The 142880-nt window shown below is 29.7% G+C and overlaps 14 protein-coding genes and 3 non-coding genes across 50 annotated transcripts; 9 read left to right on the top strand and 8 right to left on the bottom strand.

Annotated features, from left to right (window-relative positions):
- Nucleotides 1–681: 681 nt before the first annotated feature.
- Nucleotides 682–4808, bottom strand: LOC137812907 (lysM domain-containing GPI-anchored protein 3). The gene is made up of 5 exons (XM_068615160.2): nucleotides 4136–4808; nucleotides 2371–2485; nucleotides 2121–2282; nucleotides 1161–1192; nucleotides 682–1027 (listed from the first exon to the last, which is right to left on the bottom strand). Exons 1-5 carry the CDS (start codon nucleotides 4794–4796, stop codon nucleotides 825–827), a joined length of 1173 nt encoding a protein of 390 aa, XP_068471261.1. The 5' UTR covers nucleotides 4797–4808; the 3' UTR covers nucleotides 682–824.
- Nucleotides 4809–6485: 1677 nt separating this feature from the next.
- On the bottom strand, nucleotides 6486–6932 carry LOC137809548 (ethylene-responsive transcription factor ERF117). The gene has a single exon (XM_068610654.2). It carries the CDS (start codon nucleotides 6930–6932, stop codon nucleotides 6486–6488), a length of 447 nt encoding a protein of 148 aa, XP_068466755.2.
- A 29286-nt stretch (nucleotides 6933–36218) lies between these two features.
- LOC137812905 (uncharacterized) lies at nucleotides 36219–37227 on the top strand. Its single transcript, XM_068615159.2, has one exon. The coding sequence runs from the start codon at nucleotides 36300–36302 to the stop codon at nucleotides 36930–36932; it is 633 nt and encodes a 210-aa protein (XP_068471260.1). The 5' UTR covers nucleotides 36219–36299; the 3' UTR covers nucleotides 36933–37227.
- An 8472-nt stretch (nucleotides 37228–45699) lies between these two features.
- Nucleotides 45700–49821, top strand: LOC137812903 (aluminum-activated malate transporter 9). Of its 4 annotated transcripts, none has more exons than XR_016518922.1 (7): nucleotides 45707–46404; nucleotides 46607–46744; nucleotides 46869–47138; nucleotides 47970–48106; nucleotides 48192–48334; nucleotides 48681–48816; nucleotides 48921–49821. XR_016518922.1 is itself a non-coding variant. In XM_090299218.1 (7 exons), the coding sequence occupies exons 1-6, from the start codon at nucleotides 46050–46052 to the stop codon at nucleotides 48771–48773; spliced, it is 1140 nt and encodes a 379-aa protein (XP_090155344.1). In that variant the 5' UTR covers nucleotides 45707–46049; the 3' UTR covers nucleotides 48774–48816; nucleotides 48921–49821. The 4 variants fall into 4 exon arrangements, 2 of the variants coding, with proteins under 2 accessions (XP_068471257.2, XP_090155344.1); XM_090299218.1 differs by having other exon boundaries at nucleotides 48188–48334; XM_068615156.2 differs by lacking the exon at nucleotides 48681–48816 and having other exon boundaries at nucleotides 45700–46404; nucleotides 48188–48334.
- Nucleotides 49822–51853: 2032 nt separating this feature from the next.
- Nucleotides 51854–56668, top strand: LOC137812900 (aluminum-activated malate transporter 9). 2 transcript variants are annotated; one of them, XM_068615153.2, is made up of 6 exons: nucleotides 51854–52530; nucleotides 53403–53540; nucleotides 53660–53929; nucleotides 54114–54253; nucleotides 54341–54487; nucleotides 55840–56668. In XM_068615153.2, the coding sequence occupies exons 1-6, from the start codon at nucleotides 52173–52175 to the stop codon at nucleotides 56515–56517; spliced, it is 1731 nt and encodes a 576-aa protein (XP_068471254.2). In that variant the 5' UTR covers nucleotides 51854–52172; the 3' UTR covers nucleotides 56518–56668. The 2 variants fall into 2 exon arrangements, with proteins under 2 accessions (XP_068471254.2, XP_090155345.1); XM_090299219.1 differs by having other exon boundaries at nucleotides 52392–52530; nucleotides 53398–53540.
- Nucleotides 56669–57724: 1056 nt separating this feature from the next.
- Nucleotides 57725–60182, bottom strand: LOC137812901 (cytochrome P450 CYP736A12). The gene is made up of 2 exons (XM_068615155.2): nucleotides 59356–60182; nucleotides 57725–58746 (listed from the first exon to the last, which is right to left on the bottom strand). Exons 1-2 carry the CDS (start codon nucleotides 60058–60060, stop codon nucleotides 57898–57900), a joined length of 1554 nt encoding a protein of 517 aa, XP_068471256.2. The 5' UTR covers nucleotides 60061–60182; the 3' UTR covers nucleotides 57725–57897.
- A 1937-nt stretch (nucleotides 60183–62119) lies between these two features.
- Nucleotides 62120–81719, top strand: SCD1 (stomatal cytokinesis defective / SCD1 protein (SCD1)). 4 transcript variants are annotated; one of them, XM_068615151.2, is made up of 31 exons: nucleotides 62120–62611; nucleotides 62747–62840; nucleotides 63680–63881; nucleotides 64185–64326; nucleotides 64424–64524; nucleotides 65024–65087; nucleotides 65791–65904; nucleotides 66339–66559; nucleotides 67165–67219; nucleotides 67308–67391; nucleotides 68067–68262; nucleotides 68353–68482; nucleotides 69233–69275; nucleotides 69368–69412; nucleotides 69790–69865; nucleotides 69996–70069; nucleotides 70156–70206; nucleotides 72484–72641; nucleotides 72723–72770; nucleotides 75318–75375; nucleotides 75482–75565; nucleotides 78355–78613; nucleotides 78702–78907; nucleotides 79015–79079; nucleotides 79176–79299; nucleotides 79424–79605; nucleotides 79709–79780; nucleotides 79873–80033; nucleotides 80105–80146; nucleotides 80531–80739; nucleotides 81362–81719. In XM_068615151.2, exons 1-31 carry the CDS (start codon nucleotides 62438–62440, stop codon nucleotides 81455–81457), a joined length of 3630 nt encoding a protein of 1209 aa, XP_068471252.1. In that variant the 5' UTR covers nucleotides 62120–62437; the 3' UTR covers nucleotides 81458–81719. The 4 variants fall into 4 exon arrangements, 3 of the variants coding, with proteins under 3 accessions (XP_068471252.1, XP_090155343.1, XP_068471253.1); XR_011081295.2 differs by having other exon boundaries at nucleotides 62134–62611; nucleotides 79424–79624; XM_090299217.1 differs by lacking the exon at nucleotides 67165–67219 and having other exon boundaries at nucleotides 62214–62611.
- Nucleotides 81720–83351: 1632 nt separating this feature from the next.
- Nucleotides 83352–83423, bottom strand: TRNAD-GUC (transfer RNA aspartic acid (anticodon GUC)). Its single transcript has one exon. It is a non-coding gene; the product is annotated as a tRNA-Asp (tRNA).
- A 2438-nt stretch (nucleotides 83424–85861) lies between these two features.
- On the top strand, nucleotides 85862–85933 carry TRNAD-GUC (transfer RNA aspartic acid (anticodon GUC)). The gene has a single exon. It is a non-coding gene; the product is annotated as a tRNA-Asp (tRNA).
- Nucleotides 85934–86064: 131 nt separating this feature from the next.
- TRNAD-GUC (transfer RNA aspartic acid (anticodon GUC)) lies at nucleotides 86065–86136 on the top strand. The gene has a single exon. It is a non-coding gene; the product is annotated as a tRNA-Asp (tRNA).
- On the top strand, nucleotides 86094–89650 carry LOC137812897 (Peptidyl-tRNA hydrolase family protein). Of its 2 annotated transcripts, none has more exons than XM_068615150.2 (8): nucleotides 86094–86524; nucleotides 86613–86697; nucleotides 87445–87512; nucleotides 87848–87898; nucleotides 88008–88081; nucleotides 88874–88932; nucleotides 89015–89091; nucleotides 89181–89650. In XM_068615150.2, exons 1-8 carry the CDS (start codon nucleotides 86273–86275, stop codon nucleotides 89292–89294), a joined length of 780 nt encoding a protein of 259 aa, XP_068471251.2. In that variant the 5' UTR covers nucleotides 86094–86272; the 3' UTR covers nucleotides 89295–89650. The 2 variants fall into 2 exon arrangements, with proteins under 2 accessions (XP_068471251.2, XP_090155342.1); XM_090299216.1 differs by having other exon boundaries at nucleotides 86187–86528.
- A 1122-nt stretch (nucleotides 89651–90772) lies between these two features.
- Nucleotides 90773–98416, top strand: LOC137812896 (carbon catabolite repressor protein 4 homolog 3). 10 transcript variants are annotated; one of them, XM_090299212.1, is made up of 12 exons: nucleotides 90773–91256; nucleotides 91688–91753; nucleotides 91998–92050; nucleotides 92142–92223; nucleotides 95248–95338; nucleotides 95811–95903; nucleotides 95996–96028; nucleotides 96155–96267; nucleotides 97031–97133; nucleotides 97402–97487; nucleotides 97580–97664; nucleotides 97986–98416. In XM_090299212.1, the coding sequence occupies exons 4-12, from the start codon at nucleotides 92198–92200 to the stop codon at nucleotides 98100–98102; spliced, it is 747 nt and encodes a 248-aa protein (XP_090155338.1). In that variant the 5' UTR covers nucleotides 90773–91256; nucleotides 91688–91753; nucleotides 91998–92050; nucleotides 92142–92197; the 3' UTR covers nucleotides 98103–98416. The 10 variants fall into 10 exon arrangements, with proteins under 10 accessions (XP_090155338.1, XP_090155337.1, XP_090155336.1 ...); XM_090299211.1 differs by having other exon boundaries at nucleotides 97031–97139; nucleotides 97989–98416; XM_090299210.1 differs by having other exon boundaries at nucleotides 97031–97139.
- A 1258-nt stretch (nucleotides 98417–99674) lies between these two features.
- Nucleotides 99675–103853, top strand: LOC137812895 (uncharacterized). Of its 6 annotated transcripts, none has more exons than XM_068615145.2 (9): nucleotides 99675–99796; nucleotides 100007–100180; nucleotides 100448–100850; nucleotides 100979–101238; nucleotides 101327–101395; nucleotides 101886–101942; nucleotides 102288–102340; nucleotides 102429–102504; nucleotides 102608–103853. In XM_068615145.2, the coding sequence occupies exons 1-9, from the start codon at nucleotides 99756–99758 to the stop codon at nucleotides 103548–103550; spliced, it is 2076 nt and encodes a 691-aa protein (XP_068471246.2). In that variant the 5' UTR covers nucleotides 99675–99755; the 3' UTR covers nucleotides 103551–103853. The 6 variants fall into 6 exon arrangements, 4 of the variants coding, with proteins under 4 accessions (XP_068471246.2, XP_090155333.1, XP_068471247.2 ...); XR_016518920.1 differs by having other exon boundaries at nucleotides 99676–99796; nucleotides 102227–102340; XR_016518921.1 differs by having other exon boundaries at nucleotides 99676–99796; nucleotides 102227–102340; nucleotides 102603–103853.
- A 907-nt stretch (nucleotides 103854–104760) lies between these two features.
- Nucleotides 104761–110433, bottom strand: LOC137812894 (3-hydroxyisobutyryl-CoA hydrolase-like protein 3, mitochondrial). Of its 5 annotated transcripts, none has more exons than XM_068615144.2 (11): nucleotides 110025–110429; nucleotides 109509–109610; nucleotides 109271–109315; nucleotides 108977–109029; nucleotides 107351–107485; nucleotides 107163–107259; nucleotides 106728–106857; nucleotides 106248–106426; nucleotides 106000–106127; nucleotides 105813–105914; nucleotides 104761–105145 (listed from the first exon to the last, which is right to left on the bottom strand). In XM_068615144.2, the coding sequence occupies exons 1-11, from the start codon at nucleotides 110227–110229 to the stop codon at nucleotides 105044–105046; spliced, it is 1278 nt and encodes a 425-aa protein (XP_068471245.2). In that variant the 5' UTR covers nucleotides 110230–110429; the 3' UTR covers nucleotides 104761–105043. The 5 variants fall into 5 exon arrangements, with proteins under 5 accessions (XP_068471245.2, XP_068471244.2, XP_068471240.2 ...); XM_068615143.2 differs by having other exon boundaries at nucleotides 109251–109315; nucleotides 110025–110242; XM_068615139.2 differs by lacking the exon at nucleotides 108977–109029 and having other exon boundaries at nucleotides 109251–109315; nucleotides 110025–110433.
- Nucleotides 110434–113224: 2791 nt separating this feature from the next.
- Nucleotides 113225–115628, bottom strand: LOC137812892 (strigolactone esterase D14). Of its 2 annotated transcripts, none has more exons than XM_068615137.2 (2): nucleotides 115176–115628; nucleotides 113225–113782 (listed from the first exon to the last, which is right to left on the bottom strand). In XM_068615137.2, exons 1-2 carry the CDS (start codon nucleotides 115553–115555, stop codon nucleotides 113353–113355), a joined length of 810 nt encoding a protein of 269 aa, XP_068471238.2. In that variant the 5' UTR covers nucleotides 115556–115628; the 3' UTR covers nucleotides 113225–113352. The 2 variants fall into 2 exon arrangements, with proteins under 2 accessions (XP_068471238.2, XP_068471239.2); XM_068615138.2 differs by having other exon boundaries at nucleotides 113225–113743; nucleotides 115176–115626.
- A 4000-nt stretch (nucleotides 115629–119628) lies between these two features.
- On the bottom strand, nucleotides 119629–127363 carry LOC137812891 (VIN3-like protein 1). Of its 7 annotated transcripts, none has more exons than XM_068615134.2 (7): nucleotides 127061–127178; nucleotides 126696–126809; nucleotides 125942–125996; nucleotides 123299–123401; nucleotides 122013–122640; nucleotides 121393–121703; nucleotides 119629–121274 (listed from the first exon to the last, which is right to left on the bottom strand). In XM_068615134.2, exons 5-7 carry the CDS (start codon nucleotides 122459–122461, stop codon nucleotides 120079–120081), a joined length of 1956 nt encoding a protein of 651 aa, XP_068471235.1. In that variant the 5' UTR covers nucleotides 122462–122640; nucleotides 123299–123401; nucleotides 125942–125996; nucleotides 126696–126809; nucleotides 127061–127178; the 3' UTR covers nucleotides 119629–120078. The 7 variants fall into 7 exon arrangements, with proteins under 7 accessions (XP_068471235.1, XP_068471236.1, XP_090155331.1 ...); XM_068615135.2 differs by having other exon boundaries at nucleotides 126664–126809; nucleotides 127061–127175; XM_090299205.1 differs by having other exon boundaries at nucleotides 123287–123401; nucleotides 126664–126809; nucleotides 127061–127173.
- A 10670-nt stretch (nucleotides 127364–138033) lies between these two features.
- LOC137812890 (protein SODIUM POTASSIUM ROOT DEFECTIVE 2) lies at nucleotides 138034–139645 on the bottom strand. Its single transcript, XM_068615130.2, has 3 exons — nucleotides 138995–139645; nucleotides 138801–138876; nucleotides 138034–138368 (listed from the first exon to the last, which is right to left on the bottom strand). The coding sequence occupies exons 1-3, from the start codon at nucleotides 139187–139189 to the stop codon at nucleotides 138244–138246; spliced, it is 396 nt and encodes a 131-aa protein (XP_068471231.1). The 5' UTR covers nucleotides 139190–139645; the 3' UTR covers nucleotides 138034–138243.
- Nucleotides 139646–142880: the final 3235 nt, after the last annotated feature.

The raw sequence follows: 142880 nt of genomic DNA, 5'->3' as shown, positions 1-142880 counted from the left end.
TCTATTCTTTTTATGGTAAGGAACCCTCAAAATGAAAAATGTGTACTTTCAACAAAATTCGGAAATGGAGTATTGTTCAGAATCTCTTAAACCAAGTTATTTGTGAAGGTTTTTCAATAGACAGTAATGCTTCTTAATTACCTCCCAAATATTACTTCGAATAAGTATAAATTTGCAAAAACTTCCGCTTCAGAAATTTTACCTATGATATGTAGCTTTTAACAAAGGATATTATAAAATATAAAAAAAAAAATAAACAAAAGAGTAAAAAAAAAGTAAAGGATATGAAAATGAATATTTCTTATATTATTCATTCATTAAAATTAAAATAAACAATCTGAATATATACCATTGACCGTAAACTCATTCTGAGTCCAAAATGAATCAATCAATAAATAACAAAATTATAACAGATAAAGATAAAATAAAAGTTATTCACCTTTATGAAGAGAAACCGTTAAGAATTAAAAAAGACACAATTAATATTAGATTTTTTTATAACTTATATTCATATTTTTATATCTTTTAATAATGGATATTAATATTGAGAAATGACAAATTGGTCCACTTGCAGTTCTTCAAGAACAATAAACGGCATTCCACTATAATCAAATGGGCAGAAAAATGTTTTCAAATAAAGAAAAGTAAACCAAGCAAAGCGACAAAGTTTACATTTGGCAATGAAGGATGAAAAAAACACCGTAAAAACAATGGCTTTATACACCAAAAAACACAAAGTGAAAGCATTATTTTCTTATACGGAGGAAGGGTTAAGGTAGAACTGAATACACGACGTGGGTTATTCTCTACTACCTATGCTGAACTCAGAAAATAAGGATAAACTTTAAAAATAAGAATATTTGCAGCACATTGATTAAAAATTGACCAAGCCTTCCATTGGAGGCACTGAGAGAAGCTTTAGAAACTGGCAGTGGCAAGGAGGGAGATGACTTTGGAGACATACCAAACGGGTCTTCAGGATATGATGAGAAAGCCCAACATGATGCTCCACTATGACACAGATTATCTACATAACACAAACAAAATTTCAAAATAAAACGAAAATAGAGTGAAAATCAAATCAGCAATCTCAAACTTCTGCATATCTTGCTTTGGTATATATAAAATAGAGATAAACTTGTTTACTAGTATAACTATACCAGGGCACTGGAGGTAAGACGAGTTCTTCATACTGCAAAAAAAAAAACATAACATATATATTACGTTTGTCAAAATGCTAACAAGGTTTAATAGAAATTAAACCCCATTTTAAAGTATTGTGACAATTTATTCATCAAGGCAACACTTTAGGGATTACCCAACCTATATACATAAAACTTGTGACGATTTTACAACGCAACACCTTTCAAACGACTACTCAAAATTAACTCTGTCAAATAACTACAACCATAAACAAACTAAAGCGAAACAAGACAAATCAGAAAAACAAAACATCAATCAAAATAAAAGAAAAGACTTAGGAGAATTTTGGAACAATCACCACTACAAAAAATATTGATTTTAACCTCTCAAAAAATTCACACAAAGACTAAAAGACACATTAAACTCACTCTTCATTTTTTTTTTGGTAGCAAAGAATTAAATTAAAATTAAACGAGACATTTCAGGGATGTCCCAACCCTTGTACTAACCTCAGACATCACATATTGTTAAAACCACATGTGGATCAAAGTTATAGGTCAAATATGAACACATCAGATAACACAACAGGGACACACAAAAAAACTGCAAAGGAATATGGAGATATGCAATAGAAGCATATGGAGACTCTAATTATCATTTAGTGTCTCTCTTTTAATCTTTGTGTAGATTTTTTTGGAGAGACTAACATCAATATTTCTTGTAGTGTACATAGTTTGAAATTAATATTTTGATCTTTTAGAACATGGTAAGCACTTAATAGTCTAACTTTCCATAGAGAAAAAAATGTTAATTTTGTTTTTAAATTTCACTTTTTTTATTTTTAATTTTTTAATCTCTAAAATAGTATCTAATTTAGTCAATATAATAACTAATTATTATTGATTTTTAAAATTGATTTCTATTTGATAATTTTCTTGTAGTAGTGTAGCTTCCATATTTACTTTCAATTTGCTTACCTACTCAGAATTTTTCCACCCCTATGGCCACGGTAAACACATTGGATGAGATTGCAAGCTGTTTGTGAATGCTCCACACATTCATTGCCAATAATAAGATTGGATTGTTTGCAACGTAAATTATAGCAGGGGACATCTAGTCCAGAAGGAACACATCGCATCCTGATAATAAAATTTATAAGAGAGTGAAATACTAAATTCAGACTATAATTTTGTTTGAATTTGTAGCAATTAAGAATATGTATCTTACGTAATATCCATTGGTTCGCAACTGCATTTGATGCACTTGCTCGCAGTTAATGTATATGAGCCATTTGGGACTATCATACTCTCATCGTACCATTTCAAGGTTGCTGAGGAACATGCTGCAACGGATAATTTTTTTATCAATAAAAAAAATAAAAATTAAGACAAATTCTAACTCTTATACATATGTAACATCAATCATTATATCTTGTGAAAACTTTCTGACTAGGAAAACATTAATACACATTCTATTTCATCTGAAAGAATCCCAGATTTCATGAAAGAATTTAGTAAAACGTACGTGAATGAACAGATAAAATCATTGCCGTTTAGTACGTATCTTCTTTTTGGTTGATTTCATTTTACTATATAATAGGAAAATAAATGTTAACCATTCTTACTTCAGTACAATTTTTAATATAATTTTTATTAATGATAAATTATATGCAAGTAGAACTAAAAGGAAAAGTAATAATTTATTTTTAAATATATATATATATAATCTGAAAAGAGTTAAAATATATTAATCATATTGTTAAGAAAAATATGTCAAACTATGTCGTATTATTGGGTTTTAGGAATACAGTAGTTTTAATCTTCTTTAATATCCATCTGAAATGAAAAAAAGTAACTAGCTTTATTTTCATTTCGTATAAATTGTTTAACATCTTAATTTAATCCTACAAAATCGGTTCATAATCAAAGTTTGCATTCACTTATATATAATGAAATATTTTTATTTTTAGTCTATGACATCTTCAACTAGGTTTTTTTTTCACATTTTCTTTTTAATGAAGAGAGAAAATCATGTTTTTTTTCTCTCTTCTTTTTGATGTTTTTTTTTTTTGGCGTGAGAAAAAGAAAAAGTACTCTAGTGATCGTACATTAAGATGGTGAAGCTCCCAACTTCCGTTCAAAGACTAGCACTAACACTGAAAACCTAATTTATAGTTAGGTATCAATCTCATTTTTCTCTTGAAACTTAGTTTAAAATGAAACAAAATATATTATAAACTCAGTTTACAAATGAAGTTTATTAGTTGAAGCCTGTTAGAATCATTAAATTTGCTAGTTTAATTTGTTATTTTATAAATTATAATTAAAGGTGTATCAAAGAAATGTGTTAGACACTAACTAAAGCTATTATGTTAAAAAAAAAAAAAATAGTAACACTACCAAAAAATCATTAAATAATAACTAAATTTAAAGATTAAAAATAATTAGTTATTATATTAATTAAATTAGATATTAATTTAAAGATCCTAAAAAATTATTCGTATAATGATTTCTATTATTAATAAAAAATTATAAAATAGTTTTCAAAACTTTCTATTTGTTAGTTTGGGAGACCAGTGAATTTGTCTATTTTAAGGTTGAACCACCGTTATTCAATCGTTGATAAAAAAAATTATATTCTAAATTAGTCTTTAAAAAACTAATAGAGACTGATGTAGATTATAAAATAATAAGTAACTAAAATATTGATAATTAATGGTTAAATACTAATTTAAAAATTATTTTATAAATTTTTATTAATAATAAAAACTACTTTACATACTAATAGTTATTTTTATTTTATAAAATGATCTCTAATTTGATTAAATAGTAACTAATTATTTTTTTCTTTAAAATTATTTTGTTCTTTAAAATTATTTTTTTATTTAATAATTTTCTTTTACTGAGTGTAAGGTATAGAAACCTTAAATCTAAACCCTAAATATTAAAGCTTCTGTAAATGGATTTTGATGTGTACATATATATATACAAACCTGCAATGGGAACAGATAGAATGTCTCCGGGATCTACAGTAGCTTCCCAAAAGCCATTTACAGTTTCCAAGTCCGAAAAAGTTGTACCAAACTTTGACGCTATGCTACTCAGGCTCTCTCTTCTCTGCACAACATACGACATGTAAACAGCGGTTTCCCCATTGTTAACGTTGTTAAAACATGTGCATGGCAGTGGAATAACAAGGGTGTCTCCACTGGTCAAGGGATTGGTGCCATTGATGCTGTTCGCAATGTTGATCTGTTCAATGCTAACCAACCCACCATAAGCTTCTGATATGGAAGCAGCTGTGTCTGCTGCATGAACAGTGTAAGTGGTTGACATGGACCTTCGGATGCCATCCACACAAGAGCAGAAGATGGGTATTTTGACCAAGGTTTTGGCCCTGAGGATTTGGTGTGCACTTGATGATGTTATGGGGAAGAGAGAGTTGGAGGCCAAGATATCAGAGACGTTTACGTGGAAACGAGTGGCGATTTGGGATACTTTGGAGTCCCAGGGCAAGACATAAGAGAGGAGAGAGGTGCAGGAGTCTGAGGCATTGCATGCTTCAATGGTGGATTTTGTTTCAACTTCATATTGAAAAGTTAATAATATGAAACACAAGATCTGAGGCCAAAAAAACTGCAGAGAGTTTCTCATTTTGGAACCTTTTTGGAGATTAGATTAATTTGGAGATTAGATTAATATGCAGATGCAAACCAGAAAGTAGAAATAAAACTACTATTCCTTCCAATCCATATTCACAAGTCCAAATTAATTGGAACAAACTGTTAGGTAAGACCTTCTCCACGTGAGCCTTAATATATATATATATATATATATATATATATATATATATATATATATATATATATATATATATATATATATATAAATTTATAAAATAATTTTTAAATTGATATATAAATCATTAGTTATTAAGATTTTAGTCACTTACTTACTACTTTATATTCTAAATTAATCTCTATTAATTTTTTAAAAACTAGTTTACAATCTAAACTATTAGTAGTTAAAATTTAAATAATTATTTTAAATACCAATTTAAAAGTTACTTTATAATTTTTTTATTAATAAAAAAATCACTTTAAATATAAATAATTTTTAAATTTTTAAATTAATATTAATTTAGTTAATATAATGAGTAATTATTTTTTTTACTAAATTTGAAATTTGCTCACACTATAGTTTTTTTATACGATAATCTCTCTTTATGTGTAATTATAATTCTTTTCATTATTACACGAAGGAGTATAGATGTCAAGCATACATAATATTTAGTTTACCAGGAATTCCAAACCTTTTGATACTGAATAGCATTTTAATACATTTTTATGTATTAAAGATATAATTTATTTACCTTGTAAAGCTTTTTCTTTACTCATTCATGACTATAGTCAGCAAATAATCATAAAAAATGAGTTAAGGATTTTTTGAAAAAACCTTGACAATAATTGTATTTTTACATAGAAAATTATTGATTATATCCTATATCTTTGCCTTATTAAATTCAAGTTATTACCTTCGGGGTAAAAACTCTACAATAAGAAATACTTGGAAAGATTTATGGTTAATTTACACTTTTATGCAAAAAAAAAATAAGGTAAAGGATTATTTAAAAAACCAAACAATACCATATTATAGTTTTTCCTGAGAAAGTTATTTATTATTATCCCATTTCTTGGCTTATATTATTATACCCTATCTTTAATCATTAAAATTCATATAGTTGGAAATCTAATCGTCCCAACTGCGCTCAGAAACTGCATTAATAAAAATACTCATTAATTATGTTTTTCTATATAGAGCGATTGATTTATAAACATAAAGAGGGAAAATAAAATAGAGAAGAAAATAAAAATGTAGGTATCTCTTAACAAATAAGTCTAATATTTTATTTTTCTAGTCGAAGTGAGATTCACACAAATATAAGTTAACTTATATGATAGTTCGTTAACTTATATGATAGTCAAATAACGGATACGAGTTAACTTATATGATAGTCAAAGATAGTCAAATAACTAATAAAAATAACGAATAACATAATAAGTAATATCTTACCTAAACATTAAAAAAAAGAAATTCTAAATAATTCTGATATAATATTAAAAAATAAACTTTAATTCTAATTTAACTTTATAACACATCCACTTTCTACTTATGCAAAATCCTTATTTATAGTGGTATAGATATTATTTATCACATATTGTTGAGAACCTTAAAATGGAACACTAAATAAATATTTTTTTCAAACATAATATATTATTTAAGAATGTGATCATAAAGTGAAGCTCTATAAGATAGCATGCAGTTACAAGAAACAAAGTAAGACTAAGATGATTGAGAAGGAAGATGAGGAAAAACCATTTTGGCAACCTTAGAATGGCCTGATGCATCTGCTTTTAGAAGAGCTTTTTTGTTGTCAAACTCTTGCCTCTTTTTATTGTAAGCCATTGAAGCCTCTTTCTCAGTATCAAAAGTACCAAGCCACACTCTGCGATTTTCAAAAGGAACTCGTATCTCAGCTGCATATTTTCCCCATGGTCTCAGTCTTACACCTTTTGACTTGCTGCTTCCTTTTTCTGCTTTTGTCTCTGCATTTTTGTTTGCTTCTTCTACCATGCTTGGAAACTTCATCTCTACAACAACTCTCTTTGAACCATTTCTCTTACTCTCTCCTTTTCCTACTTCACTCTCTTCTTCACTGTCTGTGGCATCTGGGTCACTAAATGAAATCCGCAGTTTCCTTTCTTCACAAACTTCATTCAACGATTCCATCTCACACTTTTGCATTCTAAGCCACAACACATAGTATCATCATGGAAAAGGGATAAATTAATCAAAGACCAATAATTCAAATGCACCAGAGAAGATTAAGTAGCCAATTGTTCATGTCTAAGAGGGAAATCCAAAATCTCCCTTATCTCACAAATACTACTTAAATTCTAGAATTATTAAGATTTTTTATAAAAAAATAAATAAATGTAAACCAGTTCCAGAATTATCTAACCTTTAAATAACTCGTCTTCTAAGAACTACAAAAACCAAAGACTCCTACCAATATTGACGAGTAACACAACAACAAACACTCAAAAATAACACTAAATCAAATACTTCTAAAAATCAGAAGAATTATTAAGTAAATACTTCAAAAATAAATCTTAATTATGCAATTATTTATACACAATAAAAAATAAGAAAATATTGGTTTAGCAATTGCAAATTAAAAAGTAGTGATTTGTTCAAGTTATGATTCAATGCAAAGAACTAAAAACTCATTTCCAAGATAAGAGGGACTAGTGAAGAGTAGAGGGTGAAACACATAAACACCAACAACAAAGGTATCAAAATTCTTAAGGCATAAACCAGAGATAACACTAATAAATGCAAAGAGAGACGTGTAAAAAACCTTGAATTTGACATAAAGTAGCAAAGAAAATCATGAACAAAGTACCAAATCTAAACTTTGAATAACAAAAACTCTCTTACCTGTTGTCTTTATGAATCGATTCTGGAAGCAATCCAAAGCTTATAGAAGAGAGTAAATTTTACTTCCAAAATCCCACATCACAATAAAGGAAATGAACAATTTAAGATCTGAGATTATATTTATTATGTTTTTTCTTGTTGATAAAAAAAAAATATGAGATTATACCATCACTCATAAAATGACATAACTGATGTGGAAACAATAAAATATAACACAGACATTAAGTTTAATTTTTAAAATAAAACGCTAATTAGGAAAAGGACTAAAAATACTAAATGAAAGTGAAAAAAATATTAAATGATTTAGTAGGACAAGATAACTGCACGTAGCACGTTCTTCAATACTTGAAACTGGAGTCAATTATTAAAAAAACCTGGATTTTAGTGAAATGTCAAATTATGTTACATATCTTAAGCTTCTCTATAAAAAATAATTTAGTTCAATACAGTTTTTATTTTTAAAAGTAACTTTTCTAAAAATTTAAAATAAAATTAAAACTCAAAGATATAAAGAGTACAATATGACTCAAAAATTGGTTGACTATATATATAATAAATAAATACATTTAATGAATATTATATTTAATAAATAAATTTTTACAAATGCAATTAATATATTAACAAATACTATACTAATGAATACTATAAGTTCTAAATTTTGTATAAATTTTATATTTAATGTGTTACTTTTTTATTATCATTGAATGTATTACTAAATACATGTATTCTTACATATACTAATTTTTTTTTCTTTAAGGAAGTTACAATATGGGAAAAAAAATTCCTTTCATTTTAAATAATTTACTTTAAAGATACTAGCAAATATACACGCACTTTCATATAAATGTATTCCTATTTTTATTGCAAGCTTTAAAAATATATAATTGTATAAATGATGTTAAAAATATTAAAATAATAGAATTTAGAAATATATTATTTAATATTATTCTTATAACATTATATATATTTCTAAATTCTATTATTTGTGTTAATTTTTTATTACTTATATTTATATTTACTTTTAATTAAATAGGTTTAAAACAATTATAAATCAAATGAAATATTATTGAACAACTTAATATTTTAAGAATGTGATTCTTAAAAAAAAAACTGAAGTTATTAATTTAATTATAAAAGAAACTAAACATCTTTATATAAAAAAATAAAATAAAATGTATACATTAGAGAAATAGGAAAAGCAAAATAAGATAAAAAAAAAGATAGAAAGGGAAGAAATAAATTATTGGTAAATAATTATTATAGAAGAACCAACCGAAAGAAAAAAGATAGAAAGGGAAGAGAAGGGAGAGAGCACCTTTCAACATAAAAATATAAAAATAAGTACAACTATTCATTATTTAAAATAAATTACTAATCCTAATCAATTCAAGAAAGCCATTACAAAAGGATTACCTCCATATGGTCTATATAGTACCCCAAGGACTATATCCTACAAATGAGGTCGGATTTGATCAATTGCTTCAATAACCTAAATTCAAACATAGCAAGACAACCACCAATTCATTATATGAACATTTAGAATGTTGTTGCGTTGAGCTACACACGGAAAATAATTATTGGTGTCATAAAAAATAAGTATATTAATTTAACAATAATAAAAAATGCGGATACACCGCGCGCGAGAAATAATCAATTGAAAAAATGAGAAATAAAGAAAATGATTCACACCAGTAAATGATCCACCAGTAATTAGTTAAAAAATGAGGAATAAAGAAAGTTAAGCACAAAAGCAGTAATCAATTGAAAAAAAAAAAGAATAAAGAAAATTAAGAACACAACAACAGTAATCAATTGAAAAAATTAGGAATAAAGAAAATAAAGCACACAACAACTAATCAATTGAAAAAATGAGGAATAAAGAAAATGAAGCACAACAGCATTAATCAATTGAAAAAATGACACAACAGCAATAATCAATTGAAAAATGAGAAATATACAACAATAATCAATTGAAAAATGAGCAATAATGAAAATGAAACACAACAACAGTAATGAATTGAAATTGTAGCAACATATAGTGACACTACAGGATTCTAAATCTCAAGAAAAACAAATATATCTAAATAATCAAATTATAACTATAAGACTGACATACTTACTATTTAAATTATTGCTCTTAGTTTCCATTTCCCACGACTAAAAAGGTAAACTTCTCTGCCAAATGTTAAAATCACTAGTTGATGCTGTATGATTACAATTACTCAAATGCTCACTCAACTAACTTAATATTAGAACTCCAACACCCACGGAGTGATGCTTAATCGTATCGGAAATTTAGTATTACAAGTACCGTTCCTAGAATCCACTACTGTTAGAAACACACTCCCACTAGTAACACATTGAATACACTCTGCATTTGTTTATCGAATCAATAAAATCAACATATAATGGATCCCAAGTTCCTCCATCATGAACACTCTTAAGAGTCATTTCAGCAAATTCATGAACATTGAACACCTCATTCGCATCATACCGAGAAGCCAAACAACAAACTTTTATAAGAGAACTTCCGATAATTCAGCCAAGACTTGAAAATAAATGTTATAACAAATTCCCAGATCTCCAACGTCCTCTGGATCATCGAATAAGTCTTGAACCTGCTCCATCGACCTCCAGGAGCAACCGCCACCTACAAAACAAAATCACAAGTTCATCTCACTCATCCAACCTTTTTTATTCCCCTCTTCCGGCAGAGAGCCAAAGACTTAATGGCTTCGAGATATAAAGATTTATGTTAAAGGTTAACTTCTCCTAGCAAATGTAATTTCATACACACGAACCAAAAGATGAAACACATAAATAATCAACGATGTACAAAACAACCATACCTCAATCGGTGCTTCCGCACAAAGGACTAAGGACTTCAGCTTGCGTGGAAGATATTTGGACGCTTTATGCATCCGATATAGCATACGTCGTCCATTCACAACTGTTATTATATCCTCTCCTTTTTTTATACATATATTTTCTATATTTTATATTTTCAGATATTAACTATAATTTTTCTATTTCATATTTTTACCAATATTACCTATACATAAGCAATATTGGTACAAATCAGAGTCTTTACGTAATATACCATAAATTTAAGTTTTAAAATATAAGCTTAATTTTTTTTTCCTAATTAAGATTCATAATCAATTTTGTCTAATGATTTAAAAAAAATTAACTTTATCTTAAGTTTTCTAAAAAGTATACAACATTACATCCTTATAGTTTTGGTATAATATGAAATTTGATATGATGCACAAATAATCACCATACTTTATTATTAGAGACAATATCATTCTAAAGTTTTGGATTGTAAAATGATAAGTTTATGCATGTAATACAACACCACGTAATTGTGGTATGTTTCAGACTAAGTAACATTCCCCTTATTCACATCATCTTGAACATGTTTAATTTTCAGTTCCACTGACTTTATTACTTCCATCATCTTGTGAATCAGATGCAATGTGATCTTGCTCCGCTATCCAAAATCCATGGTTTCGTAAAAGCAGAATTAGAGGAGGAGTTATGGACAAGCAGACTTGCAGAGCTAACAAACGTGTCACTTTTAACGTTATTGTTGAACGACTAAATAGCCTTTGCCAATTGCTGAATTTGCTCGGCACTGAACTCTTGTAAGAGGTTTATATATAGGGAGTTTTTCTCTCCAAATTAAATTACAATCTAATGAGGTAAGAATAATAAGATAAAAATCATGAAATTCTATCATTATTAAATTATAAATGGGTACACTATCGTATAATATTGAATACACAATAATTGCATATAATTTGACAATTATTATTTCTTTAATAAAGACAGAGGAAATATTGGACAGAGAAACATAAGATGAAATAAGAAAAAAAATATTTTAATAGAGAAGAAACGAAAATAAGGAGGTGATTTTAATATGAATGGTTTCTTTTATTTATATTAATAAACTTTTAATATGAGGAATAAAGAAAATGAAGCACCCAACAACATTAATCAATTGAAAAAATGAGGAATAAAGAAAATGAAGCACACAACAGTAGGAATGAATTGAAAAAAATGAGGAATACAATAAATGAAGCACAACAACAGTAATCAATTGAAAAAATGAAACACAAGAGTATTAATTAATTGATTGAAAGAATGAAGAATAAAGAAAATGAAGCACTACAACAATAATCAATTGACCAAGGAATAATGAAAATGAAACACAACAGCAGTAATGAATTGAAAAATGTAGCGACATATAGTGACACGACATTGATTCTAAATCTCAAGAAAAACAAATATATCTAAATAATCAAATTATAACTATAAGGGCGGACATACTTACTATTTAAATTATGGTGCACACATAATCAGCCTATTTTATTATTAGAAACAATATCATTCTATAAAGTTTTTGGATTGTAACGTATACAATTACGTGGTATGTTTCAGACTAAGTAACCTTCCCTTATTCACAACATCTTGAACCTGTTCAATTTTTAGTTCTACTGACTTTATTACTTCCCCTTATTCACATCATCTTGAAGCAAGCATTGTACGAGGTTTCTATATAGGGAGTTTCTCTCTCCAAATCAAATTACAATCTAATTAGGTAAGGATAATAATCATGAGATTTTATAATTATTAAATTAATTGCATATAAATGGATACAATATCGTACAATATCGCATAAAATAATTGTATATATAATTTGATAATTATTATTTTCTTAGTAAAGAGAGAGGAAAGATTGGACAGAGGAACCTTAGATGAAATAAGAAAAAAAATATTTTATTAGAGAAGACACGGAAATGGTGATTTTAACATGAATGGTTTATTTTATTTATATTAATAAACTTTTAATATGAGGAATAAAGAAAATGAAGCACACAACAACATTAATCAATTGAAAAAATGAGGTATAAAGAAAATGAAGCACAACAGCAGTAATCAATTGAAAAAATAAAACACAACAGTAGTAATCCATTGAAAGAATGAGGAATAAAGAAAATGAAGCACTACAACAATAATCAATTGAAAAATGAGGAATAATGAAAATGATACACAACAGCAGTAATGAATTGAAAAATGTAGTGACACTGCAAGATTCTATATCTCAAGAAAAACAAATATATCTAAATAATCAAATTATAACTATAAGGGCTGACATACTTACTATTTAAATTATTGCTCTTAATTTCCATTTTCCACGGCTAAAAAGGTAAACTTTTCTACCAATTTGGGATAATATGAAATTGATATGGTGCACAGGTAATCAGCCTACTTTATTATTAGAAACAATATCATTCTATAAAGTTTTGGATTGTAATGTATACAATTACGTGGTATGTTTCAGACTAAGTAACCTTCCCTTATTTACATCATCTTGAAGCAAGCATTGTACGAGGTTTCTATATAGGGAGTTTCTCACTCCAAATCAAATTACAATCTAATTAGGTAAGGATAATAATCATAAGATTCTATAATTATTAAATTAATTGCATATAAATGGGTACAACAATATCGTACAATATTCCATAAATTAAGTGCATATAATTTCTTAATAAAGACAGAAGAAAGATTGGACAGAGGAACGTAAGATGAAAAAAAAAAATTTATTATAAAAGAGACGGAAATGAAGAGGTGATTTTATATGAATGGTTTATTTTAGTTATATTAATAAACTTTTAATATGAGGAATAAAGAAAATGAAGCACACAACCGCATTAATCAACTGAAAAAATGAAAAATAAAGAAAATAAAGTTGTCATTAATGTTTCATCAAACATAACTATTGTAAACCACGATCCAAATACCACAAAGCATAATCAATTGAAAACCCTGACTCTAGAAATAAGTCCTAACTCTACAATTGAAAAGCATAATCAATTGAAAACCCTAACTCTAGAAATAAACCCTAACTCTAAAACCTGAGTTGTCATTAATGTTTCATCAAACATAACTATTGTAAACCACGATCCAAATTCCACAACAGCAATAATCAATTGAAAAAATGAGGAATAAGGAAAATGAAGCACATGAGGAATAAAGAAAATGAAGCACAAGATGTTTATTGTATACCTAATTTTTGTGACAATCAAGCGGCATTAGCAAAATCAGTATTTGATGAAGGCACAAAACACATTGAGATAGACTGTCACATTGAGATAATCAATCATTCATATGTACCGACACAATATCAACTCGCAAATATTTTTACAAAGGCACTGGGCAAGGAACGGTTGTTGACGCTACGACGACGGCATAAGTTGGGGTTCATGATCTTCACCTACCAACTTGATGGGAGTATTAAGGAAATAATAATTATTAAATTATATGCAATTATTGTATGCAATATTGTACGATATTGTACCAAATTATATGCAATTAAATCCTACCTAATTAGATTGTAATTTGGAGCGAGAAACCCTATATATTTGCTTGATGTAACAATACACATAAGAGAAACCTCTCTTCTTCTTATCATTTTTTATCATTTTCTTTATAGAATGCTTGTATACCTAATTTTTGCAGAATAGGTGGTCTATTTAACAATATGAGATGTCCTTGCATAACTTCTTGAAAGTATTTTCCATACAATCGGATCTTTTTGCCGAATTTTACTCTTAGCAATTCCTATATTCGAAGCAAAATATTTTCGAATTAGACCACAAATTAGAAATGTTTGGACAAGGTCTAGTGGATGAATTATCTTAAATATAATTGACTTCAAGATCTTTGTTAGAATGTTGCAAAACAAATTGATTAGGAATTTAACAATCTCTTTGCTTAAAAAATCATTAATATGTAATAAACTATTAAACCTAATAATCATATCTAGCAATCTTTGAGTTTAAATATATATACCACATGTAAATGTATCACAAGCATCATAATACCTAGACACTTAGTAGAAGGTGATTCATTTTAAGTCTCACAATGTCAACTACTACTCCTACGGTTGCTCTAGAGTCTATCACCAGCTCCTCTCTTTCTCTGTATTCTTTTATCTGCTTATCTTTTTCGCTATCCAGTTCAATTCATTTTTTTTCTATCTTCATGGCATTGTTGTGTAGTTGAATTATACCATTATGCAAAGTAACATTTGAAGTTGTGATTTCAAGGAAGACACGATCATATTCCTCCTGCAGTTTTTTAATTTCTTTTACGTTGTCCTCTTTGGTTAAGTATTTCTATCATTGCTACATTCTCCCGGTACAAATTTGTCCTTTCGGAACACAGCTGTTCTAGCGAATCTTCAGACTCCATCTGTCAAAATGAATAATGCGTACAATAATTGGGTATAATATCGTACAATAATTGCATATAATTTGATAATTATTATTTTCTTAATAAATAAAGAAAATGAAGCACAACAGCACAGTAATCAATTGAAAAGGACATAAAACCCCCAATTTACTTGTTATAGAAAAGTATAAGTGATGTGACCATTGGAAAAATTAAGACTAGATAAATGAAATAATCAAGGAATAAAATAGTAACTTAAGTTATGCTAGCCTTTATTGACAGTAACTAAATTGTAAAAGAAACACCTAGGTACCCTTCTGCTTATTCATATTAGCTCGAAGCTGATTCAATTTCAGATTCTCACCGTGTCAGCTACTTCTACCATTGTTATTGTAGAGTCTAACACTACCTCCTCTCTTTCTTTGTATTCTTTTATCAGCTTATCTTTCTCACTATCCACCTCAATTTGCTTTCTCTCCATCTTCAGAGCATTGTCGTGCAGAAAAATTATCCCAATATGCAAACTCACCATAGCAAATGTCATATTCCACCTACCACCTAAAGTTTTTCAATTACATTTTTTAGGAACTCGGCATACGGTCCTTTTTGTTCAAATGAATCTATCATTGCCATATGCTCACGGTACAAATCTGATCTTTGGGAACAAAGCTGTTCTAGCGAATCTGTCATTTCTACTTCAGACTCCATCTAAGGTCAAAATAAATATTGCAAAAAAAAAACGAAATATATATCTGAATGTTCCATAAAATCTTACCACCATCCCACGCATAATTGCTGCTAGCGGAAATTACAAAAATAAACCCTAACTCTAGAAATAAACCCTAACTTTAAAGCATTGGTTGCCATTAATGTTTCATCAAACATAACTATGGTAAACCACGATCCGAATTCCACAACAACAGTAATCAATTGAAAACCCTAACTCTATAAATAAACCCTAACTCTAAAGCATTATATCATTATTAAATTAATTGCATATAATTGGATATAATATCTTACAATATTGCATACAATAATTGCATATAATTTGATAATTATTATTTTCTTAATAAATAAAGAAAATGAAGCACAACAACACAGTAATCAATTGAAATGGACATAAAACCCCCCAATTTGCTTGATCTTATAGAAAAGTATAAGTGATGTGACCATTGGAAAAATTAAGACTAGATAAATGAAATAACCAAGGAACAAAATAGTAACTTGAGTTATGCTAGCTTTTATTAACAGTAACTAAACTATAAAAGAAACACCTAGTACCCTTCAGCTTATTTATATTAGCTCGAAGGTGATTCATTTTCAGTCCCACCATGTCAGCTACTTCTACCATGGTTGTTGTAGAGTCTAACACTACCTCCTCTCTTTCTTTATATTCTTTAATCAGCTTATCCTTCCCACTATCCACCTCAATTCTGACCTCTTTCCTGTCCGTGATTAAGCTATAATCTAGATAGTGTGATTATTATGCAGTAAATAGCTCTTAAATTATTTCCTCAGTCACTCCATCAATATATTCTAACCAATTTGTATATAATAGATCAAGCGTACAACTCGAACACAATTTTTCTCACCATCTCTCTTGCAACACAATTCACTAATGCCTCTTATCATTTAAATCCACATGTGGACATAAAACCCCTAATTTGCTTGATCTTATAGAAAAGTACAAGTAATGTGACAATTGGAAAAATTAAGACTAGAGAAATGATATAACCAAGGAACAAAATAGTAACTTGAGTTATGCTAGCTTTTATTGACAGTAACTAAACTATAAAAGAAACACCTAGGTACCCTTCAGCTTATTTATATTAGCTCGAAAGTGATTCATTTTCAGTCTCACCATGGTTGTTGTAGAGTCTAACACTACCTCCTTTCTTTCTTTATATTCTTTGATCTCTCACTATCCACCTCAATTTGCTTTATCTCTATCTTCATAGCATTGTCGTGCAGACGAGTTATCCCAGTATGCGAAGCACAACAACAATAATCAATTGAAAAAAATAAGAAATAAAGAAAATGAAACACAAAAGCTAGTAATCATTTTTAAATAATTTACTTTAAATATACTAGCAAATATACACACATTTTCATATAAATGTATTCCTATTTTTATTACAAGTTTTTAAAATATATAATTGTATAAATGATGTTAAAAATATTAAAATAATAAAATTTAGAAATATATATAATTTTATAAGAATAATATTAAAGAATATGTAGTAATTATTTTTAAATAAAGAAATCATTATAAGAAAATTATTAAATAGAAACTAATTTTATAAAAAAAAAAATAGTTACTATAGTGTGACTGACTACTTTAGAGACTAAAAAATTATTAATTTTTAAATTAATTTCTATTATTGATAAATAATTTTTAAATTGGTATCTAATTAACTATCAATGTTTTTTTTATCAAATTTAGAATATAAATAATAGGTGGTTAAAACATTGGTAGCTAATGAGATACCAATTTAGAAACTATTTATCAATAATAGAAACTAATTTAGGAAACAAAAAAAAATTATATCTAAAATAGTGTTTAATTTAATCACTATACCAACTAATTATTTTTTTATCTAAAATTATTTTCTATTTAATAATTTTCTTATATTATACGAAATTCATATTTTTTATTTTTATTTTTATTCTCTCTCCATACACTCCAATAGCAGAAATGTCTAAATTTTTTTCATTTCAATTTTTTTATTCATGTAAATTTCGGAATACAAAGAACTCTCGTGTTATCTTTTTGTAAATTCTCACAACCTTCTCTAGTGCCTTTTTTTTCCTTATGATGTTTCACTTTATCAAATTTTCAATAAAGACAACAACTAATCTTTACGATCTTCCTCTATGCACTCTTATCGTACCAACTTTATGTTAACAAAAGCATTACCAAATACAAAAAAAAAAAATTATATGCAACAAAAGAATTTGAAGTTAAATAGAAAATTCTGAAATTTTGTTCTTTCGAAGTTAAATATGATATTTATTTGTTGAGCTTAGTAGAGAAAAGATGAAAATAGTTTAATAATTTTAATTTTGTAAATAAAATTTTGAGTTAAACTTAAGAATTTAAGTTAAGCAAATAATAATAATAAGACGGTTGTTCAATTCGAAATTAATATAGAGAAACTTAACTAATTTAAAAACAAAATATAAAAGACTAAAATATATATATATATTTTGTTGGAGATCTTACATTGACGAGAGAAGAGAATATTTCATTGTATATAAGTGGGTGCAAAACCTCACTCCCCTGAGTCGGTTTGATGAGATTGATTTAGGCTTAAAATTCACTTTATAATATTATTATCATAGTCATTTAAAGTCTATTATATCGAGTGTTTGTTAGGTATATCGTGTCACCCGTTATCTAACCATTCATAATACGTTGTCCCACACACGAGCTGTCACTCTCGACGTGAGGGAGATGTGTTAGAGATCCCACATCGAATTTTGGGAGTGAAAAAATTATTGTTGAGTGGTGTGGGATTCTTTTGAAAAACCAATTTTTCAATCTTAAATGATTGATATATTTTAATTGTGATAAAAAAATGTTATAAAATAAATTGTGATAAGATATTGAATGGTTTGTATAGTCGAATGTGTTGCGTCACATTTGGAATCAAATTTTTGTCTGTAGTAAGGAATCTGCGTCTGTTATTTCAACGACAATAGTTAAAAAATTTCTAATCGAGATATTTTTGCTTTCAAGCACATTCTAACATCAAAATTTTAATCAATAAATAATCAAAAGGTATTTACTCATTAAACGCCTTATTTTCTATATTTTTCAATAAATTTAAAGATTTTCAAAACACCTTCTTAGTAATGAGATTTGTAACTATTTACCTTAAAAGTGGGAATAGTCTATTTATATATTTTGCTATTTTATTGAATTAATTTTATATTTTAATGTTATTCAAAGTAAGTTATTCGTTATATTCCTTTTAATTTTCAGTTTAGATGTATCATTAATTTTTCTCTGTCTATTGTTATAAATAACTTTTATCTCTATTATAGGACAAATTAGGTGCGTTTTTTTTGGCAAATGTCTTTGTTAGCGTTTTGGGTCAACATTGATTTTCACATCTCAATCATAACTTCAAAATTAAGTAATAGAACAAAAGTTTAACTCAATTTTAAAATTTTCGTAAATTTAAATATTTTTAATTAATTTTATCAAAAAGTTATTCTGTTTAATATCTATATTTTTTAATTGAGTTTGTGTGAAAATAATGTGATAGTTTGATTTTATAGTCTATAAAAGAATGTTACAAATTTAAACAATAAAAAAGGTTATTGAATCTTAATTATCTTTATTAAAAAATATGTTTTATTTTATAAATTAAATATTAAGGTTCTAAATTTTATTTTCTTTTATTATTTAAATTTGTAGTGTTCTTTTTGACAGGGCAAAATTAAACAATCATGCCACTCTACTTGTCATAGTAGAGATTCAACTTAAAAATATAAAGATTACGGAAACTCAAACAACAATTTTTTTTTTTTAATATGCACTTAATTTAAAAAAGCTAAAATTTATGGTGAGTTTAAAATTGAATTGCATCATTTTCTTATTTCGTTTGTATGGAAACATGTAAGTAATGATTATATAAAGTAATAACCACATCAACCTACATAGATTCAATTAAAAATAATAATTGTAGAATTCGAAAAGTTATTTTGAAAACTCAAATATAAAAATGTATTCCAAAATATAAAATTAATAATATATTTTTACCTTCATCCTCTCTCCTAATTAAAAACTGCAGAGAACATTTAGTGATTTTGTATAGGTGGTGGGATACACGTTAAAATTTTGTTGGATGCAAAAAGCAATTATCTTATCTCTTTGATCATTTAGTTGGGCTGAGCCCACAAGTTGAACTTTAAGATCAATAATGTATATGGGCCTACAGACCCAAGTTAATGGAAGTGCTTTTTACTTTTTAGTTATAATAATAATGATTGATGATTGATGATGGTAAGAGATGATAACGAGTAGGGACGCTACACTTATTTGTTTTATCTAAAAAAAATTATCTCATTATCTCTTCTGTTACTCGTTAAATATTCTTAAAAAAATATTTTAATTTTTTTATACCACTGAATATCCATAAATACATGTGAATATATATTTTTTATTTACATACAAAAGTATTAATGCAATAAATAGTTTTTTCAAAAATTAAATTTAAATAAATTACATTAAAGTAAAAAATTTAAAACACTAATCATTTAAAAAATAACTTCAATTTTATATGTCTAAATAAAAAATTTAAATATATAAAATCAAATTCTAAAAAATTATTCAATATATAAAATCAAATTCTAAAAACAAGCAGATAATTAAATTATTTATATCTATTACTCATAACTACCTATTAAAAGTATTCATTTAATTTAATGTTTGTTATGGATTTTACCAGCAATTATTTATTGATATAATTTTTTTTATCATCCTTAATATAGAAGAAAAATGGCAGGGGAAGCTAATCAGGTAGAATTTTTGTTTTCAACACTTCAATGAGTTTTTTTATTCCTTGAAAGTTGGGATAATACTGAATTCGATCCCTCTTTTTTTTTAAAAAGGTTAATAGCTTCTCAAAATTGAAAGAAGAAAAATATTATTTTTGTTCCTAAATACTAAATTTGAAAAACTAAAATTCTTTTGTTCAAATCGTTTTTAGTCTCTCAAATTTTTTATTAGGGATTACTTCACATTATATTGAATTTGGGGTTCATTTGTTTTACTGTCATATAATTCATTTTTATATTTCTATTAAAATACAATACAGTTGAATAATTTTGGGATGAATTAATAGAAATTGAAATTTATAATTAAGATAAAAATTTAAACACATTTTAATTATGTCAATAATTTAAAAATTGATTATGTTAAAAATGAGCTTTATTTACCAGTAAAATACACGCTGGTCACATGTATGATAGATTAGACTGACTTAAATGAGATGTTACAATTATAATGAGTTTTATTTTTTCTTAACTCATACTTTTAGAATATAAAATATATAATATGTAGCTTTTGAAATATAATAAGGAAAGGTTTTAAATTTATATTATAAATTTATAAATATAAATTCTTAAAAATATGATTTGATCTAACAAAAAATTAAAAAAAAAATTAGACTTATTTATAAATTATAATTTAATCATATTTGTCATAAATTTTTAAAAATAATTGTATTATTTTGCATGATAATAATAATTAAATTTGTAGATTTGGACAAATAAGTGAAATCAAAATTTGGACATATATCTAGTCCTGAGTCAGTCATTATGAAATCAAAATTGAAATCGAGTTCATCTTCAAAGTTAAGTGAATTCATTTATAATATTTTTCATTTTTTCTGAAGGATAAATTCTTTGTTTTAATTATAAAAAATACGCTTATCTTTACGAATTCAATGCATAATTAATATCTTTGTAGATTCTACGTTTAGGATAAAAAATAATTGAAAATTGTGCTTGCGTGATGATTTCTACTTTTATTCCAATAATCTATGGACGAATAACTATTAATTATTATTATTTTTAAAATAATTTAGAAAAAAATGTCTTGTGGGCCCCACTGATGACAGTGGCACCTTCTTTCAACTCAGTAGTCTCATCATTGACTAGGTCTGGGTGACGTTGTCCTTTAGAATTTTATAAATGATAAATTCAAATTATTATTTTTTAATAAATATTATTAGTTAATTCAATACAACAAAGTATTTGATGACCATTCTAGACAACTTATTTAAGTCAATTTACTATTTATTATTACTCTACACTTTCTTCGATAAAACTTTTTAAAAAATGATAAAGTGTTCATAATTCAGTTGAATTGAGTTATTTAGTTCAGTGCATAAGAAATAAATATTTTCAATAATTACAATGAATATAAATAAAAAGTAAAATAAAGTATTTAGAGTGAAGAGGCATTAAAATGTATTTATTATTACATATTTGAAGGTTATATAATAGTTAAGTATCCATATTTTTTATCATTCTTCATATAAACATGCAAAAATTATTAAATAATATTAAAAATTTAAGCATTTTTAACTCTAATTGAACAAGGTCTAACTTTCCTTATCTTAATTCACTGAAGGAATTACTCCAACTTAAGAAAATTAGAAAAATTCTAACTTAATCCGTACAAACTTTATTCATAAATAAAATGCATTATAATTATTCTAAACTACTTAAGATATAACTATTCTATTTAGATATAATATTCCTCTTCAAATCTATCTTTCAAAATGTTGAAAGAAAATAAAAAATTTAAAAGAACAAAAATACTTCAACAAAATGAATTCTTGTTCAATTTTTATTATTCATCCTTTTATTATCTATTATTTTATAGCAAATCTTCTAGCTCATTAGAATAAAAATTAATCTTAAGATATTATTACCGCTATTGATTCGAGGAATTTTCACATAAAAAAAATGAAGATAGTATGAACTTTTCCACTGTCTAAAATATGTTTTAATATTAAATGTGAATAAGTTTATTTAAGAAAATATTTTTTTTGACCAAAACATAGTTTCAACCAGAGACCTCTTGTTCATACCTAGATCCGATTACAATATTTAACATGTTACAAAAAAATCTTGAACACTTCACCATCTTTTTTATTATTATTACGAAAGAGTGGACTTTAACATGTTACAAAAAAATCTTGAACACTTCACCATCTTTTTTATTATTATTACGAAAGAGTGGACTTTAAGCCTAACTCAATGTGGGATTTCCAACACACCCCCTCACGCCGAGAGTGATAGCCTAACTCAACCCCATAAAACCGGCTCATAGGGTTAAGGTTTGCACCCATTTATATATTACGAAATGGACTTTAAGCCTAACTCAACCCCATAAAACCGGCTCATAGGGTTGAGGTTTGCACCCACTTATATACTATGGAAGACTCTAATCTCTAGTCGATGTGGGATCTTCAACAATTATATTAATTAAATTATATATTATTTTATAAACAACAAAAATTATTAATATTTAAATTAATTTTTATTATTAATAAATGATTTTAAATTAATATCTAATGTTATATCATCTTTAAAATTTAAATAATTAATATTTAAAATATTGATAACTAATTAGATAAATGATTTATTAATAATGAAAAATAATTTATATAATAATAATTTGATTTTTATAATAGTATTTAAGTGAATATTGTAATTAAATATTTTTTTAATTTTAAAAATAATTTTGATTTAATAATTTTTTAATAGGATGTATGATTTAAAAAGAAGTGTTTGTTGGTGAAATAGACGTAAATTATTAAAGTTTGTGAGAGTTTCCCATAGTTTTCTGAACGGGCAGAAACGGTGAACCACTTCTGCACGGCAATACTCTCACATCAAACTCTCCCTTTCACATAATTCATTCATTTCATTATCGTTGACGAAACCATCTTTCTTATGTTTGAATTTAACCACATTACTTCAAAAATATAAATAAATTTTAAACCTATCTTCTTCAAAACAATGGCGGAATCTGTCAAAAAAATATACTCACTTCTGCAGTTGGGTGAGAGGGACAATGACAGAATCCTAAGACCCACTAAAAAATACATAAAATGTTACTAAATACTAAATTTTGTTGTTGTTGGAACCTTTGTAAATTCATTTATCTTAAATAATTTGTTTGGTTGTTGGAGAGTCCATAAATCGATGTTAAATAACTTTTTTATTGTTGCTAAGTTCATAAATTCATGTTAAGTAAATTTTTGGTGGTTGGAACGTTCATAATAAGTCATGTTAAACAAATTTCTAATCAGGGTAACGTGTCAACATGTGATGAAATACAATAGAATACATAAACTTAAAAGGGTAAGTTTATTGTTATAAAATACGAAAATATGCAATAAAACATAATATCAAGATGCAAGTAGAAAACGATGAAGAACGTATCAATTCTAACTAATGTCTGACATAAGATGAAAAAAAAAAAAACATATGATGTTATAAGTTTTCTTTATATACTAGTTATTTTTTAAAAATTTATAAAAAATTCACAACAAGAAAATCATTAAATAAAAATCAATTTTTTAAAAAAAAATAAAAATATTTGTTTAAATTAGAGATCATTTTAAATACTAACAAAATTATTGATAACTAATTAGATACCAATTTATAAACTATTTATCAATAATAGAAACTAATTTATAAATTAATAATTTTTGTAATCTTTAAAATGGTATCTAATTTATCAATATAACAACTAATTATTTTTTGTCTCTAAAATTGATTTCTATTTAATGATTTTCTTGTAGTGTTAATTTTGATAATATTAAATGATTGAACTTGAAAAAAAATATATATTTAACATATATTCGGTTGGAGATTCATATTGATTAAGGATAAAAACATTTTATAATATATAAGTGAGTGTAAATCTCATCTTATAAATATATGATTTTATAAAGTTAAGTTTAAAATTCATTCCTTAATATAATTATTATAATATATAATTTCATACACAAGTTAAGAGATATATTTGAAATTTCACTTCAATTAGAGATAAACTTCACCTAATAAGAAGATTGACGTATACCCACTTCTTAATATTCTTATAAGTAAAAACATTAAAATATATATATATATATATTAGAAAAAAAAGTCTAATTTATAATTAAATATTCTAAATTTTTCTAGAAGATCCCAACTATGTGGTTCCATCCCTCTAGATAGCTATAAGGTTAAATTATAAAAATTATTAATGAAGGTGGTTTAAAAGATTGATAGTGATGCAAAAGTAGAATATTTAAAAAAGAAAGTATTGACATTTGGAGATATTAGAAGTGGTTAGAGGAACGTGAATGAATAGTTGATATAAAAGGAAATACTAAAGAAGACATACTCAATATATAGTATTAATCATAGCCTTTAAACTTATTCCAATGAAGTGGTTAGCAATTAATCCTTCACCTTTTATCCCTTATATTATATCTTCTCTTTCGAATATTTTAAAGTAAATTTCATGCTTTGCTTCCACGTTCGTGGTGTAGAGACACATGCGATTTTTTTCTTCTTCTTTTCTTCAACATTTAAGTTTACACAAAGTAGTGTTAATGCTTTATTTTTAGTTAAAGGAGTCTTGTACATTGGAATATTGAGTATAGTACAATCTTAAAACTTTCATCACTTCCACACACTACAATTTTTTTATTATTCTTCAATATTTTTTCAAAACTTTTTTTTCCTCTTTCTTTCTAAAACTCAAAACCTACAAAAAAAATATTATAAAATTGTATTCATTATATAAAAATCAAATAATTAAATATATTATCTATTGTATATTACAATAAAATTATATTATAATAAAAATTTAAATATATAAAATAAAACACTTATAATTTAATTTTATTTAAAAATATCACAGTTATTTTTTATTTATGTGGAACCCTCTGTCTATTATTTTGTTAGTTTTTTTTTTTCGTTACAATTTAAATTATTATTATTTTTAATTGATACTTTTATTATGAAAGATATAATATGAATAAATAGAGCAATCCTTTTATATATTATTCTAAATGTGTAATATTACAAAATCTATATATTTAAGATAAATAATTTATTAAAAGACTATACAGCATAAATATACCAAATGATTATCTATAGTTTAAACGAAAAACATTTTCAGAAAAAAAAAAAAAAAGTCATGACTTTTTAATTTTTCATTAAATATAATGTTTGTAAATAAAAAATTATATAACTATATATAGATTTTAAAAGTTATTTTTTTAATGAAAGAAATTTTAAAAGTTATTTTTTTTTAAATTATATTTTTAATTTAATTTTAAAATATAATAGAAAACCTTTTAAATGAAAAAATCTTCATAGTATTGAATCAAACATTAATTGCTGGATTAATAGATACGTCATTCTAAATGTCAATTCTAAGTGTCACTACTATGATTTGCTCACATAACCTATATTACAGGGCAATTAATGCATCTTACAACAATCAGCAATCTCTCTTTAAATAGCTATATAGCAAGTTAACCTACACGCTATAAGATAATTGATCTAACATGTTTTGATTGAACACTTAACATTAAATAAAAAAATAACTTATACTCATAATATAACTTTTTAAACTTAGTTTTAGCAATACAAATATATAAGTTAACCTAATTATCAAATAATTACTATATCTCCAACACATATGACCGAAGCAACTTATACATACGCAAATGTTCATCCACTTACCAAATTTATTTCACTACAAACTAAAATTAGATTAAAAAGTGTAAAATGTATAACTTAATTTATATTTACATTAATTTTAACTTACAATTATGTTCCTTTTAGATATTTTTTTTAGAAGATTCCACGTCGACTAAAAATTATGACATTTTATAATGTATAAATGGGTGCAAATCTCACTTTATAAGTCCGGTTTTATGAGGTTGATTAGAGTTAATATGATATCCGAGTCATCTTAAGTTTATCCTAATGATTGTTTGTTTGACTTATCAGACCATCCGTTATCAAGTTATTACCGGACCATCCATAATGTATAATTCCACACACAAATTAATAGTCTCGGCATAAAGAAAGTGTGTTGAAGATTTTACATCTCTTTAAAATTTACGATATTTCATATTGTATAAATGGATACAAACTTTCTAGTCAAAGTTTTTTTTTTTTTTTTGAATATCTTCTTTTAAAAGTATACGTGAAATGAAAAAAAAAAAAAAGAAAAAAAAAACCTTAGAAACTAACTCTGCACAAAGAAGTATATATGGAGTTGGTTTTGGCAAGTGTGACATGAAAGCAAAAGGCAAGCGAAAGCAGTGAGGAAAGTAATGGTTGGTGGCTTTACTAAGGACTAGGCATGTGCTAGTGCAAATGCAATAAATGATTTTTTAATATTATTGTAAAAACTAAGATATTTATGTAATCAAAAGATACCAAAACTAATATCTTAAAATTGTGAACCAAAAGACAAAAGTTGGTTGCATCTATTGTCAAAGAGATTTTATATTCTTACCCAATCATCTATTATTTTCTTTTAAAAATAACATTTTCCTACATTTAAAGCATTTATTGTAAATGTTAATAAATTATCATACATCAAACTCTATAATCAAAGAATAATATAAAAGTTTACGTTATTAATATATTTTAATTAAATTTAGCTTTTATTACATAATTTATTTCATTCTACGGTTTCTGTATTTGATTAGTGTGTCAAAATTAAAATAATAATAATTTAGTTCCAAAGTGAAACTTTTAGCTTTCAAGTAGTTTACATAAAAAAAGAAAATAAAAATAAAAACAGAAAACATAAGCACAAGTAAATATCTAAAAAGCATATATAATAATAATATAATTAAAATCATTAACATTTACAATTAAGTTCATTTATTATAATAAAAAGGTAATCTCTTACTTTATATAATTAAAAAGATATTAATTAATTATAAATTTAGAAAATATTCATATGATTAAGAATAATTTTGATATATATAATTAAAAAATAACAAAATTATAGAAAATAATGGAGGGACAAGTGAAGGTGTTTAACCCGCCTAACATAACCTATGGCATGCTAAAATGGGTTAAACTAACATCTTTTTGTCACTCTTATAAAAAACAGTGTGAGAAGTGTTTGTTAGAAGATTAATTGAATTTTATTTGTTTATATTTAAATATAGTATAAGCATTGAGTTATAAAATATATTCATAAAATATTCAAGTGATAATTAATATTTTTTTTTTTTAAGTAGAGAATCACTAAGACTCAATAATTTTCTCAATGATTACTATAGTAAATAGTACATTATTTTATGATATTTTTTCTATATCAATCCAAATTGAATAAAGCCATCGTATCTCATACAAAATCTTAAATTTAATATATAACTTAATTATTTCAATATAATATTTTCTTCATATAAATAGTTATATTCACAAACATATTACATGTTATATCACAATCATAAAAACACATTTTAGCATTTTAAAACATTTTAAAAAAATATTAAAATTTAAAAAACACTTTCTTGCTCAATTATTATTTTATTCACAAAATGAATTAAACATATGGTAGCAAATTAAAAATAAAAAAAAAATATTTACAATACAAGTATAAACACGTTTTCAAATTGGGTATGAGATTATTTATTACAAACTCATCTTATTCTTACAAACTTACTTTTCGCAGTCTTTTTTATTCGACTTTTTATTTTCACGGTCTTTCAGCTTTGTGGTCAAAACTTTTCAAACCACAATGCACGTGAATTGGAACCTGTAAAGCTACTACGATGTTCAAGTTAGTTTAAATTTAAGATCAGTTTATAAATTTTATATTATAATTTTGTGTTTGAAATGTTAGAATGTTCTTCTATTTATAATAATTGTATTAAACTTCTAATAATAATTACGAACGAGTTAGGTTTAAAATCACTTAATAATTGAATTGTATCTTAATCCTAATGTGTAAATACTTTGTGATATACTAATTACTAATCACATGATTTAAATCTTTTACATTTGCAAAACGTGTTGAAGAGTCTAAATGTAGGTATAGGTTTGATCTCCTAATTACTTGACATTTCGATAATACACTTGTTTTTCATACTCAAATGAAATGAATACTCTATCTTAACAAGTTTGAAGAAAAAGAAAGTCATTTTTTACTTTACATGTCACATGATCGATGGGATGTAACATCATCATATGACCATCATCTCTTCTCCTATGTATACATAACATGTGTAAGATACATCTATCTAGAATGATTGAATTAGATTTGTTGGAATTGGATTAGGACTCACCCCTACCCAATCAACACCTTTACCGAATACAATAAATCTAAGGAATAGTAATTTGCATGTTTAAAATGGAGAGATTTTGAGATTGTGGGTGGAAGAATAATGAAGCAGTGTGTGAAAGGACATATGAGTAATTGCACATGATAGGAAGGAAAGAAGATGATGTGATGATGGGTGGTTTTGCTTTACCCAACAATGTGAATCATAGCAGCCGCATGTGAGGGGTCTTCATCGGACACGTCATCGCACGTGTCGCCTTCACACGAACCAACAACCGGTTATTTAAAATTGGTGGTGTGCCTCGGTAACCTTATCTTTCTCTCTCTTCTCTCTGCATTGTACTTTTTTCATGAAACCAGTTACTGCTACAGCCAAAAGTGGTCCCCACCACCTCATTCCTTGTCCCCACCAACTTGGACCATTCCAAATCTCCAACCAATTCCTTCATGTTTTTTTTCCTTTTATCAGTTTATAACTAAATGACACTTCCCAAGACAAATCAAAAATATCTCCACCAAATTACACAACTAAATTTTGTACTTATGATTAAGTTAGAATTAAAGAAAACGAAAATTCATCATATAAATCAATTTTAATTTCATACTTATTGTCCTGTCGAAAACCGAATACCTAAAGATCTGGAAGGTATTCCGCTATCCCACTTTTCTGTTTTCGGTTTGGAATATTTAGAAATTATTAAAGTTATTAACGATAATAAAATATAATTAGGAGAGCATAAAATTCAATAGAAAAAATATAAATAAAAATAGATTTTATAATAAAAAGTAATGATTTCTAACTTTTAAGTGAAAATAAACATATCGAGAACTTGAGTATAAGAGTATTTTATACGTACCTTTTAGATTGAATGATAAATGGATAAATAGGTAGATTGTTTTTGGGTTTTTTTGAAGTTCAAACTGCTTTAGTTGTTGAGTTTTATGAAGTTATATATGCTATGGAGGAAGCTCAAAAGATGGAACTTACTAATGTTTGGCTTGAATGTGATTCTGTCTTAGTTTGTGCTGCGTTTACTGCTATGACTAATGTTCCGTAAATGTTTCGTAATCGATGGAATACTTGTCTTAATTTCTGTAGGACAATCAGGTTTAGGGTTACTCATATTTTTCGTGAGGAAAATGCATGTGCTGATAAGTTGGCTAATTTAGGGTTCATTCATAGAGAATTATTTCATTTGTATAATAGACTTCCATATTGTCTGTTATTAGAATTCTTTATGAATAAGTATAGTCTACCTATGTATCGTTTTTGTTAACATGTGGGTTTTGGTCTAGTCCCCATATTTTTGTATTTTTTTTTTATAATACTTTTTTCATGTGATGTCAGATGATTGTTGTTACTTGAGGTGTCAGTCTAACTGAGATGTCAAGTTGCATAGTGATGTCTAACATAAAAACTTTCATTAAAAAAAAATACACATAGAAGAAAATATCAGAAAACATTTGATAAAAAATATTCAACTTCTTACCCTATAAAACACTTATGAATATAGGTTTAGGTCCACTTTTTAGTTACTTTAGAATTTGTTTGAAAAATAATGCCAAACTAGTAGGAGTAAGATAATTAATTTTAAAAAATATAGAGAATTTAAGTAGAAAAGTAATTAATTAATTTAATTAAAATAATTAAAATGTGTAGGTTATTTTCTAGTACAGTGTTAAATTGTCTTTGAATATACTATTTTAAAATATAAATATTTTTTGGTTCAAACATATTAGTTTAGAAAAATTAAATTATTTGAAAAATGTGTTTTTTAATGTTAAAAATAGTATTTATAAGCTCCGCAATTTTTTCACTCAAAATTGAAAAAAAATATTTCAATGCTTAAGCATTTGTTTTAGGTAAGATATTAATGCTATTGAATGTAATGTTTACATATTTTGTGAATGAATATTTATACTTGTTGGTTCTTGATGGCCATGGGACTCACTTATACCTGATATGCCTACTAATTAACAATTTAATCTTACTTAAGAGCATAATCTTTAATTAAAAGTGATAATTAGGATATATTAATGACATTCTATACCGATAGGTCAATCTCATACCATTAATTGGATTGGACTAAATCTTTTTAAAGTAACAATTAAGAAGCTGAGGTAACAATCTCAAATCATGTGTAGTAAATATACATGATTCTCACAAATTAACTTCAATGAGTACTTCTAAATAATAAATTATCTGTAGCAAGCAAAGTATAAGTGAATAAAATATTTGATATGATGCATAATAAAAATGTGTTTTATTCACACATCATGATAAAATTATGAAGTTACCATAGAGCCCCTTTTGTGCCTACTCTTTTATTTGTTGATTCTATGACTAGGTTCTGTGTAAATTTTATTTAGGAGAAATTACAGTACCCTCACTCTCCTGAAATCATGTAAATAATATTTATATGTTTTTTCAGGTTTAATATACATATATACGTAATTTTAAGATTTTAATAAAATAATATCTATCTTTTAAAAGACATTTATATTTCTTATGTTTTAAATAAAATAATATTTTTTTTCGTATTTTTAACAAAGTGTTAATTATTTTTATTTTATTTTAGACTAGCATATAAATTAAATATGATATTTTTAAATAAATAAAAAAAGAGACAAAAAAATTCAGACCAACTTAATGGAAAGTGAAGGGAAAGATAAACAACATGCAAAGAAATAGAATTCTTTCCTATAGTTGGCTAGCTATGAGTTTACAAGGGAAAAAAAAAAGTAAATATGGAGTAGTTTCACATGTTCCGATTAAGGATTTATATTTTTTTTAATGAAAGTTTTCATGTTATACAAAAGGATTTAAATTTTTTTTTATGAAAGTTTTCATGTTATACAACTTTGAAGGCATAAGAAGTTTTTTTTTTTATCAGCAATAAAATAAATAAATAAATAGGGACCACTTTAGGGGTGGTCCAACCCTTATACAGAAATACTTGACATCAGTCTCCTATTAGAACGCCTACCAAATTAGCAAAGGGATAACCATACCAACACTAACCACTAGTTTGATCACAATGCCATTTTCGACAACGATGTGGTGATAGCTGATCAACATCTCAGTTTGATCGCTATGCCATTCTCGACAACGATGTGGTGATAGCTGATCGACATCTCAGTTAGGCTGACACCTCAAATAACAAAATTCATACTTAAAATGATATTAGATTCGCTTATATGATAACAAAAATTTAAATTAAACTTAAAATTTACTACTTTAAAATGTATTAAATTCACTTATAATATATGGTAACAAATTTTTGTTGAAATTGTATTATTATTAAACTATTCATAAATATATAAATAAATATAAATTTAATTTTATAAATTGGATTTTATGAAAATAATTTAAGTTTAAAATTCACTCTTAATAGAGATGATTGAGTGAATGGGGAGTGAGATCTTGAGGTTGGATTTGAGAGATAAAAGAAGTATGGTTTTGGTTTTGAAAATTGTATTTAAAAGTAGAAAAGTGAATAGCAAGACAAGAGAATTGGACAATAACTGAACAAGCAAAGAGTGTGGCCTCGTAAACAGCTATTTTGGCTTCATTCATCTCTCACCTTCACCCAAAAGCTGATTTCTTTGGTGAGTGCAGTACACTGCACACTATGCAATGCAATTCTCTTTAATCATTTCAAAAATCAGATAAAGTAAATCAAACAATGAACAAAAACATTATTTTTTTTTCTATTTTTTAATTTTCTTATTAATTTTATTGTGAATTTAAATATTTATTATTATATACTTTCTATAAAAAACCTAGTATGAATATACAAAAGATAAAAAAGACTAAAATTGGCTTGTATGTAAATTGCACTCTATATAAATAAAAGTTGGTAATATGTTTGTTTTAAATGATTGTAAGAATGTAAATAAGTAAAATTAAGACTTGTTAATTTAATTGGAAAGATTTAAGATTGATATTTATCTTTCTCGTTCTTTTATATCTTAAATTTTTTAATAATATTTTATTTTTTTATTGATATTAATGTTCATATAAAATTTATTTATATTAATATTCTATATTAAAAATTTCGATATACTATACAACAATATCGATGTTAGGGTGTTATCGTTGACAAAAAAAAACTTTATCTACTATTCTCTCTTCTTCAAACTAGTTGTTTTTAAATTCTGCCTCACCACTAATTCAGAAATATTCCATTAGTATAAATTTAATGAAAACATTTTTATCTTTTCAAGTTCTTTGGTATTATTTTCCTATAAAAAAGTCAAATAATTAGATCCTTAAAGTTTAGAATAAAATTATATCTTAAAATTGGAAAACATTTAATTAATTATTGTCAAAATTTAAATATCAACAAGGTTAGACGATACATTTAGGTGGGATATGTATGTTAGTATTAATAAGTAGACAAATATTTGTTGGTGTCTAAGGAATCTTTGACATCACACACACAAAACAATTACATGCATACTCTTCCTAACACAACAAATAAATACTGAATATAAATTCTAACACAGTTATATGAACACTTCTATGCAACCTAGTTTACGTTAAAATCAAACAAAAAAAAACTTAGAAAAAATATATAAACATATTTACAGTGCCTTACCGTTACGGAAGAAATGAAAGAATTAATTCACATTATTAAAAATCTTACAAAGACTAAAAATAAAGGTGAATTTATAGTATATAAGTATGGTCAAATTTTATTTTACAGATTGTGAAAATAGATTAGGTTTAACTAAATTCATAATATGAAATCAAAGTTTATCCTAAAGAGATTTGTTGGGATATCTTGTTCTATTATCATAATGATCATAGATATTTAGTCTCACACATTATGTTTCAACATGAGAGGATATTGAGTTTAGACATCAACTAATAATAAAATTAATTTATAGTATATAAATAAAAATATTTCTTATTTTAAAAGTCAATTTTATAAATATAAATTAGATTTAGATTTCTTTCTTAATATCAATAATTTTAGTTTGAATGAAATAGTATACATTGAAATTTCATGACTTTGAACATATTAGATTTGGTTGGAAAGTCATCGAACATAGTCATTCATTATTTCGCCTTTGGTTCACAACTCACAAATCATGTGCCAATATTTCAATATGTTTACAATTACAACATTGACCACTTATGATTTTAGCAAATAATTCGCACGTATTATTGTAATAACGGACAAATATATTTAATTGAATAAATAGTTAAAAGTTCATTCACATTTAATAATGTCCTAGTTTTTAAGAACATTTTGGTAATTATTTAAATTATTTGATTATCATATATTTTTTTACATTTTTTTAATTAAACTATAAAAAAAAATCTATTTTTATTTTTTAGTCTTCTGTTTGGTTTAAGGAATAAAAAGAAAGGAAAAAAAAGAGAGAAGCATAAGTGTGTTTCTTTATCTACCAAAATATGCTAATTAATTTATTCTATAAGAGTTTACTCTCCAATTTAAAGACACTGTGAATCTAAAGAACCTAATTATATATTTTATTTTATTTCGGAATGACCTTAAAATTATATTTCTGTTCACTGATTTAGGTGGGTAGACTTTTATATTAAGATCTTTATGTTTGGTTTCAATGTATTAATTTATCATTTTTATTTAAAATATTTAAGTATATCCCGACATAATTTGCTAACATTCGCGCTTACAATAATGTTCGTTCACACATATTTGATATTAGAAAATGATTTTTTGTGACACTGTTGATGTTGATAAGTATAGCAGATAAGACATGGTCGATACCATGTGCCCGTTTGCATGGTGGAGATTGAATTTTCAACTTAAATCAATTCATTTGTATCTCATCTACGCCTACAAGGAAATGAAAGGTGGAGATATTTGACAAACAATAAATTAAAGGAAACACAAGAAAATAAATAAAAGAAACAAAATAGTGTGCTACGGAAGAATAAGAAAAGTATGTGTTTCAATTATTAATTAAAAAATGTAAATTTTACTTATTTTGGACTGGTGTTTAAAATCTATGGTATATATTAAATCTATTAAATATTTTTTTTTAGTATATCATAATTTTAAGAAGGAAAAAGTTGTATGTTTTGTATTAGTTATAAACATATTTTGAATATCTAGATGGAATAAAAAGATATAATATGATTTTTTTTTAGAAGTAATTGTGTTGCATAATAATTATGTTTTTTTTTCTATATATTATTGTGTTGGTAGTATGTTAAGATGTTAATAAAAGAATTTTTTTTTAATTGAGGTTTATATTTGATGAGTTGATTATGTCGGTATATATTTTAAAGTTTAATGTATTGGTATAATGGGTTGTTGTAAAAAGCATACGTCATTGATTGGTTTTGGAATAAAAATCTGTAAATAGTTTTTGTTAGAAATTTGAAATAGACAGATAAAAAGGATTCTATATATTTTCTTTTCTGTATATGTAAATAGTTCATATTTTTTTATAACTTTTTTTGGTAAAGAAGAAATAAAAATAAAAGTGTATGAAAGAGGAAAGAGAAAGGAGAAAAATGGTTTTAAATTCATGATTACTGGTGTCGACTGATTCTTGGTAATTGCATGGAAGAAAGCATTGGCACCATGTAGATGACGTTTGGGGCTAAAGTACCAAACAGTTAAAAGAAGAATAAAAATTATTGCGTAAAAAATAAAAAAAACTAATATATTATATTTTTATTCTTCATCAATTGACTCTTTAGGCCAGTCACGAATAAAATTCAAAGTAATATTCTTTTCGTGAAATATCACTTTACCTTTTGATAATTGTCGCCGAAAAAAGAGTAGATAATAATAACAAAAGGTTGTGGATATGGTCTTAGGTTTGGGAGAAGATAAAGAGAAAAATAAAAAGTCAAATCAAGCGCCAACACGACCAGACTCAATCGTAACCAACGTCAGACAATCGGCGCCAACAACGTTAACAGCATAAACAGCGTATGTTTCAAGAAGCCTCACATAATTGAAAAATCAACAAGAATTTGTCCAAATATTTAAAATAATGAAGATTTTATTTTATTTATCATATTTTTTATTTTATTTCTGAAAATAAGAAAAATGAAAAATATCAGAATCCAAGAACAGCGCTTCTCCAGCGGTGGGGCAGGCCAATAGCATTGACCACTCCAAAATTCGAAACCCACAAAAGTAAAAAAAAAAAAAAAAACAAAAAAACGAACCACATGATTCTGCGATGTCGGTGGGCCCGCATCCACGGACTTCACACAGCATTCAAATATAGTTAAAGTGGCATAAATGAAACAAAAAATATCCTCGCAATAATTACCAACGGATCCCACACGCAAATTTCATAATCTCTTTTTTTATTTTATTTTATTATTGAAAATGAATTTAATGAAAAATAAAAAAAGGAAGAAGAAAGCAGAATGCGGGTTTTTCTGCTACCCACGCGCCTGTCTCTATCTGCCGTTAATGAATGAATTAAAGCAAAGTAATCGTATCTATCTCACTTTTCTCACCACTATATATACCCTTCGCCCTCTATTTCTCCCTCCACCCAAACATTTTCATTTTCTCTCTCTACACTCTCTTCTCCAACACTAAAAACCCTTCAAGAAAATGGACCAACCCAAACCCAACAACACCGACAAGAGAAAACGAGTTCGGGACGATTCCGACTCGCTCCCCAACTCGCTCTCCAACTCCCACAAACTCCCCCGAGTTCTCAACAACTCTTCCGAGTCTCACCGAGCTGACTCGGCCGAGTTCGAACTCGCCCGAGTCGACCCGGACATTTTCAGCATGCTCAACGACGCGGAGAATGTGACGGAGCGTGACCCCGCCGTGGAGGTTGAGGATCTCGACTCTTTCATCAGGAGTTTCGAGGAGGAAATACTCGCTCCGCCTTCCAACCCAAACCTAGCGCCCGAACCAGAGGCTTTTAAACCGAACCTAGGCTACTTGCTGGAAGCTTCCGACGACGAGCTGGGTTTGCCGCCGACGGTGGCGCCGTGCGAGGACGAGTCATCACATGGAACCCCTGATTCGGGTCGGGTTGGACCCGAGGGAGTGGATCTGACTGGATTTTTAGGGTTTGAGGATGATGTTAGGAGCTACGGAGGTTTCGGCTTCGTTGGGTTCGATGACGTGGATGATAACGGTGGCGGTTACGTGACTATAGATGGATTGTTTGATTATGCGGAACCTGGCGCCGATATTTTGTGGCGGTCGGAGTCGTTGCAGGCGATATAAGGGAGATTAATTAATTTAATTAGTTAATTAATCAGTTAATTAAGCTAATGGAAAATTTAGAAGGTGTAAAAAGATGTTAGGTGCGACAGGTAACAACGGTGGTTAGTTAGATGTGAAATTATTATGTTAGGATTGTGAAAATTTGTTGTTTTGATTTGTTCTATTCGACTCAAACAAACAATAGGCCTTGACCCAGACATGCTTTTAGTAGTCCTTTTTGTAAAATGTTCTTGCTGGCGAAAAACAAAATGCCTCAGTTTGATGTTGCTGTTTAACCAGATTTAACCTTTCTCAAGTTTTCTCAAGTTATTTTTTTCTCAGTTTCATCTCAAGATATGTTATTTTAAGGGTTACGTATGCTTTGCTTCTGTAATTAGTCCTCTTTTTTTTTTTGCTGTTTTTTTCATTTATCTATTTATTATTATATTGCAATGGTATGATATAAAAGACACCAAATGAAAAATAATCACAATTAACTATTTTGTTAAAATAAAAATATTAAGTGCATATTATCATGGTCGAACCTCATATTACGTATAAATGGAGATAATATTTATTTTTAAATATAATTCAAATCAAGAATAAATACGAGGAATATTTTTCAAACTCATATTTTACTTTATATTTATTATATTTATCGTGAGTTTTTTCATTTTGAATTAAATGTTCTAAGGAGAAAATAATCAATACTCTTATATCGAAACAAAGAGTGATTTTTTGAAAAAACGCAAGACTATAAATATTCTAGGAAAAAAAAATATGTTAAAACATGTTCAGCCAAATAAACAATAAATGCAAAAGCCTAATTTGAACCTCCAATATTGAGTTAAAACAGCAAAGTTAGTTTTATATTTACATATATAGAAACAGAGTAACATTAAAATAAAAGTAGAAACAGAATATGAATAGATTGTTTTTGAAAACCATTAAAGAATTACTGTTTTTTTTTATAGAGAAGTTAACCTATTTTACGTAATATGTAAATTTGTTCACATCTATTATTTAGGGATTCCGATTATGATGTGAATTATTAAATATAAATTATTTCAATTTTTTTTCTTGAAGTCATGTTAAATAATAAATAATTGTATAGTTTACTGTTTTATATTATTTGTGTATTTTAATTATTTTGTGGGAAAACAATTTAAAAATGTTATTTTCAACGAGATTTTTTAAGAATGTATTTTTTTTGTTTACTTTTTTTACAGCATTGAAACCTTTGCAATTCTGGACTCTTTCTGAACATGTTTAACCACTGTGGTGGTATCTCAAATGCATTTTTTTTATCTTGTCGTTTTCTTTTTGTATCTCGAATATTTCCTGCTTAACCAATTTTTTTAAATATTTTATTATCAAGGCTATATATTTAATATTTATACTTGGATATATAATAATATCTGTACTCGAGTGTGATAGATACTTAAAAAAAAATTATTAAATAAAAATTAATTTTAAAGATAAAAAAATTAGTTATGATAATGACTAAATTATAGATAAATTAAAAAAAAATATTGATTTATAAATTAATTTTTATTATTGATAAATAGTTTCTAAATTGATATCTGATTAGCTACTAATATTTTAAATACTAATTATTTAGATTATCTATTTGGTAGCAAAAATCTTGATATCTAATTAGATATCGATTTAGAAACTATTTATCAATAATATAAAATAATTTTAAAACTAATAATTTTTTTATTCATTAGAATGTTCTCTAATTTAGTTAATATAATACTTAATTATTTTTACTCTCTAAAATTAATTTTTATTTAATAACTTTGTTGTAATAGATACATACAACTTCTTACATTTTAAAACTATTTTAATTATCGTGATTATAGTTTTTGTGTAAAACATAGGAATTAAGTAAAACAAAATTTTAAAGAGATAATAAACAAAAATCTATAAATAAATTATAATTATTCACTTTTGTTTAACAAAAAATAGTTTTTTTTTAACATTCTTAGTTTAGAAAATAACTAGGATTCTATTGTGCTCATAGAATATAATTAGTTTTTTTTATAAGTAGATATTGTTTATCAAGATTTTTTTTTCTTTGAATATTTATTAAATGAGAGATGATGTTGGTGTGAAGTTTAATACTCTTAACCTATCAAAAATTTGTCTTACAACTTATATGAACGTACAAAAGAAACGATTTTCAATATATATATATATATATATATATATATATATATATATATTTGTGGAATTGGTATTGTGTATTATATGCATGATATTTGTTCTTTATGTTGGCATGTACATAAACTATCTTGGCATAGGAAAATGATGATGTATTTTTAACCAATTTCTATTCTAGTCTACCGAGTTAGGTTATGTTTTAATAAAATTCATGGTTATTAAGTATAATAATAAATTATACTATTTTATATTGGAATGTGGTTGAAGATTATTATATCTTATTAACAATTATTTAATTGTAATTGTAGTATGTATGATTGGTAGGTGATATTTTAAATTTTTTATCAAGTGAATTGCTATTGAATTTTAAATAGCTTTAACCTAATTTCTTTAGTTTAAAATTTTATAATTCTTAGCGTGTTACGAACGAATTAGTAAGTTTATATGATTTTTTTTTTTCAGAATATAATGTAATAAAAGTGTGAGAAAAGTATTTTATTTATAAAAAAGATGAATAATGATGCGAGTAATATTTAACTCGATTTCTTTAAATGAAGTTTTAAGGTTCAATATTGTAGATAAATAGTTAGATTTTGTCTATAAATATTAATTACCGATAAAGATTAACTATTTTAAAATATACCTGATAAGAATTGGATTTTTTTTTTAAAAATTGTGTATATACGTTAAGTTTCTGTCTTAATTAAAATCAACGAAGGTGCAACATTCCATTTTCAGTTTGACAATTTGTAAACCTCTTTTAAAAAAGAGTTTATGATAACATTTTTACACTAAAAAAATCTTTACTTATTTACCAATTCATTTATACTTTTTTTTAAAGTTTTTTAGATTATGTCATTTGTTATAAAAAAACACTATAGTATTTCAATCAACAAAAAATGATTATTAATATAATTATATAAAAATCAACAAACTTACAACATATTCTTTATAATTAACATTACAATATCGTTGATATTAAAGAAAAAATATAGAAGTAAGTGAAATAATAAAAAAGAATAATAAAATTTAAAAAATTCGTAAAGTTTACTTATTTTAATTTTTATATTTAATTTCACTTTAAAAATATATTTTTTATCTTAATTTTTTTTTTTTATCTTAAGTAAGAATGTATGTACAATTTTTTATGATTCATTGATTTAATGCAAAAAATAGACACAAATTTTACATAATTTTATCATCCAAAATTTTCATGCAAAAAGATTTATTCTCACCCCAGTAGGAAAAAAATGATGCCATTTCAACTCACATTTGTTTCACCTTTTTCTCGTAAAGAATTCTTTTCTCTTTTACATAATGGGAATATCGAGAGGAGATAAAATACTTTCATATACTACGGAAATATATTTTTTTTCTGATGACTTATAAGGAAGAAAAAAATTATAATTAAATTAATTTATACGAAACTAATATGTAAAATATTTTCCACAGAATTTTTCTCTATTTTTAAGTTATGCATAAAATATTTTTAATTTATAAATTTAGTCATTTCATTTTGTTTTTAAAGTTATTACCTAAGTAGGCTTACTCCAATTTGACCATTTCTTTTGGTAAGTAAAATAATTTTGGAAAATTCCCACTCCCCTCCATTCATTCTACTTATTTTTTATATTAATTGTAAAAAATCATTTTTTAAAAAATTTAAATAATCTTAAATGAAACTTAATCTCATATATTTAAATAACCTCAAATGCATTTCTTTATTAGCATACCTCTATTTAAATAGGTTTGAAGATATTTTTTGAGATTTATATTCTATTTTTTTATCTCATTGACTCTTTTTTCTTTTGATTTATGTAACTTTCAAAAGAATAAGAAAAAGTGAACGAAAACACAACAAATACTAGTAAAAACATTACAAAATTTACTTCAAACACCAACAAGGTTCACCATCAAAGAATACACCACACCATTCAACATATCTAGAAGGGTATTGTTATAATTAATAAAATATGAAGGTGATTTTTTTTTTGACATAATGTATTTTGTTTAAGAAAAGTGCAATAATGCAATTAAATCAAATGAAATTAACATGTTTAACCAAGACAACAATTTACCAATGCATTTGATTCCTATAAAAATATTTGCTTAAAAACGAAGAAATTAGTAGCAATGGACGATGAAAGGCCGTAGAGAAAGAAAGTATTCTGTTTGTACGTGGGCATTACTCACAGAATCTTATTCTTAAAATAAAAGGAGAATTCTTCTAAAAAAACCCCACCTTACCCATCTCACCATAAACCTTTTTTTGTTCTCAAAGTTACATTTTTCCTTTAACAAAAGCAAAAAGATAAATATGCACTCAGTATCAACATCCACCCAACATCTTTATCGTAAGTAAATAAAAAGATAAACAAAAAAAAAAACAAAATATTGAGATCTTTGATAAAAGTTACATTTTCCCTTTAACAAAAGCTGAATGTGGCAAACAGGAACAAGAATGATCATGAGATATCTGACTTTGTAGAAATGTTAAAGAACAAGAGTGTGCTTCTTTTTGTTACTTGTACAAATACATTTCTTTAGAGATTGTGAAGTACTGTCACAAAAAGGTGGAAAAAAAAATATACGGACATTTCTTTTGGTGTAAATAAAAAAATAGAAATATATTATAAGGTTATAGACATGACCCGATACTTGACTGTTTATAGATATTTTTTTTATCTATTTAATGTAATATTATAATATAAATTAAAATATCTCAATCAATTAATTTTAATTACTCAATTAGGATAAAATTATAGCAGTAAGTTAAGAGATTAAAATTTGATTCATAACACTTTTTTTTCAAAATAAAAATTTTCATGTTAGGTATCATTATGCCACTTAAGATCTCAGCTAGGCTGACACCTCAAGTAACAACAATCATTTACCATCACATGAAAAAAATATTATTAAAAAAAAAAATACAAAAATACAGAGAATTGGACCAAAACCCATAACACTTTACACGTATAACAACTAATATAAAATATAAAGATATAATTATGTTCTTAAATATAATATAATTAATAATTCAGTATATCAGATAAAGATATATAAAGATGAATGAGAAGTGTGATAATGTTTGAAATGTGAATAATGAACATTGTAATATGATAGAAGAAAGTCTGATAATAGGTGTCCTTAACATTATACCTTGTCTGTTGCTGCCACAAGTGTTGGGCCTTAAATGTTGGGGTGGCCACACATTAATTTAAATTATCTGACTGCCTTTCAGTACTATCTGGTTTTTCTTTTACTGAAAACACCACCTTCATAATTGTCAGGAATTGTTAATCAATTTACAAAGTACAAAATAAAGAAGATTAGATCCACATGGAATTAATAATATAAAATTAAATTTAAAACTGATTTAATCATTTCAAGACCGACCTAAGTAAATCTCAAGGCTACTTTAACTTCTCGCACCATTATTCTGTTATAAAATTTCATTTTTTATTTTTCCAAACTTCTTCAAAATCTTTTCTAAACATAAGTACCTTAAATTAGAAGAGATATGTAAGCATCTATATATACACACAAATTTATCGGATAAGAAAGATTTTCATCTTGCTACAAATTTAGAAGAGTTATAGAAAATCAATATCGAATTACAACAAACGGTGCATCAACAAATGACCCACCAAAATAAGACAGGTTCTGATTTAGTCACAATATGACCCAACAATCATGATAATAAAAGTAGTCACAAATTGATTAAAGTACTCACAAGATCAACTTAGAGTTGATAATAAAAAATTAAGTCCAAAATTGACTCGAACACTTGAAGGCCAACCTAAGTGAGGCCAACCTAGGTGAGTCTCAAGGATATCCGGAATCGGTTAACAAGAATTTCACATTGTTATTTTTTTATTAAAAAATAAGACAAAATAATCTCCCATCTTTCATTATGAGATTCATCTTAAGCTGGTTTTGTAATATCTAAAAGTCTTTCCAAACATTTTTAACAAACTCTCTAGTCTATCACCAATCTCTTATTAATACAAGTGGTCCAATGCATCTGCTAGAATATATTTAGGGCAAATGCTTCTTACACCCAATATTTTTAACCTGCATCTAACATATTTTTTTAATTTCCAAAAATACCCTTTATTTTGGAAATAAAAATTCAGAATTGAAAATAATATATTATGAACAAATAAATCCGGAAGTGATTACTGACTTTTCGAAATAAAAATCCAGAAACAAAAATTAAAATTCTATTTCGGACAAAAAAAATTCGGAATTGAAAATAATACATTCCAGAAAAAAAAATCCAGAAAAGAGATTATTGTATTTCGGAAATGAAAATCTGGAAACAAAAGTAAAAAACCCATTCTGGATAAAAAAGTCCGTAATATAAAATTTCATTCCGGAAGAAAAAATCCAGAACACATATTTTGGAAATTTTTTTTAAGAACAGTTTCGTCTTTTTTGCTGAAATCGGGTGCAGTGATATGGTGCAGGAAGCAATTACCTATATTTAGATAGGGGTAACAAAGTGGGGTGGATAGTGCGGGTCAGCCCGCTAAAAAAAGTGAGGGACGGATTACATATTTCAACCCACTGGCCCGGCTTGCATAATCTGCAGCCCGTGCGAGCCAAGTGCGGAACGGGTTGACCCGCATAACCTGCATAACTTTAAAATGTATAATTTTTTTCTACACCCTCATATTTTTTTTTTCATGTAGCCTCATATTTTACATTTCAAAATTTTTAATAACATCTTACTACGCATGTTTTATGAAAATAATATTATGAAACTATTTACCTAATGCATTTAAATAAAAAAAATTAAAAAATTTTATTTAAAAAAATATTTTTAAATAAGTATTTTTTATGTGGGCTGACACGTAAGCCTGCAGACCAATTCTTATGTGGAATGGGTTAAAATAATCAACCCCAAATTTCATGCGGACGGACCAATCCAACCCATTTTTTCGGACCAAATACAGGATGATGGACCAACCCACATTGCCAGCTTTAAATTTAGATGCATTTTATGTAAGAAAAACTTCCATAATTACTCTTATAGCATAACAATTTGAAAAGTTAGGTAGTGATGAGAAACGACACACATGTTCAAAGTGGAGGTGACAGCACTTACTTGGAGTTGGTTTCTTAGATTGTCTATCTCTAATGTTTTGATATGCCATTAGTAGTCATGAATTGAAGTTAATTGTTTTGATTATGTTCAATTGAGATAGGTAGCAATTCAATTTAGAAGAATTTTAGAAAAAATTATGCACGAACGTAACTACTTTGTTCAAATAATGATATTTGATGATAATCGATCTAAGAAAAAAAAATATAGTCTGAATATTCATCATCTTAAAGTTATATATTGTTTTTAAGATAAGATAACAGTTCCTTATCATATATGTAAAATGAAAATATTTTCTACAAATTTTATGAACTTCTTGAAATATTTATAATAAGGTTTATATAAATCCATTTCAACCATTTGAAGATTAGTATAAAAGATACATTACACACTCAACAAGTTTTAAAAAGTTACAAATCAATTATCGTTTATATTTTTTTCCCATGCATAGATAATCAACGAGAAAAATTGATTGATGAGATTCTTGATATGTGTGTTTTTTAAAATAACAAAAAATAAATAAATAATTGACATAATCGATTAAGTTAAAAGTAAAATGTTTTTAGAAATATTTTTTAAGATTGTGTTTATAAAAAAATATTTTACAAAACTCTTACCGTTTGAGATATTTATAAACATTGTTAAAAAAAAATCCAAGAACATCATATTTTGAAAAATCATTAAAAAAATACTCGCGATAACTATGGATTCAATATTTTACTTGAACTTAACTAATTAAACCCTTATACATTACAGAATAATTGAAGTTAAAAAATGTAATTATATGTGATGAAAATTAAGATTAACTAAGTTTGATAATTATAAAAGTATATTAATATATTTTTTAATAATATTATAAAATTTAGTCAACTTATCTTAGTGGAAACACTCACATTCTTCATATTTTTTATTTTTATTATTATTATAAAATTATTATTATATTCATATCTTGTTATAAAAAAAATAAAAAATTAAATAATAAGAAGGAATAACAACTAAATCAAATGACAAAAAGATAAAAACTATGATAAAAAGATAAAAACTATAATTTTCTAAGAAAGGGGAAGATATGAAAAAAAAAATGCTTCACATAGTAAAAATTGTTCAACGTTTAATAAACGTTCCACACAAATTACTTTATATTTAAAATATAAAATTAATAACTGTTTTTTAAGAAATGACTATATTAGTATTGAAAATAAAATAAAAAATATTTTCAATTAATTATAAGAATAATTAATTATTTAGTAAATATTTAAAAATAGAAAATGATTAAAATATTCAAAATAAAATAATAAATAAAAATAAATTTGTAATAAAAAACAGTTATAATATTTATATATAGGTATAATAATGAATTGCAATTGAATAATAATGCAAAACTGTTTACATAGCTTTTTTTATTTAAATTATTTTATAATAAAACTGTAAATAGATATCCAATAGCGGTTGTTATCCTCTTCTGGGGAAAAGAAAAACACGCATTCCGTATAAATTGGAATTGTTGTGCTTGAGGGGAATTGAACCTTATCATGTTGAATTTTAAACTGAGATTATTTGAAACATGAGATTCTAGTCCCTTCTTTGTCACAATGATGTCATGCATTCTATTAGCTTCTCTTCCCAAATACTACTAATATTCCCTTAAAAGTGGAGTAATTGAATTTCACAATAAAGTTAGTGCAGTTCCAAAAATAACAAGCAAGATAATATAATAATTTGTAGGAAAAGGTTTTTGTGGGGGTGAGATTTATGCAGTAGTACACCATTTTCTATCTACGAAAAAGCATGTCAACGTAAAGTTCTTGAAACAGAATAGAATTTGTATCAATCGTCGTAGTTCCCACTTTCTCTGGGCAGAAAAGATGGCTCCGAAATTGGTGAAATCGGGGTCGTTCCGTTACGGTTTGGCGGAGAAGAAGGAGAGGCTTCTCTCCGGGAAGAGTAGTGGTGATATTTCTCAGATAGGGATTGGCATGATGATGCAAGAGGGAGAGCAATCGACGATGGTGAAGTGGTGGAACACGGTTAAGCGTGTAACTGGGAAAGCATGGGAAATGGGTCGCTCTGATCCAAGAAAGATTATCTTTTCTGCAAAAACGGGTCTTGCTTTGGCCCTTCTTTCGCTTTTGATTTTCCTCAGAGAACCCTTCAAGGATATGAGCCTTTACTGTGTCTGGGCCATTCTTACTGTTGTTGTAGTCTTCGAATTCAGCATAGGTATTCGTATTATACCTAACTAGAATGCAATTTTAATTATATTTTGGATTTTCATGGTTGAGAAACTGTAGGTGATGTTGATCTTTTTCTAAGCTTCAAATCCTTTTCATGTTTTCCATTGGGTCAAGGGTGGCTGTGTAATCTTCCTATCAGTTCAATGTTGATTAAGTTGTGATCAAACATATAAAGTGCACTATTGCAGGGGCAACTCTGAGCAAGAGCTTAAATGGTGGATTGGGGACATTGTTGGCTGGAGCACTTTCTCTGGGGATGGCAGAGTTATCAACATTGGCTGGAAAATGGGAGCAGCTTATAATGATTATATGCATCTTCATTGTAGGTCTGGTTTCACACTCACTTTCATTTCATTTTTTGTTTGGGAAAAAACTTTTGTTTTATGATCCACATGAGTGCCTTGTGCTTGTGAATTGGTCTTCTGACTAGCTGTGTGATTGATATGCTAGGATTTTCTGCCACCTATACAAAACTATACCCTTCTTTCAAGCCTTATGAATACGGGTTCCGCGTATTCTTGATCACGTACTGTTTCATTACTGTATCCGGGTATCAAACAGGGGAATTTGTTGATACTGCTATAAATAGACTTGTCCTCATTGCACTCGGTGCTGCTGTTTCTTTGGGAGTGAATATCTGTATATACCCTATCTGGGCTGGAGAGGATCTGCATAATCTTGTCGTAAAAAATTTCATGGATGTTGCAACATCTTTGGAAGGTATTGTACAATGTCATCTTCATCATCACATTTCATTTCCAGTTAATAATACCATTTGGTTTGTTGCTTCTCAAACATGTTTCCTAGGTTGTATATGTGACAGTTAAAAACAGTGTTCTTAAAATGCATATCAGAATAAAAGAATCTACTTTATGTTCAAATTTACCACAATAAAAACTTGGATTTTCTTCCATTGTGGAACTAAAAGCAAACAAAAGTAACCCATTGTAAATATTGGGGGACGTGCAGAAAAAAGAAGAGGGAGTGACACTGGTATTGTCGAGTAGAATGTGCTTTTATAAAATAGTAACCATCAATCTACTATAGTAGAAAATTAATTTGATGATATCTTTATCTGATCCTAACTTTTTCCACTTTATCCTCTGCTTAAAAGTATTTTAAACTATTGACTTATCTTGTTCTTGACTGTCATCTTCCATTGCCAATAATTATTTCTTGAAAATTTGAATTTTTTTCTTGACCATGCAAGTTATAAACCTGTACCCATCCACTGTGAGAAATTTACGTATGCACCAAATTCAATTCATTTTGTTCATTTTTTGTTTATATTATTTATTTCTTCGGTGGTAGGAACATATAGGAATATTTTACTTTAAAATTAACTATTTAATGAACCGCTAAATAATGTAATGAAATAAAGAACAATAATTTATAATAGATAAAATCTTAGTCTCATATTTATACGATGATATTGACAATCATGCACCAGTAAAGATAAACAACTTTATAAGCTAGTACATTTCAATTTGTAGTTTTAACATTTTTCTATTTATCACAATAATATAACACTGGTGAACTTCTCTTCACCAGGTGTTGTCAATAACTACCTACATTGTGTTGAATATAAGAAGGTGTCATCCAAAATTCTTACTTACCAAGCTGCTGATGATCCAATTTACAATGGGTACAGATCGGTTGTTGAATCGACAAGTAAAGAAGATGCACTGGTACGGTACACTTCAGTTTTCTCTGGTTCATGAATATGTTTGACATCATTTTGACTCGTTCTCTTGTGCTGGTGATTGAAGATAGGTTTTGCTGTCTGGGAACCGCCACATGGTCATTACAAAATGCACAAATATCCATGGAAGAATTATGTGAAATTAAGCGGGGCTCTAAGGCATTGCGCATTCATGGTCATGGCTATGCATGGATGCATACTTTCTGAAATACAGGTTCTTGTCTGTGAACTTTTTGACAATAGTTTTACAAAACCTCTTGAACTTTTGTTCTTCATTAAGATGAGTGTTCAATAGTTATCTGAATTCCCTTTTCTTTTACAAATAAAGGATATTGCTAGATATAACATGTGTTAGAAAATTTAAGATCTCTAAACTTCAGGGTTTATTGAACGATGATGATATATATAACCTTGGAGACATGTATTGTTTTATACACTTATCAAACGCTAGAAATTATGCAATGAAAATTTCTGCAACCCACCAAAATTTTGTTTGCTTAATAATATTCCACCGATCAATTTATTATCCCTTGCTTTTGTTACTTACTATGCTAAACTAGAGATGCTGTCAGTTAGAGTCCTCTGATTTAGAAGTCTGTGTCTGCCATAAACCTTTGTTTCTTGAGCTGCGCGTGCTCAAACTCCCACACTAACAGCATATGGACTCCATGGTGGCACTCCAAGTGGATCAACTTTGTATGTTAACTAGACAGCACTTTTTAATTTCATTTAAAAATTTGTCTGTTGTCTTCATTTTTCTGACTTATACGCGCGTCTAAACTTCATTTTGTGATACATAGGCCCCAGCTGAGAAGAGACAAGTTTTCCGCAGTGAGCTTCAAAGGGTAGGTTCTGAAGGGGCAAAAGTGTTGCGTGAACTTGGAAACAAAGTTAAAAAGATGGAGAAACTAGACCGGGAAGACTTGCTGTATGAAGTGCACGAGGCAGCAGAGGAATTGCAACAGAAGATTGATAAAAAATCTTACCTTCTTGTGAATTCAGAGGGCTGGGAAATTGGAAACCGCCCAATAGAGGATGAGGAGAGTGATCTTCAACAACAAGGCCTCTTAAACACAGACGAAGAACGGAAATTTCTTGAGCACTCTCGTAGTGAAGCTGTACTTGATCTCAGAACAGTTGAAGTTCCACATTCTTGGGATGGAAATTTAACTCTAGGCAATAACTCTGCTGTACCTGCAACCAATGCCTCTCAAAACATGTCAAGGAAACAGACATCTTGGCCTGCTAACATTTATTACCATAAATCAAATGCCGAGGTGAAAGAGGGTCAAGAACTAAAAACCTACGAAAGTGCTAGTGCCCTATCTCTAACAACATTTTCATCTCTTCTGATTGAATTTGTAGCAAGGCTTCAAAACTTGGTGGATTCATTTGAAGAACTATGTGAAACAGCAAACTTTGCTGACCCTCTTGAGCAACAAGAACCATTAAAATCTCATGGGTTTTGGACCAGGTTGTTTAACTGCTGAAAATTTAAGGACTGAAACACGGTCTTTCTTATGACAACTCGAAATTGAAGGACTGAAGCTTGGAATTGGTCGTCTCAATAGCTTCATCTAGCAGAGTCTGATATACTAAATGGGAATCCGCATTACTGTTTCTAAATTACTTTAGAAGGTTGCTAACTTGTTTCTGATTCTAAATTACTTTCGAAGGTTGCTAAACGAGGAAGTTTATGTATGATTTCATGTCTTCATTTATTTTTTTCCGTTTTAATACTTGCATTAATATCATAGTAAAACGTTGATTTTGTAAGGATAGAGAGCTTAATAAGTATTGACAGATTTTTCTTTTTTTTAGATGTTTTAAAAAATATATAAGGTATCTTTAAAGTGTATAAGAATTGAAACATCATTTTTACTCAATTTCTATTAATTTATTTTTATTGATTAAAAAAAAATGAACATCAATAAAAGTTTTAGATAATACTAATATCCAAATTGTTAAAGGTTTAAGATTTATGATTTAAATTATTTTTAGTTTTTTCATTATTTTTACTCGAACTTATCCAAATTGCCCCCGAGAATCTGGGACCCAATTGATTATAAAAACATGGGTTTACCGGTTGGATTAGGTAAGATAAAAATTCTATTAGTAAAATAATATATATTAGAAAACATGGAAAAAGAAAGAGAGTAAAGAAAAATAGAAAATCATAACAGAAAACTTAACTAGAAATTACAAAAGGAAAATCATCAGGGTCAAGAGCTAAGGAACCTTAAAAGGTGAAGAAGAACTTAATTATTAGAGAATTTACTTGTGATGTTTCATCTATATGTTACTCATCTAGTAGTAATTAAGATAACTCGTATCAAAAGTTTCTCCCGATTAGGCTTTTATTTACCGTCTAGTATAATTATCATACTTAGTTTTGTTAAACCATAGTTAGAAGTCTACCTTGTTGTTTAGACTAAAATAAGTTAAGCAAATTTTATTCTACGCTTTTCTCAATCTAACCTATAAATTAATATCTGATCATATGTTAAAAAAAATTATTTATCTTTGTGAAAGTATTTTCTCTATAGAGTGTAATTTTTTAGTTTTGGTTATTATATCTTAGATTGTTAGATTCAAGTGATCAATCTTCAAAGCCTTTATAATTTATCATTCTCCTTCTATATCATGAAGGCATGTTTTCCCTTTTCTAAATCATTATTTATTGTTTGTTTTTCTTTTACTTGGTTTAGTTTTTGAGTGGTTGAATCATGTCTTCTCCCATTACTTTTGTGGATTTTGTTGGTTTGTTTATTGGGAGCTTTTAGATCTTCTTCGACTAACTGGTTTCTTTGATTCATCACCTTCCAAATTAGACTTTCTCCCATTTTACAAATTTACAACATATATACCAGGGTTACAAATTAACAATGTGTTACAATTAAAATTATAATGAATTATAATTAAATATTTTATTATAATAAAATAAAAATATAGGTGTTATTTAATAAAAAAAATACAATGTCATTTTATTAAAATATAGAAAAGATACAAATTTTTACTTTAAAAAAGTTACATTTAAAATATTTAAGGACATTTAAGATAATTTCCCTAAAAAAATCCAATAAATACACTTCGTTTACTTTTAGGAAACCGAATTGCTATGACATATATCAGTGGCAAAAGTAATAATATTTTATTTCTATTATGGGACTCACGAAAATATTTTGAAAAGATTTAAAATTTTAGTGCTTAAGTTAGATTGTGAAATTAAATTAAAAAAATTGAGTTTGTACAAGAAGTGTAAGTGTAATGTATATCATCACATATTTCTATACGAGCGAATTTTGTGTTTATTACATTCTTGACTTATAAAAATATGACACTTTCTCTTCACCTGGTACTCACCCCAACCATTACAAACACTCACTTGAAATTTATAAAAAAAAATTCCCTAAATTTATGGGAAAAGTATATTGAACTCCAATTCTTTTAATATAATTTCACAATCTAACCTAAACAACAAAATCTTAAACTTTTTCTGAAAATTTTCCAAAACCTCACAACAAAAATAAAATATTATTATTTTTATCATGTGGCCGATTGTATGCCAGAGAAACTCATTGTTGTTCAAATATGGGTATCCTTAATGAATATCCATTATCTTTCTCTAAAAAAACAAAATGAAGCCGATTCCAAAAAGAAGAAATTGTTGTTCTTGGAATTTGGCTCGTTCTGTGACGTGTCCAATTTTAAACCTCCAACAACTCATGCAACCAAAACTGCTCTATTCTTTGTCCCACCGATGTCATGTCCGAACCCTCTGGTTCAGTTCCTGGTTCCTTAAGAAACACAAGAGAATCACTCCACCACAAAGATCAAAGATTTTTTTTTTTTCTTCTTTTTCAGCAAAAACCATTTTGTGAGGATGCAAATAATGCAGTACAAACAAAAGGCAAAACCTGAGTACGTTTTTTGTTTGTATGTATCAACTCAACACAGCTTCGCCAATAGATTAAACCCTTCACATGTGAAGTGAGAAGAACCCAAACGGAATAACATTCATCACCGTACCACTCATCTTCATCTCTATTCGGATGGCTACGAAGTTGTCGAAATCGGGATCGTTTCGTCAGGGTTTGGCGGAGAAGAAGGAGAGGCTTCTCTCGGAGAAGAGTATTCGTAATATTTCTCAGATGGGGATTGGCGTGGTGATGATGCAAGAGGAAGAACACTCGTGGATGGTGAAGCGGTGGAACACGGTTAAGCAAGTGGCTGTGAAGGCATGGGACATGGGTCGCTCTGATCCCAGGAAGGTTATTTTCTCTGTAAAAATGGGTCTTGCTCTGACCCTTATTTCGTTTTTGATCTACCTCAAAGAACCCTTCAAGGAATTGATTCGCTACTCCGTCTGGGCTATTCTAACTGTCGTCGTAGTCTTTGAATTCAGCATAGGTATTATTGTAACCATAACTCTGTAACTGCTCTCATTATATTAATATCTATATATGCTTCCAACACTTTATGTTTTCTTTCGGTGGTGGGGGCACTTGATTCAATTATTCTTTTACTCCTTTTCTCACTCAGTTTGAGGTAGACTTTAATATAGAATCCTAACTATTACTGTCTAGAATTAATTCATGGATTCCTTAAGCTTCAGGGTTTATACTATAAGGATTTCAGAATAGTGGTAGAAATGTACTTGAGGATTAGGAATTAAGGGTTTTGTTTTCGAACGCGGTTAGAACTCATAGAACTATTAAACCACTCTACGGTCGGTCTACATTTCACGAACTCCTGCCACTATCGCAGTTACACTCCTTCTCTCCTGAACTTCGAATCCAGATAGTATCTGGAAAATGTACTCGGATAGTATAAAATGTACTCGGATAGTATTTGTACTATGACGTCAGACTTCAATACTCGATACTCAGTGGCCAGTACTCTACTTGGATGTGATGTTTTCGATCCACTTAAACCGGATGCTTGATTTTGAACCGGTCGTATGGACCAACCGGTAGACCGACCGATACAGTTTTAAAAATAAAGCTTTTTTAAAGGTTGAGAAATTGTAGGTGATGTTGATTCTGTACTTATTTTAATGAATGAGGTACGGTCGTAATTAAATAATTGGCCTGTCGGGCCACCTTGTATTCTATTTGTCTTCCTTTATATGTCCCTGAATTCAGTAGCTGTCATTGTTTTTTCAATTGGTTATTTCCATTTGATATCTATAGTTTCATCATAAATCCTTTTCATGTTTTCCATTGGGTATCTATCGCTTAAATTCATAGTAAATTATAATAAAACATGATGCATTAGTGCAGGGGCCACTCTGAGCAAAGGGTTTAACAGAGGATTAGGAACTTTGTCGGCTGGAGGACTTGCTCTGGGGATGGCAGAGTTATCAGAATTGGCTGGAAATTGGCAGCAGCTTATGATTACTGTAAGCATCTTCACTGTAGGTATGGTTTCACTTTCACAATCACTTTCCTCTCAAAGCTTAATATGTTGTATCCTAAAAAAGTGCATTTCAGACTATTTATTTCTGCTGTTCTGACTAGCTTTGTGACTGATCTAATAGGATTTTGTGCCACCTATGCAAAACTATACCCTACTTTGAAGCCTTATGAATATGGGTTCCGCGTGTTCTTGATCACGTATTGTTTCATTACTGTATCTGGGTATCGAACAGGGGAGTTTCTAGATACAGCTATACAAAGATTTTTACTTATTGCACTTGGGGCTGCTGTATCTTTGGGAGTAAATATCTGTATATACCCCATCTGGGCTGGTGAGGATCTGCATAATCTTGTCACCAAAAATTTCATCGGGGTTGCAACATCTTTGGAAGGTACTGTGCAACATCTTTGATATCAGAATCACTTTAAGTCTCCTAACAAATACAAATGTTTGTGTTGTGTTTGTGTTGTGTTGGAACTATCCGTTATCGGATCACCAAAATAAATATCAAACTGGTATCGGATCACCAATAAATATATAAGTTAAGATAGGCTTACAGTGTGTGTTTTTTTCAGGCGTTGTCAATAACTACCTTCAATGTGTTGAATATAGAAAGGTGCCATCTAAAATTCTTACTTACCAAGCTGCTGCTGATGACCCGGTTTACAGTGGCTACAGATCGGCTGTTGAATCTACAAGTAAAGAAGATTCATTGGTATTGTTTGCTTGCTTCAGTTTTCTCTGGGTCATGAATATATGTTCATCATTATTTTCACTAATTTTAACATGCTAGTGATTGTAGATGGGATTTGCTGTGTGGGAACCACCACATGGTCGTTACAAAATGTTCAAATATCCATGGAAGAATTATGTGAAATTAAGTGGGGCTCTAAGGCATTGCGCATTTACTGTCATGGCTATGCATGGATGCATATTCTCTGAAATACAGGTACTTCTTGTCTCTGAAATTTTAGATGATAGTTGTTAGAAAACCTCCCAAACTTTTGTTTCTCATTATGAAGAGTGTTGAATAGTCATGGACATTTAATTCCCATATCAACAGATTTTAAGAGTGAAATTGACATGAAGTATTTCTACTCTGTTTTTAGTCTCCCAAAGATATTTTTACTTATCAATAACAGTTTTTAATAGCAATAAAAAATATTAATTATTTGATAATTAATCTCTTAGAAGTAACTAAATACTTTATAACTGAAAAAATCATTCATTTAATTTGGCTCTTCTGGATTGAAAAATTGTAGTTAATTGATTAGAAAAAGCATACACATGCATGTAATTTTTTTTTTCAGAGAGTTAATTACAATGACAGCACCTAGGTTGGTTGTAATTATAAATATACCCCCTCCATTTTAGTTATTATTTTGAAAACCCTTACTCTAACTCCTTTAATTGCAGATGTGTTCCTCAAAATTTTAAAATATCACACACACTCTCCTTTATTTGAATGTCAGATATGAACCACGCATGTTTCATACAAAACATTATTTAAACAAAATGCATAACAATTTATGAAATTGAAACCTTTGACACAACCAAGGAAAATATGTAATTAATTTATCTTTACGCAATTACTAATTTTGTTAATAATTAACTAAATCTTAGATGGTATAAAACTAACTTTCTATTGACTTAGTTTTTTCTGCCAATTTCGAATTGTTGCATATATATCATCAAAACTTGTATTAACTCATTTAATCAATCAATTTACATGCCTATTCCTATTTAATTAAATTACGACCTAATTAATTAGTAAATTCAGTTAATTGATTAAATACTCATTTTTTACTTTCAAAGTCCAGGATAGTTAAACTAATTGATTAATTTGATTTTTGCCCGTCTAAATTGATACAACAAACATATTCACTCAAGATAATTAACACAAACATTTATTTAATAATGAATTGCAATTTTTAGGATGTTACTTTTCTCCCAAAGAAAAAAGACCATCTCAACTATAGCATTAGAATTGTCAGAACTATAGTGATTTTAAGCTAACTAGTTATCTGTCTCTTTCAATCATATCTAATCTTGTTTCTACCTTTTTTCAGTATTAAATACTATCTCATCATTTCAGCTAAATCCCGAGATCACCATTTTCTTACTGATACTACATTAATGTCTTTTTATTATATTATATAAATCAAATTATGCAATTATGGTGGGTTTAGAAATTAGTTTATGTTGACTTAGCTATACAGAATTTTTTTTTCTCATTTCAAAAGTTGCTGATTGAATAGTTATTTCTTGAGTTAATACTATTTTTGTTGTGATACATAATAGGCCCCAGCTGAGAAGAGACTAGTTTTCCGTAGTGAGCTTCAAAGGGTAGGTTATGAAGGGGCAAGAGTGTTGCGTGAACTTGGAAGCAAGGTCAAAAAGATGGAGAAACTAGGTCCAGGAGACTTGCTGTTTGAAGTGCACGTGGCTGCAGAGCAATTGCAACACAAGATTGATAAAAAATCATACCTTCTTGTGAATTCTGAGAGCTGGGAAATTGGAAACCGAGCGAGAGATGATGAAGAGAGTAATCCTGAAGAAGAAGGCCTCTTTCACACAGACGAAGAAAGAAGATTTCTGGAGCACAAGTCTCTGAGTGAAGCAGTGCTTGATCTGAGAACAGTTGAAGTTCCACATTCTTGGGAAGGAAACCCTGCAACTGATGCCTCTCCAAACATGTTCAGGAAAGACTTATCTTGGCCTGATCAGATTTACCACAAGTTAAATCCAGTTGCCAAAGAGGCTCAAGAATCAAAAACATACGAAAGTGCTACTTCACTGTCTCTGACAACATTTACATCGCTTCTTATTGAATTCGTGGCAAGGCTTCAAAACCTGGTAGATTCATTCGAGGAATTAGGTGAAACAGCAAACTTTTTTGACCCACTCGACCGACAACCACCGGTAGCATCACCTGGTTTTTGGACCAGGTTCCGTAACTGCTTAACATTCGGCAACTGACACATGCACTTATGTCAACACTCATCTTCTATACAATCTCTAAATTAATTTGGAGGTCTTTGTTGCCCTTTCTTGTATGTAAATGAGGGAATGTATGAGATTCGAATGCGGAAATGATGTTTGAATTATAATAAAAATCATCAATTTTATATTTTGTTTTTATAGACAAGCATAAGTAAGGTGGTACTTGAAAAAATACTCTGATATTTAAGTAAGATACTTACAAATATACTATTGCAAATATACTCTGATATTTAAGTAAAATACTTACAAATATACTACTTAAGTTATACTCTATACTTTGAGATGAGATATTTTAATGATCCAATTCAAGAATTTTATAAAATTACTTTTTTATCATTATGAGAGTTTTTTTTATTTATAATTTTTTATTGGACTTTCCTTCTTTCAATAAATTTGACGTGTAGTATATGATTATAGAGTATTTGTTTTATTTATGCACTTATTTAAAAAGATTTCCAGTTTAGTATAACATGATGTATGTACTAATATGTAATAGATCAATAATATCATTTTATTGACAATCAACTATACTAATAATAGAGTTAAAATATTTTATTTATTTAAGAGGTAGAAAAATAATTAATTGCTGAAAAAGAAAAAAAAATTACTAACATACATTAGCATATTAAAAATAAAATAAAAAATAAGATGTCTCTAAGTATCAAAAGCAAAACAAAACAAAAATTAAAAAACTATTGAATAGTGGAAGGAAGATTTTAATCAGCATTCACAGTCTTCAAGTCTGATAAATCATAATCCAATTCAGTTCAGTACATCTCTAACAGAATTATTAAACGAATTGGTATGAATCAGTAAAGTAGCAATGTGGAACAAGGATAAAAATTTGAGAGAGAGAATGAAGAAATTCGGGGCAGAGAAAATAATTAGGGATTGAAAATGTATATGATTATAATCAGTAACCACACAAGTTCTGAAACACTAACATAATTCAGTAACCACACAAGTTCTGAAACACTAACATAATTACAAAGTAAATCAAGAATAAATTCACAAAAGTAACGAAGATTCAAGCATTCAAACACAAATATGCATTAGTAGAAAACGTACAAAATGAATCCAAATTTTGAAACATGCAAAATCACTAACCAAAAGTAAAACCATAAGTTACCTGGATTTGGCAGGAGAATGTTCGATAGTAAAGTAGGAGCAGTGAAAGCTGTGGTTGATGGTGGCAGAAGCCTCGAGCAGCAAAATGTTTTATCCATATACATTGTATGCAACAACAATATATTTTACAAGTGTCTTATATAGTGTTATAGCAGAAGTTACAAAAGAAAAAAGTAGGACAACTAAATTATAGTTTGGAACCATATCATGCTTTATCTCAAACTAAAATCATTTTGATTCATTACAAGATTCCCTGAGAAAACGATTCCTTGGCACAGCAAACAAGTGCTTGACTCTTGGTATTGTGAGGCCAAATCTCTCATTCATATCCAACTCATCTGGGGTCATACCTTCTGGAAGTTCCCAACTGAAACAATGTACTAATTGAGCCACAACAAGTTTAACTGTTGCTAAGCCTAGGTGTATTCCAGGGCATCCCCTTCGACCAAAACCAAATGGTATATATTGGAGGTCATATCCTCTGAAGTCTAAATTGTTATTGATGAATCTCTCTGGATAAAACACTTCAGCATTATCAGACCATATATTACAATCTCTTCCCATTGCCCATAAGTTTATTATGATTCTTGATTTTTTCTCTAAGAAGTAACCCTCAACTATAAAATCCTCTGTTGATTCTCTTGGAACTAATGGTCCAGGAGGATATAATCTCAAGGTCTCCTTGATCACAATATCCAAGTACTTTAACTTGGCCAAATCATTTTCCTCCACTAATTTGTTCCTTCCAACCAAATTATCTAGCTCATCTTGAAGCTTTTTCATCACTCTTGGATGCCTCAGGAGCTCGGATAATGTCCACTCCACCACAGTTGCAGAAGTTTCAAATGCCCCAGCAATCATATCTAAAAGTATAGCCTTGATGTTAGTTTCATCAATGACATGGCTTTGTTCATCCTGAGGATCGATAGGCTGGTGCTTCAGCGAGAGTAATATGTCTATGAAGTCCTTATGGTGCTTTTCATTTTGTACATCTGAACCCTGTTCATGCTCCTTTATTATCTTTTCCAACACTTGGTCAAGTGCTGCACTAATTTTCTTGTAACTTCGATTTAATCCCTGGTAATAAAAGTTAAATTACTTATTCACACACAAGAATCAGAACAATATGAAACGATCAAACTCCCTTTTAATTCTAATATTAGAATCATTGCTTTGGTCTTCAAACTTGCAAATTTTCATTCATTTTAATCATTAAAACCAATAATTTGGTGGAACCAGCTCTGCTACTTCTCTTGGATATTTTGCTTCACTGCACATTCATTTCATTGATTACATGCATGTATTACAGAAAATGATTCTCCAATAAAAGATAACATAAATCTAACTGATCCTATAATTAAAAATAACTTTAAGAGAAAATTTCTATAAAAATTAAACAAATAGAGGTCCAGATCGACCGAAAAACCGAAAAAAAGTTCAATAGTTTTTTTTTTTTATTTCAAGCCATTTGAGAAAACAGATTTATTTTAAACTTGTAAAAATAAATACAAGGAGTATTCTTCTCCAAAAAATATGTTTAACACTTAAAAAATACTTTCCAAACATGTACTTATAGTTATGCTTCCAAGAACTGTCTATTTTCCTTACCATTTTTGCTACTGCGTGATAACGATACTAACTGTGTAAGGAAAAGAAAAGATCATGGTTGCATTATTTAATATATACCTGAAGATCCAAAGGACGAAGCCAAGGCACATAATCCGTTATATTAAACGCACCAGCGATGTTCATCCCGTTCTGAATCAACCCCTTCAAATCAAACTCATCGTGCTTGCTACACCCCAGCACCATTTTGTACACGATATCCTCCACAACGTCGTGCACCACTCTGCTAAGGTCCAACACCTCCCCTCTTGCGGCGCGTTCCTCCACCAACTTCACTGCCAGCTCCACCTCCCGCTTCCTCAGCGGCGCGAAGGACTCCACCTTCGACGCGCTCAGAAGTTGGAGCGTGCACACTTTCCTCATGTGCCGCCAGTACGGGCCGTACTCCGAGAACGCCAACCCCTTCGAACCGTAGCCGAAGTACTTCGACGCTTCCAGTATTGGACGGCTCGCGAAAACGGCGTCGTGCGGTTTCAGGAAGTGTTGTGCGGCCTCGGAGGAGGAGACGACGACGATTGGCACCTGACCGAGGCGCAGGGACATGATGGGCCCGTATTGTTGGGCCAGGGCCTGGAGCGTGCGGTGCGGGAGCTTCCCCAGCATGTGGAGGTTACCGATGACCGGGAAGGGCGGTGGGCCTGGCGGGTGTCTCTGGTGATGTTTGGTGCGGTTTCGACTCAGGAAGATGAAGGAGATAATGGATATTATTATGAAGGTGGAAAGGAGGAGAAGAGGGATTGAAACAGACATGCTTCCTTCATTCATCGTCTCATCTGCTCAAAAATGAGGTTGCTTCCGCTTAAGCGCGCTGCATCGTTGACTTCAATCTGCAATAGAATAGTTATAGTCAATAAATATTTATTCCTTTCTTTATTCAATGAAAAAAAAACTCTACCCATCATGTCCGTACAATAGGTGTAATAGAAGATTAATAAAACCATGATTAAAATAAGGTAATACATTTTTAATTATGAGTCAAATTCTTTCTGCATTATGTACATGTAACTAATTTGCTATTGAAAATAATAAAAATAAAAATATTCTTTCAAAAATGATGAAAATACCTGTAAATAAAAATTAATCTGAAAATAAAAATCCGTTATTTTTTGAGTATCCACAAAAAATATCAATGAATTTTTTTATATTTGTGGATATTTATAGTTTTAAAAATGGTTAAATATATAATGAATATTAGTTAATCCTGTTCATATTTGATTGAATGATTCTTTGTTTGTCAACAGGAGCAATATTAATTACATGTATCTAAACATGCTAAAACTGCAAATTTCTTATTTCTTTTATGGCCTAAACACTTTAACATCTTATTTTCAAATTACTTATAACCATTAATAATCTTTGTGTGCAAATTTATTTTAGGAGAATTTGTCTAGTTAATTAACTAATTAGTACTAATAATAATTTTAATGTTATCATGAACGAAGTGGAATTTGGGTTTTAAAAAAATAAATATTTTCTTAAAGATAGTTGAATTGTTGTATAATTATACATGAGACTCAAACAATGCTCTTAAATGGTATTAAATGGTGTGTCCGTGTCGGACACATGTATCGGATACCGATATTCGTAGACACGTATCAATGAAATGTACAATTAAAAAAAAATATTTATTAAATTTTTGACAATTTTAAGATAATTGTAACATAATTTTAAAAATAAAAAATACATTAATTTTTTTAAAACTCAAACTTATTGTATAAAATTTTACTATAATTATAAAAATAAAAAATAAATTATTTTGAATCAGTTATACAAAAATATCTTTTTATTAAAAAAAATAAAATTTAAAACATAATTTATATATAAATATTTATTATCAATTTATATAATCCATAATTATATAATATATAGATTCGTGTTAAAATATTTTACATTTTAAAAATTATAATATTACATATCTTTGTATCGTATGTATGAGTGTTGTGTTTTTGTTACATACATAATTATTCTAATTTCTTCCTATATGTCACTTTTCCTTCGTTAGTCTTACCAACACTTTGCGTAATGTTGTTAGTGGTAAAATACCAAGTAGAACATTCTGTAAAATTAAGATGCTAAAAGCAATTTTTAATTTAAAAGACTAAAATATACTCAAATTTGAGACTAAACATGTATTTAATTTTCTTAAATATTGAAAACTTAAATAAAGTTGCATGGTATAAACCATAAACACAACTTTTTATATTTAAATCATATTATTTTTTATTAAGAAACATTGAGAAAAAAATAAACAATTTTTTTAAATTATTAGAAATGATAAGGATAAGAAAAAAAAATGTAACATGTAATGGTGATTAGTGTATAATTTTATCTGAAACGGTTTTTAAAATAATAATTTTCTTTTAAATAAGTCAACTAAATGTAAATTCATTTTATTTACTAAAATATACATTTTTACTGTTTTTTTAAATTCTGGCTATAAATAATAAGAATGTCTATTTAATAATTAATGTACACATAGATTTACTTTGGTAATTTTTTTTTAAACAATATTATTTAGGGAAAAAAGTTCATCTTTAAGCATGTGGTTAGAGTTTAATTTTTTTATTACTATGAAAGAAAAAAATTATATTTTTGTTTGTAGTGAATTTTTGACGAAAGATAAAAGAAAAATTATAAAAAATTACTATTATAAGATTATATATATATATATATTTATTTTGTGTGATCACATATTTTTCGTTCCATTATAAAGTAGTATAACATTATAATTGTATAGTTTATAAATTTTACTTCAGTAACATTATCATTTAATTAATATCTATTTTTTACAGAAATTAATAGCTATGAATTAAAGTTGTTTTCTGGGTAGATAATAACAATTTTCTCTTAACGTTTTTTTTCTTCTCTGGCTTTCTTTGTCAACCGAATCAATCCCAGAACTGAACGAAAAACATGCATTTTGAGTGCTTCAGCATTTGTCTACAAAGGACATGATTAACAAACTTCCTCATTTCAGAAATCCAAGTTAAAAGTCGTACAAATTCAAATTCACATTCACATTCACATTCAAATCCAATTTCTCGAATCGGCGAGACCGAGATAACCAGATCTCGAAGCACCCCTTCTCTCTCGCGTTTCGGAGAGGGGAAAGGGGAAGTAACCACACAAGATCACAGAAGAAATGTCTCGAATGTTCGAGTACTTCGTGGTGTGCGGGATCGGACCAGAGATTCGAACCATCGACGGAAGCAAAGGCTACCATGGCCCTGGTTGGATGTACCTTCCTTCTCTTCTCGATCAGTATCCTCCTCCAAATCACGCTCTCTATCCTCCTCCGCCGCCTCAGCTTTCCACAGTAAGCAACGAACCACGGAGATAGCATCCTTCGCTTTTTCGACAACGATTTGGAAGTCTTCTTTACGTGTTATTATTGCGTTCTTGAATTGTATTGTTTTCAGTTTGACCTGATGCGTGTCGTTGCTGCTTTCAGTGCGTTTTACCCGCCGGCGTTGAATTCTACTCGTCGGGATTCGATTCCAATGATCCTTCCTCGTTTCCGCGGAGCTATCCGATTGTTTTGACCGGTATGCATGTGTGCGTGGTCTATTAAATCTTCAATTTACCTTTAGCTATTGTTTTAGTTTCTGTGGAAGTGTGTGAGGATGTTAGACACTGTTTCTAGAAACTTCCTGCTGAGGTGGTTAACTAAGACTACTTGATGAGCACGACGAATGTGGTCACGGTGAAGCGTAAAAATGAGATTAGAGATTGTGCATATACTACACTGTTCTAATACTCTAGACTGAGGTGTTAGTTGAGATGCTCTGTTAATTAAGGAGATGTCACAATGTACGTATGCGGAAGCTAGTAGCAATGGAGTGTGTTGTTACTGATAGAACTTTTTGGAGATTATAGTAGGAAAGTAGAGAATCTGGAACGCATTAAGGCTCCCCCAATCTCTGCGTATTGGGAAAGAAGCCACATTCTGGCACCAGAGAGAATATTTGAACAGAAACATGAACAAATCTAATCCTGGGGCAAGTAGAGGTTCTTAAAATGTAGGAATTATGCTTTAGCAAAGCAAACTAAGAGAAATTGTTCCAAAGTGAATGGGTACATATGATACACCCAATATTCATCCATCACACCCTAACACTTGTTCCAAATCAAAGCAGCCACCTTATAACGTATAGTTATAAACTACCCGTAGTTTTGACCTCAAATCCGCAAAATATTTTAACATTTTTCTTTTACTTTTACTTCTTCTTTTGTTGCTTTCACAATTTTAACTTCCTATATATATTTTTTTAAGTTATGAGTTGATATTCAATAAATTTGTATATTTTTGTTGGTTGGATCATTGTTCGCTCTCTCTACAGGTGTTATTTTCTGATACCATATTTAACGTAAAAATTTCATACAGAGGGTGATGGGTCAAAAATCTATGTCAGCTGCATTTCTTTCCGGGATCTAGTTTGTGAGGATATTGCAGAGGCTTACCGGATACAGGCAAACTCATATGCTGACAAATGCATCTGTCTGGTGTCACGCTTGCCAAGTTTCAGCATATTAAGAAGTGCTCTGGAGGAAATATTTACTCTCTGTTTTTCCTCCAAAGGAAGTAGGTATGTGTGCCATAGTGGCAATAACTTCACCTGCTTTGTTAAGGATCCAGCTGTTGACATTGTAACGACCTTTGTCTATGTTCTGTATAGTAGATGACAAAGTATAGCCAATTTCACCTTTTTTGAAAATCAGCACATAACTAAGTTTAATCATTTTCTCTCTTTTTAGATAAACATGTAACTGCGAGTTTTTCTATAGGTGTGCTTCATGAATGTGACTGAGTTTTTCCCAAGATTAAATGTGAAAATGCATCGTGTTGTGTTTCTATTGGTTTTAATGTCCCAGCTCTACAATAATTTCAGCAAGCCACTATGGGATGTTATAGCACATATGGTGTCCAGTGTGCCATTGCCAACTCCCGGGAAGGAACGAGTTCTGTTTGCTATTGAGAGTTGTTTACTTTCTGTGGAGGCTCCACCTAATGATTCGCTCCCCCATGCTGATGTACAATCTCCTAAATTTTTTTTCTTGGGTTTATTTGCTGTGTGCTTCAGCTTCATAACTTCCTTAGCTGACAACTGTCCTACATTTTGTGGAACAGATATCATTTCTGCCTATAGTGCAGTGCTTGGATGTTGACAACTTAGTGAGACTTTTTACAGCAGTGTTGCTTGAGAGAAGGATTTTGCTTCGAGCTAACAAGTATTTTTCCTTTTAGACTATTGAAATCTTTTACTTTTTTGGTCAAGATTGGTCTCTGGTGGCAATGTGCCCGTTCATTTACTTCCATCGAAACTACCATAAATTTCATATTAATAACAGCTGACACAGTGAAGCCAATAGTAAATTTTAGCACATGTTTACAACTTGTACCTGTGCTTGCTATGCTTCATAGTGATAATACAATTTACATTTTGCATTCCCCCGGATATCAAATCTTTGATATTTTTGACAAGGTGAGCAGTCTGACAGGTGCATTTGATGTAATGGTGTCAAAAGGATCCATTTTGTTGTTTACGCCTTAGAGTACTTTATCAATATTTGAGCATGATTTCTTTTAAGGAAATTAGTGTTAAGGACCATTTACTACAGGTTGATCATAATTCTCCCTCATTTCTTAGTTGTCTGGTTATTTGTCATTTAGATTTTATATTAACTCAGTTTGTAAAATGATTGTTTAGTCTGTATTTTACTTTGGCAGGTATTCACTTCTTACACTTGCATCAGAAGCCATTTGTCACTTAATTTACCCTTTCCGATGGCAGGTGAGATTTAATTTTTTTTTTCAGACTTGGCAGTAGTTATGTACTCCATTTTTTTCACTTAAACTAGTTCGGTACCCATATTTCCATGCATAAGGGAAATTATTCCTTACATCTTTTTTAATTCAACAATATGAATATTCTATGATAGATGGTTAGATTACAATAAGAAATAATGTGGATTTTGATAATTAAAGAAATAATGTGGATTTTGGTAATTAAAGAAATAATGTGGATTTTGATAATTAATGAATAACAACAACTCATTGAACAGAAACACATTTGATATTTTAGATTGATACATGTGATAAGTCATTGTCTAGGTATGTGATCCTTGTTGGAGGTCTCACACCAACTAGAGATAAAGATATTTCATACTATATAAGTAGAGATAAAGATATTTCATACTATATAAGTAGGTGCAAACTAAATCTTACTAGCATATTTCATTACATAAGATATATAATATTTTTTAAAACTAAATCTTACTCAATTATTAATGGTAAAAATTGCTAGTCATTGTTGATTTTGATTATCATGTGATACCCCCCTTCTCTTCTGTATATTTAGCATCCCGTACGGAAAATTTATTGTTATGCCCGTGTGCATATTATATTAATAACTTCTCTTGCTAATTCTTAAAATATTGATGTTGACTCACTTCTAATCCCTCTTTCTTGGGTCTTTTCTTTTTGCTTTCCTCAAGCATGTATACATTCCGTTGCTGTTTTTCAGTGGAGTAGATTATATTGATGCTCCTACACCATATATGATGGGGCTCCATTCAGGTGTTGATATTTCTGCTCTGGCAATGGATGGGGTTAGTCATTTCTTATCTTGTTCCTTGCCATCACCGTCACTTATTTTACAGAATTCCAGTTTGTAGCCAAGTTCACCTTGTATTGTGCCTTGTGAATTTCATTTAGTTTTTTACCACTACTTAGTGGTAATCTTTTGATTCTTCATTTGATCAAAGGTATACTGTCATAGCTATAATGATTTGCTATTTTGTATTGTGAACTGATGAATATGAAAAATATTTTAAGAGTAAAAGTTATATGAATTCTTTACTTTACTTTGATAGCTTCTCAACTGATGTAAGGTGTTACATATGCAACTTCTTATTTTATTTTATTTTTGTAACTGTTTTGCTTTGTTAATTTAGAGGTTGGATTGGAATGCATGTGAAATATTCTATTTGTTTCAAATGAATGTTTAGCTTTGATAATAATGTTGTATTTTAACCCTTTGTAGGTTGTTGTTGTGGATCTTGAGTATAATCTCATCACTACCTCAGAGGAAATTCCTCCTATGCCTGAGCCAGAATTCAGCATTTTGCGTGGTGAAATAATGAAGCTCATATATCCTAATGTAATTGGAATTGATGAGATGAAGTCTGGAATATACCGTCTATATGAGCATGATTCTAAACTTAGGGCTAAGCTATGGGGAGAGGAACATGACCTTCAGCTAAGGTGATGTTTGGATGCTAAAGTCTTTACTGCTTTCCATGAGTTGCATATTTATGATTCTTGCCATCTCTTTGGATTTAGTCTTAATTGAACCTTTTGTTCCTCTATTTTTTGTTGAAATTGAAATTTGGTCTCAATTGTTTTTTGTAAACTTAACATCCAAATTTTAATGGAAATGCTGACATCGCACTCTGCTGCACTGTCATATCAGCATTTCTGTTAAATATTGAACACCATTTTAATGGACGGGTCAAAGTTTCAAAATTAAAATAGTGGGAGATCAAATTCAGAAGAAAATGGCTGGATCAAATTCAAATTTCAATGATAGTAGAGAACCAAAAATACAATTAAGCTTTGAATTTATGACATGTAATTCTGCAAAAGATGCAACTGGACCAATAAATTGTTGGTTGATTTGTGCTTTCTATTGAATTCGATGTGGCTAATCCTCTAATCAAAATCCATCCTCAAAATAGCCTTCAACAATTATGAGGGGAACAAATAAATTTTTCTGTGCACCTTACATTCTTCGGTAGCAAACCAGACATGTTGGTTGCACATAATTAATCTCTAGTCTGATGTGTTTTTTGTCATTGTGTCTTGTACAGGATGATATTCCTTAAGTTCTTTGCAACACTTTTAAGTGGTTATCGCAATTTCTTAGTATGACCTTTTCTTGTTTCAGACATTTGTTTTTTTCAATCTTCCATAGCACAACATTGTTATGAGCTTTGAATTTGTTTGACATCAGGAAAATAGTGCCACTCAAGTCTTCAACACTCAAGCTTTTTTGAAGAAGCGGTCTCGATCTACTAACCAACCTCCAGAGCCTATGGTAAATTTTGGATTATGTTCTCTAATTAGCGGTAATGGCAAATAACAATGGCTTAAATGATCCTAATGATGGTTAAATTTCTTTACTGATTATGATAGTTTGATACAGTCTCATATGATGTATTGGGGTGAGTGTTAGCAAGCTTGAGCATGAATGGTCTTGATTTTGTAAAATTAATTTTGGTTAAAAGTGAGATGATCCACGTTTGGAAACTTCAATCTAAAAAGTTGTTTTCAGTAAACACTAAATCTTAGTATGATATTCTCAACCCAATGCAAATGCTACAATTTTTTTTACTTTATTGGCAAATATTATTCAAAGGTCCCACATCACCTACCTTCTTGGGTTGCAACTTATATATCTATTCAGCAACTGCACGTAATGCCAATTGATTTTAAGATGGAATTTAACAAACATATCATTAGGAATAAAAGCAATTTCGGTTTGAAAATATCCAATAATTTGTTTTTTCATAATCATGTTTGAAAACATTGAGCCCATGTTTGGAAGCATACAATGCTTTTTCCATACATTATGATAGAAGTGATATTGAAGATTCCACCATATAGCAGATAGATTCTCTTTTCCTGAATTATGACTGGAATGCTAATTTATTTGTCATATCAGTGTAGACTTTCTCATCCTTTATAATAATTCCAAATTTGATTTTTACAGATAGCTCAGTTCCTTGACTCTCATGGCTTCTTGGATTATTTGGAAAGAGGAGTAGGTTCTGATGAAAGCAACAATAATCTGCTTGACAAGCTGCAAGATGCAATCGGAAGGGGTCAAAACCCTATGTCAGTTCTTCCTTCATCCCCAGTAGAAACTGAGATTTTAACAGTATCAGATTCTGATATTGAAATATCAGGTGAAATGAATGACTTAAACAAAGTTCTAGCTAAATGATTTTGTTGTGAATACATTCTAAACTGCATATGGTCATTTCTTGTTTCTTCAGGATCTGGGGCCAAATACACTTATGATAAATTCCCTGCAAATATCAGAACAGATGAACAAGAAGAAAAGAGGAAACAGACTCTTGCAGCAATTAGTAATGCTTTTGAGTACTCAGGAAGACATGCTCCAAGGTAAATGCAAGCAATTGTGGAAAGGGTAAAGGATGTTTTAGGTTTATCAATATTTCTGTACTGGTGCTAGGAAAATTGTCCTGCACATCCTTTTCAGTTATTTCAAAAATTGTCCTGCTAGGTAATGGCTTGAACAATCTAGTGTCTCTCTCCAGTCATAGTCCATATGTACTAAATAATAGCTTATGCTCTAAAAAAAAAGTGACCTACACTTGAAAAATTCAAAAAGCTTACATCCTAGAAAAATTCAAAAAGCTTACATCCTAGAAAAATTCAGAAACATATTAGAAATATTTGAAAGCCCTCAATTTGGTCCTCCAAAGTCAGTCACCACATTAGTCCTTCAAAAGCTTCGGTCACCTAAGGTTTTTTTTTTTTGTGTCACCACTTTAGTCCTTGTTAATAACATATATAATGTCATTTTTTTTTGAGGGATTGATGTGATGACATAAACAATTGTTTTTGGTGACAATTTTTTATGGACTAATATGATGAATGATGATTTAAACCTTTCAAAAGGCTAATTTGTCTCCAAGAATTTTGTGAAGGGATAATGTATTGAGTAGCAATGCAAATACCTTGTTATTTGGTATTTGGGACGGAATTTTTTTTTGACAAGCAATACTTTCTCTGCTTTATTCTATATATATATTGAATCAACTGATTACCAGGCTTGCTTGTATGGTTTAACTTATTCTTCTTTCTTTGTTTGTCTCTCTCTATCTTACTCTTATTTTCTGTGTTGAGCAGTAAGGATCCTTTAGCAGATACTCTTAGTCCACTTGAGAGAGCTGTAAGTTAAAACCACAGGATATTACTGCTTCTTGTGTGTCAACAAAGTACAGATTTAAATGGTCCCTAAAATTATTGATTTAATGGTTTCAGGCTGAAAGGGACCGCATGGTGCTAGATATTAAGGTTAAGCTGCAGGTAGCTTCTTTGTTCCTTTATATTCTTTCCTTTGTGTGTATGTGTTCTGATAATGGAAATAAAATGAAGCGGGTGTGCATGAGTGAATAGATAACTACCTAATTGATTATCACCTGATTGATTGTAATACCAGATGTTAGTTAGAATTTCAGTTATATAGTTGGGTGCGAGTGAGAGTTAGTGTATAACCCCCTAGGGACTTTTGAATTGTATCCATATCTGCTATCTCCTGCTCAATGATCGGGGGTGCATGTTGGGTAATGCTGCATATATGATGTTTCTTTCTATTCTGTCCCAATTCTATTTTGCTTTGATTCTATCACGTCGTCTTGAAAAAAGGCAAGCTATCTCTATATATTGTCTTTTGCATAACACAGGGTTTATGGCTGCGGCTTCTTAAACTGGGAGCGACAGATGATCCTCTCTCATCCTTTGAATATGGAACAATACTTGGTATTATGTTATGGCACATCTAATTCTTGCCAATACTTGTAGAGAGAATATGTTGTTTGTTGCCAGACAAATGACTCTCTTGCAAATCTGGAGAGCCTGCCAAAAAGTGATTGTGTGGTTGGTTTTGCAGCTTTGATTGAATCTGATGCAGAGGGGATTGGCGGTAGTGGATTTGTTGAATGTATAAGGGAGCATATACATTCGGTTAGTAGCTTTATTTAGCTCACACTAATAGTTACTTCTAATTCTGGAATCTGTAAATTGAATCTTATGCTGGATCTTTATACCAGGGTTGGGACTGTCATCTCACTGAAGAACAGTTTATTGCAGTGAAAGAATTGGTAAAATATGTTATTCATTTTTGTATTTAACTTTTTAATCCGTCATGTGTTTACACTTGTTGAGAAGAAATAATTTGAATTTATTAAAATCTACAAGTGACATTTATTGGTGTTCCAATCTTGATATGCTGCAATTGATCAACATGGAAATATTGAAGATACAGAAAGTTGTGCCTTAGTGGACAAATAATTGACTTGTTTCACTAAAACACACTAAAAGTCAATTTCCCAGTACAAACACAGCTAAACAAACATAAACAAGATCAAGATTCATGGGACATATATACAGTAGGAACCTGTCAAGATCTTTGAGTGGTAAATTGATTTCATGGATGAGGTTACCAACTGATCATTTGAGAGTGAGAGAAGCATTGAACATTGAAGAAAAGCAAGAAGAAGAATAACAACCAACACAGAAGACTTGTAGTGTCCCTTGCCAACACCCTTAGAGTTATCTCTCTTTTGTTTTTGCGTTTTGGGGTGTGCCAATGACATTTGTCTTTCATTTTCTTAACTTCCCTTAAATAATGGAGTGACTATGTTTACTTTAGTGGTGAGCTCTGAGAGTCAACATAGAGAAAACACTTTTACCAAACAATTTAGAAGCAACATTGGTGAGTCTTAACAAATATAAATGGTATTGGTGGTGGATAAGATATGGGGTGTGCTTTTTCCCACACTCATTTAAGCCTATCCTAGATCCAATGTTGGGCCACCTATATTTTCCTTGCCACACTCCATGGCAATAGTCTTGGGCGTGAGAGGGATTGTTGGAAAGTTGGCTTATTTGTGGTCACTCCTAACCCCGCATTCGTTGCAACCTCAGGGATGGTGGTTTAGTCCAATATCAACTAGAGACGACTTAAATAGAGCTTACAAATCTATTACAATCCTCATTTTAGAAGTTAGTTTTATGGGGTTAAGCTAAGCCCAAAGACTAACTTCCAACTCACATCTTTTGCTCAATCTGGAACCGAGTAATAAAAAATGTTATTATGACCTTTGAGGTTATAAACAAGTTCTTTCCTAGGTTATCATTTGATGAATTTAAGGTTTTAAACAACTAAATGTTATTGATATCATAAGGAGAGTTAAACAAATGACTTGCATCACTAAATAGGAAGAATATACCAGGTCTAGTCATGAAGAGATAATTTAATTTGCCTACTAGTCTTTGATATCTAACTTGATCAGGAAATGGCTTTTGACATATTTGAGCAGAAATTTCGTATTTGGATACTAGGTGTTTCAATTGGCTTGCTTTCTAAAAGTTCAATCACCTCTCTTTGTTAGTGGGATATTAAGTGTATTATTTGAAGCTGTTAGAATATTCTAGAGATCTCTTTGTAATCATTACTTTAGGCTTAGAGTTCTCTATATATAGAGGCTAATGTACTGTTTCAAATCAATCAATTGAATAATAATCTTCTGTCTTTCAGATTAATCCTTTCAAGTTGGATATTAAGTGTATTATTTATTCCTTAATTAGGTTGTAAATAGTCTATAAATTCATACTCCAATCACAATTGTAAACACATCTTAGAAATACAATCCATCTATTTCTTTCGACTTGTCCAATTTGTTGTAAATATAATCGATCCTTGGTTCTCTGAGAGACTTGGTGAATATGTCAGCCAACTATCAAAGTGGGAAACTAATCTTACCTTAAAAATATTATTGTTCATTTCTTCTTTTTAGAAGCATTAAATTAAGAGAAAATGAAGGATGAGAAGGAGGACTAACTCTTAAAGTTTTTATAGGAATAACTCAATCCCTTCTCTCTCTCTCTCTCTCTCTCTCTCTCTCTCTCTCTCTCTCTCTCTCTCTAAGAGAGAGATTCTCTGTTGTTGTGAATTGTAAGTTTAATCACACTTGTAAATTCTTTATTTATAATCATTCAAAGTATAGGTTTGGAAAACCTAATAATGGAAAATATCCATAATTATCAGTTGTACATAGTTCCCTAATTACTAAGATCAAATCTTATTAAAGGAAAAGAACGAATAGGGTAAATCCCTTGTGTATATTGAACACATAGGGTTATGTTTATATAGGAAAAGAAACATATGGGCTAAGCCCATTACATAAATATGAGATATCTAACAATATCTATAATATCTCATAATATCAAATAATATCTAATTATATATAATAATATCTAACAAATCTTATCTTTTACATCTATAATATTTCGCTTAGCTTCTAATTGAGTAAAAGTTCTCTTTTTAGAGGAAAAATCTTAATTTTCTTGTCTATTTTTGAATTTGTTTATTTCAGCTTAAAACAGCTATCAATCGAGCAACATCAAGAAATGACTTGTTGACAATTAGAGATGCTCTTGAAGTTTCTTCTGATATGTATAAGAAAGATAATAATAATGTGCCAGACTATTGCCAACGTCACCTTATTTCTTTACCTATTTGGGAGGAATTACGGTATGCATTGCAGTATTATTTCTTCATGATTTCATTATCTGGAATGTTTTATGTTCAACTTGGTTCATGCACTTCCTGCAGATTTTGGGAAGGATATTTTGACTATTTAATGGAACAATCTTCAAACAAGTAAGGATTAGTTTTTTTATTTATTTATTTAATTTTCCTTTGAATTTCTTCACTTTCTCTTTATAAACAGATACAGATTCCTCATTCTCTACCTTGTGGTAACTTTTTGGTGCTTATAGCTATCTTCTTTTATCTTCCTAATATCTTTTCTGATAGGGTAGTTATTAGTATGAGAACTCTTGAAGAAAGGAGAAAAGAACTTCCTTATAAGGATAGTATTACATGAGAACATTTATTTGAGTTACTTTTTTAATTTTGTCATGGGTGTGCTTACTAGGGACATACAACAAATGATCCTTACATACAGGCTTTTTACAAATGATATATATTTTATTAGGAAATCAAGAGAAGGTTAGTTCTAAACATGAGTCATATTTGTTAATAAGTGACAACAGTGCTATCATGTTGCATCACTTTGTGCACCTTGCCTCATTCTCATTTCCTCTATCATATTGTGTGTGACTAATACTTTTTGTTTCCTCTATCATGTTGTGTGTGACTACTACTTTCTGTTTCCTCTATCATGTTGTGTGCGACTATTTGCATTTGTCTTAACTCTCAATCACTATTAGTGTCACATCACATGTCAGCGAAACTTTTACCATTGGAATTAGTGTTATTTCATGCATTTTTGGTGGCAAGCTAACTTGAAGGCCCTAATAATATAATCATTTATACATGCCTTTTCTTAGCAGTCCTCAATGTCTCTTGCTTGGTTCATAATTTTTCAGCACTAATCTATCTCTTTCCATCAAATTTCATAACCAACCACTTTATTTATATATTTTTCATAGAAAATGAATTTTAAGCCTAAGTCAGTCTCTTGCAATGAGAGATTTGCACTCAGTTATATATTATAATTTAGTCATATTTCTAGCCAATGTGAGATAGTGTTATAAAAGATCTACTATGGTGGCAATGATGCGGGTTTTTCATGGCGGTCCATTGCAATTGCTTTGGGTGTCACAGATGCAGAAGAAACATGGTGGAAGTTGCGAAATGGCAGCACAACACCCATGCGAAAAGGAGTAACCTATGCAAAATGAAGGAGTGGCAACAACACCCGCGCAAAATGATGGAGAAGAAGCCTCGGGTCTGTGTAACCCGACCCGACCAGAGACAATGAAACCCTAATCTTCTTTCTTTTAAAAAATGAGTTGGGCCATTCAACTTATCCCAAACCAAACATTACAATAAAATATTGACCAAGGCCAATACCCAAATTGAACCAACACTCTCCATTATTATGCAGTTCCGCCACCCTCTGCCCCTGCTGACACTGTTGTTTCCACTAACGCCACCAAGAAAGTTGTTACTTGTGATATTTATTGCCAAGTGAAAACTACTGGTATTACATATGAAAAAGAGAAGATCAATGGGAATGAGGGGATATGTTGATAGTTGTACCAAGACTCTTTTTGAAGTGATAACATTACTTAGAGAAGCCTACATGTATGAAACTAAGAAGGAAACCTATTTGATTAAACTTGAGTAAACAAGGAGGAAGGGGTAAACAAGTATAAAGGATACTTGTGACAAGGAGATAAGAGCAAGAATTTTTAGTATTGGAAATTGTGGCCCCATCTAAAAGTTTCAAGCTATCATGAGCAGGAGTTCACACAAAAGAACTATTAAAAGTCAGGACATTGAAAGAGAGAAAGATGGATGCTCAATTATGTCATATGCATGGACTCGTAAGAAAACAAGAACCTTGATCAATTTCTTAGTGAGCTGTCAATCTAGTCATATTTTTGTGAAAAGTGTTGATGCATCTTCTTATGTGAAGACTAGAGAAATTGAGTTGTGAGAAAATTTTGTTCAGGAGGTTAGAGAGAACAATGTTTTTAAGTGGAAAGCAATAATGGAAGTAATTATCTATTTGTTAGTGAGAAACTAAGAATCATTCCCTCATAATTTTATTTTAATTTTTTTCCTAATTAATACTTGTTTTTGTTTACTTATTTTAATTTATGAAAATTGGTCTTAGGTAAGTTGTTTCAACTTTCAAGTCATAAACACAACATTTGTTGTGAATCACTTGTGTTGTACATTGTATTGATTTTTGAGATACAAGACAATGGAAAGATGTTAGGATCAAGAAGACTATACATTAAGCGATAATTTTGTAGGCTTCATTTACAACTTGTATAACTTGGGCATAAGGCGTAACTCAATTCAAAATAAACTTACAAAGTGAGGATTCTCCAAGCCGTGTAAGGGTTGCATTCATATGGCAACATGCCATGGGAGAAATCATGGAGGTATGTGCAACATTAGATGACCCCAATCTTCCGAGGTTTCCCATGACAAGGAGCTGCTCCTACTAGTGCAGTCTTCAGTCTTGTAAGCGACAACATATTAACACCATAAATAACAATGCTACAAAAACAAACTTAAAAGAGGAAAGTAAATAAGTATTTATTTGAGATACAAATTGATGTTTATTTAGCCTAATAATTTCAGAGATATTTTACTACAATAGCATCAATGATTGCAACAAACTAATATTGTGCAAGTCGGTGTTTATGAATTTGCATTTTTTGCCAGGTCTGCCAACTATGCATCTTTGGTGACAGCTCAGCTTGTTGTGTTGACATCACACATGGTATTGTTTTTGCTATTTATGTGCTTGAATTTCCTTGTTACCTTTTTTAATTTCATTAAAGTCTTTTGTGCTTTTAATACTGAGCCTCTTTGCCTGCATGATGAAGGCCGGGCTGGGACTTCCTGATAATGATGCTTGGTACATGATTGAAACAATTGCAGAGAGGAACAGCATTGGATCCAAGCAATTTGTAAGTTGATGTTATTTGGGTGTTTGGAACAGTCCAAGTGATGAAAAATACAAGACACTATAATTTTGGATATGTTAAAGTGATTTAGGGAGTAGAGACAGATAACAGGCCTCAGGAAATTTTAAATCCTTTTATCTTAAAAGTGAGACATTAATGCTACAGGTTGAGACCATAGAAAAACTTTATGAACTAAACTATATTAAATTACATTGACTTATTTTGAGGCATACAGAATAGATGGAAGCAACCCCGTTTGCTTTCATATTATACAAAAACCGCCCTTGTGATTGTTTTTATGTGGGTTGAGTGTTTTTGATGTTACTCATGGGAGATTAGTGTTATATGAAAAAAACCAATAACCTTGTTTGTTATATATTTGATAAGGTAGACTTGCACAAAGAAATCGTGCTCCCCTTCCCCAGTTTGAGTGAATTCTTTTCCTTTTTGTTATTTAAATGTTCGTGTTCCTGAAAGAATGTGACTATTTTTGGCCAATTTTCTATGAATTGTATATTGTCTTTCATTGGTTAACATGAAGAGCACTTTCCTAGGGCATAAAAAGAAGCCTAATACTATGTTTTCGGTTTTAATATTAGTGTGTTTAGCATTTTTATAATGTAAATGTTAGAAGTCACCAAAAAAAATGAAAGAGGTTAACTGTGGAAGTATGGGACTTTGTAGTCCTATTTGTCATCATGATTGAATGAGTATTTTGGTACATAAGGCATTTGATTGAAGATGCAAGTTTGAAGTGTGTTGGATAGGTAATGTAGAACTAATAAAGAGGTACTAATGGAATTGATGCTAAATTTCAATAAAGACTTTAAAGGACAAAGGAAAAAGTGGTAGGAAAACAATATCAGCAAGTTTGATTACTGTGGATTCTAAGAAGGCTAAATTTCAAATAATACATCATCTGGGCCTTTCGCATGAGCAAATAAAATGCTAAGGAAAGAAACCGTAGTATGTGTTAGTTATTTCTCTTTTCTATTTGTTGTCATTTGTAACTGGTTTTTCAGTTTTCAGTTACAACTAACTATTAATAATATGAAGTCTACAAGTAACTGCGGTTTATCTCATTAATAAATTACTGTCTGCATCCTTGATTTTTTTTGTACCATATACACAACTTTTTCAAACTTCACCTGATTTTGGGTTTCTCAAGGCTTTTGAATTTTGCATGGTCTCCATTACTTTGACCATACAATTCTCACAAGCTGGATTTTCGTTCTCAAGAATGTACCTTTCTTAGATAATCAACATCTCACAAGGGCTATAAGTGTTTGTCTCCTTCTAGCAGATTATAGTATACATATCTTAAAGATGTTCTTTTCAATGAAACTAGGTTTTCATATCCTGAACTCTTCTCACTTATTTTACAATCACCTACTTCTTCACCAATCATTTCATCTAATGTCTTTATCTTCTACCTGCACCTTTATCTACAGAACCTTTGTAACTACCTACTTTTACTGCACCTTTATCTACTGAACCTTTGTCACCACCTACATCTCCTGCATACTCTTCATTAGCTTCTCCTTCCCCATCTAATTCGCAAATGTTTCTCATGCTAAAAGTTCTCCACCTTCTCAATCTCCCAATACCCACCCTAAGCAAACCAGACCAAAATCTAGTGTGTGCCCTTCAATATCTCACTATTACTCAATCGGAAATATCTTTCACTGTTAACTAAGTCTGTCAATTTATGTCATCTCCTCTTGAATCTCATTGGACTGCTGTTAAAGGAATGCTTTGACAGGCAAAAGGAACTCTTTACTATGGTATACAAATTATTCTAACTGTTGCTAGTCAAACTGTAATGATTAAAGCTTTTTGTGATGGAGATTGGGCTGCTAGCAGATGATCATCAATCTACCTCTGGAGCTGCAATATTTCTTGGTATTACTTTGGTTTCATGGTCGTTTCACATAAGCAACAGTTGTAGCTAGATTCTGTAGAGAAGCAGAGCCTTGCCTTTGCCACCACTGAACTTCTTTGGATTCAAACACTACTTAGTGGACCTGCTATCCCTCATTGTGTTTCAGTTGTTTATTATGAAAATATTAGTGCTGATAATCTTTCTCACAATCCCATTCTACAGACAAAGCACATTGAACTTGATATTTTCTTTGTTGGAGAGAGAGTGCTCGCCAAGCAACCAATTGTTAAACATATTCCTGGACATGATCAGTGGGCGAATATTCTTACTAAACCTCTATCTCCTACAATATTTATTTTTCTCGGTTCCAAGCTCATAGAGGTTGATCTACAAGTTGTATCTCAACCACCTTGAGCTTGTGGCAGATGTTAGAGATATTTCTCTTTTCTGTTTGTTTTCAATTTATAAATAATTTTTGTGTTCAGTTACAACTAAGTATTTATAATTCTCTGATCTATAAACAGGTTTCTGTAACAGAGAGTTACTAACTCTTCTGTATGTTCATATATTCATTTTCAGTATCAATATATTTTCTTTCAATAGTAGAGTCCCAAATTTCCAATTCAAAATAGTAATAAAGGCTTCTAATAATCAAAAGTACTATACCCAAACTACATCTATTTATTCCATTATTGCCTCCTTTCATCCCATACTATTTTCCTTGCAGTAATTCATCCAGAATGCTACATTTTGTTATTGTATAGCCAGAATTAATGCTCAGTGGTCACTACTATAACAATCAAACGAGTTTTCTTTCTCTTGTGAATGTTTCTTCTTTATGTATTATTTTATATATTTGTCTAGATTTTAGGTCGCTCACAATGAATTATTCCTTATGTGATTGATTCAGATAAAAATCAGAGGGTTCTTATCTCATATCCAGCAATTACGTAATGGATACTGGGGAATCTCCTCAGTAAAGGCACAGTCTGTGTTATCACATGCAATGCCATCCCCACATTCTAAAGACGCCAAAGATGAGAACCAACAACCCACTGAGGCAACAGGTGTTGGTAGAAGCTGGGTGCAGAGTATGTTTACAAGAAATACAACAACTAGATCCAGCTCATTTAGTCATGTTCGTAGATGGACGTCGGATGGAGGCACAGGTACTTAGTTTTTGAACGAACTGCCACTATCATTACATTTTAATTCTTGAATAAACTGTCAAAATCACTTTGCTTGACTACTTAATAGTTCTAGCTACAAATGATAATGGGACTCCTCGCAAACAAGATCTGTTAAGTGGTGGCCAGAAAAAGCTTCAAACCAATGTTCGCACACTTAGGGGTCATAATGGTGCCATTACTGCTCTCCATTGTGTTACAAAAAGAGAAGTGTGGGATTTGGTGGGTGACCGTGAAGATGCTGGTTTCTTTATTAGTGGAAGCACAGATTGCTCAGTAAGTCTCAATATTTATGATGTAGAAATATGGAATTACCTGGTGAAAAAATGTTTCATTGCCTTCTGAATGAAAGAGTTGACATACTGGGCATGTGCAAACTTCAGGTTAAGATCTGGGATCCTAGTCTTCGTGGGTCTGAACTCAGGGCAACTTTAAAAGGGCATACTAGGTTCTCTCTCACTTGTTAAATTTTCTGTTTTTTTTTTTTGTTAACTTCTTTTGAAGTAGTAATGATGTGCGACCTTGCTTCTGTCTTTAAATGTAGAACTGTACGGGCCATAAGCTCAGATAGGGGGAAGGTGGTGTCAGGATCTGATGATCACTCTGTTTTGGTGTGGGATAAGCAAACAACTCAACTACTAGAAGAGCTTAAAGGCCATGATGGACCGGTATTTCTAATTAAAATTATTTTAGTTCGTTCTACCATAAAAACAATATATGTGATGTAAATTATTTATAGATATACAAAATGGAGAATTGAAACTTAATTCAGACAGTCAACCTATCATGTAGGTCAGCTGTGTGCGCACGCTCTCAGGGGAACGGGTGCTAACTGCATCTCATGATGGCACTGTGAAGATGTGGGATGTGAGAACTGATAGATGTGTTGCAACTGTTGGCCGTTGCTCTAGTGCTGTTCTGTGCATGGAATATGATGACAATGTGGGAGTGTTGGCTGCTGGTGGAAGAGACGTGTATGTTAGAAAAAATAATGTTGGAGACCAAGATTTCCTTGTGCAATTCAGTTATTTGTCATACATTATTTATCCAATGCTTGACCTGCTGCTTCCACTGCAGGGTTGCTAACATATGGGACATCCGAGCTAGTAGGCAGATGCATAAACTTTCAGGACACACACAATGGATACGGTAGACAAGAAAAACACACATTCCTACTCTTCTACTACTGTATGTTTTTACAAACTAAACAAATTCATGATCTTATACAAAAAAAATTGCAGGTCTGTAAGAATGGTTGGTGATACTGTGATTACCGGTAGTGATGATTGGACCGCAAGAATATGGTCTGTTTCCCGAGGAACCTGTGATGCTGTCCTAGCTTGCCATGCAGGGCCAATATTATGTGTTGAATATTCCTCTTTAGACAGAGGAATAATTACAGGTGCGTCTTCCCCAATTTTGTTTTGAGCTTTTATCTAGGAGTTCTTACTAAAATGTTAAATTTCATTTCAGGGTCCACTGATGGCCTGCTACGTTTTTGGGAAAATGATGACGGTATGGCAGTCCCTTCATTGTTACTTGTATTTGCAGTCTTGACATTTAACCTCTGTTTGATCTGGGTAAATACAAACTATTTAAGGTTGCAATTGCCCAAGAAGCAACATATCAGAGTTTTCCTTGGTGTAGCTTACTCTGCAATTTTTTCATTAAACTAAATATCTCATTGTTTAATACTACCATTGTATTTCTGCTCCGTGTATATGGTTGTCTGAATCTTAGCACAAATTAAAGCAAATCGTTTTTATAACAAATGCATAAGAAGCCTATCCTATTTCGTATGGTAGAATGTTTCAGAGTTGGTGTCATGCCATGCTAATCTTCTCTGCAAAGTCAAATGGCATTTGAGATCTCCTGCTAACATACTAATTGGCTGTACAGGAGGCATACGGTGTGCAAAAAATGTAACAATTCACAATGCTGCCATATTATCTGTCAATGCCGGGGAGCACTGGTTAGGCATTGGAGCAGCTGATAATTCTTTGTCGCTCTTTCATCGGCCCCAAGAAAGACTGGGTGGCTTTTCTGGTGCTGGGTCCAAGATGGCTGGTTGGCAGCTTTACAGAACACCTCAGAAAACAGTTGCTATGGTATAATGTTTATTACCTCTTTTGTTCATATAATTACAAGCATATATGTATATATATTGTTGTTTCATGAACCCAAAATACTAATTGTTCAAGCTTAAGTTGTATTTTATTTGGTGATGAATTTCAAGATAATTGTTCCAAAATTGCGTGGCTTGTACACAAATTTCCTTCATGGAACTTCTATCAGTATCATTACTACCGTTCCTGATATTTTTTGGGGGTGTTATTAATCTGAGACAAATAATTAGTTTTGGAGAAACTTGCCTAAGGATGCTAGTTTTTTTCTTCAATGTCTTTCAATTACTTAATAAGTGTCTTTCAATTTAATGTCTTTCAAACTACACAGCACTGAAATTAAAAAATTAAATGTCTTTCAATTTCTTTTGGCTAAATTTCAAAATATATTATTCTTTTCTTTATGAAACTTTGCCATGTAGTGACAACTCTTTTCACTCTTAAATTATTGCTTACTGAAAATTATTTCTGATTATTTTAATTGGCATCGGTTACTTGATAAGTGTTTTTGCATCTGTGGCTGGATAATGTTATTGTATGCTTGTTGTTATCTTCATTTGTTAGTGGTTGCTTTCCTGGGTTGATTTTGGTCGATTTATGCATCCAGGTGAGATGTGTTGCTTCAGACTTAGAAAGGAAAAGGATATGCAGCGGCGGTCGCAATGGGCTTCTAAGGCTGTGGGATGCAACCATTAATATTTGAGCTTCTTCGATTAGTGCATCTTCACGTTTTGTAAATTGTAATAATTTTATAGGTAAAAAAACGAGGTACTTTATGAAGAGGGGGTTCCCTCCAACATTTTGTTTATTTCCCTTATAGTAAATATAATATGCAAGATATGCCTGATAGTCCAAGTTGCCAAAACTTGTAATTTTGTGGTTTAATGGTTGCTGTACCCGTAATTTACATACTGCAACGAACAACAAATTTTGCAATGAATGTTATGTTTGCTTCTACATAACAACAGTCTCGGTAAGCTTGATTAATCGGAAATATGGTACAAACATCTCAGGCTTCCATGTTCATGACTTTCATTGGTTCTGATCACATGTCTCCTTAGATATTTTTAAAATTTAAATTTAGCTTGATTCAACCCTAAGGAATTATATGAACTGAACTTTATCTTTTATTTATATACTTTTTTACATCATTTTCATGTGTAGTGATTTGGGCATGACTCGTGTCGTAGATAATACACAGACATCACCGGATGCGTGTTAATGTTGTCTGGTTTCGCATTCTCCCTGAAACCACTGTGGGTGATTCTTTGTGCACCCTCGTAATTTCCTTCATTCCTTCGCTACCTTTTATAAATATAAACATTTTCATTTTATTCTTTTGGTTTATGAAAAGAAAAAAAAATATTTTTAGTTTGTATAATTTGAAAACTTTTTATACTTTCGATATATGTAATTTGAAAAAAAAATTATGGACAAATTTCCGTAAAATCTAAAAGTCATTTTTCATTAAAAAAAAACCAAACGAATTATACAATAAATCGTTTTTTTCATAAAAAAAAAAAGAAGCTTTTTTAACAAATTAATTCATTTTTATCAAAGTATTTTTTTTTAAATTATAACAATCCGAAATACTTGTTTCTGAATTAATCTATGATAAACACATAGATAAAGGTAACAGCGACGGAAGGGGGCGGCGGTGTGATGGCAAGGGGTGACGGCAGCAAAAAGAGCAGTTTTATGTTTTAATTATCTAATGAAGTGCACATGGAAACTATGAGGTGCAGAAAGAAAATATCACTGATATGTTGTTGTAAAAGGTTGTTTCAATAAATATGAAGTAAAGAATTGTTATTCAACAAAAACTATTTAGTGTTTAAATTATTTTCATTGATGTAATTTTATCTGATTAAAATGGAATTCTTAGTATAATTATCATATGTTTATATAATATACTCTACTAATTTTGTTGAAATAAAATTTGACATATACTATCAATAAAGTAATACTAATATATAGTAAATCATATAATTAGCACAGGCTAACAATGTCTATTTTTTTATTTTTGTTAAACAAAAGTTATGCTGATAATGACAATATATTTTAGTGCTTGACGATTTTTGTGTATTACTAAATAATTTGTGTTGGTTGTGATATTCATTAATGAGTGATAGTAGAGGATGCTACCCTCTCATGACCAAATTTGTGAGTTTATGGATCCCATCCAAATATTTTATCTGTAATTAAAGGCAAAAGAAAGGCATCATTCTTGCTATTCTACAAAATTCTGCTTATAAAAACACTGCAAATAGAAGTGTACTTTAACTTTTACCCAAAATAGATAAATGAGTCATATATACCAATCTGTTTTTTTAGGTTATATACATAAATCTACTATGACAGCAAAACAAATGCAGAAGAAAAAAACACATAATATAATAAAAAATAAACGCCGTTGCCGGGGATCGAACCCGGCCCGCGTGACAGGCGGGAATACTTACCACTATACTACAACGACTTGTTGATTTCAAAGGTTTAATTATATTTTATATTTGTAATATATTATTTTAGTTTACTCTTTATTATTAATAGCAACTAAACACAAAACGCAAAAGAAAAAATAACATAAAAACGTAAAACGCCGTTGCCGGGGATCGAACCCGGGTCACCCGCGTGACAGGCGGGAATACTCACCACTATACTACAACGACTTGATGTTTCCAAAAGTTTAATAGTACATCATAAATTTAAATATCTAATTTTTCTAAGTTTTTATATATTTATGAAATCTATGGCTATAATAAAAAGACGTTTTTTCTTTAAAATTATTTTTGGTGTATATAATTTTTTTTTCTATTTTATTTTTATTATTCTGTTATTTTATAATTATAAGAGTAGTTTTCTATATTTAAAGATTTTTTTAGTTATTCTATCATTTTGTAATTAGTATAACAATAGTCAAGAGTAGTTTTCTAAATTTAAAATTTAAATAAAATAATTAAATCAGTTTTGTTGTTTTAAATCAAGTATATTGTTGGAGTAGTTGTGAGAACAATTTTCTAAATTTAAATAAAATATATATTTTATTCTCTGATACGTGTGCTTTGGAAAAATTATGGATTATTTGACAGTTTTATACTAACTTTCATTCCATTCTGTTTATAACATCATCAATCATCTATGAGAAATCATCTTTACAAAATCATAATTTTCCCTTTCACCCAAAACAAAAAGATTCATTCATATAGTATCTCGTTCATTTGGTATTTCTCAAATAGTTTTTTAAAGATCATATGAGTAACTTTAAAATTTATGAGCAAAATTACAGTTTGAGAGATGTCTTTGTTGAGAAACTAGACCTTTTGAGTGTCAAAGTAATCTATGAAAGAAATAGTATAAAGTTTCAAAGAAATAGTGGAAAGTTTTAGGAATACAAATTTGTCTCTTTTCAAACAGCCAAGGATGTTGAGGTTACTTTGAATTTTAAGAATGGTGATATGGATAATTTTGGTAATTTAATTTTATTTAATAACACTGCTCATATTATTATTTTTCTCATTCTATTATATCCCTTTTTTTAGTTAGAAACTAAAATTAAGTGAACTATACAAGCTTAGTAATTCAATTTTAACAAAAATATTGTTTTAATATTATTATGTTCTTTGTGTTAAAAAAAATCTTGCAATTTCTTATTGGTTTTGTACATTTCTCATTACAACCCAAGCCTTTTATTTTATTTTGTCTTATACTAAATTTATCATGACAAATGGAAAATGGACACGACACTCGTATAACACTTGTAGAACACGTATACGTGAAGTGTCCAATTTAAAAAATATTTGTTTGAATTTCTGACAATTATAGTACGGTTTTAACACAATTTAAAAAAAGAAAAATACATTAATTTTCTAAAAATTTAAATTTATTGTATAAATTTTTATTATGATTATAAAAATAAAAAACAAATCCTTTTTGAATCAGTCATGAAAAACATCTTTTTGCTTCAAAAAATAATCTAAAATATACTTGTGTGCACATAAATCTTTATTGTCAATTTATATAATTCATGTATATAGATTTGTGTTCTCATGTCCTACATCTTAGATATTATACGTATTTTCGTGTTTGTCGTGTTGGATCAGTATATATGTGTTATTGTCTGTGCTACATAAACACTAAGTATCATGCAAAAACAAATTCAAAAAGAAAAAGTGAGCAAGAAACCTTAATAATAAATTAATGAGATGAACGCACATTCAATTACATCACTCTACCATTGATAATAATTATATATTTATTTACCTGTGTATGAATTCACAATGCAGACACATAACAATTCTCAAAATCACTGTTTATTTATTTTAAATATTGACATATGTATACCTACACGTTATTGATAAATGTTAACCCAAATATGTTTATACAGATCTGTATTATCATAACCTAATTTATTTGTTATAAATATCATGGATTTATATCTTTCTTAGTTATAATCAACACTAAAAAATATTTATTTATTGTCATCTATATGAATTAAGATATATTTATTGTTATGAATATTATGAATAAAATGTTGATGTTAATATTTAACATATGTATTCTAGAATGTTGACATATTCTAGTGGAAACACATAATATATCAGTAGTTTTATACATTATTAACTATACTTTTATTTGTAGAAGGATATATATATATATATATATATATATATATATATATATATATATATGAACACATGATGATCATACGATATAAATATTTAATATACGGTGTGCCCGCATTAGAATATATTAATGCCTGATTGTTAGTAGTATATATAGATAAACAGTGATATTTATATAAACATTAATCATATTTTGCTACCAAAAACAAGGTGTTAGTTTATATATTTTTATTTTTATTAAATAATACAATGCAAGTTATATATATTTAAAATAAATATATAAATAATAATATTATTTTATATAGGAATAGTTCTTTTACTTAATACGAATCTCACAAATACATAGGAATAAAAATAAAAGAACGTTTATCAGTAATAAAGCATATTTATCCATGCAAGAAAGAAAAACATTAGGAATAAAAAATAACTTTTCTAAAAAAGAAATTTTGCAAGTAATAAAATCTATTAAAAATCATAAACAACAAGTCGTTGTAGTATAGTGGTGAGTATTCCCGCCTGTCACGCGGGTGACCCGGGTTCGATCCCCGGCAACGGCGGCGTTTTGTTTTTTTTGTGTTATTCTTCTTTTGCGTTTTGTGTTTAATTGCTATTAGTAATAAAAACATAATAATAAAAAGTAAATTAAAATAATATCTAAATTATAATTGAACCTTTTTGAAATCAATAAGTCGTTGTAGTATAGTGGTAAGTATTCCCGCCTGTCACGCGGGTGACCCGGGTTCGATCCCCGGCAACGGCGTCGTTTTTGTTTTTATCCGTTTTATCTTTGATTTTCCCCCTATCTTTGCTGCTTCCTTCCTTCCCAACCCACCTTCCTCGATTCTTCTCTTTAGGGTTTATAATTTATGTTTGTGTTTCTTTGACGTTTGAAAAAGATGAACATTTGTGGTTGTTGGGTATCATCAATGAAAATCCCTTTTCACGGGTGGCGCTATTCAAGGCCCTTTTTCTCTCTATCTTCTTCCTCTCGCCATCGCATTATGAGCATTCAAAATTGTTCTTCTAATTCTTCTTCTTCTCCTGCTTCCATTTCGACGGAGTCCAAAGAGAAGAAGAAGGAAAATTCACCTTGGTTGATCGTTGGCCTCGGCAATCCTGGCAAAAAGTACGCTGCCACTCGCCATAATGTCTGTCAGTCACACTATTCATACCCTCTCCATCTTTTCATTTTCAAATTGATATTATTATAACCTGTTTTGGAGCTTTATATTTCAGGTGGGCTTTGAGATGGTTGATGCCATAGCTGAAGCCGAAGGGATATCTATGAGCTCTGTTTCCTTCAAAGCGTTGTTTGGGAAAGGTTAGATACGCCTTCACAAAACCCTGCCTCTAATATTTCTCTTTAATTAATTTGTTTTATCTTTTCATAGAGACAGTGGTCAGCATTAAAATTCAAAGTCTAGAATATTGGTAAATATATGCTTTCTTTTTAGCTCCTAGATATCACAAGAAGGAAGAATGCTCTTTTTTTTTCCTGCAATGCTTCTAACCAAGGAAGAGTCTTATCTCATTGTACAAAATTACGAGCATTTAAAGTTTATCTCGCAAGGTGGCAATTTTTTGGGAGCTGTCTTGCATGTACATAGCACAAGCTAAAATACGTGTACACTTTAACCTGTCTATAATCAGTTCTAGGGTCGGTTAGTCTATGCCACTATTTGGGATTGATAGCTATGATATATCTTGCCATACGTCTAACATGTATGTCTGAACTCTGAATTCCAAACTCACCTGTTTTAGCACCATTTTTATTCAGTTTATGATGAGAATTTTGTTTTTTAGCTAAGCCCCATTACATTGTGATTCAGGACTTTTGTTGGTGTGAAGTGCGAGAGAAGTTTCTTGCCAAACCTGAATCCATCAATATTTAATCACCCAATTAATGTGGTTGCCATGTTATGTTTTTGTTCGCATAAATAATCAAATATTGTAGACAGAAACTGGTTGGTTCCACATAATTTCAGAATGTTGGTGATAAAAGCAAATGGATCAAAATTTAAGTATTTGTATGTTCCTATTTGTGACAGAAGTTGTTTTCCGATTGCAGGTTTAATAGGTGACGTACCAGTCATACTTGCAAAACCTCAGACTTTTATGAATTTAAGCGGTGAATCTGTATGTCTGCTATCTCGATATAATGTTCAAATGTTTTAAAGCAATGGCATTTTGTTTTGTCTATGCTATGTGATAAGTCATGTTCATTCTTATGACATCAATTCTTTCTTTTAATTTAAAGGTCTGTATCTTAAGGTTAAATTTATACTAATCTTATACATTGTATTATAGTCATGTTGTATCCTATGTTTTTTTTTTAATTTTCCTTGTCTGCATATCCATGTGCTTGTCATAACATATCTGTATTCCAAGTTGGACCTTCACTTCCTAAGAATTCACTGTAATAAATATTATATTTTGATTATTATTGTCTGGTGTTTCAATCTATTTTGAAGGTTGGGGCCATAGTTTCATACTACAAGATTCCACTGAAGCAAGTACTTGTGGTATAATATCTATGCTATGACTACTTTGTTCTTTTTTATTTTTGAAGCAATATAGCAAAATTAGAAGGATGGTCTGCTTGAGTAATATATTAATAATTTTCTTTTTCAGATCTTTGATGACTTGGATTTACCTTTTGCTAAATTGCGGCTTCTACCAAAGGGTGGACATGGAGGCCACAATGGGTAATTATATTTTTCTTTACATGCACACTCTTTTTGCTATGGAACAGCATGTATGCCTGCTTTGGCACCTTTGAATCTATAAATGATCATGTCCATTCTTGTTGTGAATAGCAAGTTCAGGATTCTTCATATTTCTGAAAGTTGAAATGTTATATTTGTCTTCCTTTAGTCACACCCACAAGGTCAGGGAAATGCTCAGCTTGAAGAATACTTTGCTATACAATCATCTTTTTACATGCTCAACTAGATCAAGGCAAAATATTAGGTTGTGTGGGATGCTAGACTTGCATGCCTTGTTATGGAAAGGAACTATTTATTTTCATTGGATGTGGTTAAATTTTCTGCTGTCTGTCTAATGATCAAGATAATATCCTCGCTCACTCTTGGGGCAAAGGGTGTTTGAGATGCTGACTTGCTGTGCTGTACTACCAAGACTATGAATGGCAGGCACACAGTCACAGAGAACTAGAAAAATTACTATTGTAAAAAAGTAAACAACTCCCTTTCTCTGCTGAAATTATACGTTGTAGGGATAAATCAGCTTCCTTGTCTCTGCATCAAATAATTGATTTGTGTGGTTTTGTACCGTGCAAGTTTAAGAAACTCACAATAAATTTTGGAAGAGGGCGGAAAGAAGGTTGCCATATTCTGAGGGCAAGGCATGCCGAAAGCCTAACTATTTTTATTATGATAATTTATACTGGGTGATATAACAATAACCATTTACCTTGTTTCTTTCAAATTGAAAGAGAATGAAGTGTCACTGTTTTCATTTTCCTTGTTTTTTGGCAGGATGAAGAGTGTTATTAATCATTTCAAAGGGAATACTGGTTTTCCTCGTTTAAGAATTGGTAACTTCATACCATTTCAATAATTTATAATAAATCTCTATTACAGTAATTTATAATACCATGCCATTTTGTTGCTGATTAGGCATTGGACGACCTCCCGGTAAAATGGATCCTGTAGGATTTGTTCTTCGCACGTTCACTAAACAGGAAAGAGAAGAGGTATGTATTTTTTTTGTTCTCTTTTTGAAGCCTGAACTGCAACTTTGCAACACATGGAAGTTCTAAATGTTCATCAAATTATCTTTCAGTTAAATTTTACATTACAAGATGGAATAGAAGCTCTGCGGATTCTTTTGCTTGAGGGATTTGATAGAAGTGCAACATTTGTTAATAGTTCCAAAAAGATGGAGCAAACAGGTTGAGAAACAGCTTACTTAGAATATCCTTTTGACAAGTACAAACAGGATCGTATAGCAAGGAGATACATACCACTTCAAAAGAGTAAATTCGTTCAAGGCACTGTTTTTTATTCGACAGAGTTATGTTTGAGCAATTATTCATCCATTTTTTCAGAAGCATTTTCTGCCCAATGAATTCGAATCTGTAACTTGGAATCTTCAGGTACTAGTATGTTTAGATACTATTCTGTTGTATTTTATTAATTTTAAACTCTAAATCCTAAAGCTTTCCAACACAAATGCATAACATCATCTGTTTGTAAGAGATCCCATCTTTAGCTATTGATTGTCTGGTCAAGAAGCTGTATTTCTTAATCAAAGTTATTGTGTATAATCTCCACCTTACATACTATTTGATATTATATGAAATTTATTATTGAATGAAAATAAAATTCTAATTAAACTAAATTAAATACGTTTGATATTATTTGTGTCTCAAAATTAAATCAATTTAGTCTTGTAGAACTAGGATAAATTTATCTTTGAAAATTGAAATTATAATTTCAAATTTAAATTACTATCCAACTATAAATTTTATTTTTTTTGTAGATGGATATTTTGATTGATGATTAGATTTATAGTTGTGCAAAATTAATCAATACCAGAAAATGAATTAAATAAATTTAATTCAAACTTGTAGCAGTTTAATTTTGTATAGTAATTTTAACTATATTACAAAATGGGTAAATCATAACCTAAATTTTATCATAGCCATCATATCATAAACTTCTTGAAAAAAAAAGGATTGAATGCTGTGTTTTTGTTACGAGTTAAATTGGTTTGTGTTTAATTTTTACAAGATTTCACTCATTTAATTCCTTCTAAAAAATTGACTTTAATTTACAAGAAAAGCCAAATTAATTTAATCTTTTTTCACAAGTATTTATGTAAAAATGATCTGAACGAGATATTTTCAATTTTAATTTCAAAAGACAGAAAGTATATCATATTTCATGTTAAATGTTAAGAAAATTGTTAAAAGAATAAATGTTGTTTCTTTCTGTACCTTAACAAATTTCTTCCTGCACCTCCATCACTTTCAAAGAAGACGGTTTTAGCCCCCTCTTAAAAATGATTGTCGGATTATTTTTTCCAAAATAATTTTGGAACACATTTTATTAATTCTGAATTTATTAATCTAAAAATAAATAAAAAATATTCTAACAAAGACATTCCTGAATGATTTTTTTTTCTTCTAAATTTTCTATTTTAGAAACACTCTTACGGAACTCCTATTCTAAAAATACTTTTTCTTTATGGAATTCTTATTCTGTGAAAGGATAATTTCGGCATTTTAAAAAAGAAAGAAATGTGTAGGGGTGCAGTAAGAAACTCCCAAGAATAAAATAGTTTTTTACACCACGTCACTGCATTAAACAGTTAGAAGGCTGTGAATAAGAACTTTTTAAAATATATTTAATTAAAGAGAGAGAAAGAAAGAAAAAATAAACAGTGGGATGAGATAACGAATTGTGGCGCTAAACTACAGGTGAGTTTCGTTGTTCATTCAATTTCAAGGCAGAGGAGAGAGAGAGAGAGAGAGTAATGGCCTTTTCTGCATCTTCGTCGTGGCTCGTACTCTCAGCCACCAACGCCAAACACAACCCCTTCTTCTCTGTCCCCAGCTGCATCAAATTCAATGCTCCCATCGCTTCGCAAATCCAATGGCATTCAGATTCATATACCCACAGAAACCTCCGTCCCCTTCCCCAAATCAAACGCCATTGGGTGGAAGCATCTGATCAATCTTTGGAGTCTCCGGAAACATTCAGCGTGGCCTCTTACAACATACTGGGGGATCGAAACGCTTCTCAACACTCCGATTTATACGTAAACGTTCCTTCTCGTTACATCAAATGGGATCGTCGCAAGAGGGTTATTTCCGATGAGCTTCTTGGATGGGACCCTGATATTATCTGCTTACAAGTAACCAACTTTTCACCTTCCATTTTGTTTCATATATTTGATAAGCTAAAAAAAGGCACTTATACTTTCAGTTTAAGACATTAAGTTTAAGAAGTTTCGTTTTGGTCATGTGTTTTTTTGTTAGATCAAAGTGGTTTCTGGTCCATTTACAACACTAAATTGGTCAATCTGGTATTACATGACAAACTGAGAGATGGCTCGTCGTATATCTGTTATGTCAGTCAAAATTAATATTGTCATTGCAGATAATCGATTGAAGAATCAATTTGGTCTATATTTTAGGGGACCAAGTAATAAAATTTCAACTTAGGAAACCTATCTGAAACAAAAAAATTGTTGAGAGACAAAATGTGTATTTAAACGTACTTACTGATGTTTGTTAGACTTGATTTTTTTATACCAACTTGAAACATTCGAAATTGTATTGTCAGGAGGTGGACAAGTATTTGGAAGTCTCAGACATTATGGTTAAAGCAGGATATGCTGGATCTTATCAGGTATATTTTCATTTCCTTTCAGAATTCTGATTTCTACTCTGGTTTTGACTGACTAGCTTCTTGATCAAATTTGGTTCAGTCAAAATAAAATAAAGATTAGTTCATTCGAGTTGCACCATTCATCATTAATCATTAAACATGCTGAAGTCTCTATACTACTGTGAAATTTGTCATTATCCTGTGCATTGTAGTACTGCACAAACATTTATTGAGAATCTAATGAATTGTTTGCATGGCGCTGTAGAGACGCACTGGAGATTCAGTTGACGGATGTGCCATGTTTTGGAAAACTGATAAGTAATTAATCTAGTGACTACCCAATTGGGTTGAGATAAAAATTGATGGATCTAATCCATTGACTTGATTACTTTTTCATCATGTTTGTCAGGTTCCGGTTACTAGAAGGAGAGAATATTCAATTTAAGGACATTGGCCTTCGTGATAATGTTGCCCAACTGTCAGTTTTTGAGGTATCCGTTCTTTGATGTCGGCTCCTTTCTTTTAATGATATGACCACGGTTGGTCCTTCCTTTAGAGTATTTTGAAACTTTATTTTAGGTTCTTGTATTATACTAACATAAGACATGTATAATACACTTTAACATAATGACATATACCCATGAAATTAATTATTTTAGTTGAGTTTATTGAATTTTTTAAAAACTTTTACCATGTACTACTACATTTACCCTCTTTGTTAATGACTTTTAAAGTTCTTGTATCATTTTTCACTAATAAAAAATACTCATACTCATAAGAGACTTAAAGAAAAGAAATTTAATATTGTAAATTGTCTTGTAAAATACCGTCAATCTCTTCTAAAATATGCCTTATAAGGGAATATTATTTTTCATTGGAAAGAATATCTTGAGGCTCTTGTGTAGTCCATTAGAAATCCCATCAAACAATTGAATGGGTGAAACGTTTCTATCCAACAAGATGTTTACCTAGGACAATTGGAACATTATAGGACTGACAAAATGGATCGCTTAGTCTGGTCTGGCAAACTGAGTAAAAAATTGTGCTAATTTAACTCTTTATCGAGTTAATAGGCTACTTTGCCTCAATTTGAAAAAGAAAAAAAAGTAATTGTAAATTGAAAATGATAAATAAAAGTGAATTTTTAATTTTAAGTAACATAAATAAAAGTAAATTTAATTTTTAAATATAATGATTTGATATATAAATTTTAATCAAGGTATATATTTTAATAAAATAATATTTTTAAATTATAATTATTATTTTAAAATCTGAGTAGTTTGAGCCTACAAGTTAACTCAATCTAATTCCAGAAATTGCAAGAACAGATTAAGCTTAAATTGGTTTGCTATAAATTAAGTCACTATTTTCTCAATTTAATTCATTTTATGGACTATTTAAATCTATTCATTGGGGGCTGACCTATTTTGCTAGTTTAGATCAGTAGAATGGGGGATGTCTCTAGGGTCTGGTCTCTTGATTATTTTGTTTTATGATTTTAAAAGTATTCGGCAGACTGTCCTGTAATAAACGTACTAGTCTTTACAAAAGTGAGTACCAGCTGGAATACTGACAAATATAAGGAGAAGGAAGAGTTAGTTTCAACCGTTAGAATATTAATCAGTTAGTCCATAAGTGAGTTAGTTAGATATAAATGAGGAAGAATGATAGGAGATTGTATTGATTCCGCAGGGAAAACACTTGAAGTTTTCTCTCTTATTCATTGTTCTTCTCCTTCACTCTATTCAAAAGAATTAATATTTCTTTTCTTTCTTATTTCAATTCCTAGTTCCCAACAATTAGACCTACCGGATCTGAAGGGGAGGGCCAGTGTTATTAGAGATAGAGGGGGTGTACATTGCGGATATATGAAGGTGAAATTGCCATTCTTTGCAGGGGATCCCATTGGGTGGATTGTAAGAGGCGAGAAATTCTTTGAGGTTCTAGAAATCTTCTCTTCTGATTCCTTGAAATTGGAATTCATCAGCATGGAGGGAGTGGCGATGCCTTGGTTCTATTCTTGGTGCTAAGAGAACCCATATTCAGATTGGGAATCATTTTCTACAACTTTAACCAAAAGATTCAGAGAGAGCTATGGTAGCCACACCTTTGAAGAATTGATGATCTTCAAGCAAGAAGAGTAAATTGAGATGGAAAACCACATCCAAGAAGTAGAGACATCAATCAAGAAATAAGGGATAACCATGGCAAAGGGCAAGATCAGCGTCCTAAATCTTGGTGAAATGACATAAAGCGATGAGAACTCCAAAATGACAATGTGGTGTGTGGTGACAGAATCTGTTCTCCGGCAAGAAAGACGAGTGACGAAGTCAATATAGAAAAGTTCTGCAAGGTGTAGAAGATGAAGTCAATATAGAAATTACAGGATTCATGTCTTAAAAATCATATTCGGGTAACTAAGAAACAAGAAAATGGAGGAAAAGGTGATGTGGGAGTCACAATCAGGCCAAGGATAGACAGCAACTACAGTCAAAGTATGGGTATCAACTTCGAAGGAGATATGGATTTTTATCATACTGACCAAACTGTCATCGTTGGAACTGCAAACGTCAGAAGTTGGAGACAGTAACCACTGAATACAATTTACTTAGTGCCCACTCAAACAAACATTCACCACCACGGGAGGAAACAGAAGCTAGCTTACATATGGCGGTTAGTGGGTTGCTATCGGAGGAGCAATCATGGGTGGTGTTGACAGCAACGGTGCTCTCCCGAGGGGGATGAAAGCAGAAGGACAGAACGGACATTCTTTCATCATTTGGGTCTCATTTTAAACCTAAACGGCCATGCTCAAATTGAGGTTAGTCCGTTTGGAAAGACGTATAGTGCTTGGGCTGAAATAGTGTATTCAAGCAAGCCCGAAACTGAAAGGGGACATAATTGACACCCTATATGGCTGAGGAGATGTAGTGCTTACTGAACAAGAAATGCAGGCAGTTTAGACAGATGAATAAAAAGGGTGTTGATTCTCACCAAGTTTAGTCTGGTGAAACTTTCATTGGAAATCCAGGTCACAAGCCTACGGGGAAAAACACCACGGTGATCCACGAGCTTATTGGTACATTTGATTTTAGTTTCAACCAGTGAAGAAGAATTCTAGATTTTTTCTTTTGGGAGGACCTAGCTTCCACAATTTCAACCTTAATGACTAGGTTCATTTTTGGGAGGAAGAGGTAGTATCCTTAGGATATAAGGAGAAGGAGGAGTTAAGATAGTTAGACTATTAATGAGTTCGTTTGTTAGTTAGTTAGAGGGGTAAGTTAGATACAAATAGGGGTAGAAGGACAGATGAGAGGGAGATTTCTTGTCATTGTCAATTGAACATTGACTCTTTGCGAAGGACAAATCCTTTGGGCACCTTTGCTTTTTATAATATATTACCTTACTCAAGTTTTGAACACAAACAGCAGCTATCCTTTTTGCCTTAGTTTTATTATTGTAAATATTGTCATATTGCATGTCGTCATTTGTATTTCTAACTTCATCTTGTACAGGCAGATGTGTGAATCTTACTCAAGAAGACTGATAGTTGGTAACATCCATGTACTTTACAACCCAAACAAGGGAGAAGTTAAATTAGGTCAAGTAAGTGTTTTATTCACCCATTTCAAAGAAAATTTTAGTTAAATGTCTTTCCTCTATTATAGCTAACAATCTTTTGGAAATTAACATTTATGCCGAATTTTGTTTATTAAATTCAAAAAATATTCAAGAAGTCTGTATAATATGAGATATTTCTTGATACAATTGAATATGGTTTCAAGCATTAATTGCTCACATACTGTTTGCATGTGTTGTTTTTTATCACCTTTTCACAGTTCCTTCCTCTTTTTTATCAATTGACAATTCTCTTCTCAGTTTATCAATTTTTCATCTTGTAAAAAGCTACTAGCAGATCAGTTGAGATAACTACTAACTCCTAATTCAAAAGGGCTTATGTTATCTATAAGAAATAAGAAATACAGTCGACTAGGTATTTCACCTTATTTTTCAATAGTCAAGTCAGATTTGCTTTCCTTGAATTGGCTGATTGAAATTGAAATATTTAATATTGCAGATTCGTTTTCTCTCATCAAGAGCACAGTATCTCTCGGAAAAATGGGGTAATATCCCTGTTGTGCTAGCTGGTGATTTTAATAGTACTCCTCAGGTGCCATATTCCAGAAAATAGACAGTATTTTTCATTTAGTTTGTGTTCATTTTTTACATACTGAATTCTCTTCTTTTATTGTTCTTCCACAGAGTGGAATATACAAGTTTTTGTCATCATCTGAGGTATATCACATTCACCTTATATTGGTTTTTGATACTGGCATGATGATAAGATTTCATGCTGTGAATACAAGCAAGTAGTATTGTTGAAGACGCTCACTTGAAACTGGGTGTGATTTGCAATTGCAGCTTAATGTCAAGCTGTATGACAAAAAGGAATTATCTGGACAGAAACGGTGTCGTCCTGCTCAAGTTATATGGGAGAATAAAGAAACAGTTGGTCCAGTTGTCACCCAAGATAGGTACTTTTTCTTCTGGATGATTTTTAAGTGAAGCACTCATTGAAGAAAAATAGAATAAATTAATGAGGTAAAATTAATCAAATTTCTTGCATAAGTTAAAAATAACTTGTGCACCTCAACTTTTTCAAAAGCTTGCGACGGCTGAGCTTAAGGAGACTCAAAAGAAAGAAAATTCAGTGGTTGAAGGATTTTACACCTTTTAATGGCATAGTTGCTGCTTTCTATTTTTCTTTTCTAACAGCTTCCTCCTCTAGCTTCTCCATAAGTATTTTTGCCTTAGAAAAGTCTTAACAATAGAATTTTACCTTTGGAAAGCTACAATGCAGGTGTGCGTGATATAAGGTGACAGGGTATGCGTGTAATAGACCTGACTTTGAATACAATTTTAAGATGAGATAGTTTTGCATTCTCATCACTATCGCTTTTTTTTGTGTGTTCTACGTTAGTGTTTAGAAACTTTTCACCCTTTTCCATTTTTGGCCACTTTTTATTATTTTCTTGAGATAATTTCTATAGATGTTTTTAATACCTTTCATAAATATGAATTTAACACTGTTGCACGAGACATGCATTTTGGCAGATTTAGTGTGCTATAAATTAAACGTTATGATCTTTTTTCTCAGTAGAGTTTTATATTATTGACCAACAATACAATTGTGCTTTCACTTTCTCATCTGCTAATCGCAAAGAATGCGTGTTTTTTGAAATTTCTTGTGCTATTCAGTTTTATCTAAGTATGATGCTCTCAACCTACTGTTTCCAGCTTGTTAAAATGCTGGACAGATGAAGAGATAAAAATAGCAACCGGAGATTCTCAACGTCATTTGGCTGTGCATCCACTGAAGCTGAATAGTTCGTATGCCACAGTTAATGTACCTAATTATTCACTTGCAACCCATTGTTGTTATATATGATTTGGGTATTTTGATAATCCATCTTGTTTATACAACTACATTACAACCTTATTTTTCATATAATTTAATTATAAATTTATTTTTTATTATATATATTTATATTAAACTCTTCATATCAAAAGTTGTATATAACTCTGAGGATTGTCAAAACATCATCTCTTTCTACATTCAATCCCCCTAGCCCGTGCCAACAGAATAGTAAAGTTGTAAAGCTTTTCAGGGTTCAACAAGTACACGGGGATTCAATGGTGAACCCTTGGCAACTTCCTATCACTCAAAGTTTCTTGGCACTGTAGATTATTTATGGTAATCAAACCCTGCCAAATATTTTGGTTATTATGGTTATGGCCTTATTGATTGCAAATACTGAAGTATGAGATTGACTGCACTTGATGCAGGTACTCGGACGGTATTGTACCTACTAGAGTTCTTGATACTGTTTCAATAAGTGATCTCCTAAGGGAAGGTGGCCTCCCATGCAAGGTATTCCTGCTAGGTTTTCAATCTACTAAGTGATCAAGAATGCACTAGGTTTAACATTTAAGATGTTAAGGCTTTAACGTTGGTAATTCTCTATGGATTGGGAGAGTCTCACCATTTGTCCAAAAAAGGTTTCATTCATAGCATTACGATCGCGGTTTTATAGACCTTTTGAATTGAAATAGGTGTAATGGAAAACTTAGCACTTCTCCATCTTATCAAACTACATAGTCTACACTCTACAGTTCAATTCTTTTACACCTTGAATTCAAATGTTTAAACATAATTTTTCACCAGCTAACCAGTCTTTTCCTTGATTAATAGAAGGTGGGAAGTGACCATTTGGCCTTGGTTTCTGAATTTACTTTCTCAGTTACCAACAATGAAGCAGCACCAGCAGCTATAGTTGATATTGAAGAGCCTAACAATCAGCAGTCATAAGAAAATGGCTAAGCGTTACCGGTTTTTACTTTCCTTGTTTACTTATAGTTTACTTTGAATGATTTACTTACCTTAGCTCAAATTTGTTGAAATAGGTTGTAATTTTTCGTTTTAAGTTTCAATTTCTTGCAATAATTTTTTATCCTAAATCTTAAACCCTAAACTCCTAGATGTCTTCTTCTGAGTTAGTTAGAAGAGTTCTGTTTAGGTTGTTTTTTGAGCAAGTCTTGTTATGAAGGTTATGATTAAGTTTATGTATAAGGGTTGAATCATCCCTAAAGTGATTCATATTTATTTATTTTTTATTTATTTTTTTTTTTATTGTTGATAAAAAAAACAATAAAAATTTAAAATTTATAAATGCAACAAAAAATTTAATAGAAATTGAATTATTGGTAAAAGTGAACATAATCATTAAAACTTAAGAAAATGAAAATTAAGTATTAAAGTGTTTAATTTATACAATTAAATTATTTTAGTTACATATAACTTCAATATAATATATAATAACAAATATATTTAATTATCTCATTATTATATAACAAATAAAATCACGTAATATATATATCATAAGACAATGCATATGTAATTTTATTATATCTTTAATTTAGTAATTATAATTTTATATTACAATGAAGTTATAATCTAAATTCTGAAATCTTATAAATTAAGTTTAAATTATTGATTTTAATTATATAATTTAATATGTAAAAACAATTATTTTTCAATTAATAAATTATTTTTTTAATTAAGTAATAAAAAAATAATTATCCATTAAACATATTCACATAATCAAATATATTTTAAAATACATAAAAATATTTTTTAAATAAAATTTTACAAAATCTAAAACTTGATGCAAAACTTTTGATATTTAATTGATATGTTTTGGAATTTACAAAACGTATTATTAATGATATTGGAAATATATAAGGCAAAAGACTTTTCTACTTTCTGTTCTTTGATCAATTTATTTGGACAAATAATCATGTGTTTCACTAAAAAATAACGTGAAAAATATATGAAGACATTTGGGTATTTTACACTTGAGACTGATAAAAAAGCATAAAGATAATCTTGCACTTTATTAGAATTATTTCTCTTATATGAAAACTTATCATGTTACATTTTTCAATATTTATCTGTATCATTTTTTTCCAATGTTTATTCAATCTATTATTATGAAAAAAATTAACAATTAAATGCATAAATTATATCAAAAAATAATCTATTTTACAAATATTTGAGATTATATTATTTTAAAAAATGATTTTTTGACACAGTTATTTATGTAAAATAATAAAACATCAAATGGACGTTATTTAGGTGTCAAATTATTACTAGTCATTACTTTATTAGTATGAGCCATTATTATTAAGCAAAGGAGAAAGGCCCTGTCCTTAAGCCACGTGTAAGGACATGATGTATTGCATAGAAAAGTCGACGCTCTGATCGGACGGTGAGAACAGACGGAGACGAATCACTGAGTCGCAATCAGAGCGCCACGTGGAATCTGAGAGAGTGACTGTTGAATGCCCTCACCGACTTAACCCTGCTCTAAGTTTCCCTCGCAACGCAACCGAAGAAACGAATGGAATCGATCTCTCTCTCTGCATTTCCATGATTCTCAAATTCTGAACCTAACCATTCAGCATGCAACGTTTTGTTGACGACGTTCTCGCTGTTACTAAAGAGTAACAACCTTTCTCTTCTATCTCGCTCTCGCTGTTCCATTCCATTGTCATAACATTATGCTTAATTAAACTTATCGAACTAATCATTTTTTAATCTAAATGCTTTAATGTTAATTGTTGCTTTAGAGCATATTGGATTCTGTGCTGAAATCTATCTGATTTTTTTGTGAATTTAATTGCATGAGTGGCCAAATTTAAATTTTGGTGCAGGTCGGTGAAGACGATTACTTATGAGTCGTTGAACAATGTTGTGGGAGTGATCAATGGTGTCTCAGCTCTAGTGTTGGCACTGCTACCTGGGAAAGCTAATATACTTGAAGGTATTCAGGGTTGGGAGCTCAGGCCCACTTTTCGTGGACCACACTTTCCACGTTGGATGGAAAAGTAAGTTCCATTTTTCATTATGGTTTTGTGAAATATGTCTTTCTGAAATCTTGTTTCTATCATATCATATGAGAAATAGACGTGTTCGGTGTTTTTCATTTCATGTGTAATATACTTTTGTACTGCTCTTTGTTTTGAATATATTTTTTAAATTGTTTATAATTTGCATTGGATTACATTTGGGATGATCATTCACAATTGTATAAAGTGCCCTGTCTTTAATCTTGTACACGGTTCTTGACATTGTTTCCCTTGCTTTGCTTTTAGTGGCGCGTCCTCTTTCAATCAGTTTATTCATGAGCTTTCTGTGGATTCTGATGTATCAAGCCTAGAATATTCATCTGGAGAAGAAGAAGAAGATGATGAAGAAGAAGAAGACAGTGATGAATATGAAGAATATCCTCAATCTCCCTTATCTCAAAGTTCTAGAGCCTCCGAAGCTACTTTTACTGATTATGGTAGGCATCAGACGGATTGGATATTGGTTCCTATACAGTTCTTGCTGGGGCTTCCATTTCGTCTTTTCCAATTAGTTTATTCTGGGTTGTCAAAACCGCGGGCTATCTCTGTCTGTCAACACCATTCACAACAACATGCACCCAATAGAGTGCAAAGCCTCAAGGATCAAATTATTCATCGTGCCACTGATAGGAGACGTGGGGTCATAGAGGTTGAGCATCAACTTCTATCCTTATTACTTCATGTTGTTTTTTCTGACCGTATATTTATGCTTTAGCAGACGAATCTCGAGTATATAACTTTTGTGTTTCTCTTTTTTCTTTCTTGGTTTTCAATCAGGATCTTCATTTGGCCATGGAGATATTTATAGAAGCTGTTTTTGATGCTATTCACAAGTCTATACATATTCTCTTTTCCCCATCGGAAGCTTTTGGAACTTTATTCAAGTTGTTTTCATCTCATGAAAGACGCGTTTTAGTTGATAATGATGTCGTTGAGGATGCCACTGTTTCTTCAGCACCTGCAGACAGGAATACCAGTTTTCGTTCATCTCTGAACACAGATGCCCGAACATGTCAAGATGTAATAACAGAGCTAGGGTAAAGTAAAGACTTTCGTTTACACCAATCCTTTTTTGTTTCATGATCTTGCTGGTCCAATTAACGACTTGTACTTTTAATTCTCAAGGTATCCATATGAAGCTATTCATGTGATCACTCCCGATGGATATGTTCTTCTTCTAGAAAGAATTCCTAGGTAAATTAGACATTTTTTAGAGAAATGTATGGACCTCCGTAAGTGTAAATATCCACCCTCTTTGATTTTGAACTTACTGTGATATTTCCAATATTAAAATTAAATGCGCCCCATCTGGTTATCCAGTGAGAATCACTGCACAGTTGGAGACATCATGCATAATACTAATTGACTATTTGACATCTTTTGATCTCAAATTTTTTTTTGTATTGTTGTATGGAGTGAATTGAATCTCATATGCGTCTTTTTCTGGTAGTTATAATTCTTTTCAAAGCTGTGGTTCATTCCTGGCATAAATATAGTACTATTGGCATCAGGACTCAATCATGTGTAAAGCTAGAGGGTTTTGAAAGCTATAACAGAATTTTATCATTCAGAATATATATAATTATGACATATTTATATCAACAATATAAGAAATGACAATAGGGAGACTTGATTATTGTTATTGCTTTGTGTACAGTCTAATGTCTGTAATCTAACTTCACAGGCGATATGCACGTAAAGCTGTTTATCTTCAGCATGGAATCTTTGATTCATCAATGGGGTGAGTAGTGTTGCTGTCTCAATCTTTATTAGTTTGTGTTTAATTTATTGAGTATTTCTTTTCATGTGAATGTGAAGTAGAGACCTGTATGGTGGTTGGGTAAATTTGTGTTGCATCATATTTTTAAGTATACGGTCGACTGAATCCTTTATCCTTTATTAGTTGTAATCTTGGCATGACATATAGGACTGGTGAGCTTTTCTGTTTAGATTTTACCCTGCATCCTCTGTTCTGTACCTTATTCCCACCCTCTGAGTCTTGAATTTTTTTTTCTATTGTTTCAGTTGCTTGGATGCCAGAATGATCAGTAGTGGTAGTCTAATAAGTTAAAATTTTTTGGTTCAGTTGGGTATCTAACGGTGTTGTTGGCTCTCCCGCCTTTGCAGCCTTTGATCAAGGTTTGTTACATCAGTCAAGATAGTATGCGCTTCTCAAGAAAATATCTGTTTTTGAAGAGTTATTACATGTACGTTTGTTTATTACCAGGCTATGATGTATTTCTGGGAAATATTCGCGGTTTGGTTTCTAGGGAACATGTCAAAAAGAATATCTCCTCTCGTGAGTAAGTGCTCAAAGCAAAACCTTTTCATTTGTCTTGTGTTGTCTTATACAAAGTAGTTTATATTTAACGTACTCTTCATTCCTGTGACATCGATGTAGTGCAGATATTGGAAGTACTCCATCAATGAATATGGGACGGAGGATATTCCTGCTTTGATCGAGAAAATCCATCAAGTAAAAACTGCTGAATTGAGGCTTAGTAAGCTCGATAGTGAGCAGGAAAGTAATGATGATCAGCTTTACAAGCTCTGTGCAATTTGTCATAGTTTGGGAGGAGCTTCTATATTAATATATGTTGTTACGCGTAGGTTACAATCAAAGCCCCATAGACTTTCAAGATTGGTTTTGTTATCACCTGCTGGTTTTCATCATGACTCAAACCTGGTCTTGTCTGTGATGGAGCATGTATTGTTTTTACTGGGCCCTATTTTGTCTCGTATTTTCCCAGCCTTCTACATTCCAACCAGGTTTTTCCGTATGCTGGTTAACAAGTTAGCTAGGGACCTGCAAAACCTACCTGCAGTTGGAGGATTGGTTCAAACTTTAGTAGGTTATGTTACTGGCGGGGACAGCTCAAATTGGGTTGGGGTTTTAGGATTACCACATTACAACATGAATGATATGCCAGGAGTATCGTTTGGTGTTGCTCTCCATCTTGCACAGATAAAGCGTACTAGAAGATTTATAATGTTTGATTATGGCAGTGCATATAATATGAAAATATATGGTTCCCCTGAGCCTTTGGACTTGGGTGAACACTATGGACTCATCGACATTCCTGTTGATCTGGTTGCTGGTCAGAGAGACACGGTAATACGATCTTCAATGGTAAAGAGACACTATAAATTGATGAAGGATGCTGGTGTGGATGTCTCATATAATGAGTTTGAATATGCGCATTTGGATTTTACCTTCTCTCACCGTGAAGAGCTTTTGTCATATGTTATGTCACGTTTGCTGCTGGTGGAGCCCAATTCAAAGGATCATCAAGTAAATCAAAGGCCTCCAAGATCGAGGAGGAAAGGACAGGCTTTAGTAAGTGGGTAAAGGTATATCTATACATATTATTTCCTACTCATGAGTTTTGCTGTGTATAGCACTGTCAGATGGAGCTGTATAATACCTGTCTGGTCTCTTTTTTATCTCCTCCATTAAATCTTATCTCTCTTTTTTATTCGGTGTTTTGTTTATGTTTTGGAGAAGACCTTAAAAAACAATGTTGGAATACATTGTAGAATAGTCTCAACTCTCTGACTCTATGGAACCGTCGCGTCAGAGAAAAAAGATAGTTGTTGTATGTTGGTAGTTAACCTGATGGTTGTGGAAATTTATGCGACTGGGTTATGTGCATTCATATTATCATAGCTTCGGAATGTATTTTTTCAATTAATACATTTGATTGAATGAAAACTGAAGGTAAATTTTATATTATACAAGAACAAATTATATTGATAACTACCAATTTTATATGATAAAATAATTTTATCAAACCAACTGTTTGATTATATATCCATTTTAAGTTTTATTAAAATTAAACAAATTGATCCAATAATTTGTATATTGCATTTATTTATATATGAATGGGATATTGAATTATTTTTTAAATAAATTTTCGTCTATAACGATAAATTTTTAAAAAAAATCAATTAAAAGATATTTTATAGTAATATAATTTTTTTTTTCATATAGACTTAAATCAATTTTCCATAATTTTGTCACATAAATTTCAATTAATATAATACAGAATACTTAGATTAATGTTAGGTGACTGAACCGTGAAAATAGATAAATTAACGAGGATGTGGTTTTCATTTATTTTAATAATAAACATTCACTTTAGTTCTCAAAAAATATTTAATTAACTGCAAATTAGATTCCTGAATTTCTTAAAATTTAAAGGTAAAAATCCTAGGATGAAACTTACCCTTTAGTACTATTAGAATCGTCATTAAAGTCACTTTTGGTCCTATTGGAATCGTCATTAAAGTCAATGTTGCACTTATGTAAACATACTTCCATTTTATTTCCTATATTTAGCTACTTACAATAGTTTTATTCTTTAAATTTAATTATTGTCGCCATTTTAACAGTACATTTTGAATTAAGAGACTAATAATAAGACTAAAATCACAAACAAATTATATACATCACTTTTAGATACTTTTCTTCCTATTATAATACTTCCAGGGACTTAAATAATAGTGCATTAAAATGACTGAATATCCTTATTACACTAATACATGGATGGATTATGATATAAAATTGAAAAGATCATATAAAATGCTCAATACTAGATAAATTGTGTAATTCACTGAGTACATTCAGACATATGATTAAGGAAAGCAGAGCCTTCATTTCTTCCAATTGGGTATGAAAGGGGCAACATCGTCCTTTGACTTTCGAAAACATGATCCCATGTTATCACATATGGTAAACAGTACAATTAACATGCTACGTCAAATAGCATCTGTTTATTTTCGCAGTGCCTACATTTCTTTAATGCATTTGACAAATGAGAAGAGTACACTTTCTTTCTAAACTTACACTCTAAACTCCCCAACCTCTGGTCCTAATGGTTTAAAGACGGCTTCCACTTCACTCGGATCAACTTCCTCCAGGCTTGATGGTTTCCATTTTGGGTTCTGCGCGAAGAACATTATTGAATATATTCCCCAAGTAGGAAACAGCATATACCAATTATTGAAGAAAATATATGGACACAGACAAGGACCAGATATAATTTCTGAATACTTAGAACTGTAGATATATACCCAGAGAAATTTAATATATGGGGCATATTTGATTTTATTGGACTTTTTAAAAATTATTTCATACATTTCTATCACAGAAGAAAATTATCAAAAGCATGTTTGATAAATCATGTTTTCATATAGTTTTGAAATTGAGCACGCTGGCAGAGGCAATGAAATGATGATGGTAGAAGTGATGTTATGGCAGCAGTGGTGGTAGTACTTTGATAAGAGAGCTGAAGAGCCATTGAACGGAAAAGGAAAAGGAAAAGGAAAACAACCAATAAATAATATAAGTATCCAAGTAGGTATTTTATGCCTTCAGTTTTTTTACACAAGTGTTGAAAATTAATCAGAAACATGTAATTTAAACTGGATTATCGAGTGTCTTCCAAGTTTTGGAAGAATAAAAGCATTAGTACAAACATAATTTTTTCATGATTTTGTTTAACTGATAATATCTTAAGTAATAACTTATAGTGATACCACTTATTTTCAGCATACACTGGAGTTTGTCTTCTAGATTAAAAATATACAAAACATAAGAAAAAAAAAGAACCTGATCCTTGTCCACCAGCACTGCTCGGACACCTTCTGAAAAATCATGTCGCAGTGAAGACCTCAAGGCAATACGATACTCAGTTTTCATTACGCCATTAAGCTGGAAGTTCCCAATGCAGATAACACATAAATTAGTTTGAAGACATAGAAATCAACCACCCTCGGCCTTAAAAAAGAGTGCTTACCGTGGATAGTTCACCGTTATTGTTCCCCACTGCAGAGGCAACTGCAGAGAAGTACTTATTGGTCAAGGAAAGGGAAAAGGGAGCACCTTTTCCGAGGCCTTCAAGAGCTTCACTAGCCCACTCCACGACTAGAAATAGCAAAATACAATATTACAACTAGTCTGGCAATTAACTGTAATTTCAAACATCACTATTTAATATATACAACATTGAGAATATCTGGACATTTCATATGTCAATCAGCATACCATTAGGGTCAGTGCTTGACTGGTATTTTTTTAGCTCCTTAATGATTTCAGTGACTGATTTATTTCCTCCAAATGAAGACACTATCTGAGGTAACAGCAATTTCAACCGTGCCTCAGATTCAGGGTTGGACTCATATCTTGCTAAAAGTACTTTGATGTCCTGGGTTGGATCCTGGGAACTATATAACCAATAAGTTTTGTGCAAGATCATTACATGTTTAAGGTTTGAAGCCTCGTTAATATACACTTGTTGCAATTATATATAATATACTTAGAGACAAAGCCAATAGTAAAGAAAGATTATTTCAACAAACATTTAAGAAGACCATGAGCAAAACCAGCAGTGTATCCTCAACATGACACATACCTATGAAGTGATACAATTTCATGGATCCAATTTAATCTAAATCGATCAAGTCAACAGGGGCAATATTCTTAAATAGAGCCTTAAGAGCTGTTCAAAGGTTAAAGGTAACATACAAGTTTGTGGCCAAAAGGGCATCCTTGAATGAACCTAATTTTCCAGATGGTACGTAATGTGTTCCAAGACCAACATATATTGCATCTGAAGGAGTAGAAATTCTCTTCCCAGTCAATCCAAGATAAGCACCTGAAATTAGGTAAATTTTCAAATTAACCTAATAAGAATCCATACAATGCAAGTGGAAAAATGGAAGAACCTTTCAACAAACTATAAATAAAATTAATTTTAGCTGAAACTTGAGATCACATCTGAATGCTTCACTAGTGTAGCATACAACATGTATTCATCATGCAGATTACAAAAGAATAGTGCACACACAAAATGAGAGAGAACCATTGATGTTTTGACAAACTCAAATCCACGCATTAGCTAGTCTTGTAAAAGCAATAAAGAACTTAAAATGTTGTATTAATTTTAAAAAATATATTTACCAACAGATCCTTCCCCTGGACTTTGAGCTGCTATATAAGCAAAACCTACGTCCGGAAACAAACCAATTCCATTTTCTGGCATGGCAAGAATGGTTCTCTGTAGATGAGAAAGTAGAAGAAAAGTCATAAGCAGGATCTACAATGGAAATTCATGATTAAACAAGGCAACTATTACCAGGTGAGCATACCTCTGTTATGATGCGATACCGGCCATGACCAGATAAACCAATTCCAAAACCCATTGTTATTCCGTCCATGAAGCTTATATAAGGCTTTGGATAATCCGAAATTTTGCATATCAGAGAATACTCAGCAGTGAAGACCTAAAATATGTAAGAGATGAAATTATGTTTATGTAGTAGATTAAGAGGTCATACAAATATGAAACATACAGCAAAATGCATAATTGCCACGGCATTGTTAAATAGTTTAGGATAGGGTCCAAATGTGCAATAACTTGCAAGGAAGCCAGGACCAGGCCAAACTTGTATGAACTCAGCCAGGATTTGAAAAAATTGCTCACAATAATGATTCCAAGGCTGATTTAGCAAGTCTGCTTTATGTACAGAAACAGGCCCTAAAAAGTTCCTAAAAGAGCACCATTTGGCCAACTATTTCCCTTTTTTGGTTCTTTTTAGAAACTCTTTTCATTTCAAGCACATTTGTATTTTCCTTTACTGGTTTAGGCTCAGAACTTGCAGCATTAGTTGGGATTTGAGGGCCTAAGAAATGGAATTGAGAAATTACGAGTTTGATATCATCACAGATTTTGTGGTCTTGACTCTCGACTTCAGAGTGTGATGACTTCATAACATTAACTTTTAAATTGGTTATTTTTGTATAATTTTATGTTATAGTACTTTTTAACTTCAGTTTGTTTTGTTGAGAAATTGGAATTTTGGCTTTTTAATGATTTTATGATTATTCTTTTTTAATATTATTTCATATCAGGTAAACTCTTATGAGTTGAGTCTCAGACAAGTATATGAAGCTTCCACGAATTTATTTAGATTCTCGAGTTTGATTACATTGGTTGGTTGACAGCAATTAGTAAGACTTAACAAATGCAGTTCTAGTAGTCTCCTACACCAAAACACCCAAAGGAAGTTCAGTGTCAAAGGAAAGAAAAGACTGTCAAAAGGGTAATCCTATAATGACAGATAGGGTACTAATAGGCCTGAACTGGAAGCACCTTCTGGCCATGGCCACACACATACTACCAACACCTGGGCAGGGATTGATTGCACACCTTCAAGAGTGAGGATATATTGTGGCCTTACCAAAAAAGAAAAAAGAAGTGGCACAGATTGCTTCTTCAATCACAGACTAAGATGGCACATTTTATTTTGGATTTAGTACGCATTTGGTGAACAACTTAATTAAAAACTAACTCATAAGCTCTTAGCAAATGAGGTAGGTTAAAGTTATTAAAATAAGCTAAAAAGAACTTATTTGATGAGCTTAAGCTAATTGAAATAAGCTTTTAAAAAAACATACAAGGTTATAAATTAGATCTGTGACCTCAAATCAACTCTTCCAAAAGCCTCCTTAATTGGTCATGAAAATCCCTACATTACCAATTACCTTTTAAGTTGAAGCTATTAAAACTAGTTTGTCATGAATAATGACATATAATAAATTAGCAGTGTACAAAACACTTTCTCTAGAGTATAGTGGAAATATAGACATTATTAGTTAATAAGTGCAAAATATCCAATAGGATGGGTATATATTTTGCACTGACATGGTTTTGACAACGAGAAAGGGTATGAATCTGAAGGCATATATAATTATTACAAAGAACACAACTAGACCTCAATCATATCTGATAGATTGTTTTTGATTGTTATCTGCTTCACATCACCACCTGCGGATAAACTAAGATCTCGGTTACCGAGTAAGAAGTTGTTGAGAACATAGAAAAATTTTGTTTGATGAAACACGAACTATAAACCAGTAGGATAGCATTGAAAAATGACAATGATGTTGACAGAGATGCAAACAATATATCCAATGAAGTACATCACAGCTGCAACTGGATAGGAATGCATAGTTACATATTTGAGATTACAACAAATAATATGAGACCTTCGGCACTAAAGGAGTGTTTTTGTCCTTTTGTATTTCAGCAACAACCCCTTTAATATCCATACCTGCATTGACCACCAATGGTGACTCTCAAAACCTTACCTAGCACTCAACCAAAAAACCTCAAATTGAAAAAAGAATATCAGAAAAAGAATCTCGTTTTTTAATCTATTTATTTAAGCTAGAAAATTTCTTCAATGAAGTATCGCATTAAAAAAATCAATGAATTGTGTATTTTCTCCAATGACTCAATCATACCGGCACAAAAGGCACGAGGCGAGATGCTATCAACCAGTACACATTTGACCCTTGGGTCCGATTCCCATTCATCAAGATAACTTTTATACTTTACATCCATATCTGCACCACAAAACGTTGCAAATCAAAATTTCAAAAAAATAAAAAACAATCCCTCATAATTAACTCAACTGAAAATGGCCAATAATTTAAACCAAAAAAATAAAATAAAAAACAGATCCAGACCTAGTTTTTCTCATTCTACGTCGAACAGTCAATACCCAGAATCATCATTCGCTCAAAAAACTGAATACAAATAACCCAAATTTTGCACTCTCCCAATCTTCGAGGGCCTTATGACACTAATCACATATACTAATTTTCAACTAATCCAAGAGCTCCACAATAATTGCGTATTGCAATAAAAGCGAGTTCAACTAAACAGTCCAGATTCCAAAGCAAATCTCCGAACACAATTCTCAACTTAAAAGGATGCATAATTAGGGAAAGGAAGCGGGAAAATGGAAAAGAAAAAACCTAGGTTCATGGCGTTGAGTGCTTTGGAGCGGCCGAGCGTGATTACAGCGACGCCGTTCTGATGAATAGTGCCCTTCACGAATTCTTCGGCCATAGCGGAAAATGGTCGCGCAGAGAGAGCGATGGAAGGTTGAGAGCGAGAAAGAGAAAGAGAAAGAGAAAGTGAACTCAGAAAACGTTGAACTCTGACACCACCCATTACCATCCTTCTCTCTGATATACCTCTGAAAACCAATACGCCTCTATTACCACCTGCTTGTTACATCTTTCCTTTTTTACCCCTCTTTTTTCTTACTATTTCCTCCTTCACCTAACTCTTCGCTCTCTTCTCTCTAGGGTTAAATTAGTCAAAAAAACTGCAAACCATGCCCCATGATACATACATTCTTTCGGGTGAAACTCTTTCCCTTCTTTTGCTGTTTCATTATTCCTTTTTATTTTTTACATTTTACATTATCAATAAAATTAATGTCATTTTCTTAAGGAAAATGATTTTTTCACACTCATTGCTCCACCTTACATCCCATTAAATATTAAATTTTAATTTTTTTTAATTTTTTTAATTTTTTTAATTTTGAAAATTATTTTTACATTTTACATTTTGCTTATATTTTTATTAAGGATATATTTTTAATTTTTTTTATTACAAATATTAATATTTTGTTGTGGATGTAAAATGGAGCAAGGTGTCAAAATATCATTACCTTTTTTTTTAATTTGAGGATTATAAAAAACCTTAATTACATTTTAAATTCATATTTTTTTTATGAAATTTTTTTATGTTTTCTTAAGCATTGAGCATTTTGACTTATAAGGCTCGGACACTTCTTAAATGGCGTATCCGTGTCGATACTTGTATGATATTTATCGATGAAGTATTCAATTCAAAAAAATATTTGTTGGATTTTTGAAAATTCTAGCAAGGTTCTAACACAATTTTTAAAAGTATAAATACAATAATTTCCTAAAAACTTAAATTTGTTGTATAATTTTTTATTATGATTATAAAAATAAGAACAAATTTTTTTAAACCAGTCATGAAAAATATCTTATGCTCACAGAAGAATCTGGAACATACTTTTGTACATAAATATTTATTTTCAATTTATATAATTTAAAATTATATAATATATAGATTTGTGTCCCCGTGTCCTACATTTTAGAGATTATACATATCTCCGTGTCCGTATCCATAACATGTCAATGTCCTTATCCGTATCTGTGCTACATAGATTTTGACTTTCTCTTTTTCATATTTATACTAAAGTTTATACCATCTCATTTTCAAGGTTTATTAAAATTAAACAATAGTGCTTAATAAAATTCAGTATTAGATTAAATGATGTGAATGTTAATTAAGAAGTGATGATACTTTGGGATGAGAGAAATTAATGAAAACAAAACACATACTTATATAGTTTTTAACATGACAATTAATGAGTTTAATTTTCCACTTTAAATGCACGTTAAAGTGTGAATAGACAGTTATTGTTGATATATACTGTGAAATTGGTATTTTTTGTCCAAAAAAAATATTTTTAAAACAATTATACCGATAAACTCTTTTAAACTTTATTTATATAAATAGATTCGTTCACATAATTTGGATTTTTGAAAACTTAATTCCGACATGTAAATAGTATTCTTTTTGTGAACAATAATTAATATAAATTTTCCACTACGGTTATAACTTATAAGTCAGAATTATATATGAACAATTCCTAAAAAAATAAATTATTTAAGAAAAAAATGGAAATTCGCCATTATTTTAAAATACATTTATTTTGGTCATTCAAATTTGCCATAAAGTATTATTATATCGTACTTCTTTTAAAAAATCATAATATGATCATTTATGAGGGTCAAATTTATTCACTAATTACACCATATTTTTGTCATTTGATTAACGGTCTAAATGAGTACTTGGTTGAAATTAGTTTAACTTTTAATCCAATCTAATTACATTTAATTAGCTTTGGTTGAATTTCAATTTATTTTTATTTATTTATTTATTTATCAATTCAAAGTTATGTTATGTTGGGCCATCTGTTAAATAATTAACAAATTTGTTGCCTCTTAGTAGAAAAGATATTTTAAAGTATATATTTTCAATAAGTCTTAATTCTTACATGCTAGTAAGTCCATAAATACATTTCTGAAAGTATTGAAAAAGTATAAACAGTTATTATAAATACAATTATTATTGTTATTCTATTTTACAAATATATCTTCTTTGAGAAGATTAACATTTACTTGCAATAAAAACATGTAAGCTATAAAATATTTAATCATAATATTCACATGATTAGTCATAACACTTTTCTTAGAAAAATAAGATCATTATATAATTAATATTTGTACTGTATATTTATTACGTATTTGATATTAAAGTGAAAAAGAGAGAAGGAAAAATTGAAAGAATACGAGGGTTGGGCCTGGGCCAAGGTTTTACAGTTTTTTTTTTAATTTTGTGTTCCATGAAGAGTCTTGTTATAGGCAATTTCTTTCTGCATCTCCATGTTTACTTCCTATACAGCTCGATAGAAGACGTGAAACAACAACTTTATCCTTTTCATAAAATTATGAATTTAAAAAATAATTAAGTTTTAATCATTTTATAATAAATAGAACTTTAATTTATTTTTTTAGTGTTTATTTTAAAAAATAAAATAAAAAACACTAATATCCAATTAAATTTAATTTTGTTTCAATTAAAAAATATAGAGTGATTAAAATTTTAAAAAACTATTCAAACCAACAGTGAATAAATATATTATTTATTATATATATATATATATATTTAAATTTCATTACAATTATTTGATGTCTCAATTTTTATTATATTTAATTTTCATATTCATTTTGTGATATAAGAAATCAAAGTAAACGTAAACGAGTTTCCCTTAAAACTTTTTTAAATCAATAAAGAAAACTTGTTGAACAATTTAACTGCAAATAATATATAAAAACATTGTTTAATATTTTTAATTAAAATATATTTGTAAACATAATTTTTGACTCTTTAACTTCATTTATTTTACATGAAACGTGTTAGAAGACTTCATATTAGAGATCTTTAGTTTCCATAATTGAATTCATGACACTGTTGTTGAAGAAGTACATAACCCAATGCATTATGTTTTACGCAGCTACTTCTACATTAATGTATGCAATTAATTTGTATTGATTATGGAATATAATTAACTTTTGAATCACAGTAATAAAATTAAATTCTTCAAAATATAACATTTTAATAGACGAGATTCAACTATAAAAAAAAAGTATGCTAATAAACTATTAAAAGTGAATTAACAACATAACAAGTATTTTATGAGCCAAGAGAAGCCTTAAGCACTTGGACAAACTGAAGGTGTGCAGATAACTGGGGAAAATGGCCAAGTGTGTCTATGATCTGCAAAGTAACTTTCCCTTTGATTTTGTTCTGCATGTACAGTGCTACACTGTGTGGAACAGCAGCATCCTTTTTGGTCTGAATGATAGTGCATGGAGTCTCCACCTTCTCAACCATCTCTCTCCAATCAGAATAGAATATGGTCTTGGCCAAGGAGAGACCAACTTCACCTCCCATATTCTTCAACCCCTCTTCATATTTCTTCACACTTTCTTCATTGCTTGGATCTGCTATTAATGAGGCGAATGCAGAAGCAAAGTTTTCGTAGTTGTTTTCTATGTTGGACCGTAACTGCTCTACCTCGGACCTGTTAAAGCCTCCCTCATAATCATCTGAATTCAGAAACCTACTTATATTATTATACCAACACAAAGTTAGACAACTTATCCTTTTAATTCGGGTTTCTATCATGATAAGGTTATTTTTTTTTGTTTTTTTACCAAAATCTGTTTAAAAAAAATTACAAATTTAGGCAAGTCGTGTCAATTCGGCACGACTTTATATGTACAAATCGTCCCAATTAGACATGATTATGTCATGTCATACTGAAGTCGTGCCAACTTGACACGATTTCTGCCGCGTCATTTTTTTTTAATTTTATTGTTTATATATTGGGTAGTAAGTTATGTAATGTTAAAAATTAATTTGATACATAATTTTCTAAGAGTGTTAGTTTTAAGGAATAAAAAATTGGATAATGGTGTATGTATCATGTTTGGATAATCAGCTTATTCAAACTTTGAACCATTAACTCCTGAGGACACTACCGCCGGACATAGTTTCCCACTAGGCAAAAAGTATATTTTTGATATTAATGTCTCATGTATGCAAATTTTTTGATATTTTGATATTTAATGGCGACGGACATGATCCATACACGATTATCCAATTTTTTGTTCCTTAAAACTAACACACTTAGAAAGTTATGTATCAAATTAATTTTTAACATTACATAACTTACTATCTAATATATACCAACAAAATTTAAAAAAAAACTGTCGTGTCAAGTTGGCACGACTTCCGTATGACATGGCAGAGTCGTGTCAAATTGAAACGATTTGTGCATATGAAGTCGTGCCGAATTGGCACGACTTACCTAAATTTGTAATTTTTTTTAAACAGACCCATTTTGATAAAAAGTAAAAAAATAACATCATGGTCAAAAAAATCCTTTTAATTCTTATATTATTTAATTCTATAAACATATATATTCGTAATGAATATGGTTTGACCGGTCAATATACTATTCAAATCCTGATCTCATTGGTGGACTAAAACGAAACTGTAGCCATAAACACACTGAATAAAATTTATAAACATATATGAGATATCCAAAAGACAGATTGAACCGCTTATGCAGAGAGAGACACCCAAAGGCCGAAAATTCGAGAAAACCAAAGAAATAAAGGATGAGAAAAATATTAGTAAAAGAATTACGTGGAAAAGTCGGTATCAATAAGAGTTAAACAAAAAAGATAAATAAAATCAATTAAGTATTTAAAATTAATTAATAAAGAATAAGTAGAAAGATTAATGTGATCTAACAGGTTCAATATACCGTAGTATAAATAGATTGAGTGTTTAATTTAACTTTTTAGTTTTTCTAATGAATAATTAATATAAATACTTTTTGCAAGTAGGAAAAAGTGAAGAGTAGTCTCTGATATAATTTGTAGAAGTACAGAGATGAAGTAAAAAGAAAGCAGCATGAGTTGAGGGGAAGAGAAGAAAGAAGATACCTTGGGGAAGAACCAACCAGAATTAGGGTTTTGAAGAGTTGAGGAGTTTTGAGAGAGGCAATGCAACCAATGATGCCAGACATGGAGCTGCCGACAAAAGTGACAGCTTTGAGGTCCATCTCCTGCAGCAGAGTGATCAAGTCATCGGCAAAAGCTTCGTAGGAGGAATACTTGACAGGGTCGTAGAGTTTCTCATTATTCTTCACAGCACAAGCCCAATCAAAGGTAACAACACGGTAGTTTTCCACAAGCAAGGGAACCACTTTGTCCCACACCGACTGATCCATTCCGTAGCCATGAGCCAACACCAAAGTTTCTGTGCCGGATCCTTGGCTTCTCGCATTCATAGCCTCCGAAATCCACCTTTTAGTGCTTCCCATGTTTGGGTTACCAATGCTTGAATCTTAGTTAGAAACAAAAAGGAGAGTTTGTTACTCATAACACCCTCTTACTTTACTTCCTATTTATAGACATAATGATGTTTCCTTTCTTCTATAATTTTTTTCACAAATGATTTTAGGCAAAAAAAATAAAAAAAGTAAGTTTTACTTAAAGTATAATTTGTACTTTATAGATACAACTTTAGACCTATTCATAGACATAATGGTACTTTTTTCATAAATATAATTTTTTTCACAAATGATTTTAGGTAAAAAAAAGTAAGTTTTACTTTAAAGTATAAATTGTACTTTATAGATACAACTTTAGATCTATTCATAGACATAGTGATATTTTTTTTATAAATATAATTTAATGATTTTAGGTAAAAAAAAAATAGTAAGTTTTACTTTAAAGTAGAAATCATACTTTAAATCAAAAAATACATCATATAAAAGTCGTACTTTAGAGTATTATTTTGACAATTTTGTTAAAAAAATATGACGACTTTATTAAATTTAAAATTAACTTTTAAATAAAGTTGTATATGATTTATACAGTTTTAGTGTAAAATAATACAATTAAAATCATATTATTATTATATTATTTATAATATAATTTTAGTTATATTATTTTTTACTGAAATGGTACAAATTATATATAATTTTTCTTCTAAAATCGTTATCATTTTAGCTATATTATTTTAAATTAAAATAGTATGAATAATTTTTCCTCTAAAATCGTACTTTATCATTTTTATAATTTTTTTTATTCATAGTCGTAATTTGAAAAAAAAAATGTGAAAAAGCGATAACTGTTCACATTGGATACCACAAAAACACTGTTTCAACGTAACCAATTTTTCTACCATGTGCCATTGGGGAAACGTGAATTATGAGGATTTTGTTTTCCTATGACTAAAGGTCAAATTTAATAAAATAAATAAAAATGGAAATTAAATTAACGTCAACGGCCCGTTATGTTTGATGACTCTTACACCACTGATAGCAATCAGAGTTTCAAATCATTTTTTACAAACAATAATAATACATGTTTTTTAAATAATTTTATTTTTTAACATATATTATTTTCACGTGAAAAAAAACTATAGATAAAATGCTCATATTTTATTAGAAAGTAAAAACATAAGTTAATTTTGAAATTTATTTAGAAGGCTAAATCTGCCAAATAAAAAAATATTTGTATTTAATTTATCAGCACTAATAAAAAAAATTAAACCCGTTTCTTTAGTTTAATTAATAATACCTATTAGAGTCCGGTTGCGTGCACTTATTTCAAAATTGAGAAAATAAGAAAAAAAATTAACTTTTAGTTTTTTCATTAAGTGTTAATTTTTAGTGTTTTAGAAGTTCATACATAGATGAAATTTGTTTAATTAATAAAGTAAAATCACTAATAAATCATACTTATAATTTATTATTTTCAACCAATTTTTTCAATCACTTCACTTAATTAATTATGTCTACCTTCCCTGGAGAAACTATTGCTAACCAAAGAGGTCAAATGAAACGCAAATTTTCTTCATAGAAAGTAACATTTTGTTTTCATATGACAATTATTCAAACTTTTCACATTATTTGGTGGACTTTATTGTCACTACTGTTCATTAAACCATCTCCTTTAGTGTTTTCAAACGTGTTTTCAAACAGTTGAAAAATAATTTCTAATTTCATTTTTTCAAACAGTTGGAAATTAATTTCTAATTTCATTTGACACATGAATATCATTGAATTAGGTTTTATTCATTTTAACTAACTCTTCTTTTTGAGGATTTAAAACTTAAATAAAACTTAAAACTATGAATCATGGATCGAGTCCAATAATAAGATGAAAACAGATTTATATCAATCTCTGAATTTAATGATTATGAACTTATTAACATCATTAGTTTACGTATGAAGTTAGGGGGTTATGAGGTCATGGACCAAGCATGATCATGTGGTAAAATAGTTTTAATATCGATCTCTGAAGTTAATGAAAAAGATCACATTTATTTTTCCATAAAGAGGAGAGGACATTAGTTATGGAGATTGACGGTATATTACTGATTGTAATTAATTTGGGAATATGACTCAAAATAAGACCAGATACAAGGAGAAGGGGAGAGAACAATATCATATATAAGGAAAAGAAGATGACCTGATAAAGGACAATAAATGAGAGACAACAAGAACTGAGACAATGAGAATAACAACAAAACACACAATAAAGGGAGTACTTTCAACTCATATTTTACACTATACTCGTTATATTTATGCTCTTATTGACTTGAACGTCAGAGTATCTTTTGAAGGTACAGCCCCCTCATTTTCTTGGAGTGCATGAAGGTTGCAAGGATACTATCAATGACCATCTTGAAATTTAACCGACCTCAACTACATCATCTGGTTAAGAGACATCTCTTGAATAAAACAGAAAGATATACTAACTATGTTGAACCTTATTAATCCTTAATTAATTATTATATAACGATTTAGTGCTCAAATTAAGAATTCAATCTTAAATATTGACTAAAAAAATTAAACGTTAAACCAACATTTGTTAATCACTTTTGATAAGAGTCATTTATATTTCTTTCATTCTTAACTACAAGACATTGTTATGAAATATTCTTATCTCTATTTACGAGGTTATTAATTTTTACTGGCATACAAATGGTCATTTTTTAAATACTATAATTTCAAATAAATGTAATGTTAATAATTAAATTAACCCACATTTTAATAAGTATGTCATTGTCTTGTAGTTAGAAATTGGAGTAGTGAATTATTAAAATCATAAGTACGATACAATGTTTTTAATGATGAAGCAAAAATAAAGTATAACTAAGAAATGATTATTAATCAGAATTTTCATCCGCAGCAGACGATGGTGGAACCCCCAAATTTTGTTGAAACCCTTGAGGATAGGGTTTTATTGTGTATTATTTATAGACAATAATAGCAAGCTCACAAGTGTATTCTCACAATGAATGATGAGTTTTGTAACTTTTTGTTCTATCTCATTTTGGACAAAATCCATTATATTCTCTAACTTTCCCAAAAGCTAATTATGTTGAATAAATTTATTTATAAGTATTTTCAGAAAAAAAATGAAATATTTTCCCTAAGTTTCAATTAGTTTATATGTGAATTAGAGATTATATTTTAGTAAGTTAAAATTTTAAAAAAAAACTTTTATATACTCGTTTATATTAAAGTTAACATTAAATTATGAAAAATGTTTTTTTTCTTTATCAAGTAATCTATCAAAGGTGTGGTAAACATCCTTATAAGAGTTTTTTTTTACTAAACGGGCAAAATTTAGATTCAAATTTACCAAAAAATAAGTAAATTTTAAAAAATTAAACCAATAAATAAGTCAAATTCAAAAAATATTTGTTAAATTTCTAACAATTCTAACATGATTCCAATACAATTTAAAATAATATACTAATTTTCTAAAATTTCAAATATATATCTTAAATATATTTATGCACATAAATTTTTATTATTAATTTATATAATTTATAATTACATAATATATAGATCTTTGTCTATATTATAGATATATATTATAGATATCTCTGTATCCGTATCGGTTTGTGTTATATAAGTAGCCTTAGATTCATTCATGTAAAAGCGTTTTCTGGTTAAATCAACTCGTGTCATAGATTTGGGATCTACCAGAAAACTCAACCTTTTTTCATTAGGCCAACCTTTCATCACTAAAACGCAGTTCATCATACTTCAGGATTCTAGTGGCCAACACTATAGGTGGTTTATTATTTAGGGTTAAGCATCACCAATTTGACACATTTACACACGTCCAACAGAGAAGTTACTCAGTAGCTTTTTAATTTCACGAGTGCTACGTGCATAAATGGAGATAGAGGTATATTTAGACAAGAACCTGTTCTAGGATAGACTATGTAATGACAGATATGCTATACGTAACCCCATACATTATTTGACTAATTTACCTAGTTATTTTATTCAGGTAGATTAAGATCTCTAATACCCATTTCAAGCGTAATCAGATGGACACAAGCAGAAGCACATTACTTTACCCACAATTGGTTGAAGCAAGCATTTTTTCATTTGCCGGCTCATTAGTGCGGAGAACAAAGATGTCAAAAGAATGACAAATAAAAATGAAATCAGCAATTGAATCATGTACCTTCTTCAAATAAAGGTTATGAGAAGAAAGTTTCAATACTAATATCTTCCGTGATTAAATTCGTTACCAAAAACTATTGCAGCAATCTAGAAATGGCATAATACCCCTACATCCTGAAACTTCGTGTCCGTAAATCCTCCCTCCAGGGAAAAATGAGTTACTGTTTCTGCGATCATCAATGCAAATCCTTTGAGCAAGACAAACCTGTCTGCAATAAAAATGAATCCCTTGGAAGATGATTAATTTTTTAAAAATGCCGTACAAGGCAAAAACAATCAGAGGGTGATTTTTTTGGACAGAAAATGATAAAATAAGCAAATGACAAACTTGTCCGGTGGGTTCACCCTTAATTTGATGCCCCAGCTTCACTACTGAATCCATTTTTTTGCCTCTTGTTGGATATAATATCAGAAAAAGAGTCTACCAGTTGCCCTGCCAAACTACTCGGATCATCCATAAGAGTCTGAATGAAGGTATTAACCACCCTGCGTTCTTGCTCAGTCGCCCTTAAACTAAACCATGTTAGCAACTTCAACCTAAATTCCTGTTTGATGTGACCCTCACATTCTAGCCAACGAATTACTTTCACACAGTACTCAAAGTTCTCATCCAAGGAACATGAACCATCACATATACGTAAAGGAGAACCGTTAATTAAAGTGCTGTCACAATCATGTGTCTCTTCCAATGTGCTTGCTATCCTTTTTCTGCACATATCTATGCGTGAATCAACAGCAGATACTTCTCCTGTTGGCCCATGGGTCCAGGTTTGAGAATCCCCACTCCCATGTGATCTTGCCAAACCATTTTTGTCTAGATCATGAGAAGCAGCATCATCGTCTCCCTCCACAGTTTGCAACAAAGAGCAACCATTATCTTCATCCCTAGAATACTCAAACGGAGGTGTTAGCTCTTCATTTAAATCAGGAACTGAAACAACATTTAAATCAAGGCCTCGAGTAACTGAGGGCAACTGTGCTTCTGGAATTCTTGGTTTATCTAACCGTTCACTATGTCCGCAGCAATCTTTCATATTGACAGAGCAAAACTCTTCCAAGTAACCTTGTTCTTGAGCCCAAGCAAGACGCAAAATTTTCCCAAGGTCTCGAACCTTGAATCCATAGCTGTTCAGTGTGTCATTTGGCACCATCTTGGATCCCGAAGAATTGCCCCTAGATAGAAGGTTCTCTTTTTCGTGATTATTAGCAACAGACGAGGAGGGGCTATTTTTAATTACCTCGATGCTCTTGGTAAAACACTTAGCCTCAGAATGACCCAGGTCACGTGTATCTGTGTAAGATATAATCCTAAAAGTATATTCTGTGCAAGGGTTGAGGTTGGATATCAAAATCCTCCTCTGAGACTTGGGAAACACGGAAACAGGATCTTTGGTGGGTGATTCATCCCGACTCTTGTAATACCAGAGCTTGTATCCCTTAATCTCCTCAGAACATATATTTGATATTTCAATTAAAATGATTTTGACCGAGGAAGTTGTTACCTCTTCAAAAACAAACTTGCAAGCAGCAGGAAGTGAACCCTCTGCGAGTCATAAATTACCATCATGTCCAAAATAAATGATACCAAAAAAGTGAGAAATTTAAGCCCCGTCTCCCCAAAAATATAAAAAAATAAAAAGCTAAAGAGCATTAATTCCAACCTGCAGAATCCGAGTTTACATTCAGAACAGTGGCAAGCCACCTATCAGCTTTCTCAATAGCAAGTGAACAGAGTTTCTGTATATCACTAGCAATAGGGAGTCTGCTGACAATGCCTCGAGCCATCTTGGCAGAAACGCCATTCACAGGGCCAACTTCTGTCTCCAGCTTAGCCTTCGCCTCTTGAACTGTTTGATGCAAGTCTTTGAATTTTGTGGTTCCGTCCAGGAGCCTGTAGCTCAAATATATCCTGTAACAGAGTACATCCACACGTCGGGCATCCTTAGCAATATTTAGCTGCTTCTTCCAACATCTGAAATAAATAAACATGAATGAACAAGCCAAAATGGATCTAGAAATTTACTTACCAACATAGAAGCAGCAAATGGTTTAAATATATTATACAGTCTACTTGTCTTTTGAGGAACTGAAAAAGGTCATAAAGTATTTCAATTCTTTTTGAAAAGATAAATCAAATGTAGCAAAAACTGCAAAAGTATGTCTGCTCAGTTGCTTCAAGCATGGTATATTAGCGAGTGAAGATCCTTTTTAAAAAAAATTTACTCGATAGTGTATTCAGAATGAAAGTTACGCAAGTGGACATGTAGACAAAATTACTTACCCAAGTATCCCCGTAACTTTACCACAGGATGCACAACAATAACCACCATCTAGTTGCATCAGTTGCCCATGATCAACAACCCCCACCTTTTTATGTAAAAGGGCACATTCAATATGGCAAGACAACCCACAGGAGTCCCCTTGAGTAGATTCAGATGTGCATACTAACCAAAGACTCGGATCCTTGTTATCATCAAAAAGGTGACAAATACAGCAAGAGCATCTTCTACAGAATGTGTCATCTATAGACAGAACAGCCCTACAAGCAGAATTTTTACAGATCCAAGTGTTTGAATGGCCAAAATCAGAAGACTGGTCAGGAGGAGCTATGAGTCGAGTGGGATTTTCACCCTTCCGAGACTGCTTTCTAGATGGCTGATGGCTGAAACTAGAAACCTTTTTTGTGTCTTGTTTCTTAATCATCTTACCAGTTGACTTAGTTTCAGTCATCCTGCTTTTAATTGAAATGTTTTTTTTGTCCTTATCAACACACGTTCGAAGAAGTTCCTTCTTCAGACCATATTTTACAAACTGCTGAAGGAGTTCTGAACTTTTCGAAGCACCATCAGAATGGCCATTTTTTTCCAGAGTACTTTGCACACTGGAAGAAAGGCTTTGAACACCAGAAACTGGAAAGAAAAAACAACAAATTGTAGTAGTGTTTGGCAAAAACAACAAAAAATAAACTTCAAACAATAAAACTAGGACTCGAGACAACACAAACAGCAGAGATAGACTAAGACTATGTAGGAGTAAAACATGAAAGCAATAAATGATGATTTGATTTCAGGTTCCACCAAAGAAATGTGCATATAAGAGTTGAATAAACCAAACATCCAACAACCAGAACTAACAACACCTAATTATATAGCTAATTCCGTGAAAGAGCTAATTAAGGAGACAACAATTTACAAATGATTATGCCCAAACCACAAGAATATTTGACTACATTTACATGTTATCCAAAAACTGTTGCATACAATCATTAAACTGCTTTGACACTTGTGAATCAAAACCAGTTGACAAGATAAAACATCTGCTAGCTTCTTCGAGGTCAAAGTTCATATGAAACATTCCCCTTCACATCAGCAGAAACAAAATGGAACCAATCGACCTTAAAATTTATATATTTTTGAAATCTGCAAAACCTTGAGGTTTAAATTAAGAGCAGATGCTAATAGCAAATGATATTAGTCAAAATCATTCAAGGTAAACAGCCAGGGAAACACAAATATGGATAAATTATTGCAATTTTACTTCTAGATGAACATCTACCAAGGAAAAGACCTGGAATCAAGTTCCTCCAGCCAGACAGATTGCACAGATTTTGAACAAAAGACCCAGATTATAAGCTATCATGCAATACGACAGATACAAGTCTCGAGCCATCCTGAAAATGGATAAATTTATTACGTGATCTTTTTAATAAATTCCAAATAATGGGATCTGATTTTCACATCAAAAGTAAGAATATTCACAATGAAGACTGGTGAAGCAGCACAAGTATGCACAACAACAGGCTTTCCATATAGGAGTTGGTGAGAGTGTGTCTTATTACACACAGCTTTATTTTGTAATCAGGGAATAAAGTGATTAACAATATAATATAAGAGAATCCCTAACTAATAACTATATCTTTGTTTCCTTATTTACATATCATTTATATGATATAATAATCCACACAAATTAAATCAAATACCTTAACTAAATGGAAGGTTACATGAAAATTTGATAGGGGAGAGGGAATCTACGAAAACATCTTCAAAAGCAAACAATGTGGCAACCACAGTTTTAGATCTCAGATGGCACATAGTGGCCAACTCTGAAATCAATATAGCAAGATGATCATCATTTTAAATACGAACAAATAGTTCATATATTAGACAAATAAGTACTCAAACAAAAACAAAAAAGAAAACTAAAGAAACTCAATATAAATAACTAGTCACAGTATATAGACACAATCACTATCAATCAGGCATAAGAGCATAGTAATAAAATGAAAAGAATGAAAGATGATGGTTAAATTAGATAAACCAATCTCAAAACCTTTTTTTTAACATGATAGCTTTCAGGAGAAGAATGATGTACCTCTCTTTCAATTCATTGTACTTGTTAAGATGAACAAAAAATATTTAGTAAACATTGACAATATAGTAAGATATAATCCCAGCTAGTCAAACACGTCAAAAGTGTGCCTAGGGTACTGAGACAAGGGTCCACATGAGATCAGTGTCTCAAGAGTGTCTTTCTGCATCAGGCAAAGTCTGCCTCTAATGTCTCATTGACAAGGCTGAAAATTCTACGAAACCACAACTATCTAACTTATTAACTGTGTGAGGGTGAATCAATCATGTGTTCACCTAATACCTTAACTTTTTTTAATAGTTGGTAAATACAATGACAGCAAAATCCATGACCAACTAATCTAGTGTTCGATATTTTCTGCCCAGAATCTCTTAATAAAAAATTGAATTTCATTACAAGGTACGCAGACCAGTACATGGTCACTGTAAATGCTTCCAGCCCAAAAAGTTCTCGCATGAGTGATGGTCAGAGATGTCAATATAAACCACTAGTTCATATTCACCTAATAGATTAAACTTAGGTAAAATAGACAGTCTTTGGGACTCTTAGCAGCAAACAACTCATGCACTTGTAAAATGAACACCACAAAATGTTATGCCCGAGTAGTAAGTTAAAATGAAAAATCAACACAAAATAGTAAAAATATTTACTGACAATTCATTTACATCCTCAATTTAAAAAAAAAAAAACAAATTTATCTCGCCAAGTTTAAAGAGAAAATAGTTGGATTATTCTTATAAATCATTAAAAGGAAAAACCAACAAATATCCCATCGGAAAATATGAATCATAAAAGGTTTTCTCCACTATTTTAATAACCTCCCATCGGAAATACGATGTTTTATTATTATTCTCATAAATAGGGTTAGAGAAAGGTTTTAAATGTAAAACATTTCAATACATCAGATTCAATCTGTGTTTTTTTACTGAGTACATCATTATTCCAAATTTAAAATAAAAAAGGGAAAGGGAAGGCAATTGGATATTCCACTTATGCGAACCATTGATACAATTGTGTTCCAAAACAATATTCTTTAGATTAAGGGGGAAGTACAATAGAACTATACTAATCAGTACGATATGTGTTCATAATTTATTTTTAAGAAAATATAACAAGCCAATCCCTGATATATAACACCAATGACCCTGGACTCCAAGAAAATAGCAGAATTAATCTCTAGCATGTGTACTAACAGGGCATATCAGATCATTGGATGAATATATTTTACTTTAGCAATAACTATAATATATTTGATCATACTGGTCAAATAAAATTCACGAAGATGATAAGCCAAGCGGGCAGAGGAAGCTTCAAGACCATCTTATTGGAACATTTTGATTTCAAGATTCTTCCTCAAGCAAGCACAAAATGGTGCTATGCAATAAATCACGAGGCAGCAATATATAAATTATAACAATGATATATGGACAAACAGCCCTCTAAATGTCTAGGTGTCACTTCCAATATTTATATCATGCATTGGACTGAAACTGTACAAAACTTAGTATTTGTCAGGAAAGAAAACACAAGTAACAACATAGTTAGACATAATTGAAATAAATGGCAGCATGACATTCAATGGAAGAACACTGGTAACATAACAGAAACACTAGACACACATACAACATAGATAATGAGACTTTTAATCACATGTTCATCTTCCCCAAACTCAAATTTCAATCGTATAATATACCATACCCAAGATTGACTTTCAATGAATTAACATGTCAAAATAGAATAATAAAACTACATCAGTTAACACTCAGCTATATACACCAAACAAAGAGAAAACAAACTGTCATAAACCTCTAAAAGAGCATACAGAAGAAGCACAGGACATACCTTTAGCCAGGAACTTTTCTTCTAAATCCATTAACTATGATTTAACGGCCCTTTCCTGCAAAACACAGATATAGCATTACCACGATGTTATACTGGTGAGAAGATCAAAGCTGTGTCATGTAAGAGTTACCACTCCACAAAGCCAAATATATAAGAAAAAGAAATTACAAAGTAAAGTCTCAATTATGGAAACACACCAAATAAAGTTAACAAATGGTAATTTGACAAATGTTTAACATGACAAGTAACATTCTTTAGCTAAAATTCCAGCTGCTAAAGATCAAGAACAAACAACTAACAACAATGTTAACACGAAAGTTTTGTTTTTTCTTGTTCATCTCCACTCTTTCTTTAACAAACAAAAACACCATGACATTTCATAGGAACAATGACAACTCATAAGCTCAAATACAAGAATGTGGCTCACAAACAGATCATAATAGACCCGCAATTAATGGAACTACAATGCAGGATAGGAAAATCAAATTAAATTATGTTCTACAAACAAAATAACAGAGAAAATTAGAGGAAAAGATTCAAATCATACATACACAAAATAGACCTAACCAACCCACAATGCCTCGTGCAGAAGATTAAAATAATCAAAAAGCAAATAGCATAAAAACCTACCACAATATCCCACATGCCCAATTAATATGACAAAAATATTTACTTTATTTTTACATACGTATACTATACAAAAATACGAAAGAAAGACGAACACAGAAGTGAAGAGAGCTCTATAAAGCCTCACACATCGCGATTTAACAGCCTCTTCCACACGCATTGTGCAGTCCGCATTGACGAGAAGTGAAATCAAAGCCTGTTTTTCTTAATTTTTCCTTTTTACCAGAAAAGGAAACAACTCCTATACACGAATATGAACGAATACAGAATTACAAAACATGACATAACGATAGAGGGGGAAGAAAAAGAGTGCACGAAGATACGGAAGAACAAATCTGCATAAAAAAGATAAGCGAAAAAATAGAACAAATATAGAATGATAAATAGTATATAATAATAATAATAATAATAATAATAATAATAATAATAATAATAATAAAGTGTAACAGAAAATTTGGGTAAAGCGAAGAAGAGAATCTGGAGAAAACGCACCAGGGAGAAATGAAGAGAGTTTGTTGTTGAGAGCGTGAAAATCTTTTTGCTCGGAAGAGCATGAATTAATAAATCGAAGGCAAAGAAAATTCTTCGTTGTTAGTTGTTGTTATTTGTTGGAGAGAGAGAGAAAGAGAGAGAGATTGTTCACGTTATAGAAGGGAGAGAAAGCGGCGAAGGGCACGCGCGGAGGAGCGCGTGGAAGGGGAGAGTAGTAGTTTGAAAGCAACAATGGTTTGGGGTTTTCTGCAGTTGCACGGTTACCGCTACACATCTACTCCCACACTCTCATCACTGTCTCATATCATCTTCTCTCTCTTCTCTATCTATATATATTTTTTATTATTATTATTTATTTTATTTTATTTTATTATATATATTTACGCTAACACACAGTACATACTTTTTCTTTTCTTAGTTTCCTTTCCCTTTTATGACATTCACGTGAAAGGCCATAAATGTCCTCGCAAAGTGAAAAATTAAATACCATACTTAATCCATAAATTTATACTCAACGGTTTATTTGTTTTTTACCAACTAAATATCAATTTTAAAAAATATATAACCGGATTTATATATATTCGATGTACATAAATTATTTTAAATGTAATTATTTTCTTTACATATCAGATACTTAACCATTAACTTTTTTCTAATATTCGAATCTTATTTTTTAATGTTTTTATATCAAACGTACATACAAATAATAAAGTATATATTTAAAAATAATTTTTAATTGCTATATTCGATTGTGACTCAGATTTTTCTTAAATAAATTTTCAAATTACAAACACACCAGCGTTATATTATTTAACAACGTATCTCAAGTCATTAACTGTTTAATATTTAACTTCCTTTATCACTTTTCTTTCTTAAATTTTAGAAAGCATAAAGTGAGACGATATTTCCTTTTAGTTTGAAAGAAATTTTCGCAAAATATAACTTTTTGATCTGATAATTTTTTAATATTCTTAATATTTATTATAAGGAAGTGTACTGCGTTTGATTAGGATTGACACATTAGGAGGGTTTGAAGACTGATAAAGTAGGTGTACTATACTAATTTGGTGGGATGGATTTGTGCCAAAAAAAGGAAGAAGGAGGAAGAGACATCCTAATTAAGGTATGGTGATTTGAGGGAAAAGTTTGATTATTAATGGTGAATAACCATTATGTAATTGTATCATAAATTAATTTTGAACATGTGGTGTGTGGTTGTTTAATTTACGTTGTTTATGTATAAAAAATTCAATAAATCAATATTTACATGTGTTCCAAAGTTCTATAATTATTAGTTTTGGATACATAATCGATTATGATTCCAAACCTAATCGGTTATATTGGAGATCTCACATTGATTAAAGTTGATAATATTTGATTGTATATAATTGGATGCAAATTTCATCCAATGAACCGATTTTATGGAGTTAAGTTATGCTTAAAATCCACTTTTTAATATTGTATATTGTAATTGATTAAGTATGTATGTTGCCGTCATAGTAAGACAAAATTTCAAATAGTCATAACTTTTGATAAATAGGTCGGATTGAGATACTTTAAAAATTAAAGTTGCTCGATATGAGATAAGAAACGCAATGGTCAATAACCAAAGGGGATTAGGTCCACCCAATTCTCCAAAAAATCAATCACTTACCATTACTCTTTTTTTTTTTAGGTATTTTAGCATTTTAGTTCACATACTACATTTGTCAGAAAATTCAAAATTCTTTTGTGGTATTTCCTTGTATCAAACCATAATGTGTTCCAAATTAAATTTGAAAATTTTATAATTTAATTTAAAATTACGAACAATATTTTAAAAAAAATTTGGTTTTACAAAAATTCATTTTTTTTTTATTTACAAATTTCTATTCAAATATATAAATACATGTTTCAACCTTCATATATATATATACACATTTATTTTTATTTTAGTTGAACTCCTTAACAATTTCAAGATAAATATATTTTTGTAAATGATTAAATAACACAGTTAATTTTTTTAATAATAAAATTGTATCAATCATACCATCTACTATATTTTCACTCACTTTTTCTACATTCAAACAATATAACTTTCAACTCACCTTCCCCTCTTTTCCTTCCCTTACCACTCTCATCCTCTTCCAAACAAAGAAATATTTTAGTCTTTTACATAATCATATTATTTAAATAAATAAGTGAACAAATTTAGAACAAAATTCATCAAAACATAAAATCATTTTTTTTAAATCATTTTTTAATTCAATTGCCTATAAAAAAAATTATCCTTGTTTTTTATTATCTTAAACGTTCGATGATCATTAAAAAAGGATGTCAACTTTGTTCACAACGCTATTCAATTAATTCATCAGTGTAAATAGTAAAAATTTGTGATTTTTTCTTAATATAACTTGACTACTAACAGGATTTGAAACTTTTTTTCAAAACCAAAACATAACTTTCCAACTAAACATTATTTCAAAAAGGTAATTAATTTAAACAAAATGCATTACATCAGTCCCATGAGATTATAAAATGAACATTATTTCTCCAAGTGACAAATGCATTACTGTTGCATATTTATATCAGTGCATGATTTCATTGTACTGACTATTTATGAATTTAAGTACCACTAATCTTCATGAATTATTAATGGATCTTCCAAAAATAATGCATCTTTTATAATTTTATAGCCAAATGTTGTTAATTCTTAAAAAAACATTATACAAGTGAATGATATATTAAAATTGCACGCAATAGACGCATCTTGTGTAGGATATTTTTTTCTTACATGATATATGAAATCTGCCTTTTAAAGAAATGATACCACAAAATACATTGCATAAATGTGGACTAATTTTCTTCCCATAATCACGGAAAAAAAGATAAATTAATTATTGACTTTAATTATGTTCTATTATATGAAGAAAGTTCCATGGTAATTTTAACCAAATCCTTGACTTTAATGAAAGATCTTAATTTGTTCCATAGTTTCATAAATGCATCCATGCTCGTGTGTGTGACTTTCACCATCTTTGAGTTTGAACTAAATTTGTCATCAATGGAACATGCACACTCTCCTGGTAAAATTTGTCATTAAAACTTTGAATATGGCTTAATGTTCTCACCAAATCCAACAAACGCAATTATTTAACAATACACATTAACATTTCAGTGCATAACTATGTTATTTATTAGTTAACTCCTCTCTTAATTTGGTCAAACTTTTATTTGGAAATAATATAAACAAAATTAATAAAATTCATAAGATGAGACTTCATCTCAATCATGTTTTCCATTTATTCATATTTTTCACTACATGAAAATATTTATTTAAGCCATCTTTTACTCCATAAATATTATATTTTTACAGACAAAATGGGTCCAGTAACATGAAATTGTTGTACAATATTTGTTGACATGTTGGTCGTTCAGTCGCTTCCTTATTCCTCACTTTAAGTCTCATTCTTTAGTTTATTGACACTCGGTCGATGTTGACCTGCAAAATGTATTATGACGATAAAGTAAGTATTTAGTATACGAAGTGTATATTAAAAATTGATTAAAAGCATACCTTAAACCTCTGTATATGGTTTATTTATAGTGTTTAGTCACAAATCATCTGTTGTAATGGGTCAAATCTATCATGTATCAGTGTTAACTTATTTTTTGGGAGATTTCCTGATTTATCGGGACGCTACCCGAATTTGGTGGAACGTGTCTAAGTTTTCAGATAACTCTTACAATTGCCTTAATGGTTATTTATTGTGACTATTTTAAAGGTGTCTTCAACCGATGAGTCGGTAATCAAGAACAAGTGACATGGACACATCCAATATCGACCAATATAACTACAAATTAATCGATCTCATAACATATTTTAAATACCACAAATGGTGGATTAAGCACTTCAAACATGTCAACTCCATTTACAATTCATTCCAATTAAAGAACAAACAAAAAGAGAATAACTATTATAGTTGTTACACATTTAATAATTTTCCAAATGTATAAAACAAATCAGAGGTTGTCAAAATTTTGAAATCATACCTATTGTATAGTAATTTATCCAATAAAAATCTATTTCTAAATTTTATTTATTTAAGTTGCATTTATTATTGAATATTTAAATTTTATTATAATAATGAGTATCCGTTATAATTACCAATAAAAAATGGTTTTAATTCAATAGATGGAAGCATTTAAGCTTGACAACTGGTGAGTTGCATTTTTTTTCCATGGTTGGTGGAGATACCAATAACATTATAATGTTTTAGTGTATTCTATGTCAAAGTTTTGGTATTTTCAATAGAAAAGGAACACAACAAGATTATGAGCAAACAAGAGTACAAGGTTGTAAAGACTGAGTGTAATGTTTCAACAAACTAAAATTTCACCTATGAAATTACTTTTCATAACAGTCCCTTGCAACTACTAGAAAAAAAAACATCAAGATATCAATTATGAAATTTTATATTTTTTTCTCCATGAAAATTTAAATATTGAATGATTTAATTATTATATATTATAAATGTTTATAACATTATAGTTGCTTTATAATTTTTTTTTGAGAAAGTACCGTTTTAAATAAAATAAAAAAGTTATAAATATACGATTAAGTTTTTTATTTTCTTATTATATTTATATATACTACGGGAACACAGGCACTCACCTGCTTGTGTATCCGCATTTTTCATTTTTACTATTTATATATTCATATAATTTTAATAAATATTAAATTATATGAGAATATATGCAAATTATCTAAATGCACCATTGATAATAGTTTTATTAAGATTTTATGTTAATTTTTTTATATTTTCATTTTATTGTTTTTGAATATTAAATTTTGATTTAATTTGGGTGTAATCTTGAACTTTGTAAGGTTATCAATATTCAAATTAAGGTTTAAAAAAAATGGACCAGCAAACAATGTCAAAACATAATGCAAAAGGTTGTATGTTGGAAGTGGTAAAATCTATCACCATATCAATTGAATCCACATCTTCCGTGGCAAAGAAGTTGAAAAAAATAAAATAATAAACTAAATACAAATTACCAAACTTCTAACTTATGTAATATCTAATAGATAAAAGCATCAGTAGACATAAAAACTTTGCCCCACAAAGCTGGGCTTAGGATTCATACAAAAATATAAAAAAAAAAAATTAAGAAAGCAATAGAAACAAAAATGTACAAATCCTATAACAATGAAACACGTATCTGCTTCGAACGCTTTGGGAAGTGTGAGAAGGAGGAAGCAATGGTGGTTGTTGTTGTACCGTGGTGATTGAAGAGGGACTAAGATGGGTGAGAGTATGAGAAGAGCGTGAAGGAAGAGGGTTCAAAATGTGTCAAAATTTATGAACATTTTTTTTTTGGATGCAACGGGTGAAAACTACTCCTTATAAGGAAGTGGAAGAAAGTGGTAACCGCTCAACTACTCCTTATAAGAGTGGATGTAACTGGTGAAAACTACTCATTCGTAAAAAAAAAAAAAATGTAAATGGTGACGGTGAAAACTACTGAAAAAAGTTGTAATTGCTCAGTAATAATCAAATTGTTCAGGTTTGGCCACTACTCACAATTCATAATATTTATTTCTCTCTCGTAAAACAAACACTCCCTCTCATTATGCAATTAATTTTCAAAATAAATTATCTTTTTCAACCGTCCCACTAAGTATATCAAATATTGTAGAAAAATTAAGAAAGGGCACAATGACCATAATACAATAATAAAATTAATTACATATTAATATAAGGATAAAATGGGAAAAAAATCAAGAGCAGTTAAGAGGAGAATAAGAAATGACACAATGACCATAATACAATAATAAAATTAAATATTAATATATGGATAAAATAGGAAAAAAAAATTAAGAGCAGTTAAGAGGGGAATCCCTTTATATACATGTATAGATTTTTAATAAAACTATACATTCATTACAAAGAAAAAATACAATTACAAATATAAAAAAAATATGAAGTATTTGTGTTGTTTTATTAATAATGTAAAATATATAACTTTCTATTAAAAACTAGGGAAAATATGAAATTCATTTAAAAAAATTAGGAAAGGTGGAGGGAAATATCTCACAGTAAAATCATTCAAATTTTTATTACTATTTTTTTGAACTTCCATATTTTTAAACTATAATTTATAATTCAATTTAGTCTATGCATTATTTTAAAATAAAATAAAGAAAGTGAATACCATTTTATTAAAAATATATGATAAATGGATTTCCTTTTATTAAATACATAAAAGAAATTATATATTTTTAAGTTAAAAATATTTTATTTAACAAAATATAAAATATATATATCCATTTTAAAACTAAAATGTATTGTAAATGTGGTATAACTCGTAACATGACGAGAATAAATAAGTAAATTGTGCTAAATGAATACATATTTATATAATTTGTGTATCAACAAAAAAATAATAATGCATTGTTTTTATTAAATATTTAACATGCCATACCATCAAATTATTCAATAAAAAATGAAAAATTATAATATCATTTCAAATAGAAATACTGTCTTAACTGGAAAAAATAATATTCTAATAAGATTGTGAAAAATTGACCGTAGGTTGATATTATAATTTTCTATATATAAAGATATTAGAAAGTAAAATTCTCTCTCAAATAGTTGCTTATGTTTTAAATAAAAAAAAAACTTTGTAATTTTGTATAAGTGATTTCCAAAGTAACCACTTCTTCGAACCTTTATCCTATAAACACAAAATTAACAAAAATAATAATTAAAATTTAATAATTTTAAATCTAAATTAAAATAATAAATTTATTTATTCATTATTTATTATTATAATTGAATAATCAATAAATAAAACTATCAAGTGTAAATAAAATTATACTATCAATATCAAATATGATATTGATATTATATTAAAAGTATATATATATATTAAAAAATATATTATATTATAAAATATATATTAAAAATAAAGAATATAATTTTATACAACATACAACTTAAGTATAATATAAAAATAATTAAAATCATGTTAAATAACTACAAAATAGCTAAAGTCAAGTCAAATAAGACTTGAGTTCAAATTATATTACACTAAAATTGTGTTATGTAATATAATTTGAATTAAGACTATCACTTTATTTAAAAAATTTAGATTAAAATGAATCAAATTTGTGTGAGTAAAACACAACTTATTTTACCTTAAGTGATTTTATTTTAATATATTAAAAAAGGGTAATAAAATTAGTTTATTAAAAAATAAAAACATGCAAAAGGGTAAGACTGTCCTGTAAAATTAAATTATCAACCTAAAAAAAACTGAAGCTGATGATTGTTCATGGTGAATAGCTAGGTTTTGCTTTCTGCGTGCAGGAAAAAAAAGTGCATAAAGCAGTGATTCTACATGCTATTCGTAAGTGTTTTAAACATCCCATTCTCTGCGCGTGAGAGCAACATTATCCAAAAATGTTATTATTTTATATTTTTATTATTTATTTTTGGTAACGTAGGGTTGAATATTATTTTCAATATTATAATGGAGTATTTTTAATATATTAAATATGATTAAATATTTTATTATTCATTTCAATAAATTTTAATATTTTTATAACATGTTTACTCTGTTTACTAAATTTGTAATTTTTTAATTATTATACTTGTAGTAAATTTTATAAATGACTTTGTTAATTTTTTTCTAGTTTTTTTTTATTTTATGTGGACTGGTCTGCAAATTCTAAATTACACTAGACAAACCAAATTTATTAACTCATAAGTTTTAAATGAGAAAACTTGTTGTAATCCACTTTTTAACTGTTAACTATAATCAATGGTATCACTCTATTTCTAATAAGTATTAATATTTACAAATCTACTTTGAAAAATCCTAACCTATAAAATAATTGAGTATATAATTAAAGTGTTATTTAAATAAGAAAATGATCAATTTATTTCTAAATTAAATTAATATGTGAAAAAATAAATATTTATTTTAATTCCTAAGTAGATATTAGGAATTCTATTAGTATATTTATTTTAGTCCCTTTTTCAATTTTGTAAAAATATTTTACCTTTAAAATATATTTTTAGTTTAAGATATTGAATTAAGAATTATTTTAAAATTAAATATATTTTTTATTATTGTATTATAATAAAAATTTATTTATATTCTTAATCTCTAAAATTTATATTAGAAAAAAATAAATCATATAAAGAAAAAATATTTAACTTGTTATTTTATTAATAAATTATTTAGTATTGATTTAAATGATTTATATATTTAAATAATAGATTACATATTTTATTTCAAAAAATTAGATTGACAATATTGTATTGAAGAACTAAATTTAGCATTTAATGCTGGTGAATGGAACCTTATCATGTGCATAGTATAAAATATATATTTTAAATTTAAATTTCAGTGTCTTCATTACTTTATGATAAATATATTGTTTATGAAAATTAAATGAATTGAATTTTATAAATTTTAATTATCTGAAATTCAATATTTTTTAAAAATATATAAAAATGTAAGAAATTTGATTTTTTTTTTATATTTTTAAAAAAGTTGAATAATAACTTTTTTTGAAATGCATAAGTAGCATTTGATTGTGATACTCAGTAACTATTTCTAACAAGAGAAGGAATAAGTTATTTAGAATAATTGCTTCTCATTTTCATTCCTTTTTTGTTTGTCTAAGAAAATATATTTTTAAAATTGTTTTTATAATAACTTGATTTTATATAGTAGAATATCACTTAACAGTATAGTAGTAAAGATATAGTTTTTTTCCGTTGCAAATTTGACGACGTAAAATATTAAAGTATAAAAATAATTACATTAGTATGCATGGTAACTATTCATGAATCAAATTCAAACCCCATTCCAAAACAAAATAATAATTCAGAAAACTACAGAAAATAATATTTATATCGAAAACTACAGAAATGTGAAATTCATTATATATTTATTATCTCCGTAATATATATAATAAAGATAACCTATAAAATGGTTTAATGATTTTTTACTTAATTTTTTAAAAAAGTAAGCTTAGAAATATTTTGGAATTGGATATGTTTTTATTTAAATATTGTGGAAAAATAACTCGTAAAAGGAGGTGGAATTGTGAAGAAAATTATTAATAAAAATAAATAAATTTATTTCTCTTTTGTTTAACATGAGTTTTTTTTATAAGTCATTTCATTGCCACGTTTCGTTTTGCTGTGGTTTGGGTAGATTTTGTATGGGCGCAGCCATCCCAGTAGATTTATTAATTGTTGTGTCTGATTTGACAATTCTCTAACTCTCGTCCCTTCATGCTCCAATTCAAATCTAAATTATTTCCTTTTTTAATAAAATTTATATTTTTTTCTATTAAAAAATAATATCTTCAATGTCATTCTGCTCAATAAAATATATTATAAAATCTAATAATTGCATCATGTGTAAATATGCTAATGGGACCAATCTTTTGTCTGCAGTTGAAAATATAACTACAGAATCTTAACCTAGATTCAAAAATTAAATATGGAGATAATTTATAGTTCCAATTTTTTTTTAAAGTGCCATTAACTTTCTAAACATACTTTTTTTTTTTCTAAATAAATTAGATTCATCAAGCATAATAATCTCATTGAAAAAAATTGCTAAGTATATTTAAAAAATTTAATTAAATAAAATAAGAAAGTTATGTATGCTAAATAGAAATATTCCATTTATATCTATCTATATATTAATTATGTATTTTATAATTTTAACATATTCTAATTAAACTTTTAGCTAAACAGAGTAAGTAAAAATAGTTTCCGAAAATGTAGTGCTTATATTTTGTTGAATAAGAATTCAATAAAATGTAAAAGAAACGAATTTGAGACAAACATGTACCAGTGTAACCTAACTACAGTGACGTCATTACTTAAAAAAAAAGTGGTTTTATTTGGTAATAATGCGCAAAAAAAAGTACTGTTGATTGTGATGTGCAAATATTATATATAACCTTTATCAAAACAATCTTCATTTCACTTTTGGCATGTACTTTTTATGCTATCCTTTTCCATAAATTATTATTATTTAGATAAGTTTGTATCCGTATTATTATGTGAAGAAATAATATATTACCTTATATTAAACCATTATTAATTTATATATTTGTGTGTATATATATATATTTATATATTTATATATTCTACTCTTCCTTTTTTATTTATAAACACCAAAAATACATTTTTTTTTAAATATAAATAACTTTTAATAAATCTTATTTCATTTTTTGACATTTTCCAAAAATGATATAATTAATTCATGTTTGTCCTTTATATATATATATATATATATATATATTTTGACACACATAGATTAAGAAAAAAATGATTGATTTTGTTTTTCGATAATCTAACGAAAAAAAAACTTTCTGTTCGGCCTTTTGGGTTCAGAAGTTTTGGGCCTGACCTAAGATCCACTATTCAGGCCCAATTTTGAATTAGATTAGAAAGGTGTTTTCCATTCGAACCAACTAATTAAAAATGACACGTTGGTTCTCAGTGTTTATATAGGTACTACATTAAGTTAGCAAAAGTTAATATAATTTTAAAATTAAATAATATTTGATTTACATTTAATTATTGTATAAACAGTTCATAATTAGACATGCAATCAATAATTAATTAAGATCACATAAGATGTGTTGACTAATGGTTACTATCTATATGAATGCATTATAAAAATTCAGAGTCTGTGTTGGCAATGGCATTATTTTGTTTGCTAATAGAGGCACGTCAAAATTAGTTTATTAATCTGCTTAAAAGCTAGCAGTGTTTCATGTCAAACTTCGATCATTGCTCTTACTTTAACTTTCTATCATATTATCAATCACATTATTATTTTTTTATTAATTTCCATTTGCATAATGTGTGATATGGGAACTAAATAAGAGAAAGAAAGAAAAATAAAATAAAATGAAGGAGAGAAGTCACAGTGATTTTGTTGGTTAAAAGTTGACAAAAGTGAAATTTTAGACATCATTGTCGTAAAACATTCAAGCATTTCTTTATTTTTTTTTCTTTGCTGCAAGAGAATTGCTGGAACATTACACAGGGTATTATTATGAATATTAATATATTATTATATCTGTATATTAATAACTAGAAAAATGAGTTTTTTGCAGAATCTGCAGAGGCTGATGGTGTTTTGTGCAGAATTTTTCCTCATGGAGAATTCCAAAGCTCTGCATTTTTAACCTTGGAAACACTCTGCAACACTTCCAATGGAAGAATGTCGCCACTCACAACTACCATTTTGGTTTCCAGATCTACCTTGTATGAACTCACTCCTGTTGAGAAGCATAAAAAAAATACCATTATTAGAAGTTAGAAATCTGAATTAGAATTTTGTTGAATGCACACACAATAACTCTCAAACTGATTACTAAAATGAGATCAAAGAATGATAAAGTTGACTTTTTCAGAGATGGGTAGCAGTTTTCCCAAGGAGTAAAATAATATATCTTTTTGGGCAACCTCTGTTTTCACCATCCCTTCAATAATAACCAATAGGACTTGGTTCCTATGAATGGTTGAAATTCTGTATTTGTTTGAATACTGTAATTACAGATTGTATGAGATGGAGAAATATTTCAAAGGTGTCAAAATGAATGATGCAGTGAAGAACATAAAGTGAAAATAAGTGAAGCTTTCTGAAAGAGTAGGTTACTTTTATATGAAATCTATACTCTAATAGTATGAAACAATTGCTATGTGTTCACCTTCCAGCTTTGAGATGTGCTTCTCAACTTTTTTTGCACAGCCATGGCAATGCATGGACACCCTCATTATCACTATCTGCAGATTCAGCAACAGGAAGATATCAATTAGCCCTACAAGCTATATAATGATAAGAACTATTTTGTTTTTGCAAAGTAACTTGAATGCAAAATGTTGAAGAAAAGAGAAGCCTCACCTTAGGTTTCAATTGAAAAGCCAAAGTCTGTTTTCCATCAACTAGATCCTTCAGTCTTACTTTGAGATCACTGCCACTGTCAATCAAAGGCTTGCTCTCAAACTCATCTTCAAATTCTGAGGAATTTACACAGAAGCAGGTGTTTGAACAAGAAGGAAGACAGAACTTGTCCAACATCCAACCAAGTTTTCCCATTTCAACTTTTTACTATTATGAGTCACACACACAATCAAATCTGAACCGAAAGCACTCTCTCCCTTGTTCAAGAATCAAACCAATTGCTTGAATGACACAAAATACAAAACTGCTAGCTTGTTATAGAGAGGAGGGAAAAACAAATGAGCCTAAGGTCAAATTTTATGGGGGAAACCAAAGTGCACAGAACCCAATGAATTTTATCCAAAATAATAATAGAAAATAGAGACTGTGCGATTGGAACTTGTCATGTGATGAACCACCAAACACTGACCAAACTAAAATCCACTAAAGACACAAGATACCAACCACTTGGTGTCATAAAAGGAGAAACATGATTAGAGAAGCGTCTCACTGACTGTTTAAGCAATGGAAGAAACAAATGCGTATCAAAAGAGGAGAAACATGATTCATGATCAAAGATGAGAGATAAGAAATGGTGCACAGTGATCACAGAAAGGGAAGTGGAAGTGAGAAACTTTATATGAGAGTGTGATGTGACTTAGCCCAAGCTGGAGAAAAGAATATGCATATACTATATGCACAATTATAGATCCATGTGGATAAGTGTTACATCCAAATTAATGAAGTATAAGCTTGGTAGAGAGGTCAAATATAAAGGAACAAAGTCCAGGCATATTTGGTAATACAACTGTTGCGCAATTTGAACACTAAAGACAAGAAAGCGCATGGCAATAGGCATAATAGGGAATTGTTTTAAGTTTTGAGCATTACATAGCAACAGTGCACAATGTTTGATTGACATCATTCTACACCGCAAAAACTGCAACAATTGTTGAAAATCCCACGTCGACTAGAGATTAGAGTATTTTATAGAGTATATAAATGAATGTTATCCTCACCTCATAAGCCGGTTTTATGAGGTTGAGTTAGACTTAAAGTTCAATTCTTAATATGATATCAGAGTCATTTCGAGTCTATTCTAATAATTGTTTGTTGAACTTATCAGACCACCCGCTGTTATCGGGTCTCAGATAATATGTTGTCTCACGCACGAGTTATCACTCTCGGCGTGAGAAAGGTGCAAACCTCATATCATAAGTCGATTTTATGAGATTGAATTAGGTTTAAAGTTTACTTCTTAAGATATATTATATAATTAGATTAAATATGATTGATTTGAGAGGCATGCATGCTTAATTAACATTCTAAACTTTTTCAGTAGATAATTTTATATCCATGAGTGCAAAGGGTAAAAAATGATATAGAATAAGTTAGTCTGATCAATTGAGACATGAATGAAGCTGAACATGTTGACGTATTTGTCTATACCTTGAATATAATAGTGCAAAATGGGACAGAGTATTGCATTATTGGATATGAGCTGAGACTGAATTATTGTGTTAAATAAAGGGTCCTTTATATCTACAGGTTGGTCCATGTGACAGTGGATCCTTTCAAAAGTGGAGCAGATTGAGGAATTCTACAAGGCTAAGCGCAAAGACACACTGGTAAGGAGCTTGTGTCAGTCACATGAGCTTAATTTGCTTCTTTAACGATCATAGTTGAGTGAGGGAGGGAGTTATACATTTGTGTGGTGCTTTTTATGTACTATGAAAAGTTAACACTTAACACTATACACCAAACAAATAAGAATAGGAAGTCTGTCATGGTTGTTTTATGCACAAAATGGTGGGAAAAAAACTCAAAACAACGCAACACACATTTGATAGTCTTGTCTTTGAAAATTAGTATATTTGTTCTAAAAACCAAATTACGACATATAATGATGTTCGCATCCACTTATATATTATAAAATGTTTTGATTATCAAAATCAATAAATTCTTGCAAGCTCTAAAATTATATTTTAAATCTAATTTAATTTTATAAAATCGGTTTATAAAGTGATGTTTTCTTCCAGTTATATATTATGAAATATTTTTATAAATACTTCATAGAGTTGAAAACAAACTTAGATTCGAAGATTGATAAACTGAAACATCTTAGTAGTCAAAGAAAAAAAAATTAATTATTTTAATAACGACAAACGAAATAAGAACCTAAACTATGAAAATAAGATTGTGGAATAGCTATGTAAGTGTCTTGAGTTGCTTACGAAATTTGCTTAGTAAGACCCAAGCATTGCAGTGAGTGCATTACTTTGCATGCAACAATCCTTGAAATATAACACAGTAGTGTGTTATATTATATATATTCCCTAATTGGTTGACTATAGCACAGGAATCCACTATATATGGACTCGTCAACATGCACGATTATGTGAAAGCAACGTTATTATACAAATAATTATGAGAAACAGGGTCTTTGAATATATTATAGTTGTTAGAACTATAGTGAAAACTATATATGTTTGCATCTAAACCTTACCCAAGCCCATGTAACTTCACCTAACGCTGGCTCTATAGAAAGCAAACTATTTAAATTGTAAGTGAAAGGAGGAGCAGGTTGTAGTTGTTGATTGCTTTTGTAAACTGATTACCATATTAAATGGAGCTTCTTAACGTGATTTGTTTGTAATGAAATGACTAGTTTAAAGGGATTATTTTGTTACATGCAAACATTATGTATATGGTTTGAACCATCTAGCTAATACTATTTAAATTAATAATATTCACTAAAAGGTCAAGATGTCAAAAGACCATTAAAATTTTTGACATTTTCTGGATCATTCAACCTGACATTTTAGTACAACGATTAAAAAATTATAAATTAATTCAATCGTAAAAATTTATTAGATTCAAAATTTTGTAAACAAATATAAAAACAAACTAGGAAGGTTCAATACAAATCCTAGTAAGATCCAAAATAAAAAGTTCAAGATGAATTCTGAATTATGTGATTAATAATAAAGTTTGAAATTAGAAAATAAAATTATAAATAATAAAAATCCAGAGTATAAATAAGAAGTTCAAACAAACAAAAAATAGTAATTTCTGAAGTGAAAACTACAATAAACTAGCTAGAAAAAAAGTGAAGAAAAGAAAGAAAACAAAAACCTAAAAAAATTAGTTGAAATTATATTAGTGAAAGTCCTTAATAACATGCTTTAAAAGGAAATATACTAAGATAATTTAGTGACTAAGGGGCTGAAGCAAGCTATTATTAGGAGCAATTCTTAGGATATTTTAATTAAATAAGTTAATTTAATATTTTAGAATATATGCGTTCTTAAATGGAATTAAGAGAAATGTGGATTGTGAATAGTTTATTTTCCAATAAGTAATAAAGAAATGAGTGTTGTGTTAGGCGATTAATGATGGTATGATTGGAACATGTGCATCTGGAATGTGGGGTGAGAAGGGTTGTTTATTGGTGAGCCACCGACTAACCGACTAAACCTGTTCGTCACTACTTACGGTTCTCTTAAATTCGCAGTTCCACCATTGTAGAATGTACTCACCTCAACAAGCAAAACCCGCCCTTCACGCTACCAGTGCTATAGAATCTTTATATGTCAGAATAAACATATTCATATGCTAAATTCATTTTAAATATCATTATATATATATAAATAGAGAGTTGATAATTTAATACTGTCGGCATATTACTATTAAATCATTTAAATGTGTTTTATTGAACTGTAAAAGGAAACGTGTTTACTGGTTTCCAAATATTTGTGTTTTAGGATGTGAGATTTAATTTCGTGTCGTGGGAGATATGAATTTTGATATTAATATTTCTATAATAAATTGATGAATCCTCTATTTT

This window comes from Phaseolus vulgaris, chromosome 2 (assembly GCF_051622355.1).
Source record: "Phaseolus vulgaris cultivar YP4 chromosome 2, ASM5162235v1, whole genome shotgun sequence".
Classification (NCBI taxonomy): Eukaryota; Viridiplantae; Streptophyta; class Magnoliopsida; order Fabales; family Fabaceae; genus Phaseolus; species Phaseolus vulgaris.
The sequence above is the reverse complement of the archived record's forward strand: the minus strand, read 5'-3'. Positions and strand labels throughout refer to the sequence as shown.

Bases quoted from the DNA above. Each gene is read 5' to 3' on its own strand.
- LOC137812905 (XM_068615159.2), top strand. From the start codon at position 36,300: ATGGACCAACCCAAACCCAACAACACCGACAAGAGAAAACGAGTTCGG.
- SCD1 (XM_068615151.2), top strand. From the start codon at position 62,438: ATGTCTCGAATGTTCGAGTACTTCGTGGTGTGCGGGATCGGACCAGAG. The intron at 67,392-68,066 runs GTAAATTTTGGA...TGATTTTTACAG, and splicing joins ACCAACCTCCAGAGCCTATG to ATAGCTCAGTTCCTTGACTC. The intron at 75,566-78,354 runs GTAAGTTGATGT...TGATTGATTCAG, and splicing joins GCATTGGATCCAAGCAATTT to ATAAAAATCAGAGGGTTCTT.
- LOC137812897 (XM_068615150.2), top strand. From the start codon at position 86,273: ATGAACATTTGTGGTTGTTGGGTATCATCAATGAAAATCCCTTTTCAC. The intron at 86,525-86,612 runs GTCTGTCAGTCA...TTTATATTTCAG, and splicing joins ACGCTGCCACTCGCCATAAT to GTGGGCTTTGAGATGGTTGA. The intron at 89,092-89,180 runs GTATGTATTTTT...ATTATCTTTCAG, and splicing joins CTAAACAGGAAAGAGAAGAG to TTAAATTTTACATTACAAGA.
- LOC137812891 (XM_068615132.2), bottom strand. From the start codon at position 125,972: ATGGATTTAGAAGAAAAGTTCCTGGCTAAAG. The intron at 122,641-125,941 runs GTATGTCCTGTG...TTTTCTTTCCAG, and splicing joins AGAAAAGTTCCTGGCTAAAG to TTTCTGGTGTTCAAAGCCTT. The intron at 121,275-121,392 runs GTTGGAATTAAT...TATGACTCGCAG, and splicing joins TGTAAACTCGGATTCTGCAG to AGGGTTCACTTCCTGCTGCT.
- LOC137812895 (XM_068615145.2), top strand. From the start codon at position 99,756: ATGCAACGTTTTGTTGACGACGTTCTCGCTGTTACTAAAGA. The intron at 99,797-100,006 runs GTAACAACCTTT...ATTTTGGTGCAG, and splicing joins GTTCTCGCTGTTACTAAAGA to GTCGGTGAAGACGATTACTT. The intron at 101,396-101,885 runs GTAAATTAGACA...CTAACTTCACAG, and splicing joins CTTCTAGAAAGAATTCCTAG to GCGATATGCACGTAAAGCTG.
- LOC137812901 (XM_068615155.2), bottom strand. From the start codon at position 60,060: ATGAATGAAGGAAGCATGTCTGTTTCAATCCCTCTTCTCCTCCTTTCC. The intron at 58,747-59,355 runs GTATATATTAAA...TTTTATTACCAG, and splicing joins TTCGTCCTTTGGATCTTCAG to GGATTAAATCGAAGTTACAA.
- LOC137812894 (XM_068615144.2), bottom strand. From the start codon at position 110,229: ATGGTAATGGGTGGTGTCAGAGTTCAACGTTTTCTGAGTTCACTTTCT. The intron at 106,858-107,162 runs GTAAATATATTT...ACCTAATTTCAG, and splicing joins TCCAGGGGAAGGATCTGTTG to GTGCTTATCTTGGATTGACT. The intron at 105,146-105,812 runs GTTCTTTTTTTT...TTCTTCGCGCAG, and splicing joins TGCTGGTGGACAAGGATCAG to AACCCAAAATGGAAACCATC.
- LOC137812903 (XM_068615156.2), top strand. From the start codon at position 46,050: ATGGCTCCGAAATTGGTGAAATCGGGGTCGTTCCGTTACGGTTTGGCG. The intron at 47,139-47,969 runs GTATTGTACAAT...TCTCTTCACCAG, and splicing joins TGTTGCAACATCTTTGGAAG to GTGTTGTCAATAACTACCTA. The intron at 48,107-48,187 runs GTACGGTACACT...TGGTGATTGAAG, and splicing joins CAAGTAAAGAAGATGCACTG to ATAGGTTTTGCTGTCTGGGA.
- LOC137809548 (XM_068610654.2), bottom strand. From the start codon at position 6,932: ATGGAATCGTTGAATGAAGTTTGTGAAGAAAGGAAACTGCGGATTTCA.
- LOC137812896 (XM_068615147.2), top strand. From the start codon at position 90,876: ATGGCCTTTTCTGCATCTTCGTCGTGGCTCGTACTCTCAGCCACCAAC. The intron at 92,051-92,141 runs GTAATTAATCTA...CATGTTTGTCAG, and splicing joins ATGTTTTGGAAAACTGATAA to GTTCCGGTTACTAGAAGGAG. The intron at 95,339-95,810 runs GTAAGTGTTTTA...TTAATATTGCAG, and splicing joins GAGAAGTTAAATTAGGTCAA to ATTCGTTTTCTCTCATCAAG.
- LOC137812900 (XM_068615153.2), top strand. From the start codon at position 52,173: ATGGCTACGAAGTTGTCGAAATCGGGATCGTTTCGTCAGGGTTTGGCG. The intron at 54,254-54,340 runs GTATTGTTTGCT...TAGTGATTGTAG, and splicing joins CAAGTAAAGAAGATTCATTG to ATGGGATTTGCTGTGTGGGA. The intron at 54,488-55,839 runs GTACTTCTTGTC...GATACATAATAG, and splicing joins GCATATTCTCTGAAATACAG to GCCCCAGCTGAGAAGAGACT.
- LOC137812892 (XM_068615137.2), bottom strand. From the start codon at position 115,555: ATGGGAAGCACTAAAAGGTGGATTTCGGAGGCTATGAATGCGAGAAGC. The intron at 113,783-115,175 runs GTATCTTCTTTC...TAATATAAGTAG, and splicing joins CTGGTTGGTTCTTCCCCAAG to GTTTCTGAATTCAGATGATT.
- LOC137812890 (XM_068615130.2), bottom strand. From the start codon at position 139,189: ATGGGAAAACTTGGTTGGATGTTGGACAAGTTCTGTCTTCCTTCTTGT. The intron at 138,877-138,994 runs GTGAGGCTTCTC...CTGAATCTGCAG, and splicing joins CTTTTCAATTGAAACCTAAG to ATAGTGATAATGAGGGTGTC. The intron at 138,369-138,800 runs GTGAACACATAG...GCTTCTCAACAG, and splicing joins GCACATCTCAAAGCTGGAAG to GAGTGAGTTCATACAAGGTA.
- LOC137812907 (XM_068615160.2), bottom strand. From the start codon at position 4,796: ATGAGAAACTCTCTGCAGTTTTTTTGGCCTCAGATCTTGTGTTTCATA. The intron at 2,486-4,135 runs GTTTGTATATAT...TATCCGTTGCAG, and splicing joins TCTATCTGTTCCCATTGCAG to CATGTTCCTCAGCAACCTTG. The intron at 1,028-1,160 runs GTATAGTTATAC...TGTGTTATGTAG, and splicing joins GTCTTACCTCCAGTGCCCTG to ATAATCTGTGTCATAGTGGA.